The sequence below is a fragment of the Ictalurus punctatus genome, chromosome 12 (assembly GCF_001660625.3).
Source record: "Ictalurus punctatus breed USDA103 chromosome 12, Coco_2.0, whole genome shotgun sequence".
NCBI classification, from domain to species: Eukaryota; Metazoa; Chordata; class Actinopteri; order Siluriformes; family Ictaluridae; genus Ictalurus; species Ictalurus punctatus.
Window position 1 is genome coordinate 21,856,541 of NC_030427.2, and position 144,179 is coordinate 22,000,719.

Here is a 144,179-nt window from a genome sequence, read left to right on the forward strand (position 1 = left end):
GTGCTGACATGTGAGAACGTTATATCAAATGTTTGCTGTATGAGAGTGAAATTTTATTTATTTTATTACAAACACTGTGTCATATGTCATAAGTGACTTTGTTTGAATATCTCCATATGACTTTTTTTATCTTCTTTTTTTACATAATCTTACTTGAAGCCTACTTTGTGACTTTATTGAATTCTCACTTGCAAGCTTTTCATTTCGGATTATTCTATTATGTGCATGAACTGTTTTGTGATTTCTTCTCTGATTTATTATTATTAGACTATAATCACTTTTACTTTTAAGTAAAAGTGTATTAGATGTAAAATGTATAAATTGTGGTAAAATGTGCTAACAATGGCAGGTCTTTAAATTACAAAAACCTGTCCCACTACTTTATTTATAATTTCTAATCATTAATTAAGAATGCCTGTATAGTATACTTACATTATTTGTAATATACAAAAAGTATGATGTAATTTATAATCAAATTTATAAAAATTTTAATATGGCATGTTGATGTATCACTGTAGCTAGTAGGAGCAACTAATGTGGTATCTACTGTTTCTTATATTTGTGGACCTTGTAATCAGTCCTAATTATGATATTATATAACTTGTTTGTATGATGAGGAAGAATGCAGTTCTTAACTATAATACTGTCTAACATAGGCAGATGAACACTCACACATAAACAGCCTGGGGGATGATTTGTGATGCATTCTCGGCTGGTGTCAAAGTGAATAATGTTAAAAGTTACATCATAAATAAATCAGTAGAATTCAGTAGAACTCACCCCTGTAGTGTGACAGAGAAAAAGAGTGAGAGACAGACACCTGTATATAAAGGCCAGTGTGAGTATGACAACAGTTATTGTAACCCCGGAAAGGTCAGACAGCACATCACCGTAAAGGAAACAAAACAGGGGGGAAAGAAATAAAGGATGTAGGATATAAATACAAGCGACTGATTGTGGAGAAAATTGTAGCATTCTTGGACTGTAGTGTGTTTTACTTTGAGTGTCGTGACTACCAGATTATTATTATTCAAAACTATTCAAAACTCTAAACCCTACATTAGCCAAAAGGCAAAAAATAAATAAATAAATAAATTGAAGATTTGCTTCAAAGCCATGATAATCTGAAAAAGTCCCAGAGTGCAGACCTACTGTAGGTAACAGGAGCTTCACAGCATGTAGCAGTATGATGATGTGGTTTGTAGAGAAACACACATTGCAGGTTAATCCTGCCTCTAGGCAGAGCATCAAACTTTCAGATCTACTAATCAATAATTGATTATTCAGGATTTGTCAGTGTGTGCCTATCAAAGAGAACAACAGCTCTAAGATTTGGAATAAACCGTTGGTTAAGGTTTTCTATTAAACATGTAGGTATGATTATTCACACTTGCATAGGTCTAATAGTAATAGATAGTGTGGATGCTCTGCTCCTCAGCATGAGCTTACACATCTACAGACTAATCTGTTGTAAGTCTTTGCACACACTTGCACAAACTGGAAACACATTTGTCTTACTATCCTTGTGAGTACCTTCCATGAATTGTTACTGCAGCTAACCAAGGCTAAGCTATGTGTTGATTAAATCTAAATCTAAGCATATAGTTAAATTCAGTAAACAAAAAGAAATATTTTGGCTCATAGTTTGTTTTGGGGGGTTTTAAGCAAATAAATAAATACCCCACCCCCACCCCCACACACACACAAACACACACATACCACCCGCCCCCAACACACACACACACACACACACACACACAGAGACACAGAGACACACTTTTCCATACACATGACAAGACATTTAGGTAATGTTGGGGAGATGGCATATGTGGACGTGCAGTGCTCAGTGGATGTGATATTAAAACACACTTACATACATGCACACAGATGTTCAATCATCTGCCTACACACATGCACACTAAGTGGCTACATAATACCAGACAGTTGGTGAGTGCAACTGAGAGAGAGAGAGAGAGAGAGAGAGAGAGAGAGAGAGAGAGAGAGAGAGAGAGAGAGAGAGAGAGAGAGAGAGAGAGAGAGAGAGAGAGAGAGAGAGAGAGAGAGAGATCATTTGTGGAGATTATTTACAATAAGGCCCTGTATTCCAGCTAACTTGAGCATGATGTTGCCAGGTACTTAAACAAAGTAAAGTGAGGAACACAATCATAATCTTGTTGTCATGGATAGATTAGTTCTAAAGTAGAGAAAACCTGAAGGCATGATGACGTAGCAGGTAGTGTCGCACCTCACAGCTCCAGGGTCCCTGGTTCAGTCCTGAGCCTGGTTTACAGTCTGTGTGGAATTTTGCATATTCTCCCCTTGTCCTCATGGGGTTCCTCCACCTTCAGTTTCTTCCCACCTTCCCGAAACATGCTGGTAAGATGGACTGATAATGCTAAATTGTCCCTAGAATGAGTGTGATGTGTGAACAAATCCTCAGACAAACCTCACCATTCTCCTTGAGCAACTGATACATTTAATGAATCAATTGGCTGTACATCAAACGTATAGCTAAGCTTTGCTCATGCTTATACAGGGTGTCCCAAAAGTCTCCACACATAGAGGACTATGTACACCAGCACCACATCAGTTATGCCTTCATCAGTGGATGTTCATGGACGTCCACGTCTCAGTTGGTCCACATCACTTCCAGTCTTTTTGAATCTGTTAATAAGTTTGGCAACAGTGGTGTATGTGTTGTGCTCGCCATGTTTCCTGTTAAAGTCCATCGCAACCTTGCGACAGCTATCCAATCCAGCCATGAATGATTTCAATACGTTCTTCTTTTGTCAAAGGCATTTTAAAAGGCTATCTGATATATATATACACACTAACGGAAAAATTTTGGAAGATATTTTGCTAAAATTTCCCCTAAGTATGGAGACTTTTGGGACACCTTAGTCTGGCTGCCCAGACACCATGAGGTGAAATGTTTTCCCACAAAGTGACCACACCCACTAAAAACATGACTGGTTCATTTCACAGTCATTTACTTGTTTTGCTGTTTAATCAGCTGAGTGTGGTCCTGACCAATGGGTGAGCTAGGACTGAGACGTAATGAGACTATTATTTCAATACATGAGTTGAGATCTGAGTAAATAAGACAAGCATGATGGCTGATGAAGTAATAATTCCTTAGGCTTTTTGTAAATTTCCTCTGTGAGTGATGGTGTTTGGTAGACTTGCTCGCTGTCCATTGCCAGTTCTCTTTGCTTCTGTTCTCTCTCACATGCATGACACATAGGGTTTCAAATTAACCAACTTGATTTAGAAATAGAACGGAAGAAGGAGACCACAGAATATGTGTGTGTGTGTGTGTGTGTGTGTGTGTGTGTGTGTGTGTGTGTTTGAGTGAAAGAGAGAGAGAGAGAGAGAAAGCAAGAGAGAGGCCATGACCATTCATCTATATTTTTTTAACTCTTCCACTGTTTCATTGACTGTCAGAGCAAACGGCGTGCATAGACTGCCTGCTGTAGGTTAGCATGACCTTTCACTACCGTGCGTGTCTAATGCTCTTATCTCCCCGAGGAAAGCCGATTATTACCCACCTCACACTGGAAGATTGACAGGTGTGAAAACAGCAGGACATCAGAGGTGTACAACACAGTGATCAGCATAGCCTTTAAATTATGGAGAGAAAAAACAACTGCTCCTGTATCATCAGGACAGAGGTTATACTTTTCATCTTTTATCACACAGTGCTCTTGTCTTCCCAGAGCGAGAGACAAGGTCTCTCTCTCTCTCTCTCTCTCTCTCTCTCTCTCTCTCTCTCAAAAAAAAAGGAGAAATCTGAAAGAAGCACATTAGTCGCTACCTTGAACAGAACAGACGAGCTGGCTGCAGGGAAGTGACGAGGGAGAAATTAATTAACGTTGGGGAGAGTAAACCGCCTAAGGGACAATGGCTCGCTAAATCATTGAAGTTCTCTGGCTCATACCATGTGACCAGCCAGCAAACCCACGGCACTTAGCAGCACATAAAAGCATAATGAGATGTCTATCATTTCAGTTTAGATGTCTCTTTCTGTCTCTCTCATTTGGTCTCTCACTGCGTGAACTGGACCAGCAGGGATGTGATATTGGAAATCCCTTTTGGGAATAGCAGAATGCTTAGCAAAGAAGTGTTCAGTATGACGGATCACTGTACTTGTGCTTTTGCACATTTGATATAAATCAATCTTGTCCCATGTATTAGCACACAGTTTATGTGAATATACTGTATAGACAATTAGAGATTGACTAGCAATGCTAGAAACGTTTGATGGAAAATAATTCACTGTGCCAAGAGTGATTAGGAGTATCACGCACCGAGTTCTGAATTTCTGACTGAAAATGAAAACGTTTTGAGCTTTTAGCGACAGTGTCTGTCACTGCCCTGCTTTTTTACAGCATCCTTGCACTCTCTTCATCTTCAGAAATAACAGTACAATCCACCCACATATTCTGGATATTCTGTTGTCACTTTCAATTGCTCTATTCTGACAACTTTGTAGATTAAAGCTGCCTTTTTAAACGGCTGGTGTTCACAAGCTGATGATCCTTTTTGATGAGAATTGCAGTGCATTGAGTTCAGCTTTGGTGAGTTTGTTAGATTGTGCTGTGACACACACATAAACATACACGCTGTGATTGACAGGAATGTTAACACATAAGCTATTATTAACACCATCAAACCTACACAGCCTGAGACACACTTCCTCAGTCACTCACTCACTCTTACACACACTTCCAGAGGAAGAGAGAATGACTGAGTAAAGGATACTAATAGCCTTCACTCACAGTGCCGCTCATGAATAAAGCACCTGGCAGAGAGGTTAGAGTCGGCCGTTTTTTCCCGTTCATTTTCATTTCTTCCAGAAGTCTAATTGACTGAATTAATTTACATGAACTTAATTAAAAAAAAAAAAAAATCAGTTGCGTCTATGAGGGCAATGATAAGCAGAAGGAGTCAGAGAACGAAGACACAATAACCAGATTTCATGCAAAAAAAATTGTTTGTTTTTGTTGTTGTTGTTGTTTTTTTTAATTGAGTGAAGATCATAAGTAAAGTGAGCTTTTCTCTAACCTTAACCATTCATACACTGCCACACACACATCTTTCTAACTTCTTCTTAACAAGATGGCTGTGATTATTCTGTATCAGTTTGACTATTTTTGCTATCCGAATGATATTAGGAAAGTCATTTACAGCTCCGCAGCTTGAGCCATATTGGCTTAATTTAGAAAGTAGGGATTGCTTTGCCAAAAACTGAAAAGAAAGACATAAAACCAGGAATAAACAAAATATGCATGCAGATTTCCATCTTCAGTTAACATGTGTTCATGATCACAAGTTAAAAATGATTCAAATAATGTACACAAGAAACCAGTGGTAACCTCTCAAATCACTGTCTGATCTCCAATACGTTTTCTACAATTTTGGAGAAAGTTCTCACCCAAAGTTGTGTTGCTTCGTTAAATAAGAATGATGTCTTTCAGACTGGAAGACTTACAATAAAGAATTAGTGCTGGCTAAAGACATCCAGACCTCCAACTGGTCTCAGATTGAGGATCTTGTTCTGTTGTGGTCCTATAGGAATTGAGTGCAGCATTTGAAACCCTAGACCATTATGTTTTACTGGACAAAGAACTTATTTAACAGAATGATACCAGTGTGTAAGCATAAATTGAGATTTTTTTCAGAGCCAAAAAGGTACACTATGTTGTCCCACAAGGTCCTGGTTTAGGTCCACTAATATTCTTCATTTATATCCAGCCATTTAATGTAATGCAAATATGATGGTGGCTTTCACTTCTATGCAGACAATGCATGATTATTTTTTGTAACGTTGGTCCAATTCATGCAAAATAGAAGACAAAATGTGTAAATATAAATGAAATGCAAGGTATACTAGACACAAAAAATCGAATGAATAAAAACTGATGAGATGAATGGTTTACCTTTTGGCATAACTTTCTCATCTCCTAAAATATTATACCCATCACAAACACTTCACTGAGCCGAGCCAAGCCTACCATTAGTAGCAACCCAGTTGATGGAAATGTTTTTCTTCCATTGCCCCTAAACTCTGGAATACTGTTACAGTGAATCAGAATCATGAAGGGTTTTACCTTGGTGCGCCAAACGATTAGATATGAAGCTTGTGGCACAAAAAAGATGACATTCGTGAACACGAACGATACACTCGTTCATTCGTTCTTCCCTAGTAACTGTTTAAATTAGACTGATAGTTTGTTAATATTTTGGGAAATAGAACCATCTCAATATTCATTAGAAAAGGTAGGTACCAACGAAAATAATAACTATGAAAACAGTCCCACACACATTAGGCCACACCCACTTCAGGTTTAAATCTGAACACAGCTACAGGTATGGATATTTAGTGTAATAAACAGATAGTTGGCATTGCATGGCATTGATCTGCACCTCTAGCTCAATGATGCTTTGTTTCAATTGCTAAACTGACACAAAAGAACTGCTTTTATTTGCTGAGCAGGGAGAAGAAGAAATAAGAGTGTAGAAGGCCACATGAATAGATAATGGTTAATCCTGATGTGGGCAGGCAGGCTGCTGATGGCAGTTGTGTCCTACATTCATGGCTTGTGGCTGCTACAGACGACCCCCACCCACATATACCATGTTATGAAACATCTTTGATATTATTCATGATAGCTGGCTAAGAGGAATACTCAACACAGCCCAGCTATTATCAGCATCATCATACACATCTTATATACAGGTAGAACTGTTTCTATAGGTAGTTTGAAGATTGAGGTTTAGAGGTCAAGGTGCGACAATTCATATAGTATAAATAAGATAATGCGGACATGGGCTTGTTTTTTTTTTGTTTTTTTTTAACAAAAAAACAGTGTATGATATTCTGACTCACCAATGTTGTTGTTTTTTTTAATGTCACATTTTTTAATGTGCTGTATATATAAATATTAAATATTTTATTCTATTTAAAGGTTTTTATATGTTGTTTTTTTTTAAGTTTCTTTTAAAATTATACTTCAACCTTGAAGAAGAAATAGCACTCTGTTGTAGGAGAGACTCAAGCACATTCTCTGTCAAAGTAAATATTGCTTGTATAGCAGCTGATCCTTCATGGCATACAACGAAATAGTTTCATTCTCCCCTTGTAAACTAATTGTCCGCATGCAGATACATTCATTCATGCTTCATTCCACGTGTATGTGTTCTCTGAACTCACACAATAGATGAATTTGAAAGTATAAAACGGATACATATGAGTATATTAATAATGCTTTTTTTTTTTTTTTTTTTTTTTTTGCAATACAAAACTGAAAATGGGAAGAAAAAAACGCTTTAAGAGCTCAGAAAGAATTTGTGAATAAAATATATTATAGAATAGATATAGCAAAGGAAAAATGGATGATTGGGGAGGGGGAGGGATTCTGTCAGCACGCTGTCACCTTCTTTGCCAGAATAAATCCATCAAATGCTGAAATAAATCAGGCCTCGATGATTTGCATGACTACGGTGGGGAAAAAAAAAGAAGAAGCTTGGCTCACCAGCACATGCCATTTAGACAAATCCTGCTCTCCAAATACAAGTGATATGTTGTTCCAGAAACTTCCATTGTCTACTTCTTATGGGTGTGTTCGATGATATGGGTGGAAATGCTAGCCTGGCGTTATTGTTTCACTGTAATGGAAATCAAGGGAACAATTTGAAGCCATTAAAAGCGCTAATCATAGATATCTAATCAGAAAGGAATCTGATTTTGATTCCCAAGCCGTCGTTCGGGCTCCCACATGCTGACCTTGTTTGAACGGATTTCAAAAGCATGTTTAAGGTAAGCTGTAGATAATTTCAGGAGCCTCCAGTCACATTTTTCCCAGGTGCAATGGAGGCAGGAGTGGTAAAGATGGGCAGATGGCATCTGGTGTTTCTCTCTCTCTAATTTGTCTCTCACTCATGCTGAAGTGTCTATGGTACCAGGTCAGCGTCTGGGAAGAGTAGAGTCGATTAGAGGAGCAGCCGTGTGTGTGTGTGTGTGTGTGCGTGTGTGTATGTGTGTGTGTGTGTATGAACAGTATGGAGATGCAGATGCAGCCAGTCCCTCAGTGAGAATGTTTCCACTGGGAGAGAGACAGCTATGGCACAGCATCTGGGGCATTAACGAGCCTTATTACACACACGCACACACACACACACGCACACACACGCACACACACACACACACACACACACACAAATGCACAACATGGGATAGATACATATATACATGGCTATACTCTCCATGCTGCATTTAGCTCCAGGGTCCCTGATTCAGTCCTAAACTCAGGGTACCATAACTCTGGAGTTTTCTATGTTCTCTCCGTGTCTCTGTGGGATTCCTCTGGGTTCTCTGATTTCTTCATTTCCTCCAACCTCTCCAAAAACATGTCAGTAGATGAACTGGGTACTCTAAATTGCCCTTAGGTGCGTGTGTGTGTGTTTGTGCATACGTGTGTGCACAGTGCCCTGTGATGGACTGGCGAACCATCCAGAGTGTATTCCTGCATCCCTCGCAGTGTTAGGCCGGATCTACCATGACCCTGATATACAGGATATATATATATATATATATATATATATATATATATATATATATATATATATATACACACACACACACACACACACACACACACACACACACACACACACACACACACAAAGTATTCTGTCATTTGTTTTTATTTTACAATCACCAGATGAGCAGATACATCATTTTAAAAAAGAAATAAAACCAGGATTTGTTTGTCAAAAAATTATTATACAATTTTTTTTCTCCATACAGATTTTGTACAGGAGGAAACATAAGTCAAAATGTAATAACATCATGATTCCATAATAAAGATGAAAGGAGATTCAGGGGTCCACAGATTCACCCACAGACCCATCTTTTTACCCAATAAATATAAACTGTATAATCATATTGTTGTTAGCCAGGCATAGTGGATACCAGGGTACAACCTCGATGGATTTCCATAGTCATTTCAGATACACCACTGTGCTACACACACACAAGAAGCTTTACACAGAAGCAGACATGGGGTCAGGGACTAAAACACACTTGGGGGAATGATCGAGCGCCGGTCACCAAGAACATAAAGAAGTGCAGAGGAAAAAGAGACGGCAGATGAAGGCAGGCTTTATTGTCCTCTGTGGTAGAGAGAGAGAGAGAGAGAGAGAGAGAGAGAGAGAGAGAGAGAGAGAGAGAGAGAGAGAGAGAAAGAAACAGAGAGGGAGAAGGCTAGCTATCTGATCGGAGTGTGTGCAAGAAAAGCTGCAGAGAGGCACTTGACATTTGGCCTGATTCAAACAGCTTTGCTGAGGAAAGGAACTCTCTGCTTCTCTCACACACACTCTCTCTATCTATATATCTCTCTGTCTCTCTCTGAACTCATTTTTTTTTCCTCCTAGCAGCCTATTGCTCTCCTTTTCAACTAATTCATTCTCCAATCTGTCTCTCTCTGTCAGCCTATCGATCAGTCTCCTCCACTCATTCCTCTTTTTTCTATCCTTCTCTCTTCATCTATCCCTCTTACTCTATGTTTTCTAGAAACCTGGTGAGGAAGTTCTGAGATTGAGCATCATGAGAAATCTGTCCAAAGAGCTTCACCCACTCAACGGGGAACGCAATGAAAATGTATAACATCATTTTTTTTCCTCCACGAAAACGTCACAAAATTACATAACATCTATAATAAAAGACAAAAAGAAAGACCGATATGTCAGCTATGTGGCCATCTGGAGGTTAGAAATGAGACGTCTGTCTGGAGGATCACAGTGTAGGTGAACTCACTTGGCAGCATGATGACAAAATTGAAAGTTGCTTTTTAAAATGGAAAACACACACAAATCATCATTCTTGGTAAGCACTTAATTATTTCTATCTCCCCTAAGTGTAATCAGTGGATGAAGAGGATATGACAGGAGTTCGTCTGTGAAAGGGAGATAGCACCCATTTTCTGATTGGGCTAATTAGCATGCAGTTCACTAGTGTAAATTCTGAAGGCAGCGTAATATAGCTTTTCTCAAAAATTGGACTGACTGGGCCTGGATTTATGGTTTTGTCTTTTGGCAATGTTATCACCACACTGTAACCAATTACTTTATTAAGCTGACGCAATAGAGTGTCATTTAAGGTTATATTCTGGAAATTCCAGCACAGTATTGAATTAGGATTGATAGTGCCGAGTTAATGAGGGTTGAATGAGGCTTCATGACTGATATATCAGCATTGATTATCTAAAGTAACACTGCATAGGCTAATGATAATGCAATATGCTAATGTAAACAAAAGGGGGAGTTAAGTTGAAGCGCAAAGTGCTTCAGATCATAGGAGACTGCCACAGTAGAGTTGGCCAGAGGTGCACTGGAAAGAGCCTTGTTCAGGAAGTGTGGTAGCCTCTGATCGTTCCTTATCTCATTACAGGGAAAGCTACATAAATCCACAGATGGAGAGAAAGAGGAACAGGGTATTATTTGCATGTTTCCTCTCTCTCTCTCTCTCTCTCTCTCTCTCTCTCTCTCTCTCCTTCTCTCACCATGTCTATGTCTACCTTCCTCTACCTATCTGTGTCTCTTTCTCTTCTTCCCCACTATTTACTGTAGAGTGACTTCAATCATCACTGTAGCCAAAACACATTAAGCTGGTTTGCCTGAAAAAAAAAGATACTCTGAGTGCCACATTCGATTTGGAGTAGTGATGCATAGCTGGTGCATTACTTTGGAGAATAAAAACGATATGCCGAATATCAATAAAGTGGAGCTGATGGATGACTGTCCTAGCATATGGAAAAAGGGACATCCAATGAGCCTGCATGGGACGAGGACACACACACACACACACACACACACACACACACACACACACACACACAACCCTGACCAACATGTACACAACACTGCCTGACAGCACAGATATTTATTTCTCCATCTTCTAATCAAGTTTTTTATTTAAAAAAAAAAAAAAAAAAATTTAAAAAAAAAAACTTTAAAAAAAATAAAAACACGAACACAATTTTTTTTTTCATTCTGGAAGGATAACAGAGTCATTTGGATACATTAAACCCAGCGAACCAGCAAACAATATGATTCCCCTGGTTTCAGAGTGGCTGTTACTGTCTCTGAATTTAGGGAGATGAATGTAAAGTGCTTGAGAGAGCTTTTTACCAGAAAGAGGTGATGGATATTAAAGAGTGAACTGAGGGACAGAGAGAGGACAAAACTTGGTTGAAGAATGCCATTATACTAATCCACAGCAGGGAAACACAGAGAGAAGGAGAGAGGAAAGAGGAAGAATATTTATGGAGAACTCTACGTTCAAAATGACTGCACCGACACCAGCAAATATATGTCCTTAAAATGCCTTCTTGTACTGTTTGGCTCTCTGAGCAAAAATAAATCACAGTCAAATCAGTTCTGACCTGATCAGACCCCACCCCACCCCACCTCCCACAGGGCCCTACGGTTAAAGTTTTCCCCATTAGTGTCTGTGTTACCCAGAAACCCAACTCTGGCTGTTATGTGATTGCGGAGGCCCTGCGAACATCCCCATCCCCATTCCCAAGCCTATTCCCATGCCAACACCCTGTGAAAGTGATCCGTCATAGTTGTAGTCCATTCCCTCCGTAGAGTCCATGAAATCGTTGAGAAGAACAGACTCCACATCACCATCCAGACTGCTCTGGTGGACTTCTATCTCCATCTCTGACTGCTGCAGTCGGTTAGGAGGTGGCTGGTGGTGACCAGGTTGGTGACTGCCATTTTGGGCTGGCTGGTGGTGGTAGTGGTAGTAACCATGCCAGGGTTCTGTCAGGCCCTGGTGTTGAGCACCTGGGTAAGGTTGATGGCGAGTTTGGGGTGCAGACGCCATAAAGGAGGGGTCCTGGGGCACATCCATGAAGCCGGCTGGGTTAGGGGGTAGGGAAGTAGAGGGAAGGTGGGCACGAGGGCCATATGGATTGGAGGATTTGTGATTGTATGGCTGCAACATATCATTGTTGACTCTGGGAGACAGTGTTGACTGCCTTGAGTTGCTGTGCTGCATATGGCTGTGCATATGGTTTGAATTAGAGCTGGGGTTAAGCTTATGGTTTTGCTTGTGAGATTGGCCGTAGTCATGACCAGAGTGATGTTTGGAACCATGATTGTAGTCTAGATCTGGGTGATGCTTGTTGGGATTTTGGTTGTGATGAAGACTTGAGTTCTGCTTATGGTTTGCTCCATGATCATTGTGAAGGTTTTGATTGGGATTGGGATTCTGGCTGTGATTGTGACTGCAGCTCTGATCATGGCCATGAGAGTGCACAATGCCATTAGACTGTGACATTAGTGAATGGGCAGCTTGACCTTGCCCCACCACCATGTCCTTCCCACAGTACTGTGGCCCACCAGCTAATAGGCTCTCGAGAGCATTGTTCTCTGAATAAGCCCTTAGGGGGCGCTGGAAGCTGGTTGGCTTGTTTTCCTGGATAGTCTGCATAGGGGCATGGTGCCTCAGCATGCTCATGGAAGGCTGACCATAGACAGTAGCACAGTATGATGTTTCCCCTTTGGGTCCTGGGCCATAATGGTAACCATTGCACTTGAGCTGCTGTGGTTGAGAGAAGTCTTCATCCAAGCTGATGGCTCCAGTAAGGTCAGCCAATTGAGGGAGCTCTACTGAAGGACAGTGGCCCCCAGTGCCCAGTGCAGGTGATCTGGTACTAGTGGGGCTCGGATAGAGGCGAGGGGAAGCCGAACAGGACAGCCCTCCCTCCTCTGGCTCATCTGGCTCTGCTTCAGCCACGATTGGTGACAGGCAGCCACTCAAGGTGGATGCAGAGGAACTTGTTCTGGAGTGCAGATCTGCCCAGGCATCAAACTCCTCACTCCCTACTCCCATGCCACCCTTCCCAGCTGGGCTACCATGTTCTGGGGACCCTTGGATCCCAGGCCCAGCGCCAAGTCCTCGGCCCATCCCCATGACCCTCTTCCGGCTTATCCGGCCTCGAGATTTTAGGTACTTTGTGCCATTGTCCATGGAGGCAGCTCGCCGACGAGGGCCTTTTCCCATCTTCCCACCTTCTGGGTTCAGCATCCACCATGAACTTTTGCCCGTTCCCTCATTCTGCACACGAATGAAGCGGGTATGCAGAGACAGGTTGTGGCGAATGGAATTCTGCAGAGACAATTATGGGTAACGGGGTGGGGAGAAAGACAAAAACAGATTGTTAAACACTTAATACTATACCTAATACAAAATCACATTTTATCTGGAAACATACAATGTAAGAGAACTCTACAATTAACTGGCCTCTATTATTCTCTCTAAACGTATTGTCCTTCATGACATGGTGACTGCTTTAACATTTTAGACCACAGAATGTCTTTTTGTTTAACAATGCTATGAATTTGGTACTGGAAATTGGTAGTGTTTTTCAAAGATATCTCAGGGCCAAAAAAAAAAATTTTTAACTGCACTTTTATTTGACATTTGTTAATTGTTATTCTAGATATATTATAAACCCATTCCCATTTAAAATATACATATTTGACCATTATGCATCAACTACTATTGCTGATCAAGATATGAAGGCTCTTCATTAAAAAATAATAACAACTTGGCAGCAGCTAATCATTCCTAATCATTCTAATCATTCAGATCAAACGGCTGTTCTAGTAAAGCGTGGCAAGCACCGAGAAACAGATCGATACAGCAGGCAGCCTTGCTCCTCCACGCAGCAAATACTCTTTCTGACTCACACCACTGCCAACCGAGTCATGCACACACGCATACATGTACACGTACACACACGCCACAGCAAGCACATCAAACCGTCGCCAAGGTTACCCAAATGAATCACACGTGGCAACATGATCGCAGACGCCCCTATCGATTGCAGACCTCCAAATATGACAGTCAGCCAGTGAGAGAGGCGAGAGGGAGAGAGGTGTGATTCTGGCACGCTTACTGTGCTGGAAGAACACCAGAACAAAGAGAACAGAAAAAGAGGGGAGGGGGCTGTTTCCAATGCCAAGATAAACCATATTTAGATCACAGGAACAGATGAAGTAAACATGGGATTGTTTCTTGCAACACAATAATTGGGGATTCTTTTTTTTTCTTCTTTGAGAATTGAGTAATTAAAAATTGAGAGTGATCTACTAGAAGTTCCTTTCAGGAAAACGTAAAGACGGGCTGTGTCGTGTGCATCAAGAGCTACACAATGTACATAACTAATTGCCTTGTCCAGGAAACAAGTCTACCATATATTGTATATTAAATGTACTTTGTAGAGTGGAGCAATATAGAGTTATGTGTAGATATGAAGAATAACACTATAGAATCAAGATTTTTTTTGTTTCATGCTGACAAACATGACTAGTTCTGATAAATTCCCAAACTCAGATAACAATCACATTGTTACACTATGAGTAATGCATTCCATTTTTTAAACACCTGATGCAATAATGCATACACATATAACATTTTCTCGATATCATATGGTTCCTATAGTTGAGTGACATACAGCATCAGAGCCTTTTGAAAATATCTATTTTGCTCTCCTTTTTCTTTTTCTTTTCCTTTTAGCAGTCATGTATGAATAAGAGCCATTATTACAGTGCAGGAAATGCATCTCTGGCAATTGTGTGGCTGAAGATGTTCACAACAGCATACCACCATAATACATAGCATATCAAAATAGTATCTCTATGCTAGAATATTACTCATACTCTACAGGATGTAGTGAAGTATTTTCTGTAAGGTTCTGTAGTCAGAAGTGTGCAAGATATCATTCCCACTTGTCAACATACAGATACTATATGTCCAATATTGCATACTACCGTACAAAATAGTATGTCTGGCATTCTGTTTTGCCAAAGTAGAAGTAAGCCTAGATATTCAGTAACCCTGGCACAAAAGGTGAACGCAATTTCCAGGAAATAACAACAGCTGAGATAGCTTTATTGATGTTGCTTTGTGAATGGCAATAACACATTCGTGTTGCTTGCGTGAAAAAAACCCCAGAAACTGCTACCTTCACCGGAAAAGTTAAGCCATCAATTTTACAGGTTTTAAATGTGAAAGCACCTCCTCTTGTCTTGCCACAGTGTCCTTATATTTATAGTATCATTGTACAGTATCACTCAACTAATCTCCATCTCAGTTACACCCTCTGTCTGACTCACACACATGCACAAATGGTATTTTCTTGTTTCCTTGCTACCTCGCTCTACATCACAAATCAAAACAAGTCTCTTATAGCTGCCTGTCAAGATTTCTGCATTATCATTATCTATTGTAAGAGTAAGTTGCAGATAACAGGTTGGCCTACACTTCAAGGAAAGCACTTGTTTAAATTTTCTGCTGCGCCTGAAGATTATAGCATACAGTATAAGTGGTAACAATTTAGCTTTTAAAAAAATTTGTATTGCTAATGAGTGAAGCCATGAAATGTTTAATAGCAGTAATAAAACAGTAACTACATTATATTAAAAAATAATTATTTAAACCCTTAAAATATAGCCTAAAGTAGATTATTAAATAATTAGCAAGTTATTCACTGAATAACACATGTAAGAAATGAAAGCTGAATCAGAACGCAGAAGGAGAAGGAAATTATACTGTAGGTCAAGCACAATGCTCTGTAATGTATCCGTGGGACACGGTAGCATATCATTCCTGCCTTATAGCTTCAGGGTCCCTGGTTTGATCCTGAGCTCAGGTTACTCACTGCGCATGTTCTCTTTTTGTCTGTGTGGGTTTCCTTTCCTCCCAAGTCCCGAAACATGCATGTAGATAGACTGGTAACACTAAATTCCCCATAGGTATGAGTGAGTGAGTTTGTGCATGTGCGATGGACTGGCATTCAGTCCTTCCTTCCTTCTGCCCAGTGTTCCCGGGATAGGCCCAAGATCCTACACAACCCTGTTCATTAAAAGGTTACGGAACAGTACTGCAGTGAATAAATCTTAAATGTTTAATATTAAAAAGATTAATAGTTTGTGTCCTATACTATGTATTTATAGCCTGGCTTTGGCAATGTATGTAATGTTGCCAATTAACTCATCTAATCTACCGTTCTAGCCTGAGAAGTACCTCCACCAAGAATTAATCCGGTACCCAAGCCCTTTTAGAAGGGCTAGTTTTACAAAAGGTGCACACAGCAAGTTTGGGAGTCTTTCTTTGTTCGGAACAGATTTTAGTTTAGCAAATGAGACAAATACCACCCTAAGCATCAAGAACTCCGTTACAGTATTTAGTGGTTCACACCATCATCTCACTTTCACACTTATTCATCCCTTTTCTCCATATCCTCCATCTGTTTATCACATAACCATACTTTTCACACCCCCAAAATTACTGACATACTTGTGCTTCACCTGTACTCAAACAGGAAAACAAAACTATCAGACAGAAATTCAAACACAACACACGTTGGCATCCATCACTTATGTTCACTGAATAAACGTTCATCAAGTACCTCTATCAGATCACATATAATCTATCTGTCCGCCGTTTTCTTTGTAAAGAGAGGCATCTTGTTTTTCCATAGTGATTCTGAGAGATATTATGGCTCATATTAATGAATGTATATTGGGCACCCAGGTGAGCCAATTATCTTGGTGCGATAGAGAGCTGAGCTGGAGATGAGCTCCAGTGTTGGCTGATCTCAAAAAGCCCCCTGCCTCTCTCTCTCTCTCTGTCTCTCTCTCCTGGGATTTCTGAAGGGCTGATTCTCCAGCCTACGCTATCAGGCGAAAAACCGTGCCACTTTGACTCTGCTCCCTTTCAAAGCAGTGAGAAATTGGATAAGTGAGGGGTATTTATGTTCTCTGGCCCCCCTCCAAGGAGCTCCTATTCTCAACCAGCAACTCAGCCAAATGACACGAGCCCCCATGCTGGTGTAATAGTCCAATGTTGTGCAGCCACGGCAGGCAAGGGGCTGACTTAATCAAAGCCAAATGGTGTGACAGCGTCGAAAAAATGCCCCATGTCAGGCGATCAGAAAGCAGCCCTCTGACAGCTATGCCATGGCTGACGTTAGTTGCAGAGGGGTAACCATGACTACGGCGTTAAATGCTGGGGAGAAAGGCAGGAAGTGTATGAGGTGGGTTATGGATAAAAGTATGAAGTGAACGATGTGGATTAGGACAAAAAAGAAGCACATGCAGTTTGATGTTCTAGGTTTCATCTGTGACTGTCAGGTGACTCACACCAACTCACAAGGGAGCTTCAATCATTCAGTCACACTGCCACAGGAGTTGTCTCTAAGGACTGATGATTAGCAAGCCAAGTATAAGCTTCATGGCTTGCTTGGTGTCTACCACTAGCCAACCGTAGCTCAGAACACACTTCAGCATCAAACTTCCCAAAGCTCCGGGTGCACAAATAAGCTTGTACAGAACCTTGACTTGTCATTCAGGTTGTTCAAAACCTTGACATATTCCATAGGTCTGAAACTTGAACCTGACAAGCTAGAAATAATCGCATAGCTTGACCCTGAGCTCTACCCGCTAATGCCAAAGAACATTGATCCCTCAAAGAATGCAGATCCTCTTGTTAAGTCTGATTTGCTCAACCACAGTGTGGCTTGTGGTAACGTTCTGCAAACAGCACGCCCGTGGCTCCATGTATGACCCAGACACCTTGTGGGTTTATGTGAGTCAGCAGACTGACTAGCCCTTCCCATCACACTCATATGTACTTGTGTACACACTCATCAGACACTCAGATTCATCAATTCATCCATAGGAATCCACACCCATACACAGTTGTATGACCACACTCACACAGATACACACAGCAATCTAGCAATCATACGCAATCCCTCTCCAGTCAGGGTAATCCCAGAAAGTCTGGCAATAATCCTGGATAAATCTGGCTGTTCGTCACCTGTCAACCCAGGAGCTGCTGTAAAGCACCAGAGATTGGAGGGATCACATTTTGGCCAGGAGGGCAGTAAGCTGAGCGTGATGATGGTCAAAATATTCAGGGCAGAAATATTACTGAAAAATTCAAAACAGATCTTTCAAATAGGGATTTTAAGCACTATAAATGGTTATGGCTTTCAACAGTTTGAAACAGACACTACAAACTGTCTGGCAACTATTACATATGTTCTACACCCTTATGTGTCATGTAGGAGGTTTTGTTCACTTTTACATGGCCTTGCATTTGTAGAGCTTCTCCCACTAACCTTCAAACGAAAAGGAAGATAATTAAGTGATTACCTTAAAGCAGTGGTCACCAAACCTCTTCCTTGAAATCTACCGTCCTGCATATTTCATCTCCAACCAAACTCTAACACACCTGTTTTAGTCCATCAAGAACTTCTTAAGGCAATGATCAGATGGTCAGGTGGGCACAATTTAGGTTGGAGGTAAAATCTTCAGGAATGTAGATCTCTAGGAACATTGTTGGTGACCACTGCCTTAAAGCATTGCTTAGCCATTGGTAGACCTGATCTTGTGAAAATTTCACAAACAAGTTCAATGTGGTTGGATTTGTTCAATTTCCCATGGAGTGGTATGAATGCTAATCATGTGCCTAACAATAAACCAAGTGTTGTTTTGGTTTCGTGCATGGCTCAGGTTTACAGAAACTATTCATGATCACATTACTAAGACCCTAAAAATTCTGGAGTAGGGCTCCCGAGTGGCACAACAGAAAAATGTTTGCCCTATCTACAGGAGATAATGGTTTGAACCCTGACAATGCCACAGCCATCCATAGCCAGGATCCAAGGAAGCAAAATTGGCTATGTTCTCTGGGTGGCATACTCTCTCTCCCCTGTCAATCAAAGTGGCACTAACCAATCGTAGGTGTCTGTGAGTTCATGTATGCAAAAGAGGGCAGATAACACTTTCCTCAAAACTGCCCTTTTAGGAATGTAGTAGTTGTTTCTGTCTGAAATTGCAACAAAGTAAACGAAACCATGTCGATTTGATTCTATAAACAGGTTATCTGAGCTGTAGTCCATTAGATCAAGCTGCTGCAACATCAACACATTGCAAGAGACATCTTTGACATTTATTCTACATTATAGCCACTGATATAGACTTCACGATGACAGTTTGATCAAAAATATCTATGATGTGAGACCACTGGTTTTCCAGCTTATAGCCAAGACTAGGAAAACTTCACAAACTTCAGCTTTGTTACAGAAAAGAAGGGACAATAATGATTGATTATAGTTTAGACACAGTGGATACCATTTGTCACTTTCAGCGTTTTTAAAGAGTGATTTTTATTGATGATTCTGTGTATTGTGGATACGTTCATATGTGTGGATGGATCGTTTTTGAATTCCTATAAAGGACTCAGGAAAAGCATTGTGCTCATTTGCAGAACACTCTCCTTGGAGCATTAAAGGCAATCCTCTATTTTACAATTTGTGCACTGCTCCATTTGATACTGTGCACAACGTTCTTTTCAAGTGGGCATTGCTGAAGTGTTCTAAGCAGCAAGCAAGGCTGAAATGTTTCCAACCTTTAATCATTATGTATTAATCCTTCGCACATAGCCATCAGTCATTATGTATAGACTTGTCAATGGGTCTCTCTCTGCCAGACATATTTTGGATAAGCACAAGTATGGTAAAAGATAGGCATTATGAAGGGAAAGCAAAGGAGGGGGGGTTGAGAAACAGAGACAGACACAAAGCAGCATATTACAGGCAGGGAGAGTTAAAATGAGTGCTCTGTGTGGGAAAGAGGGCTCATCTGCTAAGCCTGTCTGGAGGCAATCGATGTAAATTAGCAAACGCTAAAGATACACTTCCTGTGAATGGGCAACACTCATTTGTTTGAGGGGGAAATGAACTCACAGCCATTCGGATTAATGGGCAATGTCTTGAGAGAGAGGATGCAAAAAGAATTCATTCAATGGTTAAATAGATCTTAATGATATTATAAATATGTTAGATCATTTTTTTTGCATATAACTTACACTCTCTGGCCATTTTTTTTTAGGAATACCTGTACACCTGCATATCATGTGGCAGCGGCTAAGTGCCAAAAATCATGCAGATACAGGTCAAGAATTTCACTACATTTTCATTTCAAACATCAGCATGGAGGGAAAATGTGATCCCAGTTCCCAGTGACTCTGACTGTGGCATGGTTGTTGGTGTCAAATGGGCTGGTTTGAGAATTTCAGAAACCTCTGATCTCTTGGGATTTTCACACACAACAGTTTTTAGAGTTTACACAGAGTAGTGCAAAAAAACAAAAAAACATCCAGTGATCAGTAGCGCAAAGAGGGGAAATGCCTTGCTTATAAGAGAGGTCAGAGGAGAATGGCCAGACTGGTTAGCCCTGACAGAAAAGCTACTGTAATTCAAATAATCACTCTTTACAATTGTGGTGTGAAGAAAAATACATAATATGTCAAAGCTTGTGGCGGATGGACTTCAATAGCAGAAGACAGGAAACTGAGGCTACAATGGGCACAAGCTCAGATTCCTGTTCTTGACTGATCTGTATAAATTAGATGAGTTTAATGGTAGGAGTTTTTAGCAGTGGCCTAAATATATTTGTATTTAGCCTAGCTACTATTGTAATAACTATTATTACAGAGAAACTAATTGCTGAAAATTACTCACAATTGCTATCACAACCTTGGAAACATAAAAGACACAGCTAACACTCAGAACACAGATGGTCCTCTTCACAGAGATGTCCGTCACTGTCCAGAGTATGAGAGAGAAAGGGTAGCTCTATTGTACCCTAGTTTGAATGTAAATGGCCACTATGTTTGAGTTTTTGAACTACCAAATTACCAGTCACACCAAATGACTGTAGTTTCAACATAGCCCTGAGTTATTATTTAAAACCTATACTGATGCCTGCTGTAAATAAAATTACTCCATGCTTCAGATCGTTGTAAATAATGCTACCATGCATGGAGAAAAACAAGACTTTACACATATAAATCCATTATGTTTTCTTTGTGTTTTCTTAGGGGGATTTCTTCATGGAGATAGTCATGGTAAATGATTCCTGGATATGGATACTTCGCTGTATAAGCCTATTAAAGCTTATAAGACTAGGGCTATTTTTATATTGGTCAGTTTAGCGAGGTGTTTCCTGTAGTAGTGTAAAATGTCATCCAATAGAGATATTGGCAAGGTACAGGTATGGCATACATGTACCATATATATATTATCGTAAATGTAATATTATACTATCATTCAGTGCATATTAAGTTTGCAAGTGGTATTTATTTATCTTTGCTAAGGTTTTTTACTTTGTTTAACATATTGCACTAGAGCACAAACATCAGAACAGAACAAGCACATACCAGTATAAAATACAAATCCAAGAGATGAATACATTGAGTCACCACGTTATTGTGAAGCACAATCCTTTTTGGGTATGCTTCTTTATCTCAGGTTAAAACATAACTAACTTAAGTAAATATATTACACCAAATAAAGACAGCATATTAACCGCTGTTTATGTCCGATCATGTTTCCGATTGTTTTAAAACTAACTACTCTCAGCACATGGTTTAGGACTGAAATTACACCCTGACTTATAATCGAACTTCAGCTGGTACACCTGGCCCTGGATGTTAGTTCCTTGACCAATCTCAGTTGGACTTACTGTACAGGCCAATCTAGTCCTTTCCCCCTTGAACAGTGACAGTCGGAAGGAACAAGTAGGCTAGAGATGGACAGAGTGGGGTAGGGGAGGAAGGAGGGCGTTTGAAAATAGACTGAACAGATTAAAGAGCATCTGAGTGCAGAGCAGGGGATCAGAAAATCCACCCTGCATACCAAAATAGCCTTGGAGGGCACGGTTAGCCAAACTTTCCCGTTCCAATGGCTGGCACAACAGAGCATGAGTCCAGCCAGGTTTCCCGTGACAAAGTGGCTCACAATGATGCCACAGTTAATACGCTTACAACCTCAAACTATTCTTCTACACTACATCTCTTTTTCTAATGCTCACTTACTCCTACTGAAGAAAAAAACTAAATCATTTATGTGCAATGCTGTAATTAAATGTTATTATATTGTTATGAAACAGCTCATGTCTGTTCACTCTTAAGGTACCCCTAGAAATGACACTTGAAGCCATAATAAACATAAAAATTCTGTTGAATAATAAGATGTTTACTATGTTTAAAGCCAAGTAGCTGCTTAAAATGGTCTATATTTCTACTCCTTTATCGTCATTAAAAAGGCACGATCTATAAATAGGCATAAATTTGCTGTTTGGTTTCAGCCACATTTGCTGCTAAGTTATACAGTAGCTAGGGGAACGTTTCTTTGTTCCCAGGGTCCTATGTTCCGCATATTTATATGGCACATAATGAACACATGGTGATTTAAAGCTGGATTAAAGCCGGGTGCACACTGTGCAATTTTTAATAGTCCTTTGCGACTGTTGTTTGTCAGACTGTACGAACATGATCCCCGCTATAAGCCAGGTCACACTGTAGGATCTCAGCTGCTGTTAATGTCAGACAGCACGACATTCAAGACGCGAAAAAATGGACACACGCAAGAAGACTTGTACGGAGTAGAAGAAGCCACACTACAGGACTGTGCCTCATATCTTCGGCATTGCCAGAATTTAATCGGAGGTAAAATTTTAGCGCAAAGGCCATTAATCGGCTGTCGGGGACCATGTCGAACTAGCGATCAAAGACTACAGATTTTGGCCTAGGATTATAAGAATCTTTTCGGATTCTCAAAATTTATCTCAGACGACCAAATCATGGCCAAAATCCTACATTGTGAAAACAGCTTTAGGCTTCAGCATAAGTGAGAGCTGGGACATGTTCAAACTTCACATTTTTGTTCCTTTTATGACCGTTTACTGTTTTATAGGCTACTGTATGGTATTTCATCAGTTTAATGTATACATTTCACTATTGTTCATGCGTGGAGTTGAACTGTATAAATGTATGAATGTAGGCAACTATTTTCAGAGCAGCACATGAGGGTTCAGCATGTGCCACCTTGTTCATTTTCCAAGTGCATAACTTTCAGAAATTTCAGGTGTGGATGAAGGATACATTTTAAACTAACGCATGCTGTTATTCATTTAAATGTGTCTTTGGTGTTTAAAGCTAATTGGGCCCTGGGAAAATGAGTCCTGACTACATAATATGTTTGAAAAAGTTTACTTAATGTGTGTTAACAGCATATTGAACTGGGGAACGTAGGACCCTGGGAATATAGGAATGACCCCATAGCTAGCTAGTTTACTGATAAACTAGCATCCTTTTGTCACAGGTAGAAACAAAGGATTTCAGTCTTGGTTTCTTGATTACTTTCATCATTTTCTCAGCACTTTATTTAACAGCATCTAAAATTGTCAAATACACCATAACAATCAGAAATTTGTTAAACAATTTAATTCATACATGCTTAGTGAAGTAAGTAAGCTGGCTAAGTTAAATGCTAAAAAACTAGCTGCCATTTGCCTCAGGCACACATCAGTGGGATTTCAGGATATGGGTATCTGTCTGCACCATTACTTAAATTAGTTAGTTAATAAAATCATCATGGTAATTTTCTTGTGATGGTTTTCAAGTTTAAAGTCATGAAGCCTTATTAGAGAGATCACACACTCCTACATAATACACTGAGTTTTGTTTTTTGTTTTTTCAATGAAGACTTGATTTAAAATTGGAAAATGTACCAAATCTATAATCTATAATCAGTATCAGCCATCTCGGTGTAGTAAGTCATTTATAAATGAGCGCAGTCATAGATCCTGTAGTCCTAAACCCATTTTGTCAGTCCTCTCTTCCGAACAGCAAGTGAAAAGACAGTGACACCGACTATCATTTTTGCACAAAGTCATCCTCTGTCCTAGACAGAGCATGCACAATTAATTAGTAAATCATTAATTAAGTCACGCTTCGATTCTTTTCAGTTCGAGGGCATGGAGAGAGTTGATCACTTTAATCAAGAGCAAACAGATGAGGAAGCACACTCGCATGATTCTTAATTAAAGCACAGCTAGATTAATGCATTTTATAGCATAGTTTAAGATAAAATCCAAGTTCATGTGAAAGGACAAAGGCGTATTGTGTATGCAAGGATATTTGGGATTTTTTTTTTTTTTTGGAAGCTGGAAGATGTATTCAAGCGAACAGTAAAAGAATGTCTTCGCTACTCATGTACTTTATAATCATGTATAACACACAAAGATGTGGCACACAAATACACACACACACACACACACACACACACACACACTCACTAGTGCTCTGTTAGCCTGGCACATTGGGCCCGCTCATTACAACAATGCCAAGCTACCAGTTGCTAAGGAGACCTGTGGGAGAGGGAGGGTTCCTGTTGCTATGGCAGCAAGCCTGCTTTCTGCCAACTGCCTTTCCCCACGAGACCTGACCGTAGTACGCAGAGAAAGGGAGCGACAGAAAGAAAGGAAGATGGAGAGGAGAAAAGAAGAGCGAGCAAGTGTGTGTGTGTGTGTGTGTGTGTGTGTGTGTGTGTGTGTGTGTGTGTGTGTGTGTGTTGGGGGGGTGTAAGAGGGGGTTAGGGGTAAGAGATGTTGAAAGAGTTTACAAAGAAGGCAGCAAGCAGTGTAGGATTTGGGGGGAGGTGTGACAGAAAAACATAGGGGAAAGCAGGAGAGGGATGTGCTGTGAAAATTGATGGAGTAAAAGAAGAGGGCTAAGGCGATGCAGCAAATAAGCAAGGATGCCTTTGAGAGCTCCATTTTCTTTCCCACGAAGTGATGTACAGCACTGAATTGTGCTCAGCTGATGGGGACTGGACACAATGGGTACCAATATTAACAGCTCAAAGTGAGGACACAGAGGAACCTGAAGTGACCCATCACACCGACCTTAACTTCCCTTCCCTTAACTTGGTGGGAACGGCTGCTGAAAATGGATTTCTCAAAAGCAAAATAGATTTGAAACAGCTTTGGTGTGTATTTGCCAATCTAGCTTCACAAAAAATATGTTCGCACACAATCATCTGCAGCAACTTATACACCAGGGGTGTCCAATCTTATACGCATAGGGCCGGTGTGGGTGCAGATTTTTATTCCAATCAAGCAGGAGGCACACCTGATTCCTCCTGTTTAATCAGTTGATCTTGGCTTTCAATAGACTTAGGTGTGGCTTCTGCTTGGTTAGAATGAAAACCTGCACCCACACCGGCCCTTTCCGAATAAGACTGGACACCTCTGATTTATATGCTGCATATCAACATTCTGGTTTAGGCATAGCGACGTATCAAACTTTCACTCAATTGCTCTGTATGTCACGTAATTTAACTACGCCCATATCTACCATTTTACCTCTTGTTTAAACATATTGAGAGTAACCCAATTTATGTGTAAAGTTTTCTCTTCTCTGCAAGGTATGTGGCGACGCAGTACAGTAATGTGGGCATTTTCCAAATGGGAAAAGCTTTTAGGCTGGAAATTCTTTAGGCTGCTGAGAAGACATTCAAGCTTTGGAAATGACATTAAATAGTTATTTTTATCATTGTATGACTTCTGGCAATCTGTGAGCACGAGCAAAACAGTAAATAAATGTTAGATATCTATGAAACAAGCAATTCACTTACAATTGTAAACATATTTTCTATTGGAGGGACAGTTTTATAGACAGTTTTATGACAACTTTGATAGAACTCCGTTCGAGGGAACAGAATTATGGGATTGCCTACAAAAAGAAGAATAACATACCATGCTACCCTCAAATCTGGCCATCATAAGGCACTTAAAGGGCAGTTCCTTTCCGAATGAAACCTGAGAAAGTGCAAATGCTGCCCAAATATGGTTCCTACCTAGAAACAGGAACTTTCAGGAACTTGGGACTTTTCCTGGCAGGCTCTATGGTGTTACTCACTTCTGATTAGTTCAGTCTGCGAAATTCAGATTATCAACTTTGTGTGTTTGTGGATACATGCAGACTAGACAACGCTAGAGAAAAAGTGGAAAGCAAGCATGGAGAAAGAAGTGCAAGAAAATCTACCAGCACGGCCACAGTACATCTGATAGCAAAGCTTCCAAAAATAAATGAACTTTTGTTCAAAGGTTTCCTCCGGGAACTCCGGCTTCCTCCGCCAGTCCAAAGACATGTGCTGTAGGCTGATTGGCCTCTCTATATTGTCTGTAGTCTGTGAATGGGTGTGTGTGAGATTGTGCCCTGCAATGAGTTGGCACCCCATCCAGGGTGACCCCCCCACCTGGTGCCCCAAGTTCCCTGGGATAGGCGCCAGGCTCCCCATGATCCTGTGTAGGATAAACGGTACAGAAAATAGGTGGATGGATGGATGAATGTATGGATTTTCACAAAAACATTGTTGTTTATGCCTATAATGTTTTTATTCATGTGATATATGTTGGACCTAATGTAGTATAAGTTGTAATACTAGATGCACTTTAATTTGGTTTTTTGGACAAATCTAGAGAGACACGTGAAAGCAAATTCCATGGCTGATTTCTGTTCCCAGTTAACCCCTGCCTACAGAGGTACTTTTCACTAATTATCTCAGGAAAACTAGGCATGAGGTAGGGACACATTCCAACTAAGTGCAATTTAGAGTTACTAATTCACCTACCAATATGCTTTTGTGAGGTTGGAGGAAACCAGAGAACACAGGGGAAACCTACACAAACACACAGAGTGCATGTAAAATCCCACACCAACAGTTACCCAAGCTTAGATTTTGCTGCCTTCAAGTCCTCAGAAGTTCATGTGTACGAGTTTAAAGGTGTTGATTAAGACAGGGTGTGGGTTCAAGTGGTTTTGGCCTCAAAAAATGAACAGCTTTTTTTTGTATCATCAAAAATGACAGGAGGTTTACTTTGACTTACTGAAAGACAATAAGGAATTTATAGATACATTCATATTGAGGGCCGCCCTCAGATACATTTCTTATTGACCCCCCCATCCTCCCCACCCACCCAACTCAGAAAGTCAGGGCTCAAAGCAAAATACCAGTTCCTGAGTTGTACCTACGACACTGTGATGCCATTAATGTGTGTTCACCTTGTAATTATGATAGTGAAGGCAGCATTTGAACCAGGGACCCTGGAACGCCACCCATTGCACCACCATGTTTTTCTATTACAAAGTAAAAACACCAAAGCAGACCATACTTGGAAATTTTGAAAGAAAACAAAATATGTGCCCCAGCTTAGTAATGCTGTATAAACAAAACTAGTCACAACTTACATGAGCAACAAAGGAGTGTTTACGCACTCTTGGGATTACAAAGCAAGACGCAGGTGAAATTACACAAAGGGTGTGGCAACCCAGAGCCAAAACAGAGAAACTGTCTGACGATCAGGAAATGACATTATGTGTTCCATTGTGCATACATTATAGCTTGTGAGCTGTACCAGGAATTACAATGATATTTCAGCATAAGAAGATGCAATGAGGCACATCACAACTCAACACCACGGCCACTCTGTCGTAATCGTGCGCTGAAAGGAGAGAGAGAAAAAGGGGAAACGCAAGGAAAGAGACGGAACGAGGAGGAGAGACGGTATTGATCAGGGCCTGTAGTGAGGAGTCAAATGAGGAGAGATGAGAGAGCAAAAAAAATAAAAACTGTCTGAAGTTTATTTATTTATTTATTTATTTATTTATTTTTTGCCGTATTCAGCTCAGAATTGCTTCCATCCTGTGCTGTTGCGCTTCCTCTGTGGCGTTCTTCACTGCTTCAATTCTTCTGACACACATACTGCACAAATCTGTCTTAGCTGATAAATTAGGCTTGAGGGGATAAGAATGAGACAATGGACCGTCTAAATGTTTCCCTCCCCATCACAGACACAGACACACACACACACACACATTTCACAGTGTGCTTATGCCATATTCATTGTGGTCGTTTAAAGGATGCGCCTCGCTCCCCCTGTGTGTCTGTTTCTCATTCAGAGGGAATGTGGCGTCTCGTTCTCATAGACTCGGGGAAGAGTGGCAGAGTGGGTCCTGTTCATCTGCTCTCATTCTCACACACACACACACACACACACACACACACACACACACACATGTTCAAACCCTTATGAACTTACTTATATATTCAAATACACTCAGACACTGGCTTTATTGACTTATTCATGCATGAATGTATTTCAGGGGCAGAATGCACTGTCTGCCCGTTTCATACACTCTAGACATACCCCCCACCCAACACACACACACACACACACACACACACACACACACACACACACACATCGTTCTATACTGCTGATGTTTAAAGGTTCATTTGGGGTCTTTTTTTTTGGGGGGGGGGGGGGGGGGGGTTGTTGTTGTTTTTTTGACTTGCCCTTGTCCTACAGCACTCATAGCACTTTCTATGTTTTTCCATCTTTCCCTCTCACTCTTCCTCTCATGACCTCCATTTATTTCCTCCACTTATTTCTCATCCCTTTCTCGAACCTTTTCTCCGGTCTGTAGTACATTTAGCGGAAAAAGAGATGGAAGGCTCGCCATTTCTGGAACAAAGACAGCCCAATTAAGTCAGTTTGAGTTAAGGTCAGCACGGCAGACAGAATGGAGACGAGAGAACGAGAAATTGAACAAAAAGGAAGTGGAGGGGAAAAGACGAGAGCAAGAGGAGAAAAAGGAAAGCCTGAGTGACTTTGTAGCATGAGAGAGGCAACTCAGTTTTTTAGCTCCTCGATGGGAGACATATGAAATATTAATAACTGCTCCAGCCATCCACTTCAGAGGCCCATGCTAAAACTTAGTGTCTAATGAGACACTGCTCATGAATTGCTAATGAAGATGCTGGAATGTGTGTTTGGGCCGTGCGTGTGTGTGTTTGTGAGTTTGTCGGTGTGGGGAGGGGCCATTTAGATGGGAGAGGAGGGTGAAGTTCAGTAGAACGTGAAGTCTTTGAGAGAACTTTTAGAGAACTTCATTAAAACTAGAAAAACTACAAACTCGTCCTCAAAAATCTCGTCCTCATAGTAACACTCTATAGATGTACACACACACACACATGCACACACTCATCACACACGCCACAGGCATATGACACGTCAGCACATATTGTCTAAATATAGTCTCATACTTTAAAATTGGTAACGATTTGAAAACTCGTGAAAAGTTTAAGGTTAGATTTAGGATGAGGGTTCATCCTCGTGCCTTTTCTTTCGACTCCATGTATGCAAAGAAATGAATACCAATCGCATTTCCTGCCTTAAGAATTTGTACGCATTTCTCCTGAGACTGGGTTGTTTATCTAGAAAATCTCACATATAATAATATATAAAATATATAATCCTGCAGTCGCACACTGTGAATACACTTCACGGTCTCCTTACACTAATATTCTGTTCAGGACTTTAAATGTGTTGTGGACAGAAAACCTGTCGGATGTCACTGCGGCTGAACTCTACAACCGTTCTGGTAAATGCAGTCAGTCTGCCTAAAGATATCTAAAACTTTACTAGATAAATGCGATTTCTTCACATGGCGAATGTCAGGCTTTGATCAAGTTCTTAGAGAGTAACATGCTGCAGTGAAAAAAAGACGTAAGCCTAATTAATTGGGTTTGTAACCAGATAACGGCTGTCAAGATGGCTGTGATGCTCATGCGCCAGAGTCGGAATAAAGTCTTTAAATTTCATCCTTTTTCATAGCCTTTGAAGGGTTATATCTTTACTTGTGATGAAGATGCATCTAAATAAAAACATATTTCAGTTCAGGAAAGCCTACACTTTTCAGGACTATATACAGTATACTGTAGTTGGAAATGTACATCCATGTATTTGACGTACAGCTTATCCTACACAGGGTTGCGTGGGAGCCAGGAGCCTATCCCAGGAGACTTGGGGGACACCCTGGATGGGGTGCCAATTCATCACAGGGCACAATCGCACACCATTCAAACACTACAGACAGTTTAGAGATCAGCATACAACGCATGTCTTTGAACTGGAGGAGGAAACCAGAGAAAACCCCCAGAGAACATGTGAACTTCACGCACACAGGGTAGAGGTGGGAATCGAACCCCCAACGCTGGAGTTGCGAGGCAAATGTGTTAACCTCTAAGCCACCGTTCCTAGTTGGAGATGAAATTTTCACAAATAATATGAAAACAGATACACAAAACTTATAGATCCTCCTGATGGTAAGTGTAAGAAATGTATGTCAAGAGACTAAATCGCATTCTGTTTCATATTTGCCAAAGCCAGCTATTTTTTAAAAACGCTTTTAGTTCATGTCTCAGATCAACATCTCTTTTATATGAATCAAATTGCCACCTCACAGCTCCAAAGACTCTGGTTTGAACCCATTTCTGTGCATGTTCTTCATGTACCCATGTGGGTTTCTTCCAGGTTCTCCGGTTTCCGCCAGTCTCCCAAAGGCATGCCGGTAGGTGAATTCACACTAAATCGCCCCTAGGTGTGAATGCTCCATCGAGAACCTGACTAGGACAAAGCAGTTACTTGAGATGAAGGAATGAAAAAAGACCCAGGCAGTCCTTGTTGGAAAATTCATTTCACTCTGCATATTTTTCATTCACTTTTAGCGCACAAACTTTTGACTTAAACAGAGCAGAAGGGTTAGTGAATGTATAGACTGCCTCTATAGACTATTTGGTAAGACCTTTTTTACACAGAGAGCAGAAACACATCGTTATCACCTAGCACTGCTCCGATCGATCGGCCACCTATCGGTATCGGAAGTCTCTAAATTTGCCCGAACTCACGAACCCGATCGTAATTTGATGACGTAAAACGTGAGGACGTGAAATACGTGATGACGTTAAACTTTAGCGCCGCAGTCATGTCATCACCAGTGGGGAATTATTACAAGCTCTCGAGAAACAATGAAAAATTCACCATTTGTGGTGTATTTTTAAAGGCCTATTAAAACGTTCATTGTAAAATGAATATTTGTTGTGCTTATTTATTTGATTCTCCGTTAAAACAACAATCTACAACATTACTGTAAATAATATAACCAAGGCAACATCTGTGGTATAAATTTATCCGCAAAAAAAAAAAAAAGGTTAACAGTGACGGTCAACAGAAAGCTTACATATCTGTTATATAAAGCTTGAACGATCAGGATCGGCCGCTCATGATGACAAGAAATCAGTAATCGGTATCAGCTGCAAAAATCCTGATCGGAGTATCCCTATTATCACCTCAAGAGAAAGGCAAAGCCAGCACATCCGCTAGCCCAGAGAGAGAAGTGCAAGGCAGATGTGCTTCAGGTTTTATTGTGTGCGCTGTAGAGAAATATGAAGATTTGGAGGAACAGCAGCAGTGGCTGACAGCCTGAGTGAGTGAATCTCTCACATCGACCCTCTTTCTAATGTCAGCTGAGCCTCGTAGATGCAGCCCAGACACCAGTAAGGAGGGGTCTGCTTCCTGGGAGTTGATGTAAATATATGTGTGTGTAAGAAAAAGAAAGAGAGAGAGAGAGGGGGAGAGAGAGAGAGAGAGAGAGACGATTATTCCAGTGTGTGTTTCCAGTGTGTATGGCAGTGTTGTAATTAGAATATACACTGAACACTGAAAAAAGTCACATGTTTGCTCATGCTTATGCACAAGGCTTGCTTATAGCAATACAAATTTACTTGCATACAAGATGAATATGAATAGCAGAAATTGCAAAATGAAGCTGTAACTGTAAGGTGTGTTTGGAGAAAGCGTGAGTGTGTGTGCAGTATCAGGAACTGACTTTCTAGATGTATGTCCGTGTGTGTGTGTGTGTGTGTGTGTGTGTGTGTGTGTGTGTTAATGTATGTGAATGTCAGCAAAAGTCTCTATGCTTAAGTGGTGCTGTCAGTAGGCATCACTCAGCTAAGCCACGGCGGGCGGAGCACATCATTAACAGTGACGAGAGAGAGAGAGAGAGAGAGAGAGAGTGAGAGAGACTTTAATCGAGGGCACATACAGGGCTGCTTACTGAGATCAGTCATGCAATCACAGCCTCACACCGAGACCAGACCGCTCTCTCATCAACACTCCATGCTCCAACATTCATCATCTTTTCCCACATATACCTCACTTTCCCAGTTATCATTCCTCAAGGCTTCAGGTAATTCCAGGGTCACTACTTTCACCAGCATGGTTGCATACAGGTTTGCATCTATACAAATGCATTACTGAAACGTATTATAAGAACAACACACTGACTACGTTTACACAGACAGCAGTAATCTAATTATTGAGCTTATTCTGAATAAGACAATATTGTGATGAAGGTGTTTACATGAGTCGCTTTTAGAATATTTCTTTCATGTTCCCGTGTTACATGTTATAGAACATAGAGCGATTAACGGCACACGTCATTACGTCACCGCGCCACGCCGTCCGACGTCCCACTAGAATTTCACGTATCGACATACAGTTGGTCTTCGTTATGGTCCTGTATACAGTTCTAGGTGTATCATTTTTAACTTTACGAAAGCTTCAAGTGCAGTAAATAATTCATCATGTTGTACGTGCAAATAGACGACTGCATGAAGCCTTGGGCTGCGTCCCAAACTGCATACGTACGAGTTTCAGACACAGCCGTGCTCTCTTGTTTGCCGTCAAACGGTTGATCACTGCCATGTGTGTACGTGTCCTGTCGCAAAATGCGGTGAAAACTCCCACACGATGTTAATAATGTGATTAAGGTGTGGACATGTCTGTAATACACGTCGATAATGTGACTAAAACAGGAATACTCCATATGTCTTAATTCCATTTGTGTTTACTTCGAGTATGACTTTAGTCGGATGAAGGTCATCAATAATCGCTGTTTACATGCTAGTTTCTTAATCGGAGTATCATCTTAATTGGGATAATATCAGATTATTGTTGTCCATGTGAACGTACTGACTGTTGTCCCTAATTTGTATAATTATTGATTATGATCGCAAAAATAAATGTTGTGTGTGTGTATATCATTATACACAGTGATCACTGCTCACTATATCGAATGGGAAGCCTTGAGCAAATTTTTCTACCCATCACTAACCTGGCGTTACTATTACAGTATGAAACCATTAGGGTTGAGTCTCAGAGCATGGCGTCTTATCATATAGGAATTAAGGCTATTATGCATACCAGGGGTGTACCACAATGCTACTATCTGTAATTATTTTAAATTGACCATACCCCACTATGCCCTCGGAAATACTGGAAAACTGGAGTTAGAAATGCTGACACGTTGTCAGCATGGTATGTGAATTTTGGCTGTGAGACATCCTCAACCTCAGCTACATCACTCAAGTTCATAATTGGTTTCGGCTAGCGATGTGTGCAGGAATACCCTAATTTAGCCACAGCAACCCTTACCAGACAGTCAGTAATGACGGATTCAGGAATAATGTAAACGCATCATGCGTATGGTCTTTTTTTCATATCTGATGCTCATTCACACCCACAGGAAAGTAAATACCTCTCACTTATTCGACGTCTTTGCTGTGTCCGTTGGGATCCCAGGCCCAATGCCTCAAGCAGATGTCTGTGAACCTTTCTGGCAAGCTTTGTATATTAAAAAAATAATAATGTGCTTCCTATTCTGTGTTGTATCTGTTTATTTGTTCATTCTTTGAATAACATAGGCAGCAAGATTCTTCATTTTTGTGTGAAATGTTTCAAGTCCTTAATCATGCCATGTCTCTACAAAATAGCAAGCTTGGTAAAAAAAGAAAAAGCTACACTTCCAGTCAAAGAGTCAGCTCTTTAATTCAGACCAAGGACACAAAACTTACAGTCGTCTTGTTTGTCCCTTTGTGTAATTTGGACTTTGGATGATGCGTACTTAGTTTTTTTTTACTAGTGGTATGTCCTGCAAAGGCATTTTGGGGAGGGGGGCTATTGAAAAAAACAAATTACTGAGAAAGTAATTCGTGTTTCACATGTCCAGGTTCAGTTGCTGCTGATGTGTTATCAGAGTGACAGTGAAGTGGACTAAATTAGCCCCAACACACAAAATCTAAATCAACGAAAGGCTGCATGAATCTACAGTCTGGGATAGAAAGAAATCAACCCAAGCCTCTAGTTCATATGTTGTTGTTTTTTGTTTTTTTTTAACGGTGGTGCTGTTGTTTTTGGTTCCAACAAAGTACCATATTTTTAGTTCTTTCTAAAGGAACCCCCCGAAACACGGGGAGAACCTGCAAACTCCGCGCACGCAGGGCGGAGGTGGGAATCAAAACCCCAACCCCGGAGGTGCGAGGCAAACGTGCTAATCACTAAGCCACCGTGCCACCCGATTTATTTGTTTGTTTGTTTGTTTAATTGATTTGATGACTTGTTTTTTCTCTAAAAAATGTTCTCAAGATGTTCTTTATAGATAACCTGTTCAATCTTTCATTTTCATTGCCCGGCCGATTACGACACTGTTAGCATGCAGGATTTAACACACACATTGATACGACTACAAAAACACACTAATCTAGTGGCAGATCATCAAAGAGAATAAAGATCCTTAATGAAATCCCAGATCTGATGCAGCTGAAATTTAGGAGAAAGCAACAAATCAATAGCAGCAAAGGCACGACCAGTTAGAAATGAGAGCGAGAGAGAGACAGAGAGAGAGAGAGACAGAGAGAGAGAGAGAGAGAGAAAGAGAGAGAGAGGGAGAGAATCATGCAGTGTCTTGCATCAAAGCTATCATGCAAACGCTTCGATTAAAAAAGACAGCTTCAGAAGATGAAATGTTGAATTACACAGTGCATGAGAGAGTGTGGGGGAAGGGGGGGTGGGGGGAGACAGACAGACAGGGAGAGAGGAGAATAGGGTTCATCCAAGGCTATGTGTGGTCTCGGGAAGTCAAAAGACACATGGGCAGCATACTAAATGCAGCGTGGTCTGCATCATGACCTATTTTCATCAAACTGACATGCAAATCCGCCACACTCAGCTGCCATTTTATACCTCAAGTCTGCCTGCTTCATAACCCACGTCTTCCTTCAAACATGCCTACATTCCAATACACATGTACACGCAATATAATCTATACATCGGCTATAGGTTTTGTGTTATATAGTCATAGAGCATTCATACATAGCTTATAATGTAGAATATTAGACACAGCTCTTGCGCTTGCAACCGACCTAAACGTGGAAAAATGTCTTGCTGGCATTATTAGAGCAACGCTGCAACAGATCAGGACAAAGCACCATACACAAGCCATACATCAGGTACACAAAGACTACAACATAACCGTTTAAGATGAGGAACATTGTGTAACTGCATGGCTACATCTCAAACCACTAACAACAGCAAAGCATGTGTTGTAATTCTTCTCTTTTACAAGGCAATAGCGGGCTGTATATCTTGAAGCGGAGGCATCAAAGTGGGACACTGGAGGGTATCACGAGCTCCGTTGCACAGTCCGCAGAGGCTGCATTAATCACTGCCGTTCTCCTGTGGCTGATTATGGCTCATCCGTCTCTGCTTGTCCAATGGGAGAGAGCCTCATGAATATCTGATTAAAAATGTAAGTACCTCATAATACCAACACATAACTGATCTTTGACTGATCTCTTTCAACTAACAAAGGGATAATCAACGCCATAATTTTTGGCACCATTTAAGAGAATGGGAAAAAATAATGCTGACCTGCACAAGATGGGCAATGGATCTATTAAATATATAAACATTTTTTAAAAATATATGTTCAGTTTTGTTTTTTGTTGTTGGTTTGGGATTTTTTTTTTTTTTATCCAGAAAGAGGACTTATGAGTATATTGGCCCACACACATTGAGAAGGTTAGTAAGGAAGTCAAAGAGGAGCGCAAACTGTGTCAGATTAGATTTTTGGGATTGTCAAGTTTCAAAATGATCAAAATGAAAGGAATCAAGAAGTAAAGCTGAGTGCACACCACATGACTTTCAGAATCCCTGAAACGCTGACCCTTTTACAGGACACAAATTTACTCACTGGCAATTAGTTGTTTTGTGATCACACACAAAGAAGGCTGACAAACAACTACACAATCTTTCACCCTGAGATCCTTACCGAAGCATGCCTGTTCCCTAAATCCCACTTTCCCATGCAAATAAATACAAAAGCTTGCTATCATGTGACTTTGTCACTATTTTGTACAAAAACAAGAAAAAATTATTTCTTATAGAAGTGTTATTATTGTGCTGACATTTAAGCCTCTGCTATACTTTTTATTTTTTTTTTTTTTTTTTTACAGTCGTATGCATGACTACTATTACGACTACTTGCACTACCCCTCCTGGCCTACAAGAGTCATTACAGAGCAGTAAAGCAGAAGAAAAATCAGAACAACAGGAAGAACACTGCTTGGGCAACCTCTCGCCACGATTAGCACCCATATACAAATCCTTAAACACTTTAAGGCTAGAATTATACAAATGCGGGTACTTTCTAACCTGCACTCGTTTCCATCTCTTCCGTTTTTTCCGTTTTTTCTTCAACTACCTTGAGAATCAACAGTCCTGGGTCACTGATGCCACCTTGTGGAAGAACAAAATAGTGCAAAAGAATTAAATGTGTATGTGCGACCTTGAAAAATCAGGTGGCGCACGTACAATACGCTGTTCCTAGCGTACGCGTAAAATGTGAAGCATGCTTTCTGCTTTAGCTCTCATCATCCCGCACATATAGATGTGGCTGATTTATGTCATAAACTGGCTTCAGGGATCTGCTGCACATGACAGCACGCAAGTTCGATTTCATCTCATTGGCTTTTTCTCATTGCTGTACTTGCAACGAGTCACAGAGGGGTTCGCACTACTTGATTCATCATCAAGAATAACTAACGTGCTTGAAAGTATCAGAGCCTCTGTGATCGCTCAAGGACTGAGAAATTAGCATTGCGGAACTGTTCATTCTACACAAACAGTCGCTGCGAGACTGCGCAGCGAATAGTCATAGAGCTGGGGGATGTAGTCACTGAGAATAAAAATTAGTCATTGACTAAGGAGTCATGTAGTGTTCGTTGTAGTCATGTGTTGTTTTCAGATGAAACCAAAAATTGTTCGTCTCCGCAAACCATTGCATGTTTGACAAAACAGGGAACCATATACCAGGAAAAGCACCACATACCCGCTGTAGTATAGGAGTGGATCATTGATGTTTTGGAGCTGCTTCACATCTAACAGTTCAGGAGCTCTTGGGATGATCGATGGCACCATGAATTTGATTCAATACCACAACCTACTTGCCTATTTCTATTTGACCAGAGAATGTTAGGTACATCACAATGAACTTTCATTTTAAACTGTTTATCTCCCTTCCTCTTTGTAAGTTCCTGTCCAGAAGAAGATTTGGTGCATTATACTACATATAGAAACGTTTTGGAGGTGTTTTTTTTTTTGTTTTTTTTCCACCCCGCAGAGAAAGCTGCAGAAGTGTAGAGAAAAGCTCTGTACTTTTAGTCATGATAAGGAATTTCTGATTTACTGATTTGAACTGTAGTTTATGTCTTAATGCTCACAAAATCTGAGCAAAAAGAATGAAAGAATTAGGGGTTTTTTGATGAAATTTTTGCTTAAAAGTGGAGCACTGTCTGAAGTGTTTTTGCAAAAAAAAAAAAAAAAAAAAAAAAGTATTTTGAGAGTGTGGCTTAGGTGAATCACCTCAACTCTGGTTACTGGAAAACATGTGCCAGTGCACAATAACAATATAAGTGCATGAATGGCTTTGATTAGCTGTGAAAACACCAAGATCCGGACAACGGTAGTTGAAGAAGGTTTTGTCTTTTTACCTCTTATGGAGCACTCTCCAGCTGTCGGATACAAAATTGAAATTATCCACAACATCCTGATAATGTAGTGGTAGAATATAACCTACTTTGAGGAATAATTTGACTGACCAATCAGACGTGATTGCTTCCAAAATGACCTCAGCTGTGGAGACACTAGGTTTGCCCATAGACTTAATCCTCTGAAAAACAATCTCTCACGAGATGCTATGCTACCAGACTTTAACCTTATGTGGAGAGATAGCTGTGATGTAAATGTTTGAATTATGGTATAAATGTCAGTGTTAATGAGGACAGTTGGTAATTACTTCAATACAAACTACTCGTAATGTTGCTAGTCAAATCAGCATGCTAGTTACGGTAGCTGTTGTATCCCGTGTTAGTTGCAGAGTACAGTACATTGCATTTTTAATGTATGCTTTTTCAGTAATCAGTGACGAGCAAGAAAGAAAAGTCGGAAAGAGAGAGATAACTGTCAACCAAAATTTTATCTTCATAATAAATTAAATTAACTTGAGTGTGAGCAGTTCATGTAAGAACGGTAGTATTACATGAGAGCTTACAAATTAGCAGTTGTATGCCATAAAAGGAGAGTCCTTCAGTAAAAAAAAAAAAAAAAAAAATAGTGTCTCTGTGGTGTTGAATGAAGGAGTGTGTGCATGATTGAAGCACTGCAGTTGTAATTAAGGTGGAATCAGAGTGATCTGCACTGCCATGATAATGAGCCTTGTCTGAATTATTAACTAGAGCTGCATCCCTTGGACATGCAGTCCTGTCAGGCTCACACACTCACACACATAACAATACATGCCCTGCACGTGTCTAAAAAAACTATATTCAAAGCACTGAAACATGCAATGTATTGCAAAATGGCATGGTTCTCCTTTTGGAAAAAGAACTTGCTGACAAATCTAGAAAATCCATATGAGTTTTGCACCTCACAGAGTCACAAGGGAGAGAAAGTACTGCTTTTGTCTCTTCCCCTCGGTTTAATGGGACCATGTGAGGAACTTGAACGCACCTGCAGCCCTCGGGCCTGCAACAGAACCAAACAGCTTTCCACTATTTAAAGTTGAAGTCCAAAAATCTGTCTGGAAGAGATGGTTTTTGCCTTTGGTGTTCACTTGTTGTAATCAAGGACAATACCGAGAGTTCGGACTCATTTTATATGGAAGTAAAGTTATTCAATTAGTAACCACTTTCTCAAATCCTGGGAACACTGGACACGAGGTAGAATGTACCATGGATGGGATTCCAGTCTTTCACATGGCACCATGCACACACTGGAGGAAACCAGAAAACCCAGAAGAAACCCACACAGACATGGGGAGAACATGCAAAACTCTGGAGCTGTGCCACTGTGACACCTCTATATAAGTAAAGTGTACTTAAAAACACGATAAAAGAAGTTGCTGGGTAAATTGCCTTAGGTCTTTTGTAAGGATCTGCGTAGTTCTTGTATCTTAAACTGCATGGAATAAAGTTTCACAGCTGGACAATACTGTACCATTAGCATCTATTACTTTGCCTCTAAAGAGTCCGGATATTTAAACCATCTGCAACCAACTTGTCTTTGCTCGATTCACTCCACATGATCCTTCTCTCACTGACTCCAAAGCACAAGTCGAGCTTAGCCAAAGGCCAGAGCATAGATTTCACTCTCAAACTGTCTGGGCTTTGATGAAGCATCAGTGCCAAGCCAACTCACCAAGCTCTCTGTCCTTCTGCTGTGCCTTTGTCAGGAAAATGCCAATGGTGTTTTCTGAAGCCATTTGAGCTTTGTATGAGCTTTCTTGGTTTGTTAGCATAGCTGCCTGACATGGGCAGCCAAATCAGAGCTTGGGGTGGCAGAGAAGCAAATTTCTTCGTTGAAGAAGAATGCTCCACATACTTTCTCTAGAACCTATTATGAATTCTTAACAAGCTATTCCTCAGTCAACATTGATAACTTCTTATTTTCTTGCAGTGGGGCTTTCAAGAAAATCTTTCAGTCCCATTTCTTAAAAAGATTTCCTATTTATTCAGTCATTCATTCCTCTCCAGTTCATAACAGTCAGGGTCGCAGTGGATCCGGAGCCTATCCCAGGAACACTGGGCGCAAGGCGAATTCATACAGTTCAACACAGGGTACCATGCACACACACACACACACACACACACACACACACACACACACACACACACACACATTCATACCTACAGGCAGTTTAGTGCAGTCAGTCCACCTACCTGCATATTTTGGACAGTTGAAGGAAACCAGAGAACCCAGGGTAACCCTTGGGCAGACTTAATGATTTGGAGGCCCTAGGCAAAATATAGGAATGTGGCCCCCATTTCAGCATAGTTTTTCAGCATTAATAATTAAAAATATATGTCATTTTCATTTTAGGGGGCTTCTGGGGGCCCACTGCAGTTGCTTACCATTGCCTAGTGCTAAGTCCACCACTGCGTAACCCATGCAAACACAGGAAGAACATGCAAATCTCCACACAGACAGTTACCTGAGCTCTGGGACTGGTGCTGTAAGGCAGCAATGCTACCCCCTGCACGATTATACCACCTTTAATCCAGCTTTTCATTGTATGAATACCATATCCTGCAAGATACAACCTTGAATGAACCCATTACTCTGTACTCCCATTTCAGGTCAAAGGGCTTCTGGGCTTTTATACACTTTCCTTATAGATCATTCAACTAATTCCTGCTGATTCATATTTTTTCTTTCAAGTCTACAAGGCCAAATCAGTGATCTTCTGCTTCTTTTAGCAATTATTTCACCTCTAGTCCATGCTGCCTTCTTTCAACTTCCCATAATTCAGTGTAGCGGCTTTTACTCTCACGCTAAGCAAAGAAAGACCATGTTGCTTAAGATAGGAGTGTATTGGACATGCGACACATTACCATTATCTGATGTAAATGGGATTCATTCATACATCTTCAGTAACTCTTTATCCTGAACGGGGTCACTGTGATTTAAGCTCAGTCCATAAGAAAATATTGTGGGAGGGTACAAACTAAAAATAACATGCAGATGCGTGAGGGATTGGTCAGAATTCCTTCAGTGATATAAGAAGAGTCCCACACACACCTCTACTTCAGTATTCTGGTTTCTCACATTATTGCTTCGACAAACTGAGCTTTTCTTGTAAAATTAGCACGCTATAGTGAAGCCTCCAAAAACAAAAACAACTCACCACATACTTCTTGTAGATATTCTTGTTACTATGTCCTAACACTCCAAACACAAACACTGACATTTCACACACACACACACACACACACACACACACACACACTGCTTTATTAACACAGTACTTATAATCTGTTTTTACTTTACCCCCTCCCCATATGACTTCACCAGTGTCTGTATATATGTGTGTGTGTGTGTGAGAGAGTGATTACATTTGTTTATGTGTATACTTGGGGGGGGGGTTCCGCTGATGCCAACTGTTCAGGGGCCAACACGTGCGAGTGTGTGAGCCTGTTTTCCACAACATTATTTTGATTGAATCAAGTTGTTTTTCACTCTTATCACACCCCTCTGACAAATCAAAGCCTGCACCCTGCTGCAGTGTCCAATGGGAGTGGATGACGGACACCCAGCTGTAGATCCTGGGGCAAAGCAAACACATCCAGAGGAATTAGGCCAGATTTAAATCTAGTTTTGACATTATGATTTTACGATTTACTATAAGCTACAGTAGCTTTGGACTGGGGGGTCTACATCTGAAAACAATCCTGTCGTGGGTAATATCCGTTCAGATATTAAACTAACTGCTGTAAACAATTACATTCAATCATAGTGAAAGGAGATGTAGCAAATACAAATACAATGCACAGAGGACAAAACGTCCGAACCAAGGACACATTAGGGACTTAACATCACGTATATTATATACGGACAGTTTGAGGCCTTTGTGTAGCCGTTGCTAAAAGTGAGTCCCGTGGCTTGTAGGCAGTATTATTTAATACCGTTTTACATGCTCTCAAATCATATAGGTTACAATAAAATTGCTATTACTTACCCTCTTCAGGTACTAACAACATTCCATATTTAACAGCAGTCTCATAAACGACCAGGCTCGAGTAAAAGACACTATAAAACCCTACACAGCCTAAAGGTCCACATGTGTAAATCATTTTGAATAGACTGCACAACTTATTTCTTGTCTTGTGTCTTAATTTTAAGTTCATATTTCCAAACTAGGCACATGTCTCTCTCTCTCTTTCTCGCTCTCTGTCTGTGTGTGTGTGTGTGTGTGTATGTGTGTGTGTGTGTGTGTGTGTGTGTGTGTGTGTGTGTTGTGACTTTCTCAGTGCTCTGCCAAAATGACACAAATCATTCACAAAAATTCTGTTCCAAAATCGTGCTCTGGACCTCTCTTGGGAAACATTCAAATATTAAGAATATCATATTTGAAGAAAGAGGTAGTCAAATCCCCCCTTTTTTAGAGAGAGAGACAGTGAGACAGAGAAAATATGAACACACCAGAGAGAAAGATCCCTTATGTGCTGCATTATGAAGCATGTGCACTCAGTTGGCCACAATGTGAACAAAAAAAAAAACTTTAAAAAAAAAAAATACACACACACACAACTAATTAGATTCTTATGAAAGTAAGTCATAGGCCACTCTGAGGGAAATAAACCGGTTAACCGTCCCAATGTGACATCATTTGCATTCATCTGTCGCCAAGTATGTTGTGGTTTACTTTTGCGGTTGCAGTTGGCTCATCATATTACTGTTCGATACAATCTAATACGGTGCGTCTCGATTTCTTGAACTCTCTTATTCGCACTCTTTTATTTCTGACAGTAAAATATGTGTGGGTGGGGAGTTGGGGGGGTGGGGGCTGGTTTACGTGTGTAGCCTGTATTTCCCCCTGGCCGGATTGCCTCCCTGGAGATCTTTACACTCGTCAACCCCCGGCTCACACATACACTACACATCACTACAATCTCATCAGCTCAAATGCGTCATGGAGCTTCGCATTCGCACGAAGCTGGGCGGATGGGTTTTTCTCTCAACGCGAGCCCAGCACTACGAACCCAGTGAACCCTCTCCACCCCCACGTCCCACTGCTCACCATTCATCGCGCTCTTATGCGTCATGATACGAGGCATCATTTTAATTGATCAGTTCAGTGTGCTGCGGTCACCGGAGGACACAATGGGTTGGTGTTTTTTTTTACTACTACTAGAGCAGTGAAAGCTGTCTGTACCCTGTACCCTGTACCTATGTAGCACGCGTGCAGTGGCTTCATGCACGAGAATGCAAAATAAAACCACGATCGTTGTTGCACAAGCATACCTTCCAGCCGGCAGAGCTATTGCTGTCCCCTTTATCCTTGAAATATGGCACGAAGCGCACCATCCAGTCGTAGATTTGGGAGAGCGTGAGGCGCTTGTCGGGCGTGCTCTCGATGGCGCGGGTGATGAGGTCGGCGTAGGACTGGTTGCCCCACGCGTTCCGCCGCGACGATTTGGATTTGCGCAGCTGGCCGGCCGCGTCCAGCGCAGCGGCGGCCGCCGCGAGGGGTACCGGTGCTCCGGCAGGGTGCTTCAGCTCTGTCGGTGCTCCGCCGCCGTTTCTCTCGGCGCGACACGCGGGCACGTCAAACGGCTCCTCTTTTACTGGTGGAACACGGAGTTCCTCTTCCGGACGCGGCAGCTGTGGCCAGGTGCAGGAGCGCGCGCGGCCGTAATCCCCGTCACGTTCAACCTGATGCGCGTCCATCCCGCCGTTCTCCATCATCAGCATCTGGGCGGTTTTTCTCTCTCTCTCTCTCTCTCTCTCTCTCTCTCTCTCTCTCTCTCTTTAACGCTGGACAAGGTCACAAATCAACCAAATCGTAAATCCAACCACGATCTTTCACGTCGAGTCTGTCTTATTACTGTCCGCTCGGTCGTCTTTTACGGTCGGATCCAAATATGCAACAAGCCCGAACCAAAAGCGCGGCGAGCCGCGGAGCGCGCGCTCATTGTGTAAGACTCGTCTGCAATATCAAAAGCGAGCGCGCGAGTGTAGCCAACGCATCGTTGTTAGCAACAGTCTTTCTTCCATGTTACTGAACAATTCAGTGGCGCGCTGGAATCACACGCCCATCGCCGCGCCGTGCCAAATTCAAAGCCACATGAGAAAGCCTGTGAAATTTCGACTCCCCTTTTCAAATCGTTTGCGCGCAGCAACAGTTGATTGTTCTGACAGACTGCTTGAAAAGGCAGCCCGCGAGCTCGTAAATTTTAATCTCATCCAGCTCCAAAGAGAAAAAATAAAATAAAGTAAAACAGAGAGAAAGACAGTAAGAGGAAAATCAGTCGAATCTCTGTCTGGTCTCTGGTTCTTTTTTTTTTTTTTTTTTTTTTTTTTTTGCTTTTTCTTTTTTTCCTCTTTAGATTTCTAACCGGATTCACACGCAAGCGCTCACGCAACGAGTGTCAGCGCGCGCGCAACTACCGCCTTTACACCACCTCACAGGAACCGTTAATAAACGAAATGCAGGAACGCGCAAAACGAGTGCCTCCGTTACGATTTGCGCGCACATGATCGTTATGCCCACGTGCGTACGTTCATCTCCGTGTCTAAACTGCGCGTGTTATTTATCAGACAAAATGCACAGGGCTGGAAACGAATCTTTCCCTCTGGCCCAGGTTTATCCAGTGAGACACTTGTCATTTAATATTCTATGCTTTAGGTTTGTTCTGCAAAAAAAAAAAAAAAAAAAAAAAATGCCATGCATATAGACCTGTAGACACATAGACATAGGCCTATGTAAAAATCCATTTATTAAAGGCATTTAATAAAATGACTAAGTGGTCCGTTTTAGCACCAATCACAAAATTATTAGCAGCCAAGGGATTACAAATACAGACTGCTTAATGAATTTAGCTTTAAAAAGAAAAGAAAAAACTCTGTTGTGTGTTTTGTAACCTTTCCCCCTTTTCTTAGTGTAGGTGCGTGTGCCACCTGTTGCACTGACAGGTTGAGATGTGACAGGAGTGTTAACGCCTCGGTGCACCTCTTCCAATGCATCTTATGCTCCTGGCAGTTCTTCTGGCAAAATTTGGACCTGGATAAATGTTAGGTGCTAGCTATATGGAGAGCAGAGAGAGAGAATCAACGGTCACGTGAGACGATTTCAGCGCCAGATCTGTCTGCCAAACGCGTTTAAATCCGCAGAGGGAAGAGAAGGAGGCAGGAAAGTGGCATATTTGGATGGTGATGGCTTTTTGGTGAGAGATGTGTGTCCTATGCACGAGCGCGGGTGGGCGGGATCGGTGCAATCGTGCCATTTAATATTACCGGCTGCGTGCAACGCGCTGATAAAGTGCCAGATTTGGCAAGGGGGAATTCCGCCGGACCTGGATCGCACAGCCCCCCATGCTCCATCTCCAACCAGCGGCGAGCCTCCGACATTGGTTGATGTTTCGCCAAAATCCCGTCCGCTCACTATTTGTGCTGGGAAAAAGGCGCCCTAGTGACACTATGCATGAGTATTGACGGGTCGGTCGTCATTGGCAACCGTTTCCTCAGTCCTCAAACCCTCCGCCAGCTATTATTAATCTACAGAGAGTGACGGGAGAGCCGAGACAAAAAGAGAGAGAGAGAAGTAATTGCGTTTAAATCGTGTTTTTAATGGAGCGCGAGGACCCTATCAGCCTGCGTGGTCATTAAAATGTGCATGAATTTTGCAGGGGCGAATTTAGTGATTTAGCGGCCCTAAGCAAAATGTATGAATGGGGGCCTCATTTCAGTGGTTTAACATCAATATTTAAATTTTCACCATATGTTATTTAGCATTAATAGCAATAATCAGGGTTGAACTTGGACAAAAAAGTGGCCCTGGACTTTCTAGCCCTGAGCGGATCCCCACACCCGGCCCACAACACACCCCATCATAACACACCGGCTCACTGATGCTTAGACCAATTTTTTTAACACCACTTACTAGTATAAAAATACAACACAATGCAGAAACATAAATGCTATTTAAGCATATTTATTTCAAATGGCACTGACCAGACATCAAGCCATATTTGTAAAATAGCAAAAGAATATAAATAGACAAAGAATATAAAACAATCAAGACAGCATGTGATCTAGTCAGGGGGCATCATCTGAGTGCAGTGTAGGAGAGCTGCACCACTCAGCTGTGAACTCCTCAATCAGGAGTGAAACTTTATATTTTAGTACTAACATCAATCCACATCTAATCATTTTACCCCAAAAAAACAGACCACTACTACGACTTTTACTATAATAATGATAATAGTAGTAGTAGTCGTAGTGGTAATAATAATAATAATAATAATAATAATAATAATAATAATAATAATAATAATAATGTATTTTTTTCTAATATTAATATAATTAAATTAATCTTGATATTAGGCCTATATGAATAAATAAGTCTATTTCACTATGGCCACTAACCAAGAGCAAACAATAAGTCGCTGTATGGTACAGCTGGACAGCAGCTTATTATAATATTCTTCTTTTTTCGAAATTGTGGTAATATTCAAACATATTTATTTGAAGTAGCACATGAATGTGAATATATTTATTTGAAGTAGCACATGAAGTGAACATGAATCCACATCTGAATGGCCCACTATCATCATGACATTAAACTCACATATGATCATGTCTACAGAGTTCAGGGTTTCATTTGGAGAGAGAGAGAGAGAGAGAGAGAGAGAGAGAGAGAGAGAATGAATGAATGAACCCTGTTGCTTGTCTCAGCCTCGCTGTTCTTTGGTTGTAATGCTAGAGCCTTGCCTTCACGCCAAAGGCAAAATCTGTTAATTAAAACACTTCACAGGCTTTGATTAATAAATAAATAAATAAATACATAAATAAAAATGTAAAAAAGCACCGCTGCTTCACTTCATTTTTGCTGTCCCTACACTACACGTGACGTCGCCTGTATTTTTAGGAGTTGGCTCCTTTCTTCCTGAATCATATCCGCAGATGCGCAGTATAAGTTTATGTAGCGTTTGGGGGGCTTTTGGTAGCTCGGGGCCCAAGGCAGTTGCCGACCTTTGCGTAATAGTAAGTGCGCCCCTGGAATTGTGCTCACACAAAGGTATTGACAAGCGAAGAGGGGGAAACTAAGTAATGCACGCTCAGAAAGTCTTCGGATGACGCAATAGATTCATTTGCATATCAGTTGAATGCTCATTTGCATATCAAACCGTGAAGAAGGAAGATTTTCTGAAGGCACTTAGAAGTAAGACGTCTTTCATCATGGCACCACAAAATACTCATTTCAAGAATGTAGCCAAAAAGAAGCAGTAGTAGTAGTAGTAAGTAGTCATTCTGCAGATTCTCAAATAAGTTTCCAGAAGAAAGTGGGTTGCAAGAGTGAATAATCAACAGTGTGAGGACATATGTCTAATTGCCACCTCAAAGTCTCAAACTTGGGAGCAAGGTGTAAGACCTTTCTGAGCAAAGGGGAAATGGAGCTCATGTTACAGTGCAGGGAACACTGTGGTTAGAACATGTGCTTCATCCCTCTGGGGATGTCCCAGAACGGAGTCCATGACATCAAAATTAATCATTTTGCTCTGTCCACTGCCTCTTCTGTTCATCTTTCTTGTCTGATCCCTGTATTCCTTTTTAATTTTTTTTTAATTATTTGTTGACCACTTGATCAGCAGAACAGCTAAATCCTAAAGTGGCCATTTCCCCCGCTATCTCCTCATATACGCGCTTTTTTCTGATGCTACTTTCCAATTTGTCTTGAATTTCTCTCGTCGACCCGAGGGCAAGGAGAGCATTGGTCTCTTCTGCCAACAACTGTTGAACCGACATGTTTAATCTTGGTTCCTAATGTTTACCGCATTCCCGAAAAAAGCTTTCAAACTGCGGTCTGTAGGGAAAGCTCTGCCTACTGACATCACCGGTGGCCTTGTTTGAGACCAGCAAGTTTCAGGGGCGGTTCGGCTCCAGGATTTGGGCACAGGCCCAGGGGTTTTTTTGTGTGGAAAGCACACAAGCCCGGTACGAGACTGGGCTCCGGCTCCAGCCCCAGTGGAAAAGGGCTATGGAGTAGTCTCCAGGCTCCCCAGCAACCCTGTGTAGGAAAAGCGTTATGGAAAAAGGATGGATGGATGTCTCAGTGCACCTTGCACCTCTTTGTTAATTACAACACTCGCTGATAATGTTCTATGTTCTTAGGTCAGCCTTCCTCATGCTCTCTATTAAAGATACGTATTATCTACATCACATAGAAAATTCGTTGCTGTAGAAAGTGTCTATCCCTCATTTACGGTAATTATCTCCATTAATCATGTCTAGCTGTGTTTAGAAAATGGTAACATGGCAAATATCCAGTAAATATCCAACATGGTGGCACACTTTGCATATTCATAAGTCACATTTATCATTTTTTTTTTTTTTAACAACATAAGTTAGTGCTCCTAACTTTTCTTAGTGCATAATTTCTATAAAACGGAACAAAATGTAATGTCTTCATAACCTCACCCTGTTCCTTTTGGATATCTGGGTAACCTCTATACATACATGTCCTTCATCAAATGTCAGGAAAACATAAGAAATGTTACGAACGTGATCAATTGAATAGTTTATTCTGTCTGTACTTCTGGATGTGAAATAGCCTACACAGCCGGTATATGTGCTTTTCCTTTTTTTTTTTTTTTTTTTTTTTTTTGCAACAATGGTATTTTTAACTTGAGCATAATTATGTTTTACAATGGAGAAATATGGCTAGGGTGGGCAAAACAGGAAGAGTTCATGCTGTCATAGCTCCAGGGTCCCCGGTTCGATCTAAGTTCAGGTTACTGTTTCATGCCCAGAGTTCCTCAGACAGGCTCTGAATCCATAGTGACCCTGCCAGCGATAAAGTGGCTACTGAAGATGAATGAATGAATAAATGAATATGGCTATTGTCATTTTCCAGGATGTCGATCTGCAAAAACCATTACTTAAAATTGCACGTTGGAGTTCCCCGCTGTGCAGCATGCAGTCCAGGGCTAGAGTTCAATAAGGACATAGATTTCATGCATTCTTGCTGCAGAACAAGCAGGAAAATTCATAAATCACATAACATTTATTAGGCTTCCTGCACTTTATTTCTTTGTACTACAAAAACCATGAGGTACCTTGAAGAAGAACGTCTGTGCACAATGAAACCCCAAGTGTAGAATTAACAGTCACTGTGTTTAATTTACACATACAGTGTTTATAAAATACACATTTTATACAAATGAACACTCAGTTCAGTTAACTCAGAACAGTTAATTCAACACTTGGGACTTTGCTTTGTAGGAAGATATTTTAAGGGACTGGGTTGCATATATATTGGGTCTGTTATGTTCATTCAAAACCTCGAAAAAAGTGATGAACATTAAGTCTTCAAATCCATTATTGATTAAATAATAACCTGCTGTCTATGACTGTTTTACTACTTGTCTATTGCAATAACCTTGCAGTAAGACATGTAAGTGTCCATTCTCAAAGTCTTAAGTAAATGGAATTTAAAGAATGCACAGTATGTTATTGAGAGTAAGATTAAACATTAGAAAGTCATACAACATGTTAGTCCATATCAGATTGGAAACTGATTCTTTTTTCATGGTGAAATATATTTAAGACTATAACATCTATTCCCTTTTTGCATATGCTAATAGACACCACTGTATGCAAAGATTTGGGCACCCCTGGCCAAGTTATATATTTTGTTAATTTGTTGACGTGAAAAGAAGTAACACAACCTCAGCAGCAAACTACATTTAAAAATGCACAGATAGTTTATATTTGATGAATTGTTTTTAAGAATTTCAACCAGCATTCCTTGCAGAATCTTTCAAGCTCTGTGATATTTTTGGGCCAGCTTGCTGCACAGTATGATTAAGATCTACCCACAGATTTTATGTGATGTTCAAGTCAGGACTGTGAGAGCCATTCCAAAAGTTTTTTCAGCTTGAATTTTTTAAAGTAGTTTATGGTGGATTTTGAGGTTTGTTTTAAATCATTGTCCTGTTGTAGAAGCCAGTCTCATTTCAGTTTCAGTTTTCTGACAACTGTGTCACATTTGCTTCCAGAATTTTCTGATATATACCAGAATCCATTCTTCCATCTACCCCAAAGTATAATGATTGATCCACCAAAATTTACCATTGATAATTGTGGCCACTTAGTTCCATTTTTAGTGATGAGTCCACAGCACTTGTTTCCAAAATGCTTCTGGCTATCTAGATGTTGTTTTGAATTCTTCAGATGTTGACGTTTGTGAAGAGGTCCCAATAAAGGTTTCCTTCTGATGATCTTCCATGCAGATCATGTTTGTGCAAGTATTGCTGCACAATATAACAGTGCACCACCACTCATGTCTAAACCTTCCTGCAGGTCTTTGTTGTCATTTGGGGATTTTGCTTTGACTTTCTGCCCAGCATACTGGCAGTTTTGTCTGAGAGTTTACTTGGTCTTCCAGATCTTGCCCTGATTTCCACAGTCCAGCTTATTGATCATGGATGTATGAAAAACCTTCCCAGACACACTACCCCATAATATCTTTAAAACCATTGGTCATCAGTGGATTCTGGTAAGGGTTTTGCCAAAATCGTGGCCGTGCATACATATTTACTGAGTTTAGTTAAAGCAATGTACTTGGCTAGGCTCTCCCTTTTAATAATTTGGGTTTCACAGTGGTGCAGCAGGTCGCATTGCCATCTGACAGTTCCAGGATCCCAACTTGGGTTACTCTCTGTGTGTAGTTTTGCATGTTCGCCCCATGTTCACATAGGTTTCCTATGAGTTCTCAGGTTCCCAGTCACCTCCCAAAAACATACCAGGATTGGTGACATTAAAATTGCCCCTAGGTATGAGGTGAATAGTGGTCTGTGATGGACTGGCGTCCCTTTCAGGGTGTATTCCTGCCTGAAGCTACCAGGTCCCCAGGAAAAGCTCCAGCTCCACTGCAAACCCTTAGTAGGCTCAAGTGGTTACTAAAGATGAATGATGAATTAATGTTCTTAATTATCTTTGCTGTTTTATCTCTGTCTACATCTAACTTTCCTTTTGATTATCTTCCCTCTCTCTATCTTTCCTTTCCATTTAATGAATTAGCTTGTTGACCTGTTTCGCCCATCATATCTTTCACTTTGTTGCATCTAGACTGCCTAAATCTGACTTTTGATCCTTATAATATCTCTTATGCAGTGTCCTAGCTTCCCCTCTTTCGGCAAACCTATCCTAATTCCCTGTGTCTCTGAGTCCTGTAGCATTGCATAAGTCATGCATCTGGGTGTTTCTGCGCCAATGGCCATCCCAGGAATGAGCCTCCTCCACAAGCCTGGGCCTCTGCCAACCATGTGGTCTTCCAATGTCACAGAGAAAGAGTTAGAGAGGGAGAAACGGAGAGACGTGTTTGGCACGTAACTACAGAAGTCCGGCCAAAGCCACAGTGCTGGAACTCTGTCCCTCTACACTGACTGTGCATAACACTGACTAATACTTCCTGCCTGGCTGTGTGCATTGTGTTCTGTTGCATTTGCCCTTTTCCTCCTCTCTGAGGTTAAGTGATGCTGACCATGTCTCAGCAGGGAATCCTTACATCCTCTTGCCATGAAAACTAAATTTTGAAATCTCACTCACTTTTAGGAGTAAATACACTAGTAGAAACACAAGATATCCGCAAGGGATCGTAAGGGATCTCTCTCCCAGGGAACAGAATGGTGAAGGTTTCTCCAACACAAATCAACACTTAATCTCATCTGAGATCTCCCACTCCACTAAATCAGCAACTCAAACAGTGGGAACATAATGCAGGTCTCCAATCTTCCCAGATTTATCATGACAATGATTAAGTTCTTCATCTTGCTGAATTCATAAAAATCTAAACCGTTAAAACAGTATGCATCGACACTGTCAGACACAGAGTTTTAAAAGATTCTCTTGTAAAAGCCAGGATTTTATGTGTCAGAGAAAGACAAAGAGGAAGAAAGAAAGAGAGACATTACAATAGATGAAGAGACAGGTAGAGTGACTGTGAAATGTGTTGGATTCATGATAATTATGTGTGAACACACGCACATCACTGAAGGTATTGAGAGAGATAGGGAACTTTTGTGTGTATGTGGGCAGCAGGGGGTTAATAGATTTCCAACTCTCACAAGCAAGCACAGTGTTAGCAAGTAAAATGGGCTGTGCACACAAAGATCTGTTTGGACTGTGTGAGTGGAGTGATGCCTGTATGTGAGGAGTGAGTTGTACGACTGTACAGAGTGTCATGTGGAGGCAGGCGGGCAGGCAAAGTGTCAGCAGGTGTTCTGGCAAGTTCCGCCTGGCTGGTTGGCTCACAACATAGGCAATGACAGTACCTTCACTCAGCCTGTCAGACAAGGTCACCTAACGTTAGCCCTGTCACTTTACACACGCAGCATCTTCTTTATCACCCTAAGCACACTTTTTTATACTTTTTTTTCTCCAACTTCTCATTCCTAACACTTGGTCTCCAACACCAACACTTCGTATTTACTACTCCTCACAAACCAATTCATCTAATTCAAAATGATCTTTATCCACAAGGCCCTCAGATATCTTCTCTTCTTCCAACCCAGCTACTTTTTCCTTTACTCGTCTGTTCATATCCCTCCATCAGTATTCCACAGATTTGACCATGTTTTCCCCAGAACAGCACCTAATTTCTAAAACTCCTTCCTTCCAACATTTAGACATCTCACACACTTTCACTTTTCTCTAATCTAACTTGTTTTCCCAATCATGCAACAAATCCCACCCATAATTCCAGTCTCCTCTCCAAAAATGCAGAGCCACTTATGTTTGTATATTAACCCTCCTTGAACTTTTCCACATTTTGTAGTGTTACAACTACACATCACAAGCTATGAAATCCATAAATTAGTTCTTGTGCAACCAGTTACCATCAGAAGTCAAATAATTTGTTGAATGGAGTTCAACTGTGTTGTGTGATTTAAATATAAATGTTCCTGTTCCTGAAAGGCCCCAGAGTTTGTTACAGAACATAGATAAACAAATACCTACCATGAAGACCAAGGAGATATCAAAACAAGTTCAGGACAAAGTTCTACAAAGGTATCTAGCAGGGTTAAATTATAAATTTTAAAAAATCCCAATTAGGGATTTGAATATCCCATTAGGCTCCAGGTTTCCCCGTGACCTGAAGGAAGGATAAGCGTTATAGAAGATGGATGGATGGATGGATGAATATTCAATACTTAAATCTATTATTTTAAAATGTAAACAATATGGCACAACTGCGACCTAGATGTCACAAATGTCAGTGAACAGCTAAGGATGGCATTAGTCAGAGAAGAAACCCAGAAGTCGGAAGGAGATGGAGAGATCCACAGCTCAACTCATTTAGAGTTTGCCTGCACTGTTCTCTCATCTGATGAGACCAAACTTCTTGGCATCAGCACAAGACCGCTCATCACAGTGAGAACACCATCGCCACAGTGAAGCATGGTGGTGGTAGCATCATGTTTCGGGGATGCTTTTCATCAGCAAGGACTGGGAAACAGCTCCAGGTTGAGAACAAGATGGATTGAACCAAATACATGGCAAGACTAGAAGAAAACCTGTGAGACTGGGGCAAGGGTTCACCCTCCAACAGGATGATGACCCTAAGCATATTGCCAATTTTACACTGGAGTGGTTCAAAATCAAGGAGCCAAATGAGTGAGAATGGCCCATTCAAAGATCAGCTTGAAAATCTGTGGAAAGTCTTAAAAACTGGTGATCACCAAAGTTCTCTGTCCAATTTGACAGCGCTTAAGCAATTTTGGCAACAAGAATGGCAAAAAAATCAGAATCCAGATATGCAAAGCTGACAGAGAAATTTTCCAGAAGACTTGCAGCTGTAAACACAATCAAAGGTGGTTCTACCAAATATTGACCAAGAGGGATACTTATGCAAACAGAAGATATCTACTTTTTGTTTAATTTTATGTGACAATAAATAAAACACATAAATATGTTTAACACTACAGAATCTGGGAAAGCTCAAGAGGGGTAAATACGTATGCAAAGCACTGTGCGTTACGAGTATTTTACTTATTGTAAGCAAATAATATAGATACGAAAGAATCTTGACCCAGAATATATCTAGAATTATACACAAATAACTATTATACAAGCAGATAAACCTTCATTTTTTATGATGACTTTTACATTTAAAGCCACTTATTTCAAGATAAAACCCTGATGAGTAAGTGAGGAAGTTTTTTTTTTAATCCAGCTTTCCACTTTTCATTGGTAAAAAGAGAGAAAGGTTAAAGACATGAGCCAGGACGCAAATCTTCTCTTGCATCCCCGTGAGTGACAATCTGTTCTTTCTTGCGTTTAATAAAACAGCGGTCATAGGTTAACACAGAAAGTTGGGGGGTGGGGGGGTGGGGGGGGTTATGAAGGAGAGAAGAAAAAGAAGCATGCTCGAATTAAAGACAGAGAAGAAATGAGGGAGTTCATAGGGTCGTATATCATTAAGCAATTGAGAAAGTTAATTAGGCAGCTCTGATAATTATTGCCATGGCAACCTGAGCGCATTCATGCAGATTTGATTAATGAGGTGTCATTTTTCTGAGGTGGAGAGCAGGCGCAGGCAATAAGGTACACGGGAGACCCCTGCTGGACAGATAAGGAAGTGTAGCTGGAAATGTACAATAGACGGAAAAAAAAAAAAGAAAAAAAGAAGATGCACTGGACATCTAGCTGTTTTTCTGGGGGAGGTTGCCATTGTAATATAATTTTTTTTTACATTATTGTAAAAGGTCACAACTCAATCATTTGCATACTCTAAGACATCAACATGAAAACAAATAGGAGATAATTTAGTTGCAATTATTTTAGCTTGACATATTGGATTGGAAATAGTCCTTACCAGTTTACAAGAGGTATCTCTCCAACGCAAATAGTAAGTGGATTTCAAAAGTTAAAGACAAATAAATAAATATAAATACATAAATAAATAAAGGGGTATGGTGGCTTAGCGCTTTTGCCTCACACCTCCAGAGTTGGGGGTTTGATTCCTGCCTCTACTCTGTGTGTGAGTTTGCATGTTCTCCCAGTGCTTCGGGGTTTCCTCCAGGTTACTCCGGTTTCCTCCCCCAATCCAAAGACATGCGTTGTAGGCTGATTGGCATTTTCAAATTGTCCGTAGTGTGTGAATGTGTGTGAATGACTGTGCCCTGTGATGGGTTGGCACCCCGTTCAGAGTGTTCCTTGTCTTGTGCCCCGAGTTCCCTGGGATAGGCTTCAGGCTCTGCCACGACCCTAAGTAGGATAAGCGGTACAGAAAATGGATGGATGGATGACCTTAATAAATAATTAATTCATTAAATTAATAAACTAGAAAAAAAATGGCAGCAACTACTGGTATGTGAATATCGCATAGCGGCATAATACTGTACTGGAGGAATCTACTGGGGGGGCGTTCCAATAGGTGGACTGGCAACTCTAGTTTACCCTTAGGTATGAATGTGCATTTACATGAATGAATGTTATGTGAATATTCCAAAGTGGACGCAAAGTAAAGTTCTCCCAACTTCCCCACCTCAGCCAGGCGTATATCTAGGCATTTCCTTTTTCTTCTACTTCACAAATTCAGTTCACATTAAAACAGATGGACTGATCATTTTTACACCTCTTCCTCCCTCTAGTGAACAGACAGCTTTCACAATAGTATGACACGAAGTACAATTTCAACAGTAGCCCGGAATACTGTATTTTGAACCTACTAAATGATATAAACCAGAAGGAAAACTCCTACTCAGTGACAATATGATGTCCACAGGGAATTCTTAAAGCCCGGGACACTTTCATTTGCCTCATTACCTCAGGATAAATTATAACTAGTCCATTTTCAAAATGGCACAGAGAGAAACCCATTAGAGGCGCGAGATGCCTCAAGGGAATAAACGTCCAGCTCAACTTCCAGGAACCAACTCCATTTCAACCTACACATCCGGCTTTATAGAAAGGAATCCTGTTTATTAGATAAATAAGCAAAGTTAGGAATTCCTACAATCATTTTCTCTGCACTTTTCACGCATCATTTTATAACATATCCTCAGATATAAAAATATAAAACACACAAAACAAACTCACTTCTGCACGCTCCGATACCGTAGCCGTTTAACAAACGAATGAGAAATACGTGTCCTGTTCTTGCATTACGGAAACTATAGTGTTGACATTTACATTCATGAAGTTAAAAGGTTACAACTCATGTAAGTAGTTAGTATACCATGCTTAGTGACTGAACATTAAGAATGAATCTACTGATTCTAGCCTTACAGTCATCTGCTATTGTAATGGTGTGCTATGATCTGCATTGTGTAACTAACAGAAAATATGTGGTGGCATGTCCACAACAGTAGGAAAACACCTCAGGAAATAACCTACAATAACAAATAAGAGTTGTTTATGTAAGTCTCTGGTAAACACTGTTCCTCTGATATCACCTTAGCTATGAGTTATGACAAATTAGGAGCTTTTTCTGATACTGCGACATGACGGAGATTTCTGAAAATGCCGTTTTGGGACTTTAGAAGTTTTATGTTTAACGTTTCGCGCATAAAAGTCAAGCACACGTTATCACGCCATTCAATAATACGCATTAGATGAGTAGTGAAGGTGTGGGTTTCTTTCCAGGCCACGCCTCCTTGGCGTACTTCTTCTTGCGTGGCTCGTTCATAGATTCGGCTGTGTATGGTCCAGGGGCGGGGCTTGGGTTCAACATGGCTGCCGGCCGTGCTGTGGCGGTTAAGACATCCACCTCTGGAGCTGGGTTGGGGAAGGGCAAAGGGAGGCCGCTCAAGATGGCCGAGCCTGCTTGGTGCTCGCTGTCCTGGGTGCTCGCCTCATGACTGGCAGGGGGCAGGTCCCCGTAAAGGCCTGAGCTGAGTGGGAAGTTCTGGAAACGACGTACCACGCTGTCCTCCACAGCAAGGGTGCCATGTCCCTCAGATTTCTTCTTCTGTAATGTGAATGAGGAAAAGAAAATCACAGAAGGCTTACTGCAGTGAAATATTCTACACTGAGCCATTTTTTAAATAAATCCCACTCCCACCCGCTCCGGCAGAAAGCTTGACCACTCCTGCCTGCTCACACAGTTATTTTTGTTTGTATTTGCTTGTGAGATTTTTGATGAACTTAGTTGGTTCTGTTTCACAAAATGAAAAAGTCATTTAAACCAGAGCAACCTCAACCAGGATAAAGCAGATACTGAAGACGACTGAATGAATAAATAAAGTGAAATATCATATCTGACCAACTACAAGTTCTTGTGACTATAACATGAGTAATCTAATAACTTAATGGGTCGCTAAAATAATTATAATTATTACACGTTTAAAAGGTGTTGTAGTTTTAGTATTAACTGTCTTACCAGTACTACACAATAATAGTACATGGAGGAACAAGTAAAATACTGTTCATGTTTTGTGGTCAAAGCAAGCCACATTAAAAAAACAAAGTTCTGTGACAGACTGTGGTTGTGTTTATGTCCCTCTTGTTTTGTAATAGACTCTACCCCAAAGGGCCTTTCACTTCACCAACAACATGCAATCTGATCCTAAACCTGCACTCAATTTCCAAATCTGAAGAGCTTGTTCCCAAAATGTGTTAAACGACAAATTCTTACCTTTGTTTTTTATCGGTGGAACTGAAGGCTTATAGATTACTCTACTGTATATAGCACTGAATATATATGGTCGCGTTACAAGCAAACGTTCATCTTCAGGGTTAAAATACGAGTTTTTCTACAGGACATGATATCCGTCATGTCTGTTTGGATTATATACTGAACACAGAACAGTATCTACCTTTAAGGGTACGACTGCGGTCTGTACCATGTTTCTGAAACGGCCAACCGATGGGTCAATATCCTCTGAGAACACAAACACAGAGAAGAGTCAAAAAACTGTCACATTAATCTGATAAAATGAGAAAAATGAATAAAAACTAGACTTTGATGTTGGCTTGAGAACCCAAGCCATCAGCTAGCCGGTTTCCCAATACCTTTGGAGCTAGGCGGCATCCCAATACTTTTGGAGCTAGATAGCGTGCCAATACTTTTAGGCTTCAGGCTGTGTGCACTCAGGTGTGTGTGAGTTTTGACAGTTGGAGCCAGACTCTGAATATTCCCTCAATCTAAGTGAATGGGAGTTTGGGGGAATTTTCATCACCCGCAACGGGAATACCAGGGGTCCAATCAGTTAGAGAAAAAAAATTTGACCAGTGTGATTGGCCAGAAGGACTGTGCTGAGTTTGATGGAAGTAGCTTGAAAGCTCAAGGAGTTATATCAGTCAGAAATTTTTAATGGAAGTTAATGGGAATTTTGGCCTATTTGAGCTTCCCTACTGGGAATTCTGGAATTCCAATCACTTAGAAAAGTCAAAGCAACTCGAGTCAGAACAGGCTGAAGGTCTTTGCCAAGTTTTGTGCATGTAGCTTGAAAGCTCTGGGAGGAGTAGCAATTAAATTTTTTGGGTCTCAGAATGATAATAATAATAATAATAATAATAATAATAATAATAATAATAATAATAATAATAAGCTTATAAAGCAAAACAGTATGTTGGCCTTCTCAAGCCAACATAATTATGAACAAAATATTTCATGCTCGTGTGTGTGTGTGTGTGTGTGTGTTATTGTGTATTATGATGAAATATATCTAAAACATACCTAGAGCTAAGTAAAGCACTAATATGTCAATATATTTGCCAGGCTGTATAAATGTTTAGTAAGATCATTGTAAACACTTTATCGACTACATAAGGATCAATAAAAGTGTATTGATATACTATCTAATATACTGTACAGCACCGTGCACAAACTACATGTACTGTCCAAGAACAAGTGACAAACAGGAAATAGTCAGAAATTTCAGAAAAAAAGGTGGTCAGTACTACTTATGACATTCATTTATGCCATTTATTCTGATAATATATGACCATTTACAGCAGAGTTATGGTTAGCGCCTTAAAATTGAATATTTTTCTATAACATCACATCCTGAAGTGTTTTATTCATCTTATACCACAGCAATTTGTCAACACTAGAAACTTTTATTTACTAAAAAAAAATTGAACATTATACATTTGAACCATTTCTAGTTCAATTTAACCTTGTGGAACATCCATGAAACAAGTTAGTTCCTGTTATCACGTGAGCATATTAATATAAACTTGAATGAAAATGAATACTTTCTGACCAATGTACATTACAAGAATTCATTCCTTAGATAAATCATTAGCACATCATACTATGCACCTGATTAGATCAATCACACATACAAGGGAAGAAAGTCCCAGTCAATAAAACAAACACAGCAGCCCATATCTAATCTGACATTAACCAGTTACTTTAATCAAGCTCACCAATATCATACTCAATCATAAACATTACTAAAATAAGAATAATTATGTAGCTTTAGTATTGTTAACCAGGAAGGCTGAAGTTTCATGGTTTGTAGCAACTATTTCTGCTTATGGGGATTATAATATAATTAAAAATACTGTAGCAAAATCACCATTATGTTTGTGTTTATGTTCTCCATACATACCAGGGTTAATGATCTCCTCTTCCTCGCTGAAGGACACTCGAGAGCTTCTCCTCTTCCTCTTGGGTCTCTGGATGTCCAGGTTTCCCTCCTCGATGGTGAGAGTAGAGATGCGCTTGTTGTGCGCTGTGTTGAACTCAGTCAGGTTCTACATGAGAATATCAGCATTAAAATGAGAACAAGCACTTCCATTTGGTTATCTCCCAGGAGAAATCTCTCTTTTCTCTGTAATCCATTAAATATATCTCTGCCTGTCTACACACAAGAATATATAACATACATCTAGCTCGGTCTCTTCTTCCGGTAAGCCGAGCAGTCCTTTCAGCTCTTCGTCCTCCACACCACTGTCACCTGCTGCAGTGCTGGGCTGCGTTTGCGGCTTCTCTCTCAGTGTGTATACTCGCGTGGATGCCCCAAACGACATAGTGGAGTCGATGGGCACCTGCTGAGGTTTATGGGGCTCCAGACGAATTCTACCCAAAAAAGTGCCATGGGCTGGAAAAGGAAAAAAAATAAGACTGCAGTTACAGCAGTGGCTTGTGAGGATAGATTTCGGTGGGACAGGACAGCATTAAATACAACATCAAACAAAATTAACTCGAGAGTCTATCGCAACTACTTATGCTTTGTGCTACTGTCTAGTGAATTTTTTGAGTAACTCCTATAATAAAACTGAAACTAGAACAAAAAATTCAGGCATTGTGAAAAGGAGATACACTTCAGCCAGTACACATGGCAGCCTATGAATCCTGTTCTTGGCTGAAAGGAGGGAAACCAAATGTAGTCTTCTTCTTCTGCTGCTGCTGCTGCTGAGATTTGACATGTTGGGTGTTCTGAAATGCTTGTCTTCTCACCACGGTTGTAAAAAGTGGTTATTTGAGTTACGGTAGGCTTCCAATCACCCTGAACCAGTTCTCTGACCTTTTTAAATCAACAAGGAGTTTCTATTTGGGTAATTGCACAAATGAGCAGTTCCTAATAAAGTGAGTGTATAATGGAAGTCTATTGGTAGTTACTGGTTTCTGTCTATAAACTGCGTATGTAACAGAAAAACATATTGAAATTAAAGTTGCAAGCAGAATTTTCGAGGGCCAAGCTCCCAGACTTGTTGAGCCACACATTTACAGATGCGCTACAATTGTTGCATAAGCAATCACAGGAAAGCAGAGCCATAACTATAGGCAAAGTGGTTCAAGAATGATTTGTAGTTTCACTCATTTGCCAGTCGGTAATGGGAGAACGGTTTTGAATATCAGAGGTCCTTTGATAACTTTTGTTTAGACAGGTCTCAAGATGATGCGAGCCAAATTTGGTGAAGATTGGACAAAATTTGGAGGATAAGTAGCTAAAATGGATTTTCGGCGTTATTGTGACTTTTGACCGGTAGGTGGCGCTGTCACAAAATTTGTTGCATAGCCTCAGGGCATGATCCTTTGTGTCAGTGTGCAAGCCCGTTGCTGAGATACAGCCTTTTGTCCTGTTTGGTGTCTTCACGGTCAGATTCATTGGCCCATTGTGGGCAAAATGTTTGACGTATTCAAAATTATTTTTGATAACTTTTGTGAGGCTTACTCTGAAGATGACGTGTGCCAAATTTGTATGAGGAGTAGCGAAAAAAAACAGCTTTCGGCAAAATCCAAGATGGCGGAGACTCTAATTAGGCAGAAATTGACGTCATAGGGTGAGTTGACTCATTTTGAAACAGGGAATCCAGGAATACCTGACTTTTAACATTTTTCTGGACACACAGTTAAAATAAATTATGACCAAAAAAGTACTTCCGAGCTAGGCCAAAATTTGACCCGATGGTGGCGCTACAGCGTTGGCAGCACTTGGCCTAAATTTGTTCAGAATGTTCCTTAGGCCCTCCCCAATCAGTGTGCCAAATTTCACAACTTTTTACCAGACAGTTCTATGGGCTGCCATAGTCACCCTAGCCAGAAGAAGAAGAAAAAGGTACAATAACAGCAGGGTGTTTGGAACACTAAATAATGGAGGGACCCTGAAGCTACAGGTAGGTGAGGACAAGGGCAATTTTTTATTTACTGCTATGTAACTGTTTACATGCGTTTTCTTATTGCCTCATAGCCAAGTAAACCTTAATATAAAGTGATCATTATCAATGAAATAACTTTCTTATCAATTAGAAAAAATTTTGCTCTTAATTTAATTATTTACATACCTGCTCATCTCTAATCTTCAAAGCTGAGAAACAGCACAGTAAGATTCCCATTCAGCCATCATTCAAAGAAGCACACTTCTAAAACTAGAACTTGTTAAACTATAGATGTTGCCTGTCAGGCCGGAAAATGGGTTACACTGCAAACAAATGAGTTTTCTAAACCTAATTTTAGCCTTCAGTGAAGAAATTGAGGCTGTTCTGTTTCTCAGTGCTCGTGTCAGCGTGAACACTTACTGCTGTTGAGGTCGATGAGGAAGACCCTCTTGAGGTGACGGTGATAGACGAGTGCTGCATGCACACGTGAGCATGACTGATGGTCTATCGTGAAGTCACAGTGGTCTGGGTTCCTTCCAAACAAGTAGAACTTTTTCTCATCAATGATTAGTTTCTAAGGACAGAAACATGTGTCTTAGATATGAGAAGCAAAACCACACCAGCCACTGGAACAACTATATTTGAAGACACAGTGAGATTTGACTTCACTAGGTCCTGAGCAAATGATAAGGAAGCAGCAATCTCTTAATAAGTATTGGTATTGGACTGTTATTGACCTAAACATATTTATGGGTATGTAAAAAATGGGAATACTATCAGGATTACAATTATTTTTTAATTTAAAACCAAAGAAATCAAACTTTTGCAGGGCTTCAGACTGCACCTAAAACGGTGCGACCAAAAATATTAATCTGCGAATGATATTTTTCCTGAGATCGCCCCTGGCGACTATAGGCAATGAATTTACACTTTATGATATCAAAATTTGCATGTAATGTCTTTTTAATTGCGTGTTCTGTGACAAGTAGCCCATGACATAATTTGTAGTGTTGACGTAATAAAATGAGACTCTGTGCGTGAAAGTTCAAATTCATCCAGAGCGCCGAAATACGCACGGGGGAACGCGAGGATCGGCCTTCCGCGTCAGAAAGACATGTCAAAACGATAAATATCAGACTTTTTCAAACAGTCCTCTCATCTCTGTCAAGCACCAACGCTGATGCCAACACCTGCTAATAAAAAAAGCAGGCTCCTGCTGTGCCAGCATGAGAGACAGAGAGAAAACGACGGAGACACAGAGGATCATCTTTCCGTGTCAATAAAGGAACGCCCAAGTAACAGTGCAGAAAGGCAATTTTAAGACTTCTTGGATTCAAGAGTTTGCACGACTCAGGTATGATCATCGCACACAGAAAATGTTTTGTGACTTTTGTTCCAAAGCGGGCAGAGAAATAGCGGGGCAAATGGATTTCATTACTGGAACGAAAGATACTGTGAGAAAACAGGGCAATAGTCGAAAGCATAAAAAAGCTATGTATGCTGGTGACTATGTAATCGCAGAGTGCTCCACAAAACACACCGTTAGCACAAGAAGTGTCTCGTGCATGTGAACTACAAGACGAGACCGAATGGAAGGAGCTAAAAATAAAATTCAACACTGAATACATGAGTGCAGTAAAGAGATGCCTTTCACCAAATTTACGTCTCAGATATTACTAATGCAGTAAAATGGACAGGATGTGTGCAGGACATATGACAATGATACAGCATGTGTCCATCCATCCATCTTCTATACCGCTTATCCTTTTCAGGGTCACGGGGAAACTGGAGCCTATCCCAGGGAGCATCAGGCACAAGGCGGGGTACACCATGGACAGGGTGCCAATCCATCGCAGGGCATACAGCATGTGTTCTGAGCAGAAGTTGAGATATTGCTTGTCCTACCAATTTTGGCTGCTCAATGTGAACGTGGCTTTTCATCTCAAAACAGGATCAAATCAAAAGTACGCAATTCAACCTTGGAAGACTCCGTCAGGATCAGCACAGAGGGCCCATCACTTGAACAGTTTGATCCTGAATCATGTGTCAAACGCTGGCTTTCTGCAAAACAGAGGAGGAGGCCACACTACACTCGAAGGCCAAGAGATGCAGACATAATGTAAAGAACAATTCTTTGTGACTGTATATAGTTCTCAAGTTGGAAAAGACGTTCAGTTCCCAGTTTAAGTGAAATTGGATGAAAATGCTAATGCTGTAGAAGAAGCCAGACGTACACACTTGACAGGATGACTGAAAGTAAGTCTCTTTTGTTTTTTGTCTTTATAGGAGCCAATGGCTCCTTAATAGATTTTTTTTTTTTTTTTTGTCTGGAACCCTGCTTTTGACACAACACAATATTGACAGCTGCGTGATTATAGTTCTGGTTCTCTCTTGCCAGTTTTATGTATGTAAACAAATTTATGTATTTTATTAAAACAAATCCAAACATTGAACATGTTTTAAAGCTCTAAATAAAAGTATTTTAGATCATATTGCTTTTCACTTGACTTTATTTACATATGTGACCTTATGTAATAAAGTAATCAGATTATATTACTTTCATATTGTGATACATGGATTACGTTACTGATTAAATTGTTGTTGTTGTTTTATGAAGTCATTTGTAACTGTAACAATAAATTTTTAAAGTAACCCTCCCAACCGTGGACCTAAAGTGCTGGATTTTATTTATTTTTTCAAACCTATACTAACTAAAGCATTATTTTATGCTTGATGTAAATGTGTGTGAGGTTCACTTACACAACACAGATCTTGCTTATAATCCAACGAAATCCACAAAAACTGTCTTAAAGCATGAATCGTTTTTGTTTCGCATAACAACAGAAGCACGGAGAGTCCTGATGATGTCATTATCAAATCCAGTGTTGGCGTATCATGACAGAATCTGCCATAGTCTCATCAATGGAATAATAATAATAATGGTGTGTGGCAAACTATTACTATTTATGTGTTTAAAGTCTGTAATGTCATACTGGATTCATGCCATGTGTTCTCCGAATACCAAACATGCCCAGCAGAAATTCTATAACCCTTTAATTGAAACAACTGTCCTTTTGTACCATTTGTATTTTGATTTGACAACGTATGCTTAGTCTATCTACTCTTAGTTTCCCCTTTGAATGATTTTTTTTTGGGGGGGAAGCATGATTGAGTAAATAATCCAACACATTCAAGTTCACTAACCCTTGACTGTATTTCAGATGCACCTTCTCCATTACCGCCGATGACATGTCAGCGACATGGGTTTGAAAAATATCAGCGCCAGTGCACAATAAAGAGCTGACACGACTGTCTGTCACTGATAGGATGCATGAATCTACACTCTGGGATAGAAAGAAATCAGCCCCAGGCTTGCTTCTTCATGGATGTCAAAAATCTCTCTAAAAACAGACAGGCCCAGCTAGCCCATTTATACCAGCTGATCGAATCAGTATCAGCCATTTGCCATTGTGACAATACTCAGAGCTCTACATCATATGCAGACTTCACAAGCATAGTCAGAAAAAAAGCACTCTCAGGAGCAGCAGGCTCCATCTTCTGGTCGTGGTTATAATAATGGCTGTTCGTAGTCTACACCTGTCTAACCTGTTGTGTGGAATTCGCTTGAAATGTCAAAGTGCAAATGCATCCAATGCTCTTGCATGCACATATACAGCGTATGAAGACTGTCGATGACAAAATACAGTATAACGTTCAACAGCTTCAGTACTTGCAAGCTCAAAGTGCATTCAGGCAACTCTCAGCAAATGACACAACATAGTGTAGTGAATGAACAATCAATTCTCTTTTTTGGCAAAGCGGTCTTACCTCTATCAACTTGTCTCCTTTAACTACATCCAAATGGAGTCCAGGCGGTGGTTTTCCTGCCCTGAGATCAAGCAGGAAATTATTAAAGCGGAAAAGCTAAAAAGGTGTCATAATAATTGGTGAGAAATACATTGTCAGTGTTTGGGTTTCCTGTTTCCTGTCATTCTGATGATCAGCTACTTAGAATGCAGACCATTTAAGTTGCAGAAGGCTATGCACTAAACCAGACTATTCTTTATTACTTTATTATACTATGTACTGGGCTCTCACCCACCACACAGCACACTGGAACAGTATAGAAGCACCGTCCACAGGAAGCTGAGACCACCAAGGTTTCAAGGAAGACATTCCTCATAGTTGCTAACAGACTCTACAACACCTTTCTGTCAGACTACTGAGTCTGGGCAAATATATTTCTTTTTTGGCTGCACTACAGACACTGCACAATTTCTGCACTACAAAACGGAATGCTCCAATAGGTATAGTTCAAATTCGGTACACTGTATCTTGGAGGTTCACTCAACAATTCTTGGACTCAAAACACTTTACTCTGGTCACTTATATACCACTTATAACTTTGGAAGTAGGATAATAACACTATATGTCATATATATATATATATATATATATATATATATATATATATATATATATATATATATATATATATATATATATATATATACACACACACACACACACACACAGTATCTCACAAAAGTGAGTACACCCCTCACATTTCTGTAAATACTTGATTATATCTTTTAATGTGACAATACTGAAGAAATGACACTTTGCTACAATGTAAAGTAGTGAGTGTACAGCTTGTGTAACAGTGTAAATTTGCTGTCCCCTCAAAATAACTCAACACACAGCCATTAATGTCTAAACCGCTGGCAACAAAAGTGAGTACACCCCTAAGTGAAAATGTCCAAATTGGGCCCAAAGTGTCAATATTTTGTGTGGCCACCATTATTTTCCAGCACTGCCTTAACCCTCTTGGGCATGGAGTTCAGCAGAGCTTCACAGGTTGCCCCTGGAGTCCTCTTCCACTCCTCCATGACGACATCACGGGGCTGGTGGATGTTAGAGACCTTGTGCTCCTCCACCTTCCGTTTGAGGATGCCCCACAGATGCTCAATAGGGTTTAGGTCTGGAGACATGCTTCGCCAGTCCATCACCTTCACCCTCAGCTTCTTTAGCAAGGCAGTGGTCATCTTGGAGGTGTGTTTGGGGTCATTATCATGCTGGAATACATGCTGGGATCATGCTCTGCTTCAGTATGTCACAGTACATGTTGGCATTCATGGTTCCCTCAATGAACTGTAGCTCCCCAGTGCCGGCAGCACTCATGCAGCCCCAGACCATGACACTCCCACCACCATGCTTGACTGTAGGCAAGACACACTTGACTTTGTACTCCTCCTCACCTGGTTGCCACTACACACGCTTGACACCATCTGAACCAAATAAGTTTATCTTGGTCTCATCAGACCACAGGACATGGTTCCAGTAATCCATGTCCTTAGTCTGCTTGTCATCAGCAAACTGTTTGCGGGTTTTCTTGTGCATCATCTTTAGAAGAGGCTTCCTTCTGGGACGATAGCCATGCAGACCAATTTGATGCAGTGTGTGGCGTATGGTCTGAGCACTGACAGGCTGACCCCCCACCCCTTCAACCTCTGCAGCAATGCTGGCAGCACTCGTACGTCTATTTCCCAAAGTGAGTGGAACCTCTCCTGTTAAACCGCTGTATGGTCTTGGCCACCATGCTGCAGCTCAGTGTCAGAGTCTTGGCAATCTTCTTATAGCCTAGGCCATCTTTATGTAAAGCGACAATTCTTTTTCCAGATCTTCAGAGAGTTCTTTGCCATGAGGTGCCATGATGAACTTCTAGTGACCAGTATGAGGGAGTGTGAGAGCGATGACACCAAATTTAGCACACCTGCTCCCCAATCACACCTGAGACCTTGTAACACTAACAAGTCACATGACACCGGGAGGGAAAAAGGCTAATTTGGCCCAATTTGGCCATTTTCACTTAGGGGTATATTACTCACTTTTTTGCCAGCGGTTTAGACATTAATGGCTGTGTGTTGAGTTATTTTGAGGGGACAGTAAATTTACACTGTTACACAAGCTGTACACTCACTACTTTACATTGTAGCAAAGTGTCATTTCTTCAGTGTTGTCACACGAAGAGATATAATCAGATATTTCCAAAAATGTGAGGGGTGTACTCACTTTTGTGAGATACTCCCTCCCTCTATATATATATATATATATATATATATATATATATATATATATATATATATATATATATATACACATACATTTTATATTATATTAGTTATTTTTATATACTTTATTATATTAGTATTGCAATCTTTTTTTTTATGCTGTTTTCCATTTTCTGTTCCAGTGGGGTCCAAAAGTCTAAGACCACATTGGAAATCTGGGACTTTTTCAACGAATTCTGAAATATTTCAAACAAAGTAAGTAAATGATCAACATCTTGAATATTTCATTTTCAATATTCGGCAGTATTTCTAGGTCCCTATTTAAGTGTAAGCAAATTTGCACTATTGACCATGTTAACTGCTTTGTACGAAAGGTCAGCTTTTCCTCATGCATATTCTCTCTTCTGGTTTGATCCGAAATGGGATCGCACTGGCATTAAAGCATAAAAAAAGGGAGGACATGGCAAATACTAAGAAACTCTGAAATTCATGTGAATATTTCAAAGACTGTACTTTTCACTCAAGCTGTTGTCAGTAATGTCATTTCAGTTGTAGTTAAAAATGGTTGTATTAAATTGGAAAAAGATGCAAAACAGAATTATTTGCACAAAAGTGCTGACTTTTGATTCCCACTTTATGTCTATGTATGTCTCTCTCTCATATATATATACACATATACACACACACACACACACACACCCTTTTATACATGTGCTGCTGTAGTATTTTTTTATTTTGATTTTTCAAAGTCCAATGTTTTAATGTCTTATGTTTATTATATTATATTTTTATTATTCTGTTTGCAGTTTTTTTTTTGCACTGGGCTTATAAATTAATGCAACAATGCTATGATGCAGAAAATACGAATAAAAATGTAGACTGCCTTATAGCTATATCCACATTGATAAAGCACATATACAGTGTAAGAAGCAGCTCACTGCGGGGTGCATGGCCACTCCATGAAATCTACAGCGTTGCAGATTGTTGACAAAGTTACTACAGCTCACATCTGCGCTACAAGCTGGGATAATGTTATTTCTACACAAGCACCACATAAACATGTAAACCACTAACCACGGCGTCTTTGCCATTTGCGTTTTGTTTTGGGAATCGCAAGGCTTACCATGACGGACAGTCAAAACGGGGGGCGTTTGCACTCGGATTCGCCGCCATCTTGCCGAGGCAGTGCTCCTGATCTCTGGGTAATGGTGTTTACTACAGCTCTAGTGATGGGAAGCGTAGTTTGTACTAGATCTTTCGGTTTCAGGCGTTTTGTTCAGCAGCCAAAGAAAGATATTTCTAGAAGACCATTTATTTGCAAGTTAAAATATCTATAGGAAGTAATTTCATGTGATATTACACTCAGCGGCCACTTTATTAGGAACACCTGTGCACCGGCTCATTCGTGAAAAGCCAATGTGTCAGCAGTGCTATGCATGAAATCTAATAATAGAAACCCTTATAAAATTTGTAATGGTTTTCACAGATATACTTGGAATTGTATTGGTTTTTATAGAAACTAATGGTCTCTACTGGTAATTTGTTGCCTTCTATTGGTTGAAATGTTATGTCGGGATTTCATTAAGTACAAATAATAGTAATGGTAATGATTTGAATGGTTAACAGCTGGTTTGTAATGGTATTTGTAGTGGAAACCATTCAAATTTCTGTGATGTTTTGGGTTTTTTTCAAAATGGAGGTCAAGACCATCAGTTAATGTTCACATGAGAATTCTCTCAATGACAGTCCATGCAATGGTTGTTGGTGCCAAATGGGCTGGATTGTGTATTTCAGAACGTGCTGATCTACAGGAATTGGCACTCACAGTCACTGGGTCTAGAATACACAGTTTACACAGAATGATGAAAAACCAAAAAATTAAACATTTCTGCACGAACAGAAAAGCTACGGTAACTCAAAGAAACATTCTTTACAACCGTTGTGAGCAGAAAAGCACCGAGCAGTTGAAAACTGGAAAAAATAAAAGCGAACAGTTTACGAACATCTAGTCTGGTCTCGTCTTGCCGATCTTCAAATGTGCAGTTTCACCACTTCTTTTTTTTTTTTCTTTTAAATTTCACACTTATACATCCAATTTAAACAATTTTATATATACATAAACAAGCCAAAAATAATTGCAAGCTTTCTTTATTATTATCCCAACTCTCCAGAGAACACAATACAACAAATTGTGAGTAAGAACACCACACAAGTTACTATGCAAGTTATATATTTAAACACAATTTCAAACATCTGCAAAAGCTATAGTCAAAACAACACAAATCACCAAAAACAAATGCATTCTAGATTATTAATTTACAAATCAATTTCTAACTATGTAAATAACTGAAATACACAAGGACAGGCTTTTTTTTTTTTAATTGTCATTTAAATCGTCCACTCGATACAAAAAATATGATGGCATTTTTAAAGACTGTCTTCAAACCACCAAATTACTTATAAATTACTAAAATAAAATAAAATACTATAAATTAGTAGACTTGAAATGGAAGTCATCAATTGTGGAGAAAATGTGCCCTTCGTTTATAAGAAACTGCAGGCAAGTCCTACAACACAAAGACATGTATTTGGTTCATATTAAATTTATTAATTACTGAAAACTTTAATCAAACATTGTTCAGGAAAAAAGGTTATTTTATTTTGACAGTAGCTTCTACAATGTATACATGTTTATAACGGTCAATATTTTCCACCTGAATGAGTAACCGGGATAAATCACTTGTTACTAGAGCAGGGGGTTTCAGTAAGCAAGCAAAAAATCTATTTGGAGGTCATATTAAAATTCAATAAAATTCCAAAAACACCTTTTCACATCAATCTCTGCATGACAAAAGTCAAAGACAAAAAGTGTGTGATAAATTAAGCCTCTACCTGATGTCATAGAGGGAGAGATATTTGAGCGACTTCCTCAGGCACTCCATACTGATGCCCTCGGCCAAAGGACAGCTCTTAATCAAAGTAAATACCTACAGAACAGTTCAGAGAATTCCACAGTAATACAATAGGGAGCACTATATAGTGCCTACAAATGCATGCACATTACTAGACTTCATATCTTTCCAAATAAACCTCAAAAAACAGACATTGCCTGCATTATCATCTTAAGTTCTAAACTTAAATGCACCAGTCTGTGTGTGTGTGTGTGTGTGTATATGTGTGTATATGTGTGTGTATGTGTGTGTGTGTATATGTGTGTGTATGTGTGTGTGTGTGTGAGAAAGAGAGAACAAGAAAGGGACTGTAAGAATGTGTGGAATTAAATTGGAAAGGATGTCCACCCACCTGCCTCTGATTGGCTGTAAAACCAATGGTGGCTGGGTCACTTGCATGTGATGTGTTTATTATAGTTGATGTCTCATTGTTCATCTGGAACAAGAAAATGGTACATGCAAAACAGAAAGTAATTGGTTTTAAAACTGATACTATTACGCTTGGTGGAGCTGAGATTTGAACCTTCCAAACAGTAACCCAGTCGGCCAATGCCTTAAACACTGAGCTACAACTGCCCCATCAGTTCACTACTTAGTACAATAAAGCCAACAACAACCAACTGCCATAAAGTAATAGTGTACTCATGACACCACTCTCACCCTGCTATATGAGCTGCTATCACTATGCAGATGGGCCTGTATCACCTCCAACATGTGCGAAGTGATCTCATTAAAGTCGTCCAGACAGCGAATGTTGAAAGCTACCATGGACCTGTGGTGCTGACACAAGAAAAATTCTACAAGTCAAATTGCACATGCTCATACAGGAGGTATTATACCGTCTTTCTTGTAATATAACTGCAGTTATATTACAACTGACTGGACATAACAGCTATATAAAAGGACAACCTGCAAAGGTCTTATCCTATCTACAGTATCTCACGAAAGTGAGTACACCCCTCACATTTTTGCAAATATTTGATATCTTTTCATGTGACAACACTGAAGAAATGACACTTTGCTACAATGTAAAATAGTGAGTGTACAGCTTGTGTAACAGTGTAAATTTGCTGTCCCCTCAAAATAACTCAACACACAGCCATTAATGTCTAAACCGCTGGCAACAAAAGTGAGTACACACCTAAGTGAAAATGTCCAAACTGGGCCCAATTAGCCATTTTCCCTCCCGGTGTCATGTGACTTGTTAGAGTTACAAGGTCATGGGTATGAATGGGGAGCAGGTGTGTTAAATTTGGTGTCATCACTCTCACACTGGTCACTGGAAGTTCAACATGGCACCTCATGGCAAAGAACTCTCTGAGGATCTGAAAAAAAGAATTCTTGCTCTACATAAAGATGGCCTAGGCTATAAGAAGATTGCCAAGACCCCGACACTGAGCTGCAGCACGGTGACCAAGACCATACAGCGGTTTAACAGGAGAGGTTCCACTCAGAACAGGCCTCGCCATGGTCGACCAAAGAAGTTGAGTGCACATGCTGAGCGTCATATCCAGAGGTTGTCTTTGGGAAATAGACGTACGAGTGCTGCCAGCATTGCTGCAGAGGTTGAAGGGGTGGGGGGTCAGCCTGTCAGTGCTCAGACCATACGCCACACACTGCATCAAATTGGTCTGCATGGCTATCGTCCCAGAAGGGAGCCTCTTCTAAAGATGATGCACAAGAAAGCCAGGAAACAGTTTGCTGAAGACAAGCAGACTAAGGACATGGATTACTGGAACCATGTCCTGTGGTCTGATGAGACCAAGATAAACTTATTTGGTTCAGATGGTGTCAAGCTGTTTGGCTGCAACCATGTGAGGAGTACAAAGACAAATGTGTCTTGCCTACAGTCAAGCATGGTGGTGGGAGTGTCATGGTCTGGGGCTGCATGAGTGCTGCCGGCACTGGGGAGCTACAGTTCATTGAGGGAACCATGAATGCCAACATGTACTGTGACATACTGAAGCAGAGCATGATCAGTATGCAGTATTCCAGCATGATAATGACCCCAAACAAACCTCCAAGATGACCACTGCCTTGCTAAAGAAGCTGAGGGTGAAGGTAATGGACTAGCCAAGCATATCTCCAGATCTAAAACCTATTGAGCATCTGTGGGGCATCCTCAAACGGAAGGTGGAGGAGCACAAGGTCTCTAACATCCACCAGCTCCGTGATGTCGTCATGGAGGAGTGGAAGAGGACTCCAGGGGCAACTTGTGAAGCTCTGGTGAACTCCATGCCCAAGAGGGTTAAGGCATTGCTGGAAAATAATGGTGGCCACACAAAATATTGACACTTTGGGCCCAATTTGGACATTTTCACTTAGGGGTGTACTCACTTTTGTTGCCAGCGGTTTAGACATTAATGGCTGTGTGTTGAGTTATTTTGAGAGGACAGCAAATTTACACTGTTACACAAGCTGTACACTCACTACTTTACATTGTAGCAAAGTGTCATTTCTTCAATGTTGCCACATGAAAACATATAATCGAATATTTACAAAAATGTGAGGGGTGTACTCACTTTTGTGGGACACTGTATGTACTATAGGGTGTCTCCAGAAGTCTCCATACATATAAGAAATTCATACATTTTTGCAAAATGTCTTCCAAAATGTTTTTGTTTTTTTTGTATTGAAATCATTCTCATGGCTGGATTGGGAAGCTGCCCGCAAGGTTGTGATGGACTTTAACAGGAAACATGGCAAGCACATCACACAGCACTGTTGCCAAACGTATTAACAAATACGAAAAGACTGGAAGTGTTGCGGACCGACCAAGGAGTGGGCGTCCAGGAACATCCGCTGACGAACGCAAAACTGACGTGGTGCTGCCATATATAGCCCCCTTCGTATGGAGAGTTTGTGGACACCCTGTATATTATCTGATGTATAGCACTAAAAACATTAAGAGCAAAAAAGACACCTGAAAGGAGCGTAGGCTTCCCACTACTTTGACATATGACCCAGGCGAAATAACACAATGATTCATATTGACATCCTGGTGGGGGGGAGAAAAAAAAAAAAAAAAAAAAAGAAGAAGATGTTTGTTAACAGCAGAGTGATTAATTCATAGTGTTTATTGGTAAAGTGCACCTATTATGTTTTTTTCAAATATTACCTTTCATGTAATGTGTTGTATAGCTGTTTGTGAATGTAAAAACATTTGCAAAGTTTCAAAAATCAAAGTGCACAAAGTGCAGAGTTATAAACCGAGTTATTGACTCCCAAAAGAAGGAACCGATTCTGAACAGCTGATACGACCCATGTAGGTTTGTAACAAAAAGCCCCGCCTCTGGTCTTCATTGGCTGCTCGCTGACAGCAATAGACCAATCTTAACAGACTGGGACATCTGACCAATCAGAGCAGAGTATGCTCTCTGAAAGGAGGAGTTTAGAATGAATCCTTTAGAACTGATCACTGAACAAGTCATTTTTGGCAATGGGGGGGGGAAATGTAATATTGCAGTTTAAATTATGAGCACATTAAAGTTTTTTTTTGGACCTTGGATGCATATAAATCTATTGTATGAGACCTTTAAAACAAAATTAGGCACGTTTCAAAACCATAATAGGTGTGTTTTAAAAACAATTAATCAATATACCCATTTGATAATATTATTCATTATTAACACATACTGTGTATGTCAGTGGTCATCAACCCTCTTCCTTGAGATGTGTATAATAAATGGAGAAACCAGTCATGTTCCAGTGCATCCTATTCCACTGGGTTGTCTGAAGGGTGAGATCCACAACCAGTAATGTGTTGACGTTGGCAAAGTGGTCTACCTGTGCATCAACAAACCTTCCCCAGATGTCCTACTGCTTCTGAGTGCAGATTTGACTGGACATATGCAGCTTCTTGACAGTGTGTCCACTGCACCACTGCACAGTCCCAAAAGATCCTGCAAACCCAAGAGTATTACTACTGAGGCTGCCGTCATCAGTCCTACCATTCAGAACTGAAGCCAGTACTGCAACTGTTTGCCTGCTGATTAATTATGTTCCCTGCTCATTATAAGGCCAAGCACTATATTGTGTGTGTGAGGAGAGTGGATGTACCCTGAATGTCCTTCTCCTTGCTTGGGACATGTAGGGGCTAGTAATCCAAATAGAGCAGGATCCTTATGCCACTGGCCATCAGGGAAGAAAGATATACACACATTAAAATGCACCCAAGGCACTAGAGAGTGAATGAAGCGTAGGAATTTGAATTGGAATGCCTGTCCTTTGAAGACAAAACGTAAAAAGCATCATTGTTGTGGGGTGATTGGGACATGGAAATAAGAGTTGTACAGATCCTTGTGATGTGAGCCAGCCCGGTGATTGCTCGACTTGACACTACATCAGATGCTCTTAGCATAGGAAAATGAAGAATCTTTTAAAAACTAGCTCTACTGGCTCAAATCTAGAATTGGATGAAAACTGCTGTACTTATTATGACTGGAGTAACTTGAGTAGAATCAAGTGGCATCTTTAGTGGCAGGGGGCCTCGTCTAGGCCCTGAACGTGGGACCTGGTTGAGATGAGTTAGAGGTGGCACATGATGGGTCCATTGGGACAAACTGGTTTTTTGATTCCAAAAACTGCAATTTTCTATCCAAGGCAAACCTGGCAAAGAACAACCCTGACAAACTTCCTGCTCCTTTAATGAGGAAGGTTCTGTTGAAGGGCATGAGCCTCAGAGTGTATAACCTCAACGTCTGAATCTTCAATTTCAGCTTAGCAATCACTGAAGCCAAGTTGTTATTCGCCTAGAAAGTAACCAGACCGCTTTCTTTTTTGCTCATCAGTCATCACCAAGATGAGAGTTTGCCACTAACAAGCCTCAGAAACAAGTTTAGACCTCAGGGGTTTCGACAGATTCAACTTCAAACGAGGATCCAAATCCGCGAGCAGTGACCACATAGCTGGTGTCTATCGTCAAATCCCAAGCTGCATGAACACAAATCTTGCAGTGTGGCTAACCACTTGTGGTATACTGTGATAAAATTGGGGAAATCCAACCCATGTGAGCAAAAACAAGGGATCTGCATTTGGAGGAAAATGGAGTTCAGCCCCAGTGTCGTTTAATGGAAATCCAGTTGCAGACTCAGCAATAAACAGCATGTGTTATGGGGAGAAAAAACCACTCACTCATGCTAGTGGCTACACAGCCAAGACCCTGCTAGTTAGTGTGATGGCAGATGTGAATACTCATAGCAGACGATGCAGAGGGAGCACATGGTAAGTGCTGCTTACCATGAGGAGAGAAAAAAAAACTACAGTGCAAATTCAGTGAAAACCTAGCAATTAGCACAGTGAGTGATGGCCAGTACCAGTTAGTAACGCTAAAGCAGAAAAACCAATTCAAAGCTAATAGACATCATGTCAAAAGCAGCAGATCCTGTTGGTAAAGAGATCTGTGCTTCCAAATTCCTGGACTCATTAAGGTGAAAACAGAAATGTTGCAATATGGTGCTTGACTCGTTTCTGTTATTTTTAATGGATGTTTAATAAGTTGCATGTTCATAAGGTACTTTGTTATTCATCAAATGAATGAATGACTAAATAATTAGCTGGAACAATTTTACAAAAAAGGTCCACCAAGCAGTTTTATAATTGGTTCTGATAATTGGAGCTTATTAAAAGCTGCATGGGTCCATACAAAATCAGAAAAGGCAATTTCTTGGATGCAGGTTCCAGTTAAACTGTACACTTACTTTCCGTAAATTTATATTTTCCACTCTTTGACACTACGGAATATGCAAATTGTGCATGACAACACATGATGGAACAAAACTACAGTCAATACAAATAGACCAAATGTGCATCGAATGTCAGTAAAGGTTTTGAAAGAAAACGTGTGTATTCATAAAAAGGCTATATATGCAGATACTATACTGGCATTTTATACCTCAAGATTCACCCACTGTATGACTTCTAGATGGGGGCCAGTCATATCATCCAGAGAGTAAACAAGATGCGTCAGCTTTGGTTTGGATCTTCTAATCAAACCCACCACAGTCACCTGTGTGAAGAGATTGTGATGTACCAGTTTTTAATCTGAACAAAGACGAGGCAACACTCATTTTCTTTTATAGATCTGGACAGAAATTTAGTCATTTGGATATCTGCAAAATGAAAATTCACCCATAACCCATACTTTGTTTAATCACTTAGTGTATCAATAACACTATCAATATAAAATGGAGTAATGCAATGGTACAGATTTTCCTTTCAATTTAATACTCTTCATTCAAATAAGTTTTAAGACTTTCCACAGATTCTCAATCTGATCTTTGACATTTGGCTCCTTGATTTTGAACCACTCCAGTGTAAAATTGGCAATATGCTTAGGATCATTGTTCTGTTGGACTTCAGCTGGTATAGTATCGGACGATATGTTTATGGTATAGTGATACTTCAGCTGGTATAGTATTTGACGATACATTTATGGTATCGTGATACTTCAGCTGGTATAGTATCGGACGATATGTTTATGGTAACGTGACACTTCAGCTGGTAAAGTATTGGAAGACATGTTTATGGTATAGCGATACTTCAGCTGGTATAGTATCAGAAGACATGTTTATGGTATTGTGATACTACAGCTGGTATAGTATCATGAGATACGTTTATGGTATCGTGATACTTCAGCTGGTATAGTATCAGACGATATGTTTATGGTATCATGACAACCCTACTAGACAGTCAACAGCTTGGGGATTTCAATACTGTATTAAAATCACTGCAAGAAAGCTTAGACGAGGTGGAAATTCAAAGAATGTCCAAACATATTTGCACTTACCCTAATAATATTATTATCAGACTAACCTGGTTGAGCTCCACGTCTCGTATAAAGAAGGAGTCTCTATGCTCTCTGGCTGAGAGGAGCTGAGACACACTGCATGGCAGAACGCGTAGTATTCCTGCTGTCTGTGGATAAAAACAAACACACTGCTGAGGATAGATATGGTTTAGATACAGCTTGGGACTATTTTAGTCAATTAATTCGTGAACATGCTGAATTCGTTCACAGCAACTCGATAAATGGGTTGACAAAGTGGAGCTTAATCACTGAGGAAAAGTAGCCCCTAGGATACTATATATAGGATACTAGCAGTAGAGTGATTAAGCCTACTTTTGTCTTTCTTTTTTCTCTTTCATTTTTCGAGGATGAAAATCCGCCTGCAGAAGAGCTACACCCGTAACCTAAATGAAAGGAAATTAAAGTTAAGGTGATTTATTTTTAGTATTATGGCCTAAACACTGAAATGAACTCGTTAAGCAGTGTATAAAACAACTCTTTAAAGCTATCGTATTACATTTAGACGAACCTTGACTCCCCATGATGTATAATCACTGAAGAGTGCCAGAACAACCAAATAAACATTAATTATTCAGTTTGTAGTTGAAGTCTGAGCAGTACCGCTAACTTCCTAATGATGGTTGATTAATGAGGAATCGGTCACGCCTTGAACGACTCTTTTAAGAGAACCGATTCTCAAGTTCGAATCAAAAGGAGTTTCTCCTCTTCTCAGGCGTGTACATAGCTCTAGTGGAGAAAGTGTGTATCTGCACGTTGGATTGTTTCTGCAGTATGTAGTTGGCATTTCTTAAATGATTAAAAACATGGCCAAAAAAATGGCGTTTTTAGTGCAATCCCTGCTGGAAAAAAATTGAAAACCGCATAGAATTTGTAATGGTTATAATGGGAATTGTAATGGTCCCTGTGGGTCTCTAGTGGTCATTTGTTTCCTTCTACTGGTGGCATGTTATGTCTAGTGGATACCATTAAGAACCAATAATGGTGATGGTTTTAGTGCTTAGCTGATGGTTTGTAATGGTATTTGTAATGGAAACCATTAGAATTTCAGCCCCCACACAAGAGTTTTACAAACCTACCTATCCCCCCCTCCATGAAAACATTTTCCTTTAATCACACTGTGTAACAAACATTAACATGTGCTGCAGATCATTTCATTGGTTCAATTTAATTTACCACAAAGGGCTTTGCTAAAATTGTCTACAAAATACTTTTTTTTAGCTATTGAAACTGGATAAAGTTTGGGTGATAACAGTGACAAGTTCAATATTTTTATACTTTGGAAGTCTGTTTTACCATGGTAATTTTTAAACAATTACTAACAACATTAACTCAGGCTAATCAATGCAAGGTTACATTTTAATTGATACTTGACCATAACTAATTTCTATTAAAATTCCTGAAATTAAAGACGAGATTTTATATATATATATATATATATATATATATATATATATATATATATATATATATATATATATATATATATATATACACACAATGCTGGCACCTGAAATCCCATCAACACATTTTCATTACTTTCTCCAATTCTAGTCCATCAGAGCCCCAAAAACAAATTCATTACGTTTTGTTTACACAAATACCAGACAATATACTGGAAGACGCCACTAACACTGTGAAATTAGCTTCTAAACCAGGGATGGGCAATTTCAGTCCTGGAGGGCCACTGCACTGTCCTGCAGAGTTTAGCTCCATTCCTAATCAAACACGCCTGAAAAATCGAACCAAAGTCTTCAGGATTACTTGAAAATTGCAGGCATGTGTGTTTGATGAGCATATTCTTGAGCAAATTAACATCTGAAGAGGATGTGCAGGATATTTTCGCTTCAGCTGGCGTTACAATTAGTCTCCATGTTCGAAATAATTCAAACGATGTCAATGATAACGTTTGGTGAATAGGAAAGCATATTTCCAGATGTATCTACTGTAATCTACCTCATCAGACAATGATTTATCAGGAAAATTTTACTGGGGCTCATGCTTCAATAAAAATGATCTAGCAACGCCTCTGGCAATCATACAGACACAAATTACCTGAAATACACTCATGATGAAATAATGCAAACTGGTGATACAGTGGCATGGGAACCCCGGATCAGTTCTGAGCTTGGGTTGATATCACGGTTTCAGGTTTCCTCTCGGTTCTCTAAGTGTGAATGAGTGTGAGTGGTGCCCTGGTGTCCCACCCCATGGTGTTTTCCTCCCTCACATCTAGCTAGTCTCCGGATCCACCGTGACCCTGACAAGGATATAGCAGTTACTGAATGAATTATGCAAATACAAAAAATGAATTATGGTGGCATGGTTGTACAGTAGGCAGCATTGCCACTTTACAGCTCCAGGGTCAGATTCTGAGCTCATTCTTACAGTTTACATTGAATTTCCGTGCCTGTTCTTCCCAATACCACGAGTTTCCTCCAGGTTCTCCGGTTTCCTCCCACTTTGCCATTACATGCCATTAGGTAACATGCCGTTAGGTAGTTAGGTTAAAATACATTTCCCCTAGGTGTGAATGAGTGTGAATGTGTGTGTACAGTATGGTGCTCTGCGATTGTCCGGCATCCCATCCAGGATGTAATCCCACCTCACACCCATCCTTGTGTGAAGCGGTTGCTGAAAGAGAGTGAAAAATGGATCAAAAAGCCTTTCATTTCCACTTAATCTATTTAACACAGTACTTGGTCGTTAATTCTTTCCTTAATAAATAACACAGAAATAGGCCTGTATTTTCTAAGGCATTTTGAACGTGCGTTTCGCTTCCATTAATAATTAAGGGGTTATCGAGGGGTTTTATAAATATATAGCTAACCTACCATGATGCGTTAATTGTGAAAAAATATCTTCAGAGTCTAATAACAAAAAAAAATTGCTAAATAAAATTAAGAATAGGCCTTTTCAGTTGGCTTCATTATCCATGAAACGTGAGCATTAAGACATTCATGAGCCTTTTATAAAAGGTCTTTAAGGTCCCATAAAAACCTGGAAAATGCGCTGCTCAAGCTTGGGCCTGTCAGAGCTCCACCGTGGCCAGAGAAACGACTCAACAACTGAGCAAAGCAGCTTACTGAAAAATGTGGGAACATTTTAAAATGAAAACTAGGAACAATCTAAGGAGAAGAACCACAATAAGAACTATTGAACAACTGGAAGTAACACTGAACAAAAACAAAACAAGCGCATTTGTATGCGAAAATGTGCTAAAATTCTCCATGCTTAAGTCTGGAATATCTCATATTTCTCATATTGTAAACTCAAATGTATGCAATGATTTGAAATTGAGGGTCTGACTGGAACTCAAAGGTGAGGAGGGTAGGGACAGTGAATCATTTGCTTCGTGTGACATATCAGTACCTCACACACGTACCAAGACACATCATCAGCACCTAAAGCATTTGCACCAGAGAGGAACTACAGAGGAAGTACTACAAGCGGGTTTTGTGTTCATTTAACAGTGTGAAAGGATGTAGTATAATATGTTTTAGCATGACTGACATGATTTCTTACAAAGCAATTTATTTCAGATTTTAACTTAAATAAATAAATAAATAAATAAATAAGATTGTTATTGCTACATACTGAGCATCAAACTGCTTTGACAGGAGAAAGGAACTTAGCTGAGTATACCAGATTTGCTTGGTGCCTCCTATAAAAATAAAGGTGATTTAACACCAAAATGGGGCATATACGATGCATACACACTAACAAAAAAATTATAATAATAAAAAAAAAAAAAAAAAAAAAAATTTCAGGACAACGCCTGAATTTATGACATGGTCAGACATCAAAGTTAATATTAAAGGTAGAAGCTGAGTGTCAGCATGAATAGAGGAGTTACCAAGACTCTGAATGAACGAATCAGGCTATTCGTCAAGAGAATTAGTTAGACACATTTGTACATCAGAGATTATTTGTAAAATGTTTTCATGTGACATGAAAAAATGTATTCTCAGACAGCCTTTTAGCTGTAATGTGAGAGCAGTCTGTTGCTTCAAACTGCACTTTAATGTTGGTACATTTATGGCATTTGGAAGATGCCCTTATCTAGTGTGACTTAGAATGATCTCATTTATACTAGTCAGCAGTTGAAGGTTGAGGGCCTTGCTCAAGGGCCCAGCAGTGGCAGCTTGGCGGTGCTGGGATTTTAACTCATGACCTTCTGATCAGACGTCCAACGTCTTAACCATTGAGCCACCACTTATCTGCATTGGTCTGCTCTGTTCACTTCCATATTACAACACAGCTCATTTGACTAATTTGCCATTTTGGTGTACCAGTTAACAAAATCGAATACAATATGTATACACACAATATAAAGTTTATGCAGCCCAATGAAATGTCTCATTTAAGTCCAAATTTTTATTTATTTATAAAGCCAATCCCAACAATAAATTACACATTTACAGCCTCTTGTAAATCTCAAATCTCATAAAAAATACTGTACAACAACAAAAAAAAATGGTTAGTTAAAACCAAGCCACAAAGTACACCAGTTAATTGATACATTTCTTTATGTTGATGTCAAGCAAACAGACAGGATGTGTTAGGTGCGATTGTGTGAGCAGGGCACAGTGAAGGAAGGGACTTTCTCCTGTACTTCAATCAGACCGTAGATCTGTTTTTGTCTTGGGAATAACAATTTACAATTATGTATCATTCTTTATCTATGAATTACTGTAACTTGACTCAAACACTAATAATGAACCTTTGTTTCTGCCTGAACAGGAAAACTACCAAAGTGTGTTGCAATGTGGCCTGCTTTCACTTTACACCCTTTCATTTTCTGTCCATTTCCTCTCATTTCTACGTGGTAGAAGACACTCATGTACAAATACGAACACGGATGGACAGCGCTTGAGCCGCCTCTTGCACAGCATCGATGGTGCTTTTCCTGATATTACAGTGCTTTTGGCATAATATGGAGGACATCCTGGGCTAATGCCTCACACTGTTAGCACCTAAAGTTGGTTGAAAAAGGCAGCTTTAATGAACGAATGCATTTGCCCACCAAATGGTTGTAATCCAGTATTCGGCTTAACCTTGGTAGTGACACAAGCCTTTAGATCAGGGGTGTCAAACATATGGCCCACGGGCTTGGACCAGCCCCATAAAAGTTCGAAATTTCTTTAAAAAAAATTTTAGCATAAAGATTAGAAAAAAAGTGCAAGTCTCTGTTATACCACTTAAAAACAGAGCAATAAACTCAGAGCCATTAACTGCTGACAACACCACCAAATAAAGAACTAACTTTTTTCCATTTGTAATTTTGCACATAAATTTCTCCCCATGCTATTTTGTGTATATCTGTGACGTAACCTATATAAACCATAATTTGGACAAAATTATTTTGTAAGTCATAGATGTTCATTGTGTCTGTGAATTTAGAATCTATATCTTTCATATAAATGCCAATAAACAAACACATTTAAGAGGAGTTCTGGCCCATTTGACTAAAAATAATGTAGCCCGTTACCTAAAATGATTTTGACACCACTGCTTTAAATGCTATAGAGGTAGCTGATTGGTTTTTCATGTGATCCCTGTGTTCCCTGTATAAGACTTTTTTTTTTATATATATATAATGGTAGGACCAAAGAAAAGTGGAATTTAAAACTGCTCACAGTTTTAAAGCACATCATAAGCACATACAGAGGCTGTAACCAATCGTCATACATATTTCACAATGAAATCAAAAGATCATACAGCCTAAACTTGGCAGATTTAGACATTCAGTACTGCCTGTCATCATTCATTAAAAAATAAAAATAATTTTTTTAAAAACCACCACAGTTTAGAGACTGGACTTTGAGATCTTCTTTCTGACCTTGTGTGTGCTGTCCATTTACAGTATCTACAAGTGCAAAGAAATAATAAACTGAAGACGCAAACGAAGGGGCAACAAAGAAATCACTTCTGATTAAGGACTATTATAGAACAGTCCGGAGTGAGGGGAATGAGGAAAAAACCTTTCTAACTGCTGGCTGGGAAAGCTAAATTTGCTTTTTCCACCCATTACATATTTTTCCTCAGAGGTTGCTAAAATATCTGAAATATCTATCAACACCTTGTTGAGCTATGACATATGCATCTTTGGACCTTGTGCACCAAAGATCTGTCCAATCCATAAAAATGAAATCCTTATTTTCCCAAATTTGAATTGAAGGGAAAAAAAAACAAACAAACAAAAAAAAAACGGCTGTAGGGTGACCACCATGAATACAGGTTGTAAAACATTTTAAACATGCCCTATTACCTGCTAGTTAACACTCTTAGAGGTTGATGGTGGCTTATTTAACAGTTCCATTCACAACTGCTGTATACTTAAGCATTTATGGGGATATAGTAGTCCAATTTGTAGTCATCAAGATAATTAACCCTTTCATGCATAGTCATCACTACAGTGGACAGCTATTCAAAAGCCATTTTCTTGCTATTGCAAGGATATGCATTATTTTTTTTTTAAACTGCATAAGCAGGCACTAGACTGGACACTAATACGTCGTTTGAACGCATGCAGTTAATCGGAGTGGACACTTCAATACATTTTTTAAAAAATGTATATCTTATATAAGTAAAATGGAGGTAAAAAAATGTTATGCCTAAAGAAGAATTTAAAAAAAAAATAAAAATCCTTGATCAGGATTTCATAATTCATGCATGAAAGGGCTAATACTGATAAATTACAACACAAACAAAAGGCCATCAGATTAAAAGGTGGGCCATAAAAGCAAAAAAGTATGTCTGTTTAAAAATATTAGTTCAAATTGATTATTTAAAAAAAAAAAAAAAAAAAACCCGGAGTCAAGGCCATTGTTGTCTTAAAAGAATAAACAATGTGCTTACAGAGGCAACAGGATTTTAAAATAAGGCATAAGACTGGTCAATGAAAAAGGCAAATTAGGCTACGATCACATTAAAAGCTTCACTGCACAATGCCACTTTTGGCTCAGATCGGATTTGTCTCTTGATAGTGACCCATTTTGGTCTTTAATGACAAAAATTGATTGTGTTTTGTTTGAATCGATTCCGCAAATGCTGACATCCAGTCTTGCATTGCTGTGAGGACAATCAGTATGTTTACGTGGACAACAATAATCCGATATTAACCCGATTAAGACGATACTCTGATTATGCAACTAGCATGTAAACAGCGATTATTGATGACCTTCGACTAAAGTCATACTCGAAGTAAACACAAATGGAATTAAGGCGTGTGGAGTATTCCTGTTTCAGCCTACCTTAATCACATTAACATCGTGTGGGAGATTTCACCGCATTTTTAGACAGGACACGTACACACACGGCAGCGCTCAACCGTTTGACGGTTTGCAAACAAGAGAGCACGGCTGCGTCCAAAACCGTGTACTTACCTACTACATAGTAGGCGAGATACATGCAAGTAAGTATGCGGTTTGGGACGCAGCCCACGGCTTCAAGCCGTCGTCCATTTGCACGTATAGCATGACTAATAATTAACTGCACTTGAAGCTTTCGTAAAATTAAAAATAAAAAACACCCAAAACTGTATACGGTACCATAACAAAGACGAACTGTATGTTGATGCGTGAAATTCTGGAGGGACGTCAGACGGCGTGACGTGGGGATGTAATGACGCGTGCCGTTAATCGCTCTGTGTTCTATAACATATAAAACAGAAACATGAAAGAAATATTCTAAAAGCGTCTCATGTAAACACCTTAATCACAATATTGTCTTATTCAGAATAAGCTCAATAATTAGATTACTGCTGTCCATGTAAACGTAGTCACTGTGTGCACAGTCCACTGGAAGAAAAGAAAAAAAAGTAACAGGAATTCCGATCTGATCTTGGACTTCATACGAAAGCGTCTCAGGTGTCATTTGAAAAGATCTGATTTTTATTTTTGTCCATACTGTCTGGTGGAAAAGAAAAATCAGATTTGTGTCACTTCAACCTTGTAGCCTTAAAAAGTATTCTGGTGATCCAAAACCAGGGTGGGAATTATGCATTCTAGTTGTTAACGCGGATGTTTAAAAAGACGTGATCTCAGGACGAAAATGTTTGCTGGTTCAAAAATAAGTACACCAATAGAAAGGGTACCCTGAATATCTTCTTCAAACAGTATTAAATATTAATACTTTATTAATTTTCTAACTTCGCAGCAGGGAGACAGCGATTGCCGCAGTGAGCTCTGTGGACTCTTTAGTCTCGGTACAAAATGCTGACTTGAATGCCATTTTCAATCCATTTTCAAAGCCTTGTTTTCTTCGTCATGACAATTTAACAGGCTTAGCGTTTGCCTGACGAGAGGGGGATTACGGCGAAGAGAAAACGAGAGTGTGAGGAACGTCAAAATGTTCTGCTCGCAGTGGCATTCACGGCTTTACGAATATATTCCACACAGTGTACGAGTGTGGGTGCTGGTGTTAACCGACTGTCACCCTGAAGGCAACGTGGACGCTTACAAATAAAATTCAGACAAGACACATGAGGAGGCGGTGCTGTTCAAGGTGCTGAAAAGATATGTGAAGTCACAGGGGATAAGTGCTGTTGCGTATGAATGTCAGTTCGATCCAGCTAAACAGCAGCATTTCTGTCTTAAGACTGACTTTCAAGTTTGCAAATTCAAGTAATGGCACTGGTAAAATGCAAAGCAGCCAACATTCTACACGAATGTATTCATTCTTTGTTAGATTTTTTTCCTTTTCCATTCCTTGAATAAACAGAATGACCCATCATACACATCCAAAAATAATAATAATAATAATAAAAGTACATTAGTAGAGAGGAGAGGGAAAACATAAATCTGTCGATGTTTGAGTCAGTTCTTGGACACTGGCAAGCTCAGCTGGAATAAAAAAAAAATAATAAATGAATAAAATTGGACCGGGGTGAATACATGGAAGAGCTAGGAACATCATTCATCCTGAAATACACTACTGACACTGCAAGCATTAATCACTGGGCTGGCTTAGAGCACCGCTGAACATTATTCAGGAAGCAAAGTCTTAAATAACTTGCTGATCCCTACTCTGGTTTTCCGTTAATTTATGGATCAAACTTGGATGAGAAATCAGCTCGTATGTACTTCCTCTGCCTGCAAAACTCCATCCACAGTATTCCTGCAATTCGCACTGACTAGGAAAACGTGAGTAACGCTTAAGATAAGATCAAATATACAAAGTGTATAATCCTGAGAAAGTAATACAGTGAAACTATTGATCCATCAGCAAACACGGGTTTAAGATTTGAACATGGAGGAGCTGGATGCGTTCCCTGTGTTTGGGTTTGCGTTGCGTCTACGTTAGCACCAAGAGCAAGGCAGGCAAAATTCCGGCAAGCTAAATTCAGGCTGTCAAAGTGGACGAAATCGATGCTCCCTACAAAAGCTGGAAGCACCGGGGGAAAACCTGTCACCGGTTTCTTTTGCAAAGCAGAGTGCGGTACGCCCAATTAAACTGCTGTGCTCTGCGAGGGTGCTTGTATGATTAGCTCGGGGTCAAAAAGTCTGATCTATGTGTGGGCTTTGTCCAGAAACAAAAGAAGAAGAAGAAAAAAAAAAAAAAAAAAAAAAAAAAGAGAGAGAGAAAGGTGTGGATCAGCAGCTGTATTCCATGGACACACAGTGTGGCATAAAGCAAGACCCACAATTCCCATGTGCTTGTCACACACACATTCACTTACCATATAAATTATCTAGATGGTATATTTACCATAACAGGTATGGTAACATTTATTTACTCCATTAAGCCAGTCAACTCACTGTATAGTATTGCCCACTTGTGTGTATGTGGAGCAAAGGTGAAGAAAAAAAAGGCAGGAAATGTGTATTCGTTTGGTTTGATGGTATAAGGATAAAGAGAGATAGAAAACAAAAGAAAGAGGTTTTCTATGTACGTCCTTACCCGTGCCAGTGCCATCTCTCTGGAGGCAATGCACACGAAGCACAGCATATACAAAATGCTTATTCATCTACAAGCCCAGTATACCTCATAAAACATTGCTCACTTGTGCTTGTGAACAAAGCAGGAAAAGTATTAACCACGCAATTATCTGTACGTTCATTTTGCTTGGTTAGATGAAAAAAGGAATAATAATAAAAATAACAAAAAAAAAACATTTCTATTCACATTATCTACGGACACTCCTCACGTGTCCCAGTCCAGCTCCCTGGAGGCGATACGGACCAGCCTGAGCTCGAGCTCAAAGGCGTCGGGCCGCTGGCGCGGGTCGGCCGCTAACATCTCCCTGATGAGCCGCTTCATTCCAGCGCTCATGCTTTTCATCCGTGCTGGGATCAGAAGCTCCATGTTGGGGTTCTCGAGCAGCGCCTCGCCGAGCGGCACGATGACCTCGCCGTGGCGCACATAGCTGCCCAGCAGCTCGCGCTGTGTGCCCGCCTCTACAAATGTCAGGCGCTCCACCATTGCCCAGATGATCACGCCCAGCGCGAAGATGTCCGCCTTGGCCGTGTAGCAGCCCTCGCGTGCTTCAGGCGCCATGTAGAAGTCAGTGCCACATGCTGTGGACAGGAAGCAGCGTTCAACGCTCGCCGGCTCGTCTGGGTCCAAGCCTGATGCTGAGCAAACCTTAAAATGATAAACAACAAAAGTTCAACTTTCGCGTCGCTTTCAATTTCAGTGTGCGTTACGTTACAAACAATAGTAATATTATTTAATGCCTATCCTTTTAAATTCTACTTACTGTTACATTTTCATGACCATCGTATGGCAGGTGTTTGTGTAATGGAATGGAATGGAATAAATTACATTCAGTCGTACATTACAATAATAAGACATTGAATTTGTGATCGTATGTTCTTGGCACTTTTAAAGATCTTACACTCCTACCTTGCTTAGGCCAAAGTCGGCCACCTTAAGCGTGGGCTCGGCCGGACCCTGCGAGATCAAGATGTTGTCGGGTTTCAGGTCCCGGTGGATGATGCGATTGCGGTGCAGGAAGGCCAGCGCACTGCCCAGCTGCAACATGAAGCTGGCGTTGGTCCGGCGACTCGGTTTGCGCGAGAGCAGGTACGCGTTCAGGTCGCCACCATCACAGAAATCCATCACAAACCACAGGTAGCGAGAACGGCGCCCATCAAACGCCAGCTCACCCTTCAGGGATGTTTCCACCAACTGAGAAGGTAAAAATGGGCAACATTACATCCAGTAACAATCTGCTTGCTTCTAGTAACATCATTTATTAACATATTATCTGTAAGCGTTCTTACAGAATCATCACGTCAAGTTAAGGTGACTAGTGACTGTATTAGTCTAATCGACTAGTCGATGCTACCATGTTGTTAAAACAACTTAAAACAGGACACCATCGTTGGCAGACCGCTTCATTACGTGAGCAAAACAATAGGAACAGATTGTCTTAAAGTAAATAACACTTAATATTTAGTTGCATATCCCTTGCTTGCAATAACTGCATTAAGCTGATGACCCACTGCTGCGTTTTTCTTTTGTGTTGCTTTCCCAGGCTTGTACTGCAGCTTCTTTCGGTTGTTGTTTTGGGATTTTTTTTCCTTCCTTCAGGAGGTGAAATGCTGCTCAACTGGGTTAAGACCTGGTGATTGACTTGGCCAGTCTAAAACCTTCCACTTTTTGCCCTTGATGAAGTCCTTTGTTGAGTTGGCAGTGCTTTCTGGGTCGTTGTCTCGCTGCATGATGACGTTCCTCTCAGTTAGATTGGATGCATTTCTCTGTAAATTGGAAGACAGATTGTTTCTGTAAACTTCTGAATTTATTCTGCTGCTACCCTCATGAGTTTCATCATCAATAAAGATTAGTGAGACTGTTCCAGAAGCAGCCATGGAAGCCCAAGCCATGACACTACCTCCACCATGCTTGACTGATGAGCTTGTATAGTTTGGATCGTGAGTCTTCCTTTCTCCACTTTGGTAGAGGTTAATCTTGGTTCCAGATCTTTTGTGGCTCATTTCTGTGTTTCTTTGTGAATTCCAATCAGGATTTCAGATTCTTAATGCTGATGAGTGGTTTGCATCTTGTGGTATGGCCTCTGTATTTCTCCACTTGAAGTCTTATTCGAATGGTGGATCGTGAGACCTTCACCCCTGCCCTGTGGAGGTTGTTGGTGAAGTCAAGAACAGTTATTTTGGGGTTTTTCCTTCACAGCTCTCACAATGTTTCTTCCATCAACTTCAGTTTTATTTTACAAAAGCAGCTTTACAGAAATATATACATTTGAGATCTAAATTTTAAACCTATGAATTTATCCCTAATGAGCAAGCCAGAGGTGACGGTGGCAAGAAAAAAACTCCCTGAGACGATATGAGGAAGAAACCTTGAGAGGAAATAGACTCGAAAGGGAACCCATCCTTATCTGGGTGACACCTGATACTGCAATTATAAATCATTCCCTTCTATAACTATGTGCTACATGATAAAACAAAAACAGTCTAATCAGGAAATTCACCACAGTCTTAACATGAAGTTTATTCCGCTGAAGTCATGAACTTGTCATGTTTTCCTTGGCCGACCTGTTACATGTCTGGTTGTTAGTACACCAGGGAGTTCTTTCTTTTTGGGGGACGCTCCGAATGCTTGTGCAATGCCTCCGATAGATTTTCCCTCTTTTCACACCTTCAAAATGCTTGCTTTTCTCCCATAAATAGTTCTCTGGTCTTCATGTTGGTTTATCCTTTTTAACAACAAAAGCAGTCTTCATAGGCGAAACCTAGGGCTCAAACCAAGAGCAGACATTCAGCGCTATTAATTCTTTCAAATAATCAACTGAACAGGGCACACCTGGGCAGCAAGAAACACCACATCAGTCACATGTTTCAATATTTTGATCGCTTGAAAAAAAAAATGGGTGGGTTCAAACAAAAGGTGCCTTGTTCTAAGCTGTTCAACACATCTAGACGCAAATATGTAGAAATGAAAGCTGAAGTTTAAACAGTACAATTCAGTCGAGTACTTCTGCTAGCACTTATTTTTTTACACTCCTATAATTATCCTTTTCTAATATTTATAGCCATGGTTATTATTGGGTGTTTGCTGACAACAGATAAAACGTTTTTAAAAAAATTAATAGCTTCAGTTTATGGTCCGTCAAAGTAATACTGATGTGGCCCGGACAGAATTTGGAGTTTGACACCACTGAACTACATGAAAACGCATGTTTCCATAAACACGTAACACTCTCTGACGAGTGTGTAGCCTGAAAAATTTCATTACTTACAAAGCAACTTGTGTGCAATGGACCATAAAGTGTGCTGATCGATACCGATAACAGAATCCGAGCCACAAAACCGTTATATGCAATTTTGCCTTGTTAACGTTTGCTAGTTGTGGACAGGCGAAGGAAAGACAAGGCCAAAACAGGATTCAATTAAAAAGAGCAACAACAATAATAAAATTATAAGTTAAAGCGACAAAGTGAAGGAACAAGAGCGTAAATATTATGGGGTTCTTGACAAAAGTAATAAAGGGAGCCTTGTACAGCTTTACAAGGAGTTGGACAATAGTTTAGATGTCACTGAGAGACTATAATTGTGCACCAGCAGAATCTTTCATAAGAACGTCTTTCAGAAAGGAACAGAGAAAGGAAAGCAAGAGCACACCAAGCAAGAGCCTCATTGCTAGACTTGAAATTTTGTTACAAGCAACAAGATACAGATTTCAGAGCCAAAAGCATCCAGAGAAGTGATAGTAAACTATGCATTAGAGCTTTCAAGTTTAAGTGTGCATGCTTCACGGTGTTGTTTAGCACAGCTATAAACAGCTATCAGTGCATATGCTGTAGTGCATGCACGCTCAAACATGCAGTAATGCACGCTTCTTGTGATGATGCATTTACTGAGTTATACAGTGAAATGAGCCTCCATGTGTGTGGCACAGCTCGCAGCAAAACGGTCCATTTTTCCCCCAGTCGTGCCAATCACGGTTCATATCAGTGTTGTTTATGGATCAGAACCAAAACAACTGCAAAACCACTAGCGCCTGCTGCGTGCTGGTACATCTCACCACATCCTGCCGCATCGAAAGTTTCTCTATCGACACGATCAAAGAAATGCCTCTCTCAGAAGTGCTTCATTTTTGCCACAGTAACACAGGCATGCAGAGAATAAATATTCCAGCAATCTTGGATTAATTCAATTTTTTTTGTTGTCAGCTGTCAGGCCTAATCGGCATGCGGCTTTACATGATATTAAAGACAGAGCAAAGTCTAACACTTGGTTCAAGTGACATTCAAGAGCAGCCCTGAGGAAATGGCTTAAATACTTAAGTTTCAGGGAAGATGGACTTCACAGTACAAATGTCTATTATAGCGTGTGTGCACACGTACACGCATGCTCATCCTGCTGGTATGTGTCGTGGGCTGAAAAAGCATGCTGAAGCTTACATGTCTGGCATGATTTGTAATGAGCACCATGAGAATTACTTATCTATATGGTCTGGGGCAAATACAGAGAACTGATATTTTAGGATGCAAAATCCAGCTGCATGCATCTGTACATCTATGCATCTGTAAAGCATGGTAACCAATAACTTTACTGGTAAGCGATCCATGACAACTGTCTTCCTAGACTCATGAAGTAGCTACTTCTTCTTTCCCCCCCCTTCACATCATGTGTTTAAAACCCTAATATATGAAAATGTGCGGAAGTGTTAGCCAATGTTTTTCTCTATGAACGGCCTCCAGTTTCCTGTGTTTGGTAGCACGCAACAGCACAAGATGAAATTCTACTCTTCTCAGCCAACAGCAGCTGCACTCGAGATGTGATGTTAATCCACACTTTCTTCTGCATGAACTCAGAGCATCAACATACAGGATGTGTTGTTCCGGTGCAGACTATTAGGCCTGTTGCATTAGTACTGTATCTCACGATGATGGTTGGCTGACTGGCAGCACGCAGCAGGTTACAAAAATGAAAAAACGATAGTCCAAGAGGAATACACGACCCATATGTGGTTCTTCCCAAAACTGCTTGCTTTATATTTCCCAAACTGGAATTAAGAGGCCCAAACCTGTTCCAGCACGAGTCAGTGGTGCACAGTGCGAGTTCCAAGATTAAGACACGGTTTGTGAAGAACTTGTGTGTCCCGCATAGATCCCTTACCTGAACCCCACAGAACACATATTGGGATGAATTGAAACACCGACTGCACCCCAGACCTTCTTGTCTGACCTCGTTAATACTCGTGGCTTAACGATCTCAAATCCCCACAGCCACACACCAAATATCTAATGGAAAGCCTTCCCAGAAGAGTGGACATCATCATCACAGCAAAGGGGAATAAATCGGGAATGAGATGTTCGACAAGCACACGAGTGTGAAAATCAGGTGTCCACATAATTTTGGCCATATCAAAAATCGTTGGGTTTTTTTTTGTTGTTGTTTTAACTGGCTCTAATTTGACTCATACAAGTCAGTTCATAGACTCTTAGAAGTGGTTGAATAAGTGGTATTCAACTAAACTTTGAAAAAGATCCAGTTCCTTGCTTATCCAGTCCGGATAAGCATCTAACATGACTGAGTGTGGACAATAGTTAACCATTACAAATAATACAACTCCAAGCGGTTATGTTTTAGTACATAGTGGCGCTTCGTGTTACCTCTTCTGACTAAAGCCACAGACGCTGAACACACAAAACATCTATGCTGACTGTAATGCAGGAACATAATAAACTCATACTTATGTCCATTCATCTTTAAGCATTTGCTATCTATTGTAGTCAACGTTTCTTTAAGCAAGCCGTGCTGTCGCTTCACTAATCAGACAAGATATGGTTCAAATAAACATTGTTTTTTAACTCCAAGTTTGTGGAAACTCTCATTTCTTACTGAATGTCTCTAGCTCTGGAGCTAGTCTCTGGACTGCCTTCTGCCTTCAGCTAAACCACAGAAGAGGACCTGCTACAGAAGCGCAACTGTGTCGACTGGGATGCCTCCACCCACCAAGAAAGTCTAGTCATTGTTGTTAGTCTAACTACCCTTACAATTATATACTAAACATGAAGGAAACTACTGAAGAAAGAAAAAGTATTTCAGACATTTGCGGTAGAGCAACAACGCGTACTGTAATTCACTGCGATTGCCGTGTCTTTAGTTACTGCTAGATCTCTACAAGAACACCATGTTCAGACCTGCTATTAACGTCTAACTCAGGTGGTCCGTTAACACGTGGGCAGCTGAGACAGCTACTGACACCTGGTCTTTACATAAGCCCTGAAAATGTCTCTCTGGTGACTGCATGTGATCAGGGTTTCCAGTTCTACACCCCATGATGTGACTGTTAAGTCATTCGTCTGTAGTCCAGGCCAAGTAAAGATTCACTAGCGTTCACGCTACAAACGCTGCCATAGGGGTCCTGAAAAGTGGTTCCAGTTGCAAAGCAACCTTCAGTGAAAAGCAGCCTCTACATAAATGTAAGGAATTATCATCATCACCTATGAACATACCTCCAGGTATGAAGAGGAGTCGGAGCCGTGGTTCATCCTCTGAGCCAGTCCGCCTCTCTGGAGCACGCATTCCTTCAGGTGGATCACGTTAGGGTGCTGGCTTTGGATGCTGCTGAGGGCCCAGAACTCCCGCAGAGCTAGCTCCACGTTCTCAGGCGAGTGGCAGCGGATTTTCTTGACAGCGACACGCGCTCCTGTCCGATGCACCACAGCCTCGTACACCACACCATAACTGCCTCGGCCCACCTCTTGAATCAGCTCGTACTTGGCTTGTCTGCTCACCATCCTCTTCCTCAGCTGCGGGTCGACAGAATACGATAAACATCCGATAAGTACATGCAAACACACCTGAAAACGATTTATAGGATTTATAGATATGGACAAAGTTTCAGAAGCATTTATGCATAATGCTATTCGAACAACGTTATATTACATTTTAAACGATAAGGTGATAAGAACCACACCGTGTCTGAAAAGTTGAGGCGGGTAACAAAAGCAACCCAACACTGTTCTCTGATCCGGCTGCAATTGTTTTTTTTCCTGTTGGCACATCCCTGCGTTCAAACACCATCTGCGTCACTCAAAAACAAAAACATCCAGCGAGTGGCGGTTCTGTGGGCGGAAACGCCTTGTTGATGAGAGAGATCAGAGGAGAAGGGCCAGACAGGTTCAGGCTGACATGAAGGCTACGGCAACTCAGAAAACCTATTTATAACCATTTTGGTGAACCTACTCTAGTCTCAGATTCCTGTTCTTGGTTGTCAGGAGTGGAATCTGAAGTGGTTTTCGGATATTGTAGCCCATTCACCTCAAAGTTCGATGTGTTGTGAATGCGGAGATGCTGTTCTGCTCATCACGGTTGTAAAGAGTGATTATATGAATTTAGAGCTGTAACGACTAATCGATAAAATCGATAATACTCGATTATGAAAATCGTTGTCAACGAATTTCATTAGGGATTAGTTGGTCTGCATGCAGCACAGGGTGCGTTACTCATTACGTTACTTCAGTTCCGAAAACATGCTTCGTGGAGTAAATATTAAAGTTGTGTCCCAAATGACGTACTATACACTTACACTATGCATTATGTCTTCTACCGTCTAGTGTATGAATTTTAGAAAGGTAATACCGTCTCAAATGGAACACTGGCCTTTTTTTTACTAACCGGAAGTATAAGCCGTTTCCTAATCGACGGCGTATGACGTCATACACACGCAATGTTACGCCGCTAGCTTTAGCCTAATACCCAGAGTCACTGTCAATGACTTTCTTCAGTTTACTGTTTATATACTTAGTTATATACTTAGTTTATATTATATACACAAGTTTTTATGCATTATTTTTTTAAGGATGCAAAAAAAGCACAGAATTAAACTACAGTCCTAAATGAATAATATATATTCTGGTGTGCGTGTGTGTATATTGGGTTCTTTTCAGTCTTATATAATTGGACAAACAGTCGTGTAAAGTTTTAGTCTGAAGTTTATAATTGTAACACTCAGTTTGTGGATTTTAGTTTAATCAAACAAAAAAAAAGGTACTGAAAGTTGCCCCTCCCCCCAATCCCACTAATCAAAAAAATAATTGGCCAACTAATTAATTATGAAAATAATCATTAGTTGCGGCCCTATACGAGTCACTATATCCTACGTGGCGGCTCGCTCGACGGTTTTTTTTGTTTTGTTTTTCGCACCATTCTGTGTAAACGGTAGAGAGACTTGTGTGTGAAATTCCCAGGACATGAGTAGTTTCTGTTTAAATTTAAACACTTAAACCAGCCCATCTGGTACCAACATCCATGCCAGGGTTAAAGTCACAGAGATCACTCTTTTGCTTCATTCTGATGTTTGATGTGAACATTAACTGAAGCTCTTGGCCTGTATCTGCATGATTTTATGCACTGTGCTCCTGCCACCTGACTGGCTGACTGGATAAATGCATAAATGAGCAGGTGTTCCTATTAAAGTGGCTGGTGAGTGTATATTTCACCACAAACTAATAATGAAAGCATTCTCGTCATTTTCCAAATGTTCCAGGTGCAAATGCTCAGCGGTGTGAATAAAGTATCTTGCGTAATGTTCAGAACCTACTCAGAATGATATTGATGTTATTGTAAGTAAAGCTTACATGGAGGGGGGGGGGGGGGGGGGGGGGGGGGGGTGGAGAAGTTCCTACCGAGCAAATTAAACAACTCCCCCAAAAGACAATGTAATTTGTCCTGGGGGGGCAGGGCAGTGGGAGAGTGTTGTGGGGTTGTGTTCACTGCTATTTGTGAAGCTTCTCGGATTAAAATCAGCACCTCTAAGTCTCCCGTAAAGGAGTGTCCCTTGGTATCTTATTCACCTATAAGGCGTTCTGTCTCCTCCTTTGATATGAACAACTCTTCACTCAGCATGCAGTGCTCGGAGTGGCTAGCGCAACGTAATTCAGTTGAAGTAAGCCCTACACCACGGTTTTCAAGAGGACCAGAAAGTTTTCTGGACCGCTCCCAGGCTCAAAAACAGCTTTCAGCAAACACATCAAACTCTCAGAGTCTGGAAAAACCCAAACGTGAACAACCTTAAAAGTCTTAATTCAGGTACCATGCAGCACTGAACTAAAGATTAAATAGTGAAATCAATATTATTTGTGAGACATTTAATTTACACTCACTGTCACTTGTAAAATTTATTGTCACACGATTAACGTAGAACAACTTGTTTGTTTAAACCGAAGCATCTTAAAAATAGTGTTTTATAGTCAGGCAGTAGTTGGCAGTAAAGTTGACAGTAAATTTGTTGAAATTTAAGGTTTATACATCTCAGAAGCTGATTTCAGTTATTATGCATTTGGTATATGCAACAAGTTATTGTCACTTTTTTTATTTACAATAAAGCAAGCTAATCGCCTGCACAAAATACGACGATTACGATATAATATGGACCGATAAAGTTTACAGTGACTTCATAAATTGATTAAAAATATATATTTAAAAAAAAGCTAAACACATCTGATGCGTATTCACTGTTCTTAATTTTCTAGAAGTAGTGTAAAAAAGCTTGCTGTATTTGTTTGTAGTTAATTAAGAATTGACTCATAAATACGAACTTCCCAGGAGGACTTGAACACACAGTAAAGCAGAAAGTATGCTTCTCTTTGTACGTGTACGCCAGGAACAGCATACAGTACACGTGACGCAAATTTCGTCATCAACAGAGTACAGTACGTGTGCCGCCCGATTTTTCTAACGGGTCGGACATGTGCGTTTCATTCTTTTGCACTATTTAGTTCTTCCACAAGGTGGCAACAGTGACCCAGGGCTGTTGATTCTCAAAGTAATTGAAGAAAAAAAACGGAAGAGACGGAAACGAGTGCAGGTTAGAAAGTACCCGCATTTGTATAATTCTAGCCTTAAAGAGTATAAGGATCTGTATACGGGTGCTAATCGTGCCGAGAGATTGCCCAAGCATTGTTCTTATTGTTGTTGTGATTCTTCTTCATTGTCGTCCTTCACACTAGAAGACCTGCTTTAAACTGCTCTGTACTGACTCTTGCAGGCCAGGAGGGGTAGTGTGTACTTTGAAAGGCTATGCGTACGACTGTGAGCATACACGTAAAAAAATAATAATAAATAATAATAATAATAAATAATAATAATTAAGTATACCAGAGGCTTAACCATCAAGTACGGCTTAGCCTAGGCTATGAGGTGAGGTAAGCTAAACACTATTGGCTATTTAAAAAGTGGAAGGAGCCAGTCGATATGTCCTGCCCTGACTTCCTGTTTCAGTGAAACTTACGTCAACACAACGAAAAACGCAGTGTTTCAAGGCACTTCATAGGGACTTAAAGTATTCCATTGCATACATCTCTATTTTTTTTTAATCTGATAAAAACTCTATTCTATTCAAAGTGTCGTCAGAAAATCTTCCTTCATGTCACACGTATACCTATGCAAATGCTCATGGTTGTACAATGAATATGCAAACGAGTGGGCGTGACGTCACGCGGTGCCTACTAGAGACTTCTGAGCGTGTGCAACTTTCCCCCTGAAGAGATTTGGTAAACACCGGTCACGCACAAATCATCTCCATGCTTAAACACGTGAGTTTGTGAGATCAGTACGAACATATGGCGCTGTCCTAGTGTGAAAACTCGACAGCAAAACGAAACAATTCAACAACCTGAGCTGGTTTGCTAAGACGTGTTACTTTTGTTTTCCTGTCCTAGCTACATGCATGTGGTAATGCAAATCAGCTCGAATGAACGCAGACAGCTTACATATGAACAAACCGCACACTCGGACACGAACAACACGAGGCTTGGTGAATATTAAACACATTCCTGCTCTCCATAATAATATATGTAATAGATTTGAACCCTATATTACAGAGCACTGGACATTGTATAATAGCGTTAAGCCTTGCAGGCCAAGCCAAACAATGTGTAGTGTGATATTTTAAACAAAAACAACCTAGAGTGATCATCTTTTATAAATCAGAAACAGGTGTGATTAAATCAACAGACATTACAGGAACCGTGTCTAACCTGCTCCTCGTTAGCTCATTACACCTAGCTAGTTGGCTAATTAGCTAATAACAATTAGCCTTTAGCCAGAGGATAACCACCAAGGTTATTCTATACAGCTAGACCGTTTAATCGTTTATTTCACATTCTGATTCATAAGCTAACCAAAGTACAACAAGCATGAATGCTGACAAATCTCATGCTAACTAATGTTGACAACTATCTAAGTGTCCTGCCTACAAGACATGAGCTACAGAGCAAGACACCTGCACACCGAGACAAAGAGTCCTGCGGCCTGCCGAAACTCAGCACACAAAGGAGCGGAATATTTACCTTTTGTCAAGTTTATCCCAAATTCACTTGTTTCCTTTCTTGGCTGTTTCTGGCAGCCATTATACACGCGCGCACACACACAACACACTGCGTCCGCGCGAGCGTGTTGCCCAGGGCGAGCTTCCCCCTTTCCGCCAGCACGCGCACGCTTCACGCGCCCTCAGCGTCTCCAAAAAAAAAAAAAAAAAAAAACAATCTGACATGGAGAGGCGTGAATCCGCTCACCGCCTCGACTCGAAAGCACCCTGGGAAACACCGCCCTCTCTCTGCAAAAATACGCTGGGGTTGCTTTTGTCAGTGTGGCGCGCGCTGTTCGTGTTACAGGAAGAGAAATTGGTGCCTCCATTAATAAATGAATGAAACAAAAGAAGAGATTGAGATTTTCTCTCGCAAACCCATTTGTAAATGGTTCGACCTTAGTTATTGAACACCTGGCATACATATATGGACCATACATCAGCAGTGTTGCCACAATACTTTCAGGGGAAAGTAGGTAAAGCATGCTTAAAAAGTGCATATCAAAACTTGAAGATTTTCTAGTGGTTGTGTGTGGAGATTCTGTGCATGTTCTCCCGGTATCCATGGGGGTTTCCTCAGAGTTTTCCGGTTTCCTCCCACTATCCAAAAACATACCAGTAGGTGGATCGATTAAGATAAATTGCCCCTAGTTGTGAGTGTGTCTGCGTGCATGGTGACATGAGATGGGCTGGTGTCCCATCCAGGGTGTATTCCCAGATCACGCACAGTGTTCCCGGGACAGACTGCGGATCCACTACGACCCTGACAAGGATAAAGCAGTTACTGAAAGTGAGTGAGTTAACCCAAATACTTACATATTTACAATATACTATAATTCCTATCAAGTACATAGACAAAAAGAAGCATTAGCCCAAACCACTTTTTAATACACTGAACCAAAAACGTTTTTGAACAATAAATAATCCATCCATTCTATTTTTCTTTTCCTTTCCTGGAGACCAGGTAACATAAAAGCATAAAATGTTGAGGTTCATGTACTTGGTACAGATGTTTTTCCAGATTTGACCTGATTATGTTATTAGTGAAAATGAAAACCTTTTGAAATGGATGTGTAACATACAGTAACTGGTATTAATAGGACACGAAATGCTTATTCTTATTGTGAGTAAGTTAAATAGGCTTTGTGCAGTTTTGCTTAAGATCTGTAGTTCCACTTGCTTTTAGTAAGTCAGACATATGTGGGTCACAGAAAAGCCATAACTCCACCATAAACATTCCACATAAGATTCAGATGTGGGCCAATACATTTTTTAAATATGCCTGACTTCTGGCATAGATATGGGTCCGTTGTGAAATTACTCTGGCGGGTACGAATGTGAACCAAATGAAATATTATAATCTGGTTGACTCCTGATAGTGTTGTGGCTATGTAACACAGCTAAACCGAAGGAAATTTGCTGACTGTGTGCCATTTCAAAGAGTCTGGAAATAGGACAAATAATCTGGACAAATCAGGCTCTTGTTAGAGAGCATCTAGGCATGGACCTAGGCATCAGCATCGTCATTAACATGGCCATCAACAGTAAGAAACAACTGGATAATGTATGCCACAAATGTCAAGACTTACAGGGCGTACCTAAAGACTAGCCTGAAATGTTCTCAGAGATGACTGCCACACTCACACCAGTGAAAGGGTGATGTTAACCTTGTAGAACTTAGAGATGGTGGCTGGTGATGCGCAGGTAACAGCGGCACAGATATCCTGGAGCAGCAGTCTAGCCTCTAAATAATGCCCATGAAGGGGGGGCGTGCTCCACTTAGAGTGGCTTGTCACCGTAAGAGCTAGGCATCCGACCATTCTATAGGACACTGTGATTATTTCCACCACCCGGCAAGCCATCTTCTAGGCTTAGGTGAGGATGCCCTTTTGTATCTTTCCTCTATGGCAGATGAACACTTGGCGGATGGATGCTGCCTGGATTAAATAATACCATGCAGCATGTACCGTATAACCAGATTGACTTAAAGATACCAACATGAATGGAGCGTTGGCCATGCTGGATTTGTGATTCTGATACCTGCATGCTCCTAACCAGGGCCTCTTTGGCAGCAGGCCAGAAAATTGACACAAAAGGCAGATTCTGCATGGTCGATTCGCGCTAACTACACTTGACAGAGTGTATAACCCATGTTAGTGGAGAGTTTCCCCATATCCCATATCCTGGCATAGGGGTCCCACTACTAGAAGTGTCAATCAGCTATTTCAGAGTTTTCAGCACTCAGGTATGTGCCTGAGTCACTATTTCATTGAGATGTTCAGTGCTGAGGCAATGAGCCGATGCCCATGTATAGCTTCCAAAGAGATTCAGGCATTGGTTGCTGGGTGCAAGTGTTGCAGCATGGTTATTGTGGCTATCCACTCGGTATAGCATGATCTATCAGGGCAAACCCAACTGAGGAGAAAAAAACTGACATGATGTGCGTGGGGAAATCCAACTCCAACCCCAGAGCTGCAGATTAGTGTGGTATGTCAAGGGAAAACAAACCACTCTAGTGGGAAGTATCAGCCTGCATGAGCATGTGAATAACAAGGTATCTCAAATGAAATCCAGATATAGAACAGACATTTCTGAGCATGGCGAGGTACAGTATGTTTTATATTTTGTAATAGTAATAGTACACTGATGTTAAAGAGACACGATGTTCATTTTATTTAAAAGAAAGGAAATCATGCAGCAATTGCGTAATATTTAAAGATATTTATTCACTAGAAAGCAAGTAGTGAATAGTCACACTAAAACATTCTTGGTCACAACATTCTTTGCATGCTTTGTCACAATATGTTGAAAAAGATCAAGCTGACAGCTGAACCCATGCACTTGGGTGACTGTTGAGGCCATTCAGATGGGGCTCCATAATGAAGCCACTGGCTTGCCACAACATGGCTACATTCTTTGGTCATTTGAATACAAAATAGATCTTTCAAACTTCACCGAACACTGAATGTAATGCACAGGTTTGACGGCAACATAAAACAACACAAATTCCAACCACAAAGAATATTATATAAATGAGATATGATTCCTGCTTGTGCTTCAAAGAAAAGCCATGAGCATCAATTATTAAACACATCATGTCAGAGTGAAGCCATTAAATACATTAATGAACTTAGAAGACATTTTAATTCAAAGTATAGATTTTGGATTTGTATCTATTGTAGATGGCTTGAAAAAGTACCCATTGTGCACAATGCAGTTTTTACAGGCACATTTAAAGATATTTTGATGTTTATGAAATTGTTCCTCATGATTTGTTTAGGAATAATGGTGGTCTAATTCTCATGTTTAATGTTTCCATCCATTAACTTTTCTGAGAACATTTTTTTTGTTTGTTTTTACACTGATAGCAATGTTGTCTTCTCCAGAGAAAATGATAAGACAATGTCTAAGCGGTTCACACAAACTACTGCGTGTATTTTAACCTCAAAGTGAATTTCTAACAGCATTTTTCAGCTTTTGTTCTAAAGCCACTGATATCTTGCAAAAGAACTTGCATTCCAAGTCACAACACCTTGACTTTGCTATTACACTTGAAATAAGTTTAGCACTATAAACTAAATAACATGCACACTCACACAAAACACACAAATACACACACACATACACCTTTCACATTACTTACACATTTAATTGGACACTGTACTGGTTACAGGGGCAGACTCAGTCCAGGTCCACTTAAATTTCAACATCCTGAGGTAGACTTGTATAGATTCTGAACAAGGTACATGCCTTGTTTTCTCTTTAAAAATAAAAAAAATACAAATAAAAAAAAAAGGAAGGAAGAAATAACCCAGTCCCAAATAAAAGAAAAAAGGATAACTGTAGACACAGCCAATACTCAGTTGGAATACTTCTTATCACTACTAATCAGCAGCTTTGTTTTCAGCTTTTTCAAACTGAAATGCTATGCCTACAAGGCACTATTCTACTCTAACATCAACTACCATGCAAATAGAGAATAAAACAATTATATTATTATGTGGGGAAATATACAAGAACAATATACAAGGCTGGAGCAGGTCTTATGCATTTCAAGTGATTGATTTGGCAGTACAAATGTGCATGTGTCTGTTTATGGTACAGACCACTCTAAAGTATAAATCCAGATGCTAAAAATAATTCTCACCAATCGTTTGATGACACATAAACGTAAGTCTAGGCTCCTCAATCACACGCTGTGTGTGACTGACACATACAATGTTTCTTAAGATCAGCGTATACAGTGTTTAAGAAAACTGCATAAGACAGGGGTTGAATGCCATTTGAATTTCCTAACACTGGGGAAGTGGGAAAATCAGGAAAATCTTCGAGGTTATGCCACAAATCATTCACTTTGATTTACTGAGACATTCAAAATGGCCTGAAAACTTTTTCAAACATCCTTTTAAATTAACAGGGATTTCCAATACAAAATACCAGAGTACCGCTGTAATTTTGGCTTGGCTTTGGGCAAGTTCTAAACCTTTTTTCTTTTTTTTTCTTTTTTTACCAAACTGGCAATGTTTTTTTTAGATTATTTTTGTCCTTTCCAGAAAGCACACATTTGTGATTTTCCCTGAGACGGAAACGAACAAGGAACTCTGAATTGCCTGACTTCAGTCATAGTGACAATATGGTTGAAATATTTAACTGAAATTTAGGTCCACTTTGAATGCACTTTAAATATAGTTCGTGGAGCAGTTTAGATTGCTTCACATTTGGCATAGATTAAATATACAGAATACACTGGTCACACGCTTATACCTGCAAGAAGTATTGCAAGAATATTTTAATAACCTAAATCTAGTTGTGATTGAGAACTAGTATCTCCACCATGTTAACATAAATTCTGAGGTAAACTTGAGCTAGAAATAAATAATCATGTTATACAAAGATTACAATTAGTATTTATATTAGAATATGGTCAGGTTCATCAGAGTCCCCTGTAAAAGAGGAGTCAACTATGAGTAAACGCCAACCATTCACTCTAAAACTGGAATAATAAACATAATCCAGAAAAAAAATAATCTCCTTTACTAGCCATATCTAAACAGGGTTTTTTTTTCATATAACAAATATGAGTAGGATGAATCCCCAATTGGGGCGTTTCTCTGATATGCCCTGATTTGTTGGGATTAGAAAGTGTAATGTAACCAGCTAACATCACCAACTATAACTCTAGTTCTCTGAAATGAAATGACAAGTGACAGTGCAATAAGCTAACTTGGCCATGGATTCCCAAATGTATGATCAAAAAATAGTGATACTCCAATACTGCTCTTAACACTGCACTTGACGATCTTAGGGCTGACTGTACACATAGGAGCAGACCTTGGACAGTAGACACTGTGGTCTTGATGCTACAGAGTGTCCCAAAAGTCTCCATACATAGGGGACTATGTACACCAGCACCACGTCGGTTATGCCTTCGTCAGTCGATGTTCATGGACGTCCACGTCTCAGTTGGTCCGCAACACTTCCAGTCTTTTTGAATTTGTTAATAAGTTTGGCAACAGTGTTGTGTGTGATGATGTGCTTGCCGTATTTCCTGTTAAAGTCCATCGCAACCTTGTGACAGCTATCCAATCCAGCCATGAGAATGATTTAAAATCTACAGTAATTATGAAAGCATTTTGCTAAAAAGTGTCAATTTCCCCAATGTTTGGAGACTTTTGGGATACCCTGTAAAATATGAACATTGCATGATGGACTACAAACATGAAAAACAAAATCTGTACAATTCAATAGTTGACACTTCAAATTGGCGTTGATATATTATATATCCAACTACTCTGTCTATACTTGACAGCTAACATAATTTCTTTCATTTATCTTTATCTCATTTGCAAGCCTGCCTTTTAGCAAGTTATCATGCTGATATGTCTAGACACCAAGGAAATCACTGCTAATGCTTTGTGCTTGCTGCCAAGGGTTGTGAGGGGATAAGTGCGTATTAAGAGCAGTATTGGGATACATGGTCAGTGTCTTCTTACAGCAATTACTAGGCAATATTTGAAAATGCAGGCCCTGGATAAATCACACTGCACAACAGTGCGTGTAATGAGATGATATTCACATTGTTCAACAGCTTCATAATTAAACATAACATTCAACTGGCTATGAGAATCAAACTATGTAAAACTTAAAGTAGTCGATGATAAACATCATTCACTCAAAATCAAGTATAACAGTAAGTATAAAAGCTGTAAATGAGTTTATGCTCTTTGGTGTTGAAAAATGAAATGGCAACATTGGCTTTGTCTTCCTTAAATGAGAAAGAAAAAAAATGTGCTTCACAACTGTGATTTAACATCCAGGCTTATTGCAATATGTAAACATAGTTTGTTTTTGATTGTTTCCATACAAATCTAAGACACTTAGCTAGCTAAAAAAAGAAAGAAAGAAAGAAAGAAAGAAAAAAAAGAAACACTAACAAATCCCTCCTACAATCCTGCAAATGAAAATCAATGAAACTTGATCTTAAATGATGACCAACTTCTTCAATCTTCGTCTTGCATGAATAGAACCGAAGTGGAGGGGAAAAAAATATGGCAGACTGCCAAACATATTAAGACCAAAATACAAAAGTTCAATCCACACCACAAGGTTACATAGTCTCTCACTATTATAAATGACTGATTTTTACTACAATGTCATGTTAGTGAGAGACGACATTCATTAATGCTGTTAGAAAAGTAAAAACCTGAGATAGGTCCAAGAGCAGCATGATTGGTGCTTGTGTTATCCCTGACTGTAATCCCGTTTCACCATCCAGCATTCAATCAGAGGTATCAGGTGGTGAGGCTGTGTGGATCAGGATTTCTTCTCCTGCCAGTGAGGTGGGGGTTCCCTGAGATCCCGGCGATGCCTGCTGTGCTTTGATTGGACAGTTGGCTACCATGTGAGACATGCTTTGGCAAAAATGGCACTTCTTGGGCTGAGGGGGCAGCTGGCATTCTTTGGCATGATGGTCTGGGCCACCGCAGTTATAGCACCTAGATAGGCATGGAGATAAATTCACATTAACATTAACTTATTTCTTACTTTTCTTAGTTTTTACTTGGGGTGAAAAATACTTGAGTAATTGTACTTCGTTGCTGTACTGTACTTAAGCACTATTTTGGAAAACGTGTACTAAACTTCAGTAATACCATTGAAACAATACTTGTACTCTTTCTCAAGTAAACTTACAAGAGCAAAAACATACTTTTCCTTCTTGAATTTTCATTTTGACCTTCAAAGTTGCCAACACTTCTATTTTCATCTTCACCTGATGTTAAGCCAATCTGTTGTTTTTGTGTTAAATGTTTGAGATTATTAAACGTTTATTACACATTATACAGCATACATACACTACTATACAAGTCTTCCATCTATACATCCCTTTGGACTGGGGGAGGAAACCAGAGAGGGAGGAAACCCCCCCCCCCCCCCCCTCCCCCTGCAAGTCAAGAATTAAGACTTTTTTAGATTTACAAATGTAATTTTACAGGTTATGTTTACGTCTCCAGACGAACTGTGGCAGATTCTACAAGATGCTTAGAAAATGTTCTAATAAAACTTCATGAAGTTTACCTGAGATTACCGATGCCAGGCAAAGGGTTTGTCACATCAAATACTGACTTTGTGTAGTTTATTACTTATTGCTGCTATTTATATTGTAGTGGAAATTTTATGTAGAAAATGTTTCATTTCTTTTTTTTTTGAAGGCCTGATTGCTTTACAGCTTTTTCTTCTTACATGTGCCCAAGTCTTCTGCACAGCACTGTACATACATACATAGAAGTTCATGTCTGAATGGTTATTTTTCTGATCAGCTAAAAATATTTACGTAAACTCTTAAAACTCTTGTATGTTTAAATGTAGATCATTTTTGACTTTCACTCAGGTAGATTTTTGACTCCCTTCTTCTAATTTTAACTGAGTAAAAGAACCTGATAGGCCTAGTTAAGAAAATTCATTCAACGCCTGATTGTTTTTTGTTTGTTTTTTTTTTGTTTGTTTTGTTTTTTATTGCCACTAGAGGGCAATGCAGTCAAACTTTTGAGATTGTGAAGCATGTCAATGAAAGAAGAATGACCTTTTTGGGGGGGGTGGGGAGGATTTGCACCTATTGGTGTTGAAACTGTAGTTTACAATTAGTTTCCGCAATTCAAAAATATAGAAACATTATTAAACCTAAATGGTTCAACTTTATCCACTATGAATTGTTAAGGCATTTAAACCTGCCTGCTAAAAAAAAAAACCACCCATCTTCCACAGTAGGTAGATATATTAAATCATCAAGATCATTACTCATGTTGTAATACATTAAGCATAATACAGTTAGGTTTTTAAAAAAGGGAGCAAAATTAAGAAAGAACTGTGGACTGAAAATCACACAGGTTTTGATTGGTATCTGTATTGTACAAAATAAACAGTCTCATCCCAGTCAAGTCATTGGATAGTTTACACAAAAGCTTATGCAATAAATAAATGAAATTTCTTGGATCTTATCAATATTTTAACCTGTAATGGACTCACAGCATTTTACATAGCGTGTGATCCTTTCTCTTTGCTTCTCCAGCTCCCAACCCCCTACACATTTCCACTTCCCCACGCATACACACACACACACACACACACACACACACACACACACCATCTATTGATTGGCTTGAGTGTGGACAGGGAGCTGGAACCAGAAGAGGGAAACGGGCATCTCTTTGGCTCTTTGTTTTAATACAGCAGTGTGGCCTTTCACCCCTAACCCTTGCTCTCTGCCACCCACCCCCTACCCTGCTTGCTCATATCGTAGCCCACCGTTGCCATGGGAACGGTCACCTATGACCTTCCTAAGGCATCTACATCTGTTATTAATTAAATAGACAGGATTTGATCCTGATCCGCACCCAGTTGCACGATGACAGTGTCAATGACTCCCAGCAGGAGAAAGTACACACAGCAAAGCAAAGCAACGAGACTTATGAAACATACATTACACCAGGGAGTGGAACGCACATCAGGATGTGTTGAGAGAAACGCCGGGAAAAGCGCACTGCTATACAGAGCAGGACGTAACGCTCAAACCAGATCTGCGTTCCTTCAGAATGAAATGTAACTCGTGTAAATCATGCCAATAAGCATTTGTAATAATTTAGGGACAAGCTCAAGGTATGCAACACTTGATTGGACTGCTTGTCTGAAAGCATCTATTGAGCACATACAATTCAATTACATCCGCTGTTCATTGGCGTGCGTTCTTCCCAAACGTCCTGATTTCCTGCTATTTTCACAGCAAAATAAAAATAACCACAATGTTCAATGCAGCAGGGCTCTGGCTATGTGGAGGTGGGTAAGGCAATCGCTCTGCAGGATTAACTCCTAAACCCTGAGATTTTAAACAACCTATTGATCCAGGTCAGTTACAGTTATGGGGGGATTGGGGGGCAATCAGTATGAGCTGTGAAAACAGTATGAGCTGTGCATTTCTCACCTTGTTATTTTTTTTAACTGGTTACCTCAGTTTTCTTCAAATGATGACAAAAGGATGGATTATTTGAAAAACATCAGAAACACCAGAGGTATAGCTAAAAGTCAATGTACTGAAGTAACACTCATTTATTCACTCATCTGATAAACAATGACTAACCAATTAGTTTTCACATGAAATTACGTGCAGAGGAAATCCTTTATCTTACAAGCCATAGCAGTACCATTTTGACCATTTTAAGTGGTGATATGACCAAACAGCAAGCCACGAGTACATACCGATCCCCTTTAGAGCGCCGTTTCTGGGCACCTTTGGGTTTCTTCTCGCTGCCTGCACATGGCACCCCTCCAGGACCCGTTACCCGCAGAGACTCCAGGCCTTTTGATGACTTCTTAAAGGTGAACTCCACCGGCTCTCCTTCTTTCAGGCTGCGGAAGCCATCCATGTACAGCTTGCTCTGTTCGAAATTTAAAGCCACTCTAAGATCATATGGTCTTTGTGAAAATGCCCTCACATCAGTACAGTAAATCATTTATGCATGCAATAATATAACCTGCATACATACGAGGTTGTCATATAACACACCCATGAACTGTATGTTTTTAAGTACTATTTTAAATGCACTCGTTTATTTACTCATTCAGTTCATTCAGGCTCTGTTACATAAAAGTGCTGAGAAATGATTGCTTAAAGGTTTCATTACTGTGAAGCAGAAATAAAGGGCTAAGGAAATTGTTCCCTAGTTGTTTATTCATTGTCTCGTAATGCACCAAATTGGACGCCCTGGTGGTTTCGTTCACTGGGGGAACGCTTTGCTGGCTTATAATGATATATAAGCTAGTGAATAAAATGGTCTAGTTTGAAATACAATCCAATACAATGAAATACAATGATTAGTTCTGAATATGAAACTATTTCTAGCTAAGAGTATTAGCACGTGTGTGTATATATGTATATAATATATATATATTATAAAAATGTTCAGATATTAAGAAATTAAGCTGATATGATGTGACCTGGACATGGGGATGAATCCATTTATTAAATCAGATACTGTCTACAGCTTTAGAATGGACTATTCTGAATCTTGTCATATCAGCTAAGTCCAGAGAATGCAATTTTCTTAAAATTACATTTTAATTGTCAATGGTGCATTTGATGGAGTGCTCTAATTAAAGATTATAAATCTCCAACACATTCAAGCATTCTGAAGCATGTCAAGAGAAAAAATGATTAGATTAAAGCTATAGACAATCTAAAGTTTCAGATTCACACAACACAATAATCAAACATTGTTTAAAATCTGCAACTGCTTGCATTGACTCCTTGTAAATTTCTGCAGAAAACACAATTGAATATCTGAGGTAAAAATCCTAAAAAATCAGCATCAATCCCAAGAGTATAGGTGGACAAAAAGATTATAAAATATATAAGACCACTACAGTTGGGCCATCATTAAAATCCTGGAAGTCAGGGTTGCCAGGGTTGTGTTTTTTTCTTACACCAAACTGGGATACTTTTGGAACGAGGTTCCGGGTGGAAAACACAAGTTCATGGGTGGTGTTTTTATTTAAAAATAGTCCATGGACCTGCTTTGAAGAAAGAAAGACTGTACATGCTTTTTTTCCTCAAATAAAGAAAGATGGGGAATTAAGACGATTATGCAATTTTGCCATAAAATTCAGCAAGAAACTCTGAACTTTGGGGGTAAATGATGTATGTAAACAATATATTTCTACCCTTAAAATGTTTAAGAAAATCTGAAGTGAAATAAACGAAAGCTCTTCTCTCCTAAGTCCATCACGCCAAGGCATAGGAGTCACTGTTTTTAAAAAAAATCAAAGAAGCAAACATGTCAGTGGTTGTTGGATGTTCACACAGATCCACAAATTTAAAATGTGACATTACTGATCTTTTGGTGTTGATTATTGTAGCTAGCGTTGTGTCGATTTCTTTTCAAAGTGCCACAAGCCTCTTTATTAACAAATTTTGGATTGTTTAAAGGCAAAACAGGAAGCTGAAGCCAGCAGCACAAGCGCTTGCAATGACTGCATCAGCAACACGTCGCCCCAGCTTGCACCACTGGAGAACATTGGAGAGCAAGTTAAGTGTTTCTCTGATTGATTGCTATGGCCGAATGATTAATTTCAGGTTGTATTAGTACTTGTAATTACGAAACATAGATACTCTCTGTCATGGGTTGCGTGAGTACAGCACATAAATACGAATGCAGTTATTTTCGACACTTCAAAGAAACATAACGTTCATTTTTTTTAAACGTAATCATTTCCCCTTCCCCCAGTCGCACAGCCAATCATAAAACCGCACTGTCACTGTTCTGACAACATTTTTTGGGGTAATTTCAAGGACTTTTTCAAGGTGATTTTCAAGATGGTTGGATTTTTTTTTTTTTTTTTTTTTGCTGAGACCTAGCAACCCTAGATATACTGCCAATGACTGGTGCTTTTCTAAGAAGTTTATTTGACTGTGAACATGTGTGAAAAATGCTTTATTGCTTAATAAAACACTTTCCACTAGGTTACATTCCATACCAAGGTAGAACACGAACTAGACATCTACTTGTCGGTTCTACTTCCCATTTCTCCTTTAGATAGTATTGAAGACATCTCTGAACACTTCATTAGCCACTACATTTTTACATCATTTAAAAGAGCTTTCCAACTAGGCTGAAGATAGTGATGAGAACCAGTGAGAAAAGTAAGACAATGCCAAATGGCTATCTGGTTGAACCTCACACTGACCATCAGAGAAAAGGAGATATTGGAGAAGAAGGAGAAGGGGGAAGTGTGCATTCCTGAAATGGTTGCTATACAAGCAAAATGATAGAGAGAGGATAGAGAGGTCTACCTTGACAAACCAACACCTACCAGAAACCAGTGCTGAGAATGGGAATGATTACGTTCTGTTTTCTGTTTTCATTAGCAGAGTGCCTCTGAGAAGCTTTGACCTGAGTGATGGTGAGTTCTATTTGGATGACATAATCCAACACCAACTTACATGACCTCTTTTGAATCATTGATCTTTCTAAACCCATATTTAACCTACATGGCTACTACAGACATCAACACAACATGAAACAGGAATCATATTTGCTTGCATAATGTGAACTGTTCTGTTTTCTTTTAACCATACCTTAAGAATAGCTTTTACATGACCGCTATTACATGGCATGATGTTAATGGTTAATTGTTTTCTTTCTGTCTTTGTATTCAAAATCAGGTGGGCAAAGTCAGAGCACTTTGATGGAATATTTCAGACAAGCAATATTTTTTTCAGTGGTAGATACTGATAAATTATGCACGAAATATATGAAGAACAAGCTCAGTTCAGGTGGCCTTTAACTTCTTCCTCATTTTTCTATCAATCAGGTAACCAAATCTTAATCATTAGCAGAGTGTTAGCATGGTGTGCCCCAGTGGAAGGTGAAAAGCCTGTGGTGGGCCATTTTATGGCCACTGCATGCCATCAAGCTTAACCCGGACACCTCTCTCATGAGGAGGGGGTCGTTGTATGAACCAAGGGATCTTTTGAAGTGAAGGCAGTGGGAAAGGAATTCAATCCTGATTGCTTGACAAGCTCTGCATTCCTCATTCCCAACCCCCCACCTAAGGTTTCCTGGAACTATCCCCCATCCCTTCATCCTCTGACCTCTTCCACTAGCGCCCCCCCCCCCCTCCTCTTTAAGACTTTTTTTATGAATGAGTCCAGCTAACAAGACCTCTCCATTTCCCTCCATCCACGCCCTCCCTCTTCAGCCCATACGTCTCCTTTCTTTTTCATCCTCCCAGACTATAGTATCAGCTTTGTTGCTTCCGCTCGCTCACCATCCATTTCCTCGTATAGCCTGCTCGTTCATATTTTCACGGAGAACATACACAAGCATTCTCTTCATTCATTCATTCGTTTGCTGCTCAGTAACATATCACAGACAGCAGGATTTCCTCTCTTCGAGCCTGACAATGCCAGCCATTGTCTCCCAAGAGCAAGCCGATTCCCCAGCAAAGCCCCTACGCTGCGCATGATCAATAACTTTCCAGGAAACATTGTGAGAAGGCCGGCTTCAGAATACCAAAAAGCACCCTGCAACTTGTCCATTTTCTATAGTAAGCCAAACCAAATGACTCCAAATCCAAACCTCTTAATTATGGCTGGCTCAAAGTCAAAGACAGTAAACTGCTGAGTCATTAATAACAACAGCCAATTGGTCTAAATCACTCAAGCACTCAATGCATATGCTGATTTACACTGAATGAAGACAAAGACTCAGTAGACATCCAGCACATGCACTCATACAGCAGCAGCTGACAGGGATATTCGAAATGGATTGTGTCTCTTTCATATGTAGTACACACCCTAGTGAAAGAGACACAGCATCTTACAAAGAATGCCAAAGACCTCATGCATATGAAAAAAAAAAAAGAAATTCTCTCAAGGACAGAAAATGTCTGGAGCTTAATTTATCAAGAGTAACCCACATGATATGGAAATACGTATATGTATAGCGTCTCAATCCTTCCCTGCAAAAATGCCATTTTAGCCAGTTAAAATATCTTGAATACAATCAAAAAATGTTTACAATTACAACAAACCAAACACAAGATTGTTAAACTTATTTCTAGACATTTTTTAACTCGTTTCAAGCTTTAAAATGTTCTTATTCTACTGCCAAATTCTTTTATTTGATTTTCTTCTTAGAAATAAATGTTCGCAATTAGTAAAACTTACCCACCAATGGAACAAGACTAGTTCAACCTTGAAATTAGTCAAATAAAAATGTAGAAATAGGTTTAATAATCTTTAATAATATTCGAGTTGTTGTAAACTTAGAACAGGTAATAGTAGATACGTTGGACTATATTCAATATATTTTCACTTGCTAAGATGCCTTTTTTTCAGTGTTATGCTTCATGTTATAATTTGCCGTTTTTAAAAAAAAAAGGAAAGAAAAGAAAAGGCCCCAAAGTAAACAGCATTCATCAAGCCTGGCTAATGTCTAATCGGTCTGTTGTTTACCAAAGACATCTTACTCAGCATGGGGAGGATATTACCTGATGAGGTTACAGAGCCAGTCATCTGTGAAATGACCTAATCTCGGGGTAATTTTACAGTGACCTGGAGTAGCAGTAATGTAGTCGAGGCCATACACAGTACACACGGGCATTTACTGTGTCATACTTAATGTACTAGCATGTATTTATTGTCTGTTTGCACTGTAACCATTCTAATCGTACTACACATTGCCCAGTGATTATCTTGTACCTGCATTGTTCTCACATATATTATCAGCAAGGTCTTGGAGAATGCTATTTCATTACGCTGTATACCTGTATATGGTTAGAGCGACAATAAAGCTCTCTAGTCTACTCACTTTTTACAGGACTGCCGGTATATACTGAGGCTGAATTTTGTTCTGTTTGGTTCTGATATGGAACCACACTGTTTGGATCTTACTTGTCATGACTAGATGACTAGACATCATTAGTACTTTTTTTTATTGCTAGTGCTAATCTGGCTACATAGCAAGACAAGTTCAGAATTTGAATACAGAGGCATCAATCCACCACAGAGCACTGTCATTTCCTAGCTTAATGTGCACATTAAAAATCAAAGAAAAACTCAAAACCACAATGATTTTTATTGGCCTTCCTTTAGCATGTATAAAGGTGTAGAGATATGTTACACATGCACCCAAACACTAGAACAACAGGACTTGCACAAACAATTATTGTGCACATCAGCTGTGAATGTATCCTAGTCTGTGTTCGTATTCCCTTAACCATGCATCACCATCACATCACAGTATCTTTATAGTCGTGTGCGAGAAATTCTCCTGCTCCTCAGTCCAAAAGAGAGAACTTGATGTGAATGCGCATGCAAACGAAAATACGTCCATGTCTCTCAGTCGCCTCTAAAATGAAACAGGTGCAGGGTTAATCTAGGGAACAAATCTATTTGCGATTTAGTAAACGATTTCTGCACCATTTCCACAATCATATCGATTGTCCAATATGAAGAGCACTTAAATGCACAGTATATTCACTTTGCGTACGGTATATACTGACTTCTAATGATTAATTCGCCCTTTCTGGTTCGGAACTGAATCAGTTTGGATGTCACTCACAATGATTAGAGGAAATATCATTAGTACTATATATCTAGTGCTAATCTGGTTACAATGACAAGAAAATTACAGAATCTGAATGCATAGAATCCTTTGTTCAATCTCCGCGATGCTGTGAGCTGATCCAGGACAGAGTATTGACATTTTCTATTATGTGAGCTTAAAATGCACACGTTGAGCCTAATGCAAAAATACAAACAAAACAAAATCCACAATTGCTTTAGAGGCCTTAAGGCCTGATTTTCTCCCTTTCTTTAGCATAATGGTGGGGAGCTAGGCTACACATGCACCCAAACAGGACTTGTACAATTCCTGTGCACATCAGCTACAAATGCACACTAGAATTGATGCCTGTTTTTATTTCCTATTATAAGATGCACTTTATTTGCATCAACGTTACATCTTTACAATCGTGTGCAAGAAATTCTCCTGCTCCCCCGTCCTAAAGAGAGAATTTAACGTGAATGAACGTGCAATGAAATCACGTACGTGTCTCTCGGACTCCTCTAAAAACGAACCATCATCGAATTTGAATCAAATCTAGTTGTGACAGTGTGGTTTAGTAAAAGGATTTCTGCACCAATTCAACTGATAATCATATCGATCATCATCAAATACGAATGAGACCTATTATATTCACTTTTATTATAGAACTGCGTGTATATACTGACTTCTAATGATGAGTATCAGGGTCATGAGTGATATGGAATCACTCTATTTGGGTCTTGTGTGCCATGATTAGAAGAAACATAATTAGTAGTATATTTCTAGTGCTAATCTGGTTAAAATTGCAAGAATCTGAATGCAGAGAAAGCTTTGTTCAATCACTGCAATCAGCTGTGAGCTGCTTCAGGACAGAGTATTGGCATTTTCTATTATGTGAGTTTAACATGCACAGATTGAGCATAATGCAAAATAATAATAATAATACAAATCCATAACTGCTTTAGGGGCCTCAATCCCTGATTTTGTCTCTTCCTTTAGCTTGTATACAGGTGGAGTGATATGTTACACATGCACCCAAACCCTAGGAAAACAGGACTTGCACAAACAATTCCTGTGCACATCAGCTGTGAACGTATCCTAGTCTGTGTTTATATTCCCTCCGACATGGATCACCTTTGCATCTTTACAGTCGCGTGCAAGAAATTCTCCTGCTCCTCAGTCCAAAAGAGGAGAGAATTGAGCGTGAATATGAATGCATGCATGTCTCTCAGACTCCTCTAAAAGGTTCTGCTTGTCAATATGATTGATCAGAGCGATTATCAATTACGCAATAAAACAGCAGAGTGTTTATAAGAAACCGTGCCTTTTTTTCTGCATAAAATCCTAAACCAAATGAAAGTTTGCCCCACACACACATACACGCGCGCGCGCGCGCGCGCAGAGGCTCTAGGTGATTCACAGAAAGGCCTAGGCAACTCGTAAGGTCAACAGCACACGTTTTGGCACCGATGTCTCACCTGGTGTACGAAGACGTCGACAGGATGGTCGAGCGGAGCGCCTTCTCTGCTCGTCATGGACAGGAAGCCGAAGCCCATGCGCACGTTGAACCACTTACACACGCCGCTGCCACTGAATGACGCCGAGTCCTCCTCGGAGTTCTGCGTTTCTTCGTCTTCGGTCTTCGCACAGCCCCCTTAAAGGAGTACAAGGGAAAGCCACGAGAACGGGTTTAAACGGCGAGCGGACAGAGCGCGCGACGTTGAAGGCGCGTTTAATTCGCGCGAGCTTTACGCCGCGTGGCACGCGCGAGCTTTACGCCGGCACTCCGCGCGCGTACTGACAGTGTTTCAGTCCTGCAACAGTGTGCTTTCTGTGCAGACATCAGGGTTATTATTCTTCCTTCTCAAACTGAACCATGGGAAACATCACTATTAAATACACACCCTACATCATCATTATTATTATTATAATTATTATTCGACTACTACTATAGTAATAATAATAATTGTATCAATCATTTGCACGGAAAATTGTTTACATTTTTCCCCACAAAAGGTATTTAGGTTATATTGTAACTTTTTTCCCCTTAATGCCTCTTTAATAGAAGCATTTGTCATAGAGTAAATTCTTAGATCCAGCCATCCCATTTAAAAAAAAATAAAAATAAAATTTTTTTTAAAAAGCTCACCTCTATAATAATCACCAAAAACCGATCCCATTTCTCCCATAATCCCTGCGTCAAATCCAATCCCAAATGTCCTGTGAATTTATATTTCTGCTTTTCCTTCTTTGGTCCTCAGGGGCCCTTCAGAAACATGGCGACCCCGTTTCCCCTCGAATTTCTCACGCGAAATCTATTGCAGCCGGTGTAGAAATGCAGAAACAAAGGAAGTTTGGGGGTATATCTAAGCCTATCAGTGCGAAAGAAGTTAGAGCTCATGTTTAAAAAAGAAAGAAAGAAAGAAAGAAAGCAGGGGATGGGGGGGGGGGGGGTCCTTAAATCTGAAAGACAATGAAGTAAAGCCAGCCCACCTTCAACAGAGAGATATGTGAAGGCCCCTATTCAACAACAACAACAACAACAATAACAGGAACAACACTATACCTTCAGCCATGGTTTAGGATATATCCAGTGTGCCTTTTTTCTTCTTCCTCTTCTTTAATAATCTTTAATAATCCTTCTTGACTAGGTCATGTAGTATAGATAATGTTTCTGGCTCAACACTCTTGCCCCATGTCCTAACCCTAAGCATCTCATGAACAACCCCCAACCTTTTCGGTCAAGTCCACGTGATGCTCAATTGCTGATAAATTGCGCATTCCTTGCGGTTGTGGGTGCGATAGGTCCCATATTCACGCAGTGACCAATCAGAGAGAGAGTTGGACCTATACCTAAACTAGCAGGTCCTTGGGGATTTTTTTTTCTCTCCCCCACCATCCCCAACACACACGCCTGCATGCACGCACGCACGCAGGCGCTGGGACTGCCTTAACCACCCTCATCCCCCACAGTGTCACAAACACAAATAATATATCAAGAAATATGCACCAAAATATTACACCAGTCCTAACGTTTTGTAAGCACTATTTTTTTTACATCGTTATATATATTTTTTTTGTACATAGAAGAATTCAGATATATTGGGACAGTTTTTGAATTTCCAAATTTTTGATACATTTATGAAATGATCGAGATGTTGACTGAGATGTTAAATATCTCTGTCATATTCTGAAGAAGCATAGCTTAGCATTTTCCACAAAAAAAACAGTTTAACAAGCATATCAATAAATATCAATAAATTATATCAATAAATACACATTTAAATATCAGGATTAAAAAAATATTAAGCATTTTCTAATATTGTATGAGTACAGTAGATTAAAGTAAAACTGACCACATTAAGATGTTCTGGTGAACAGTATTCTCTAATTCATTTCTTACAACAATGACAACAACATGGTTTAGAAAACCTTCATTTATACATATTATAGAGTGAACGGTTTTTGAATTTCCAGCTTGTCTAAGCTTTCTTGCAATTAATTAAAAAAATATATCCATTAAAATCTCCTCTATCTGTTTACTCTCTACATGTAAAGGAAAAAAATGTTTCTATTTTCCATATTCTAAAGAGGAAGTGTCAAAATGGACAACAAACCTATTTTTACATACATGTTTGATCATTTAGGATATATTTCCATTATGATCAAGCTGTTACTTTCATCCTGTTGTTATTATTAAAAGCATTATTTATTTGTAGTGTACGTTTATGGCACCCAGAAATGAAATTCCAATAATAGGATTTGAAAAAAAAAAAAAAAAAAAAAAAAAAGCAATTTTCAAAATAAATTCATCAACATATTGTTCTAATATTATATGGACAGTAGACTTTTTTTTTTTTTTTTTTTAAACAACTATATATTAAGAGATTCTCATAATTAACATTCTTGGCTATAATGAATTTCTTAACAATAACAGGGTTTAGAACATCTTCAGTTGTATACAGTACTATGCAAATTCTCATGCAAAGCAATGCTGTAAAGCAAAGATACCATCAACGATAATGCAATTTAACATGTCTAGATAATGAAATATACTATAAAGAGAAATATAAAGTAATAAACTACAGCCAATATTTGGTGTGACTTTGCTTTAAAAAAAATAAATAAAAAATAAATAAAAAAAAAAACATCAGTATAATCAGATATAATTTGTACGGTTTTATAAGGAAATCTGAAAAGTGGTCTGTTACATAATATCCCCTTCAGACCCTGTCCACTGGAATGGACATCACATGGTTTTTGGTTTAAACCAGAGAAATTGTAAGCTTTTATAATATGAATAATGCCTTGTCACTGATTGGTCCCTGATCAACCAATCACAATGAAGACACGACCCCTAACTTAATCTGAGAGAGCTTCAGGCATCATATTAGACAGTCATGGCTCAGCAACAAGACAGGAGGAAGAGTAAAGACCTTTTTTACCTATTATATACTAATTTATGTTCATGGTAGCCTCATCAATTTGCACCTATTACAATTGTAATAGTATCAGGTGATAATATTCAAAGTTAATTTGAAGATCTTTCAGAGTTGTAGAACACAGGATTTTAAAAAAACAGGTGGGGGGGGATTGTGCATTCATTACATTATGCTGTGAAATTTCACAAGTAAATATATGTGACATGTTAATAATGCGTGATCACATATGCAGAAGATTGATTCATGCGAGAAAATCAGACGAGATGAGAATTAAAGCACATACACTGCATGTGAAAAGTAAAGGAGCATGTGGAAATCATGTGAAATGATGTTAAAAACGTGAAAAGTCCACTACATGTGACAAACGAATTTAATCCAAACCTCAGTAACTCAAAAACAATTAGCCTACATATAAATACCCTCAATGCAGACATAATGTATTCTCTCAGTGGATAGTTCAGGAATTGAAAGCTCTAATAATTAGACAATATATTATTGTACACATTTAAATTATATTCATGAGATAAATCTGCACTGAGGAAGACCATGAAAATTATTTTTCAGTTAAAGAGACTAGGAAAAGTAGAACCCCAGACAGATCATTTAAAAAGTGGAAGATTTATTTGACAGGTTTTTAGCGCAGGGGTTCTCAAAATGAAAAGTTCATTATTTAAATGTGTCCTAAATGCATGATGGGTTGGGTAACAAATTTTTTTTAATGTAACAAAAAAAAAGGTAAATTATTTGTAGTAAAGAGAAGGCAATTTCTACCAATACATAACGCCAATGAATTTTTATGACACATTTCTCGGGGGGAGAAGAGTCTATGATTTTACACCCATAAGCCATAACATTAAAACCACCCGCCTAATATTGTGTAGGTCCCCCTTGTGCCGCCAAAACAGCTCTGACCTGTCGATGCATGGACTCCACAAAGACCTCTGAAGATGTACTGTGTAATCTGGCACTAAGACATTCGCAGCAGATCCTTTGAGTCCTGTAAGTTGCCCCTTGGGACCTCCATGGATGGGACCTGTTTGTCCAGCACATCCCACAGAAGCTCGATCGTGATTCATAGCTCCGTTGCCACGAAGAGGTGTACTTGGTCTGCAGCAATGTTTAGGTAGGTGGTACGTGTCAAAGTGGTATCCGTGTGAATACCAGGACACAAGGTTTCCCAGCAGAACTTTGCACAGAGCATCACACTTCCTCTGCCGGCTTGCCTTCTTCCCATAGTGTATCCTGGTACCATCTCTTCCCCAGGTAAGCGACTTTTGGTGATAAACAGGGATCAGCATGTGCACTCTGACAGGTCTGTGGCTACGTAACCCCATACACAACAAGCTGCAATGCACTGTGTTCTGATAACTTTCTATCTTAGCCAGCATTAACTTTTTAGCAATTTGTGCTACAGTAGCTCTTCTGTGAGATTGGACCAGATGGGTTAACCTTTGCTCCGGACACACATCATTGAGCCTTGGGCGCTCATGACCCTGTCTCCAGTTCATCACTTTTGGTAGGTACTAACCACTACATACCGGGAACACCCCATAAGTCCTGCTGTTTTGGAGATGCTCTGACCCAGTCATCTAGCCATCACAATTTGGCCCTTGTCAAAGTCATTCAGATCCTTACACTTGCCCTTTTTCCACTTCCAGCACGTCAATTTCAAGAACTGACTCTTCACATGCTGCCTAATATATCCCACCCACTGACAGGTGCCATTGTACCAAGATAATTCATGTTATTCACTTCAAACAAGAACCATTTTAAGAGATAAGAACTCTTAACTATACAACAAACCAATTAAAGAACCCTTGTTATCAATGATTCTGAACCATTTTCTTGTCCAGAACTTACAGAGGGGAATGTTTTTTCCCTTTTCATCAAGTACATCAAAATATACTTGAAGTGTATACTGTATCCTGTGCAGTTTAAAACCAATGTGTCCATGGTCAGCTACAATTAAGGCTCGTTAACCTAACCCATATTCTTATGTAGTTTTGCCACTACATGAAATATATGTTTCTCTATCGAGATCATAATTCACTACATGTAGAACATTTTACTGTAAAGGCTGTTAAATTTGTTTAACTCTAACATGAATTATGGACAGGGCCTCTAAACTCTTTTAATATCCTCCTCAATGTTATTATTATTAGGTCATGATCTAATAACACATTTCAGCACCTGGACCAAATGACTAACAAAATATAACGAGCAACTTACCTTTATTGTGCTACATGTTCCTGTTTCAGTCTTTCATTTAATCCAGATGGTCAGGATAGAAGTGTGAGAGCCTACCAATGACTTTCGGATGCATTTTATACTGAAGTGTGAATAAATGAACACAGATGAGTCACAGGACGCATAGCTGCTGTTGCTATCACATTCAGTCTACTTTACCAGGCTCCCAAGACGTGCAATGGTCTACTGTCTAATGAATCATTCATCCCTACTTCCCAGTTGTTATTAATCATCATCCCAAAACTCGCTACTTTAAAAGGATTCAGGTTGCAGAGTCTTTCATTCGAGCACCTGTTGTAGTGGAGAGTTACAAACTTGTGTGTCGTGTAAGGTATTACTCATAAACCCCTTTCTAATTAATAAGGGGGCTTGTCCTCAAGAGGGATTACGAGACAGTTGGACAATCGGAATGACTCAGGTGTCACAGATATGGCCGTTTCACGGAAACCACGGGTCAGTATCATAAAGATGTGGGGAAGAAGCAGCTAAAGTTTCTTTAGCTCAAAAAGAAATCTAAAATATTTTACTAGTGTCTTCAAAATGAATGAAGCAAAATATACATTAAGTAGGTAGTAAAATGTTCAAAAAGTTCAACATGGCATTAGGTGTAAATTCCAGGAGGATTTGAAATTGTATGCAGAGTTATATGGTAAATGGAGTTAAATGTTAACATGCTTCATTTGTATTTTGCTCAAAAGAGTTTCTAGAAGTTCCAATAATTGTGACTCTAGACACAGATTTTTCTGTTTTTGGCTGACATGAGTGGAACCCGATGTGGTCCTCTGTTGTTGTAGTTTATCCAATTCAATTCAATTCAATTCAATTCAATTTTATTTGTATAGCGCGTTTAACAATGGACATTGTCTCAAAACGGCTTTACAGAAACATATAAACACAGGATACAGATTTGTAAGTATGTGAATTTATCCCAATTGAGCAAGCCAGTGGCAATGGTGGCGAGGAAAAACTCCCTAAGGTGATATGAGGAAGAAACCTTGAGAGTTACCAGACTCAGAAGGGAACCCATCCTCATCTGGGTAACAACGGATAAAAAATTCATCTATCTTAATCTTCAACATGTTGGGTGTTCTGAGATGCTGTTCCGCTCACCACAGCTGTAAAGAGATGCTTATTTGAGATGCTGTAGCCTTCTTTTAAGCACAAAACTAGACTGACCATTCTCCTCTGACCACTTTCATCAACAAGGCATTTCCACCTACTCACTGGATGTTTTTTGCTTTTTGCATCATAACTGTGTAAACCATCAGATCAGGGATCCCTGTCATTCAGAACCAGGGACAGTTAGTTGGAAAAGTTTCAGAGACAGACGACTGTATGACAATGGTATTTATTGCAAATTTTATTGCACATCATGCATCACTGCATCACTTTGTTGGAAGGTCTTGGCAGGTGCATGTGATTCTCACTGCCCCTGGGGGTTATCTGGTGTCCAAACAAGCATAAGTACATAAGTAGTGGTTTCTCTTCAAGCATGTGAAGCAGAGGTCGACAGACAGTGGATTTTACCGATACCGATAACAAAAGTTGCGGTACCTGCTCAAAATACTGCTGAACTTTATTACGAAAATAAACAGTACTGACTGTACCATGAAAATGTACTGTACTTTTTTAAATTAAATAAATATAGAAATGTTAATATATGTTAACTATTAATAAATATTAAAGTAAATAAACGATGTACATCCAAACTGAACCAAAAAGTCACAATCCAAATAACAAATAAAAATAGAGGCATCAAAAAATCAATAAAAAAAAATACTTCAAATAGCACAACAAAATTGGTCAGCGATCATTTTTATTTCACCTCTAGAGGTCGCTCTCATACTGTATAATTACAGGACCCTTCTCAGAGGCTCCCAGGACAGACGCAACTGGGAAAAACTATCAGTGTGGATTTTTGGATCCAATTTTTTTGTGGATAACCGGTAGTTCCAGGCAAAACCACTTAATTGGTCGACCTCTAATGTGAAGCATCTGTTGCCAACAGATTAAAACCTACAAATAAAGTAACAGACGCTATTAACAAACTGCCACTGTTAACATAAAACACTGATACAATAGATAATGTCACTGTGCCTAGAATTTTGTCTGGCAAGAATGTAGAAAGCTGTTTAGCTATCAGTTCTTCAAACAAAAAGTTCATAAAATTGTATTCAAACTTGAAATGGCAACAACTTTGAGTAGAAAACTACATTATTAGCTAGCTAGTTTAGCTAGTTTACTTAGCTGGTTAACGTAAATTCACCTGAACCAACTCAAGAGAAGACCTGTGAGTGTGAGCAGGTATATTAGGGCATGACCATAGAGTGCTTTGTACATTACGTTACACTTATTGATTTGGTAGACTCTTTCATCTAATCTAACCTACAATCAAATGATATACTGTAGCTGAGCAGTTGAGGGTTAGAAGCTTGGCTTTAACTAGCTATACAGACACCAAAGTCTGGACCTCAGAAGTTCTTTTCATTTTATTTATTTATTTATTTATTTATTTATTTAACCTCACGTAGCATCTCCAGTTACCAATTTGAACTTCCAAGACTAACCAATCAGAATGGTTCTCAACTGACCTCAGAGCAGCTGAGGAGGTCACTTAAGGTTGACCCATAGACATATTGTCCATTCAGCTTACCTCTCTTGAGATCCTAGGTTAACAGAATGTAACTTTTTGTTGAGAGATATGCAACTGTCATACCGTAGCTATCATATAAATATCTGAGTACATGCAGAAACACACAATATAAATGTACATGTTTATGAGGGGGGAAAAAAATTAAATTATTATTATTATTATTTTTTTTTTCCTTTAGACTACTTGTAACATTGCTAGTTGCAGTAATAATAGCTGAACAGGTTAGGCTACAAGCTCCTTAAGTGACGATAAATAAATAATTCATGTCAGTTCAATTTTAAGATGCTGTATCGTGTAGCATACTCATTAGTAGCATATTACAAACATGTTAAACTTCATTATTAAGGATTGAATTAACAGCATAGTATCATGTAACCATAATTCAGATATGAACAGGTTATTAATATTAAAAATATTTAACCCAATAAAAAAATAAACTGGAGTCCGAACAGTTTATGGAAGGATAATACAGCAGAGATTAGAAATTAGCAAATGATGTATTACATATTTGTCATTGTAATATATGAACTATGACACGTTTCTGCAGTGTGGACCTTGCAAAAATGTTCATCGTGCTTAGAGGTTTCTTGCTCAAAGGCTTAACAATGCCACTCTTGCACCCTCCATTCCCTTGTGCAGACGCTTATCTGTTAAGCTTTCGCTTCTTCAATGTAAGTGATAAGATGTATTTGGAACCTTATGCAAGTTAAGACGGTAAGCTAGTAAAATGCAACGGTCCAAAGCATTAAAAAAAACAAAGAATGAAGGGCTCAGTAATGTATATGCAGTAATTTCAGCTTCATTTCTATATTCTATGCAGTGATTACACCAGGCAGCTGGTTGCATTTGGTAGGCCGCATTCAAATGAGTCAATTGTAGAATCACTATGGAGATCTCCATGGAGACGAATTGCTCTCACCCCCAATGGCAACCAGGAAGGAGGTCTTGATGTGACCTGAGTCAGTCAGAGGTGCCTGAGGACAATGATTCGGCACGTGGAAGCGAGTGCGCATGCGTGCACACACACACACACACACACACACACACACATGGAGACCAAGCAAATGTCACCATTGTCAGATATTTCTATACTTATGTGGACACTTTTATAGAAATGCACATCTTGTATACCCCCCCAACCGCCCTTGTATTCTACACTATGTAACATTATGCATGCATGTATTAGTTATATATGTTTGTGCATGGTTATATGTGTGTGTGTGTGTGTGTGTGTGTGTGTGTGTGTGTGTGTGTGTGTGTGTGTGTGTGTGTGTGTGTGAACAACAATGACAACAGACTGAACATCAGGCAAGCATCCCAAAAGGAAAGATGTCAGCTCAGTGCTCTTCCAAAGTCCCCATGGAACAGTACATAATCAATAATTTAAATGGTGGTGTGAAACGCTCAAGCTCAGTCATAATCTGACTTCAGTTTCCTGTCCATCAGGGCTCAGGCTTCGCCCTTCAGCATCATGCTTAAATACAAGAAGATTTATGACACAACTGTCTAAAGGCATATCATATCTTAAAGAGGATTTAAATAAAAATCCAATGTAAATTCTATTACACTTTCAGTGCTTGAAGAGTATTCTATTTGAATCACTTTTTTTATTGAACTTTTCTTTTATGCAACTTCATTCTTGCTTTTTCCAGTGTAAGCAACTGCTGAGTCAAATCCCTTGTAAGTGATTCTTACTTGGCCAATAAAACTGATCCTAATTGTTCCCTAATGTGATGAGGGACAGAGGGAGGAAAAGGAAGAGACACAAAATTCAGGAAGAGAGAGAGGCAAAGAGAGAGAAGGATCAAGACAATAACTGAGATAACATTAAAACGAAAAGTGAGAGGACAATAGTATACATCTTCAGCACCTTGGAGAGCTCTATCTATGTCATTTCAGAGTCACCTGAACATCTCATTGGAGTCATTTAAAACTATACAGTACGATATCCGTTATATATTTCCCGTATATACTGGTATCTAGGCTTACAATCTCCAAGAAGAGGAAATGCAACTGCATGTCAATAATTAAAGGTACAAGGCTCAAGGTACAATGAGTCATGATTTCTCTGTACTGGCACCCAGGTGGTGGAATGATCTTTCCACTTACCTCATTTGGCTGACACTTTTATCCCAAGTGAGACAGGATACAACTGAGCAGGTGAGGGTTAAGGGCCTTGCTCAAGTGGCAGCTGAACTGCTGGCTTTCCGAACATCTGAGTCACTGACTGTGTTCGAAACAAAAGACCTACCTCGTCACCAAGCCTTTATTTAATCTACTCTTTTTTTAAAAAAAAAAAAAACTTGTCTTGTGTGTTTTTCATGCTGTACTAACCTCATAAGCAGGGTTTTAGCTATTCTTAATCCCTGACCTTTTGTAAATCTCTCTGGAAAAGCATGTCTGATAAATTCTGTAAGTGCAAATTATTTATTTACAGAAACACAGAGAAACCGACTCGCTAAGTGAACCCCATTTAACAAAACAATGCTTTTTTTTTTGTTTGTTTGATTGTTCTACTAGTGTGTTTGGTGTTTAAAAAGACACCTACAGCTACAACGACTGTTTAAAATGATGTTGATGCACTACATCAGGATATACCAGTATATGCTAATATTAACAGTGTAACTATATAACGATTTCCTTATCTCTTTATAACATTCATTGACCCAGTATATCATCTCATGACAGTGTAAGAAAAGCTCATACAATGATGATTTATAACAATCAAACGTTGGTACCTCTATAGATCCCAGAATCAGAAGGAAATAAGAAATGTGAATTTGCTACAATCATTTAAAAAAAAAATAGTATTATATTTTTAAGAATTTTAAGAACTTTTTTTTTAATAGAACAAATATTTTCTAACAAATACGAGAGGTCTTCTTTTTTTATTGAACCTTACTGCCTCCTGGTGGTAGTACAAACACACATCACAGCAACATTGACACCTTTATTTATTTAAATTGTTGATTTATTTGGCATTGTAACATTTCATTTTCAATCATTTCTGTTTTATCCACTGAGTTGAGCAAAATGTTATACTTATATATGTCACCCTTGTGCCATTGTAATGGCCAGACAAAACACATCTTTAAACAGCGTTAACTAATGACTGATTATTTAATAAATAGTACTTGATTCTAATTTTTTTTTAAGTTCCATTCAAGAAGTAAACCCGAGAGAGTGATTCAATTATGATATGAGAATCAGTGTTTGGGATGGTGAGTTCATCAAAGTGAAGAGTCAAATCACAAATCACAAATCTGTAAATGCCTCCAGATTGCTTTGAAAATGACGAGAACCTCGGTTAGTTTAGGTGGTCAATCTGAAAAAAGAAACGACACGTTGCCAACATGGTCACATGACCAAATATTCCTTAAAGAACACCATAGTAAAGAGAACTATTTGTACTACTAATTTGTGATGACAGAAATTCTTCTCTTTACATTTTACTGCTATAAATAAGGTTTTTATTTATTGTAACAAGAGTGTAGAAGCTGATTCTCAGTGTGAAGGACATCACATTGGTCAACCACTATTTTCTGTGTGAGGATAGACAGCTTATAAATGGACTGAAGGGACTGAAGGGACATGTATTCTTACATGCATATGAAGTTATCATTATAATTAGTAGAATAATTTGCTTAATTCTCAGTTGCTTAAACACAGCTCCAGTAATACGAACGCATTACAATAATGCTTCACTTTTTTCATCACTAGATGCTTAGATCTCATCCCTTCCCTTTAGTGCTGTCTAAATCTTTATGCATTCTGGATTTTTCCAAAATTCCCCGAGAGGATTTGAATCAGTGCTTAATATGTGTCATATCATATCAACTGCTCATTGCTAACGTTGTTAATGTTACTAATGTTTTTTTTTTTTCATGCAAATATCTACATTTATAATCAGAGACATGAGTTCAATTCAGTTTTATTTGTATAACACTTTTAACAGTGGACATTGTCACAAAGCAGCTTTCAGAAATATACAGTATAAATTCAGGATATAGATTTAAAATGTATAAACGTATCCCTAATGAGCAAGTCAGAGGTGATGGTGACAAGGAAAAACTCTCCGAGACGACATGAGGAAGAAACCTTGAGAGGAACCAGACTCAAAAGGGAACCCATCCTCATCTGTGTGAAACAAGATAGTATGATAAAATATAAATCCCTTCTATAACTGTGTACTTGTGCACAGTGCAATTGTGTAACTGGGATATTCACAATCATTTACATATGAAGTCTATTTTGTTGAAGTATGGAGACTTGAGTGCAAGGCCATCTTCATGGTTTCTAAGTGCAAGGCCATCTTCATGGTTTCTAAGTGCAAGGCCATCTTCATGGTTTCTAAGTGCAAGGCCATCTTCATGGTTTCTAAGCAGTACCATCCACAGTAATCTGATGAATATTTAGGCTGTCTATGTGGGCCATGCTCAGCAGCAGGGAGTGATTTCTAAGTGAATAAGAAGCCATCACACACCCCTGCTATCCCATGAAACCTGACTTGATTTGTTTTCTAGTGAAAATGAATTATGAAGTAATTAAGCATAAGTATAATTATCGAATAAGCACGCAGTAAAATCCCCCGTGTTGAATTAACACCCAGAGTGTTCATTTGTGTCCAACTGGACTTTGTAAACAATGTAGTGTGTAAATGAAACAGTGTTAAATCAACACTGGGGATTTTGCTATGTTACTGTGATTAGTAAGAAAATGGTGCTTGGGTGTAATATGATTGCTCAAATTGTTCTGTAGCAATGATTCAAAGAAACCTTAAAATTCTATATTCCAAGTCCTCAGCATTCTCTCATGCCATGTTTAGAGAGTAACACAATAACAACATTTCTAAGGTTTATTTCTTGTCATTCGTGTCTTTCATGGTGTGTCATTCCTATTTTAATAATTAATTGTCCGATTGAACACTTTGCTAAGCAAGAAAATATTAAATTAGCAGAAAGAACTTCACTTAATATTCTTACATGCCATGCCATGTTAGGTGAGGTGTAGGTAATAACAGAAAAGCTTTAATAGGCTAGTTCTTACATACTGTGCAAGTCTTATATAATTCTATAATTCCATATCATTACTGATGCACTGTATATACACTGTTATGTCTAATCTATAATCATTTGTTGACAGAATTAACAGTCCGTATTAAAGAATAATAAGCACCACAGGTTGCTCCTTAGTAGTTTGTTTCTCTTCAAATAAATATAAAGTCCATTTCCATGTTATTATGCTCAAGCCCCGCCCCTTCCAGAGAAGAATCATCCAATGAGGGACCAGTGACGCGGCTCCTCTTTTCAGCAACAAGAACATGGTGGGATCGCAAATGGCCTCCTATTGGACATAAAGTGCACTACATGGAGCGTAGAACCCTTTGTTTAGTACCCTATAAAAGTGCACTTAAATAGGGGGGAACCGAGTCATTTGGGATTCAGCTTGTGGTCCATAGACGTGCCAAAAAAAAAAAACCAAAAAAAAAACCTGCAGAAAATCCTGCCATCCTCTTCATACACCAGTGGACCGGAAGTCTTTATGCAGCTGGTCATTGCATACATTCAAAACAAAAGAGATTAAAGGCAAGAGGAAGAAGAGAGGCAACAACAACAACAAAAAAACAAACAAACAAACAAGCAAACATTTGTAGCAGCTTTTAATCGGATGAAACAAAAACAGATGATGGAGCATCAAAGGAATGAGGAGTCGTGGGATGGAAATGAAGAGCAGTCCGGAAAATCCTGCCTTTCTTCTTATGGAGGTTGAAAAAGGCGAACTGGCATTTTGAAACGAGATGGATGTAACAGCAGTGAGATGGATTTAACAGGAATGAGATAAAGATCTGTTTCACTTTCTTTTCCATAGATTCCATGAAGCGCATTTACGCAGCAAACATGTCCGTGGATCCATAGTCTTTATAGGCATAATACATAAGGTGCGAAATAACTCGTACCCTGTGTACGCAAGTGAAAACAAGTTTTATATCACCACTGTATATCACCAATGTACAGTAATGAAATAACTCAAACTCAATTCCTTACTTGAACTGAACACGCTTTATTATTATTATTATTATTATTATTATTATTATTATTATTATTATTATTTCAAGTCTGAGTCTTTCAGCACCATAGACAGCAGCAATGACTCGCCTGCGCAGGAAGTTCTGCGTGGCCCTCTTCCTCTTTGCTCTTTTCATCTTCGGCACCATGATGGGTTTACGGACCCTCAAGCCCACTGATGGATTCTCAGATCTTGCACCAGGGATGGAGCTCGTACCCTTCGTGGGTGGGAAACTGGACCGGCGGCCTGCGCCTAACCATGTGGACGTAAGCGATACCAAGATCGTCTTGTCCAAAGCTGGGCACGAGCACAGCATTTTCTATGATGTTCACATCTTCTATTATTTGTGGTATGGTGCACCGCCTGGGGACCGTGGTTACATCCATTGGGACCATGTCCTTGTTCCTCACTGGGACCCCAAAATAGCTGCCAGTCACCCCAAAGGAAGGCACAATCCACCAGAGGACATCGCATCGAGTTTCTACCCTGAGCTGGGACCCTACAGCTCGAGGGATCCCAATGTACTGGAGTCACACATGGCGCAAATCGAAGCAGCTGCTGCAGGTAAGCAGGTTTCACTTTTTTTTTTCTTTTTGTCAGCCAGTGATGGGTGGCCTGGTGGTGCCTCCTCACAGCTCCAGGTTCCCTGGTTTATTGTCTTTGCTTAGTTTCTCTACATGTTCTCCCCATTTCCCATGTGTTTCTTCTGGGTTCTCCAGTTTCCTCACAGTAGGTGGATTGGCACTACTTTCTGGAACAGACTGGCATTCTATCCAAGGTGTATTGCCACCTTGCACCCAGTTTTCCTGGGATATGCTCCAGATCCATCATGGCCATGACTAGGATAAAGCCATTACTCAAGAGCAATGAATGAATTTCAGCCAATAATGTCTCTCACTAGCCTTTTGTGCTGTATATAATTTGTTAACGGTTATGGTGTTTTTGGCCTTAAATAATAGAGTTGTGTGCGTCCATATGCAGAAGTTTTAGTTTATTGTGTCCAAAGTTAAATGCAAGAAGTTAATAAATAATGCAGATCTTAAATAAACAGAGTGGACACAAATACAGAACTATTAATCATCATTTTCTAGGTGTAGTCGTTCTCTCTTGGTACCCGCCTGGTGTGGCAGATGAACACGGAGAACCCACTGAGGATCTGGTGCCTTCCGTAATGGACGCTGCCCATAGGCACAGTCTCAAGGTAACTGGTGAGCGACAACACTTCTTTTTTTTATGTTTACCTTTTTAAAATGGCACTGTAAAAAATCGTAGAACATTTCACATTAGTGCATGTTATTCTTAACTTATATTATGTTCATGATAATATTTTGTAGTATTTATGATGACCACATAGCTGTTTACTAGACAGGCCGGTTCCATTTTGGGGATTTGAGAACGAACAAATAATTAGGCTTATAAAGGAAAAAACATTTATTCAATGCAGATGTTGGAACAAATCAAATCAATTAATACAAAAGACAAAGAAATCAAGAAAATAATGGCGATTAACTAGTGTAGAAATGAACCGACATATTCATCGTATTTATAAAATTCGATATTAAAATGAACTCATTTAAATCTGAAAAAGCTATTTTACTCCCATTTCAACCATATTGAACATCTTTTTCTGGCAGTATATTATTTTACTAATAATCCGTGCATGATATATTTTAAAATTGGTTTCACAGTTGTCCGTATAATTGTTATACAAATCATAATACAATTGTAAAAAAAAAATACTTTGAAAATACAGCAATATTGTCCTCAGTGATAAAACAAAAGGACAGAAATCTTTTAAGTTATTAAAAGATGCATTTAGGATAATCCTAAACGTGAATGTATGATTATTTTCTAAAAAGTTACAATGAACAATTAATAAAATGTCCCATTCCCATGTACCAAAACAGTTCATTACCCACAAATGACCTTATAGCACCCCATGGTCATTGAATTAGCATGAACTGTAAATTGAAATGTGTTGGGAATAGGCATTGCAAAGATCATACTGTCATAAGAAAGTGTGTTGAAAGCACAGTGATGAAAGAGCTTATCCCTGCCGAACTGGAAGACGATTCCACGGACACACAGGGAGAACCGAAACCTTTAATTTGGTAAACATGTGTCAAAGCAAAATGCTTTAGGAGAGCACGGCCGTCTGTCGTGTACCATGACATGAGCGTTGTGCTTTCACACCCATAAATAAAGAAGCAGTTAGTGAGACGGAAAGACAGGAAAAGTCTAGAGAGTAAGACGGGAAGAGATCGACAGATTCTGACCGCAGAGTTCCAATCCATGACACTGTGCATTTTGGCATTTTTTTTTTTTAGATCTCTGTTGTGGCCTTCATGGACCTGAAGGCAAGCCAGATTGAACTGTATTTCATCCTTTACAACTACAAGCAACAGCAAGGACGTAGAAAAAAAAAAATTATTGCCATGGAAACAGTTTGCAAGGACATTTCAGCAGTGACAGTGGAAAATCAGTGGGTGTCCCCCACTTCCCCTTCCCCCCTTTAGTATATTTAAAGGGATCCCTGGTTTGTATTTTCCTGTCACTGATCTAGAGATCTCTCGCATTAGAGAACATGACAAAGCTAGTTAAGAGGTTCGTAGCTTCTAGCGGCTCTGTGGTCCTCGGAAAGCCTCCAACAAAGGTAAATAGAATTTTAAAAAATAATTACCAAAATAGAAAGAAGCAGCAAAACTACAGAAACACTATTAAATAAAACATACACGAATAAACACAACTGGGTGTGTTGTTACAGGAAATAACACGAAGCAACACGAAGCAACTGAAGTTGTTTATTTATTATATTTATTCGATTATTTTCCCAATAGCACCACGTCTCAATATGTTTTATTACATAACCACATGTTTATTTGCCAATGTTTACTATTATAATTGTAATAAATTAATGAATAACATGTCATACTTAGAGCCACTTATAGTTACATTGAAGGCTGAGGAATGTCCAACATCTCTTTTTTTTCTTCCTCTTGAAGTTAATCAAATAAAAACAAAACAAAAACATGGCTTGTTATGTTACTGAGAAATTGTTACTGTCCTGAAGACTTTCCTATGGTTGAAAACGAACTGTTACAAAACACTGTGTTTGTCTTTGTTAAATGACATCACCGTTTTTCATTCACTGGAGCATTGATATAAACCTATCGCTCATGTTACAGCCGGAATTACTGCCCGAGCCGTAACACAAAAATAACCACCTTCTGCACACCTTCTGACCAATCAGATTTGATCATTCACCAGCACTGTTGTATAAATCAACATAAATAAGTAAGGACAGGGATGTCTCTATATCTCCTGTTATGTAAACATTTTATGCAAGGGGTATTTAGAACTGCGCAATCAGCTCACAGTTAGGAGGGAATTTGTCAGTCTGTAAAGTAAATCTGCATTGATGACACCCTTCCTCAATGAGTCCTGGGTACAGACTCAAGGAATTGGTCCAACAATGTAACTCCCAAATAAAATCCCATTACAAGCTCCTCATGTCTTTATGATGATTCTACAGCACCAATTAAGTGTGGTATACATGCATGTGCACATACGGTGTGAAACATTAACAAGGTACACAAGAGTTGTTAAAGTTAATTACTTGGAGAAACACTGTACACATAATTCAACGTCACAAAATATAACGCATAGCATTTTAGAGAGAAAAAGCAGCTAAAAGTCCTCTAAAATGTACGTTTCTTATTATTATTATCTAAAGTCAACATGTGGTGCTTTTTACCATACTGCACATGAAGGGTTTTTTTTCTGGCCCATTCCTCAGAACAAAAGCTTTTTTGATGGTGTACAGTTATTAGATAGTGCCCCTAGATAATACATTAATAGTGCTCCTGTAGCTCATTCTCTCTAAGAAACTCTTTAAGGTCAGATCAATAATCGACCAGGCTCGCCATAAATAACCACTGTAATGTAAAGACAAAAACATTTGAGTCTTAAAGAACGCACACACCACAAAAAACAGTTTGTATACTCTCTAGTAATTTAATATTGGACTCAACTTGTGATCAGATGTACCATTTCTTCTTTATGGCTTTGCAAGGACTCCAACATAAACATTTCTGTCAGTGCACAGTGATGTGTGTCATATAGTAATGCAATGATCAGTGTTGACAACTTAGAAACTTTGCCGCTAGATTTGGCGACTTTTAAACCCTTTAGCGACTTTAATTAAAAAAAAAAAAGAGCCCAGCAGCAAATCTAGCACCTTTTTTAAAAATCATGTTAGTGATTGTCCTGAACTCAATACAGCTCTCCAGCTCAGATCGCAGATGCTGATATACAAGTTGAAAAAGCAGGTTTGCTCCACTCACCATCAGTGTTTGTAAGGCCTGACCGTGTGGCGCTTGCAACCAATCAATGATCACCATTCTTCCAAATGACCAATTGCTGATCACCATTCTTCCCAGTGACCAATCACTGATCACCATTGTTCGTCATTGATCACTATTATTCCCAATGACAAATCACTGATCACCATAGTTCCTAATATCCAATCACCAATCACTATTGTTTCCCAATGTCCAATCACTGATCACCATTCTTCCCAATGACCAATCACTGATCACCATTCTTCCCAATGACCAATCACTGATCACCATTCTTCCCAATGACCAATCACTGATCACCATTCTTCCCAATGACCAATCACTGATCATTCTTCCCAATGACCAATCACTGATCACCATTCTTCCCAGTGACCAATCACTGATCACCATTCTTCCCAGTGATCAATCACTGATCACCATTCTTCCCAGTGATCAATCACTGATCATCCTTGACAGTGCACTATTTGTCTGTGCTTTAACTACCTTACTCTGAAAATAGTTGGCAACAGTGGCAGTGATGTATTTGTTGTAACTAACAATGCTGTTTTACAGCAATGATTAATTTGGTACTTGTACTGTACTTGAGTATTTCTTTCACCTAATACTTCAAAAACTTCAAAAGAAAAATCTCTACTTTATACTTACATTTTCAATCATACTGCACATCATTACATTTCTCTATAATCATAGAAATTAAAGATATTAGGTTGTTTTTAGCATCAGACAGTTTCAAAATTCCTAACAACCTATAGTGAAATAATACCTAATATCTTTCATTATCTGCTGCAATGTACACTTTATTTATCCATGCAGTTTACATAGTGACAGATGATTAGCATTCTACTAGTATTTATGATCTGTTATCATGCTAGATAACATTTGAGAGATTAGCAATAATGCTGTTAGTTAGCATTAGCGCCAGCATTGTTGGTTCCTTGGTTAAAAAAAAAAATAATAATAATAATAATAATAATAATAATAATAATATAGAGGTGCTAATTTGCTAATGTGATTTGAGGCAGATGTATTTTTTCTTTTATGACTCTTTCGTTAAAGTAAATTAAAATTTTTCCACTTTAAATCCAGGGAACAATTAGTAGCTTTTACTAGAGGATTGATTTCATTGAGTTATTGCACTTTCATGTCTCTGCTTTTAATGTTCAGGCAAGATGGGATGTTGGAAAAGGTGTATTATTCATTAATTTAATTGACTGCCAATTATAAATTCCTGACAAGCGTTTTATTGGACAATCAATAAATTGTGGGTGTAAAGGTTTAAGACAGCAGTTAAGATAAAGATATTACAGATCCTTCATGGAGAAGGTTGGGTAGTTGCCAACTGTTGACACAAATTTGGAAGCACGGAATTGTCTAGAATCTCTTTGTATGCTGTAGCCAAGGTTGGAGTGGAAGAACTTGAGTGGCCTACACAGAGCCCTGACCTCAACCCCACTGAACATGTTTGGGATGAACTGGAACACCGACTGTGTGTAAGGCCTCCTCAGCCTGACCTCACTAATGCTTTTTTGACTAAATGGGTAGAAATCCTCACAGCCATGTTCTAATATCTAGTGAATAGCCTTAACAGAAGAGTGGAGGTTGTTATAACAGCAAAGGGGAACTCAATCTGGAATGGGATGTTCAACAAGCACATATGAGTGTGATGGCCAGGTGTCCACAAACTTTTGGTCATATGTTTTGGTAGTTATGACGTTGTAGCCTACTAGATGACAAGCAACTGTTGTTTAGGTGCACATCTTATGTCCACTGGGGATCCTACTCAGGCCATACACAAACTACACTTTGAGACAATTTTTGTACTTGCCACAAGAGTATGTTTGCAGGTCCTATTGATATTTGAACTCAGATCACTGGATTCAGCGTCCAGAGTGCTAACCATTACATCATAGAACCAGAACAGCTTAAAATGGTAGTTTCTACAGACTGACCACAAGCATATATTGATGTTTTGATGATTGACAGATATCAGAATGGCCAGGGATTAAGAAGGCATTTTCAGTATACAACCCCAATTCCGAAGAAGTTGGGACAGTATGGAAAATGCTAATAAGAACAGTGATTTGTAAATGTACTTTGACTTGTATTTAAACAAAATATGTATACAGACAAGGTATTTGATGTTTTAGCTAATCAACTGCATAGTGTTTTTAAAATAAACCTTTATTTTGAAATTGATGCATGTAGCACGTTCAAAAAAAAGTTGGGACGGGGCAGTTTAGGACTAATAGCGATGTGAGGAGTTGAAATAAGAAGTTGATGTGAAACAGGTGAGACAATCGTCTAGTCATAGTATATAAGGAACCTCCAAAAAAAGGCCTAGTCCTTCAAGAGCAAGGATGGGTCGAGACTCGCCAATCTGTCAACAGATGCGTCAGTGAATAATCCAACACTTTGAGAACAACATTGCCCAAAGACATATCGGTCGGATTTTGGACATTTCACCTTCTACAGTGTGCAGTATAATTAAAACATTCCAGGAATCCGGTCAAATCTCGGTGCGTAAAGGGCGAGGCTGAAAACCACTTCTGAATGCACATGATCTCCGACCCCTCAGACGTCTCTGTCTTAAAAACCGTCATGAGTCTGTAATGGATATCCTGACATGGGCTCGGAAATACTTTGGTAAACCTTGGTCAGTTAACACCAATCGCCGCTGCATCCACAGATGCAAGTTAAAGCTTTACTATGCAAAGCAGAAGCCATACATCAACACTGTCCAGAAGCACCGCCGACTTCTCTGGACTCGGTCTCATCTGAGATGGACAGTAGTGTTTTGACTGAATTGTGTTTTGTGGTCCAACGAGTCAACATTTCAAATAGTTTTTCGACAAAACAGCCTTTGTGTTCTCCGGGCCAAAGAGGAAAAGGACCATCCAAGCTGGTATCAGCATCAGGTCCAAAAGCCAGCATCTGTCATGGTATGGGGGCGTGTCAGTGCCCATGGCGTGGGTAACTTGCACATCAGTGAGGGCATCATTAATACAGAAAGATATGTACGCATTTTGGAGCAACATGTGCTGCCATCCAGAGCAGGACCACACCAAACCACATTCTGCCCGGATTACAAGCGCATGGTTGCGTAATCAGAGAGTGCGGGTGCGAGCATGGCCTGCCTGTAGTCCTGACCTGACTCTGATTGAGAATGTGTGGCACGTTAAAAAGTGCAAAATAAGGCAACGAAGGCCCCATATAGTTGCGCAGCTGAAGAAATGCATAATGGATGAATGGGGGAAAATTCCGCTTGCTAAACTTAACCAGATGGAGTCTTCAGCACCCAAACTCTTAATAAGTGTTATTAAAAGAAAAGGTGATATTACACAGCGGTAAACAGTCGACTGTCCCAACTTTTTTGGAGTGTGTTGCAGTCATCAGATTTGAAATGAGTGTATATTTTCAAAAATAATTTGTTTTTAATGTGTGCAGGGTGAACTGAATTTTCGAATGACTCTTTTTGTTCTTTTTTTTTTTTTTTTTTGCATTTTCCATACTGTCCCAACTTTTTCAGAATTGGGGTTGTAATTGGAATTCATTGCCAAATCCCAGGATTAGTTCAGGGACCTTTAGATCTTTAGTCTAACGTTCTCCCAACTGAGTTTTTTCAGCCAAGAGGAACATACTGTAGATAACCTAAAATTGCTGACTTGGTTCTTACTCAACCTGACTAGAATTTGCTGTACTATAACTTAAACAGTCCAAGCACAAGCTACTACTGTATGTGACTGTACAGGCTTTCCTCTTTCCTCTTTCTTCATCTTCACATGTGGAAAAGGACTGCCTTGCAATTTCCTGACCTGGAAAAATGGACTGTATTCTTCAGAGTTAAAGCACCTTCAGAAAAATCAATTCAGTTACATAAATCTCAATGGTTTCTATTCCATTACTATGAAATCTATTAAAAAGTAAATAAGTAAAAAAAAATTCTATTGATCAAAATGTATGCTTGTTTGCATGTTTCTCTAGTGGCACTACTTTCACACAGTGCAGGTCGGATCTTCGGGGTCTCACCTACAGCTATGCCATTGTTTACCATTCATTTTAGCAAGGACTATTGGTTCAATCTCAATCCAGGAATATAGGGGGCTCATTGTTAGTGCTGCAGAAACCTGACCTGGATCTGCTCTTTGGGGCCATTTTGTGTTGCATGATGTTCAACAATGCAAGGATTTCTCATCAGCCTGTGTTCTGATTCTAGGTGGCGTTTCACATCCAGCCTTACCGAGAGCGGACAGACCTCAGCGTGCATGACAACATCAAATACATCATCGACAAGTAGGTCAAAACATCCGAGCCACAACACAGCACAGGTCAGAAGGTCAGATAATTCCTACTCATAACCTTTTAGGTGAGGAGCAATAGTTTTTTTTTATTGTTCATATTTTTAAAGTCTTTAAAATGAGAGGGAATGCGTATCTTTGATATATTATTCATATCATGGAAACACGCCTTTGGATAGAGGATACTGCTATAAGCCTACGTTGAGATGTTTTTTTTTAATTGGTTAACTATTGGTATGTTTAGCAACCTTGCCTCTGATGCATCATTCCAGATTCTGAAGAAGGTCGCACAAAGAGTTTAGAAAATTATTCATCTAGACATTTTACAAAAAGAAACTGAGTTGGATCGTGCTCTGCGATGGGTCTGGACCCCGTCCAGGGTGTCCCCCGCCTTGTGCCCCGAGTTCCTCAGGATAGGCTCCAGGCTCCCCCTCAACCCTGTGTAGGATAAGCGGTACTGAAAATGGATGGATGGAAATTGGGTTGGTATAATCTGAGTGTTGAATTCCTAGTTCTCCGATATTACAACCAATCTCTCGGCACCCCTCTGTGCACGCCATCTGCCAAAGAAATCTGAACACAGACTGAGGGTAACAAGTATCAGCAATTAATCTACATTTAAAGCAGAACTCCTTTTCCTTTGTTTTGAAATCATTCGTGATGCATTTAGAGGTTCTGGTGCTAATTTGTTTCTCGATACTGTATTTTCATGATTTCTATGAGACGTCAGTGGTTGTGAACGTCACAACCATGGACATCACAGCGGAAAAAACTTCTAGCACAGTCACAGCGGAGTTTATTTAATAAGAGAGAAAAAAAATCCACAATCTTAAACATAAACGATAACGCTCGGTCAGGTTTCACTGGTAGCGCCTAAAAACCAAAGCAAGAGTTTCTTTCCTCACTCACCATTTTCCAGCGATGTTCAGTCAGCAAACACTAGACTCAGAAGTTCCATCCCACTGAGTCACATCAGACTCGGCTCGGCCAGTTAATGATGTACGCGATGACGAGCGCAACGGCATTGACGGTGGTATTAGCATTGAAGCTTTGGAAGCTGATCTGTTTGAGCAGAGTGTACAAATTGGGAGGTAAGAGTGCTGGACTAAAAGACTAAAGCGCTGCTGCATCGCTCTCTTTAAGTAGAGACGAAGCAAGGGTAAAATCCCACTGCAGCAGCAGTTGTGTGTAATGTAGGAAACTAAAAAAAAAAAAAAAAGTCAGCTCAGAATTTCATTGCGAAATAAATCTAGGACACCACTGAAGACCACTTGTTAATTATAAAGATTAATATGCAAGCCGTACTCGACTCTACAGGGTCTCTCTTGATACGTGCTCTTGGGACCTCTTAAGAAAAACGAACAGATTTCACTGGACTATACAAATGTGTATATAGCGGCAATGCAGTTGGAAATAATATTAATAAAGCTGCATCTTTTTTTGGGGGGGGGGGGTTTCCACACAGATATGGAAATCATCATGCTTTCTACAGATTCAAGTCCAGCACAGGGCGAATCCTCCCCTTGTTCTATGTGTATGACTCGTACCTGACCCCGTCTGAATCCTGGGCGGAGTTACTTACCAAGCAAGGCTCCCACAGCCTGAGAGGAACGCCTTACGATGGTATCTTCATCGGCCTTGTTGTGGAAGAACGTCACAAGCACGACATCCTGGCAGGCGGCTTCGATGGCATGTACACCTATTTTGCGTCCAACGGCTTTTCATATGGCTCCTCTCATCAGAACTGGAAGTCCATCAAAGATTTCTGCGATGGAAACAACCTGCTTTTCCTGCCCAGCGCTGGGCCCGGTTACATAGACACAGCTGTTCGGCCGTGGAACAACCACAACACGCGGAACCGAGTCAACGGACGCTATTATGAGACCTCGTTGCAGGCAGCGCTGTCGGTGAGGCCGGACATCATTACAATCACTTCATTTAACGAGTGGCACGAAGGGACACAGATCGAAAGAGCCGTACCCAAGAAGACCGCTACTCGTCTGTATTTGGACTACAAGCCTCATGAGCCTGATCTATACCTGGAGCTCACCAAGAAGTGGGCTGAACAATTTAGTAAGGAGAAAGAGCAGTGGCTATTGTGATTGGAACAAACCGATGAACGATGAACGATTCGATTTTGTCATGTTTAGCACAAACCCTATAAACCTACTGTTTCGTTTTGTATTCAGCATGGTTTGATGAACAAGGTTTATTGTTCCCTCTGACCTCTGTCTGAACATTGATGAGATTTACTAGGGCTAACGTTACTAGGGCACTCTTCTTATTTTATAGGCTGTCTCTATATAACTTTTATTAGGAGCTCTGATTTAAAACGTGTTTTACTCTGCTGGTAGAGTGTGAGCTCATCTTTCCTTGTAACCTTAATGTGCTGATAGTGAGGGACTCAACTGTTTCATAAATAAAGACTGAAAACCAACACCTAGCTTTAATTGTCGGAATCTAATCAGAGATTAATGTTGTTTTACGACTAGCAAAGATACGCTAGATTTACATTTACATCTATTCATTTTGCAGACGCTTTTATCCAAAGCGACTTACAAATGAGGAAATACAAGCAAAGCGATATATCAAGCGGAGAACAATACAAGTAGTGCTACCATACAAGATCTTTTAATTAAGTTCTAGAAAAGCAAAGTGCCAGAATAGGTTTTTTTAAGGATAATGTGGGGTTGGCATTTTAGGGGTTAGTTAGGTGTTCACACCATATTTAGTGAGAATATGATTGAATTTATCCGTTATGCTGAGTTCCAGTACAATTCTGCCTGAGCTGGCATGGCTGTGGGAAAGATTGCAGCTGCTGTCAGCAGTTTCAGTGCAGCAAGGCAATGCACAAAGGAGTGCTGAAAGCTCATCCACTTTATTGCATAACCAAAACGCAGCACTATAAAACGAGCTGTCTCCTCTGTGTGTGTGTGTGTGTGTGTGTTTGTGCGCTGAGGAGTTGGCAGTTTCAGTCAGAAACTAAACACACAGTCATAAATCATTAAACACTTAGTGCACTTAGCATTTCAGCTCCAGGCTCCCCGAGCTCTTGTTACTTTCTGTGTAGAATTTTGCATGTTTTTCATGGTTTCCTCCGGGTTCTCCGGTTTCCTCCCACCTCCTAAATCTTGTCAGTAGGTGGATTGGCTATTCTAAATGGCTTTAAATCATCAACAGTTTGCTTTAGCTAACAGGCACAAGGCAGGGGACACGCTGTCCAGGGTGTCAACCCATTCACACACTACAGACAATATGGAAATGCCAATCAGCTTACAGCAAAGGTCTTTGGACTGGAGGAGGAACCCGGAGAACCCAGTGAAAACCCCAGAAGCACGGGGAGAACATACAAACTCCATGCACACAGGGCAGAGGCAGAATTCGAACCCCGATTAATACAGACCATTAATAAATACATCAACAACTCCTCATGAATGTGTTACTTATCTGAAAAGTATATTCTCAACGCACCTACACAACAAACGAACAGACTGCATTCATTATCCAAATAAATTCCAAATAATGTAAAATTTGTGATTGCATATTGCAATATTTACTCCAGTTGCTGTGAAACCCCTAAATTAATTGTGATTACAGCACCAAATGTTTAGCGTGCTAATAAAGATTTACATATTGAAGAATAACAGAGACTAGATCTTTTTTCCTAAAAATCCTATTATTCAATTGTGTTCGCCAAAATCGATTTTGATTTGGAACATGGATCGATAATTCATTTGATGGGCCGGATTTGAACACCTTTATCGGGTCGGGTGCCGTATGTTTCACACCCCTGAATTAGATGGTAAACAAATCACAGCAATCAGAAACATTCTGATTAATCCAAATGATCATGTTATGATGTTAACTCTGAGACTGATTGGAAACCCAACAGGGCAAGAAATGATTCACAGATACACTGCCATCCACTAATATTGGCACCCTTGGTAAATATGAGCAAAGAAGGCTGTGAAAAATTGTCAGTTTCTTGTCAAATTATCTTTTGTTCAAAAATTTCACAAAAATACTCTGTTCTCGTGGATATCAAACAATTGCAAACACAGCACAGGTTTATCAAAAAAAAAAAAAAGTTAAATGTAGGTGTGCAACAATTATTGGCACCACTATGAATTCATGAGAGAAAAATATATTTGAAGTATATTCCCATCGATATTTAAACATTTTTAGTACATCTGGGTGACTAGGAACAGGAAATTGTTCAACCATGACTTCCTGTTTCACAGGGGTAGAAATATGAGGTAACACACAGGCCAAATTCCCTTAGTCATTCATAACAATGGGTTAGACCAATGAATATAGCTGTGATGTGCAGCAAAAGGTTGTTGAGCTTCACAAAATGGGAAGAGGCTATAAGAAAATAGCACAAGGATTGAAAATGCCCATTTCCACCATCAGGGCAATAATTAAGAAGTTCCGGTCAACTGGAAATGTTATGAATCAACCTGAGATTGGACGTGTGTCTATACTGTCTCAACGCACTGTGAAGAGGATGGTTCGAGTGGCCGAAAAATCTCCAAGGAAAAATCTGCAAGGATCACAGCTGGAGAATTGCAGAAGTGAGTTGCATCTGGGGGTCAGAAAGTCTCCAAAACTACACTCAGAAGTCATCTACATCACCACAAGTTGTTTGGAAGGGGTTCAAGAAAAAAGCCTGTACTCTCATCCAAAAACAAACTCAAGCATCTTCAGTTTGTCAGACACTACTGGAACTTCAAATGGGATCGGGTTCTATGGTCAGATGAAACCAAAATAGAGCTTTTTGTCAATAAACACCAGAGGTGTTACATCTGAGCAGTTAAAGGCCCAGCAGCAGCAGCAGCAACTGGCAGTTCTGGGATTTGAACTCATGATCTTCCAATCAACAATCCTCTGATAGTCTAGGGTTTAATGTTTACTCCTAACGAACAGAGATTACAGTGTTGTGAAAAAGTATTTGCCCCATCCTCATTTCTTCTGTTGTATATCTCTCATATTAAATAGTTTTAGATCCATCCACGTTCTGTGCCACTTATCTTGAGCTGGGTTGCGCAGAGCCTGTGACCTGTCCCAAGGGGCATGTGGCACAGGGCGGGGTGCCAACCCATCGCAGGGCACAATCACAAACACGTTCATACAGTATGGGAAATTGTGTCCTGCAATGGATTGGCACCCCATCCAGGGTGTACCCCACCTTGTGCCTCATGCTCCCTAGGACAGGCTCTAGGTTCCCCGCGACCCAGGAGTATAGAGAATGGATGGAAAAGTTATATTATATTTAAGTTATATGTTATATTTAAGTTATAAGTTATCGGCGATGACATTTTCAGCTGTTATATATTTACACCTACATGTGTTAAACAACATAACATGGCACCTTTTGTTTAAACCCACCCATTTTTTCAAGTGATCGGAAATATTGGAACATGTGACTGATAGGTCTTTCTTGCTGCCCAGGTGTGCCATGTTATATTGATTGTTTAAGGAATCAATAGCTCTGAAAATCTACTCGTGGTTTGAGCACTAGGTTTCACCTGTGAAGATTGCAGTTGTTGTTAAAAAAGATAAACCAGCATGAAGACCAGAGAGCTGTCTATGGTAGAAAAGAAAGCCATTTAGAAGCTGAGAGGAAATCAGAGGCATTGCACAAATATTGGGCATAGGCAATACAACAATTTGGAATGTCCTGGAAAAATAAAAGAAATCACTAGTGTACTAAAAACCAGACATGGAACAGGTCAGCCAAGGAAAACAACAGCAGTTGATGACAAACATTGTGAGAGTTGTGAAGAAAACCCCAAAAACAACAGTTAGTGACCACCAATAGCCTCCACAGGGCAGGGGTGAAGGCATCACAATCTACCATTTGGAAAAGACTTCAAGTGGAGAAATAGAGAGGCCATATCACAAGGTGCAAACCATTCATCGGCAGTAAGAATCAGAAAGCCACATTGGAATTCACAAAGAAACACGGAGATGAGCCACAACAGTTCTGGAACCAAAATTAACCTCTACCAAAGTGTGAAGAAAGAAAAGATCTGCTCATGATCCAAACTATACAAGCTCATCAGTCAAGCATGGTGGAGGTAGTGTCATGGCTTGGGCTTGCATGGCTGCTTCTGGAACAGTCTCACTAATCTTTATTGATGATGAAACTCATGAGGGTAGCAGCAGAATAAA

The 144,179-nt window shown here is 39.7% G+C and overlaps 6 protein-coding genes across 10 annotated transcripts in view; 1 reads left to right on the forward strand and 5 right to left on the reverse strand.

The window, feature by feature from the left end:
* Nucleotides 1-8,690: 8,690 nt before the first annotated feature.
* Nucleotides 8,691-44,291, reverse strand: foxo6b (forkhead box O6 b). Its single transcript, XM_017480730.3, has 2 exons — nt 42,976-44,291; nt 8,691-13,180 (listed from the first exon to the last, which is right to left on the reverse strand). Exons 1-2 carry the CDS (start codon nt 43,423-43,425, stop codon nt 11,516-11,518), a joined length of 2,115 nt encoding a protein of 704 aa, XP_017336219.1. The 5' UTR covers nt 43,426-44,291; the 3' UTR covers nt 8,691-11,515.
* Nucleotides 44,292-55,412: 11,121 nt separating this feature from the next.
* On the reverse strand, nt 55,413-68,565 carry ppp1r8a (protein phosphatase 1, regulatory subunit 8a). The gene is made up of 7 exons (XM_017480813.3): nt 68,425-68,565; nt 65,059-65,119; nt 61,651-61,804; nt 59,515-59,729; nt 59,238-59,382; nt 57,495-57,559; nt 55,413-56,647 (listed from the first exon to the last, which is right to left on the reverse strand). Exons 1-7 carry the CDS (start codon nt 68,472-68,474, stop codon nt 56,288-56,290), a joined length of 1,050 nt encoding a protein of 349 aa, XP_017336302.1. The 5' UTR covers nt 68,475-68,565; the 3' UTR covers nt 55,413-56,287.
* Nucleotides 68,566-69,433: 868 nt separating this feature from the next.
* Nucleotides 69,434-77,879, reverse strand: LOC108272412 (replication protein A 32 kDa subunit). 3 transcript variants are annotated; one of them, XM_017480825.3, is made up of 11 exons: nt 77,569-77,879; nt 77,373-77,443; nt 77,066-77,167; nt 76,146-76,259; nt 74,312-74,382; nt 74,055-74,154; nt 73,176-73,250; nt 70,913-71,032; nt 70,605-70,688; nt 70,194-70,288; nt 69,434-69,868 (listed from the first exon to the last, which is right to left on the reverse strand). In XM_017480825.3, exons 1-11 carry the CDS (start codon nt 77,579-77,581, stop codon nt 69,787-69,789), a joined length of 927 nt encoding a protein of 308 aa, XP_017336314.1. In that variant the 5' UTR covers nt 77,582-77,879; the 3' UTR covers nt 69,434-69,786. The 3 variants fall into 3 exon arrangements, with proteins under 3 accessions (XP_017336314.1, XP_053539882.1, XP_053539883.1); XM_053683907.1 differs by lacking the exons at nt 74,055-74,154; nt 74,312-74,382 and having other exon boundaries at nt 77,569-77,834; XM_053683908.1 differs by lacking the exons at nt 73,176-73,250; nt 74,055-74,154; nt 74,312-74,382 and having other exon boundaries at nt 77,569-77,826.
* Nucleotides 77,880-81,377: 3,498 nt separating this feature from the next.
* pdik1l (PDLIM1 interacting kinase 1 like) lies at nt 81,378-98,512 on the reverse strand. 2 transcript variants are annotated; one of them, XM_017482451.3, is made up of 4 exons: nt 98,329-98,512; nt 93,490-93,786; nt 87,906-88,190; nt 81,378-87,644 (listed from the first exon to the last, which is right to left on the reverse strand). In XM_017482451.3, the coding sequence occupies exons 2-4, from the start codon at nt 93,772-93,774 to the stop codon at nt 87,204-87,206; spliced, it is 1,011 nt and encodes a 336-aa protein (XP_017337940.1). In that variant the 5' UTR covers nt 93,775-93,786; nt 98,329-98,512; the 3' UTR covers nt 81,378-87,203. The 2 variants fall into 2 exon arrangements, with proteins under 2 accessions (XP_017337940.1, XP_047014733.1); XM_047158777.2 differs by lacking the exon at nt 98,329-98,512 and adding an exon at nt 93,954-95,047.
* Nucleotides 98,513-101,101: 2,589 nt separating this feature from the next.
* Nucleotides 101,102-116,767, reverse strand: lin28ab (lin-28 homolog Ab). Its single transcript, XM_017482452.3, has 4 exons — nt 116,511-116,767; nt 115,423-115,598; nt 108,096-108,274; nt 101,102-105,340 (listed from the first exon to the last, which is right to left on the reverse strand). The coding sequence occupies exons 1-4, from the start codon at nt 116,518-116,520 to the stop codon at nt 105,124-105,126; spliced, it is 582 nt and encodes a 193-aa protein (XP_017337941.1). The 5' UTR covers nt 116,521-116,767; the 3' UTR covers nt 101,102-105,123.
* Nucleotides 116,768-128,677: 11,910 nt separating this feature from the next.
* The window catches only part of maneal (mannosidase endo-alpha like), a 19,137-nt gene continuing 3,635 nt past the window's right edge, over nt 128,678-144,179 (forward strand). Inside the window, exons 1-4 of one of the 2 annotated variants that reach the window (XM_017482469.3) lie at nt 128,678-129,916; nt 130,444-130,553; nt 137,924-138,000; nt 139,471-140,448. In XM_017482469.3, coding sequence (XP_017337958.1) covers nt 129,433-129,916; nt 130,444-130,553; nt 137,924-138,000; nt 139,471-140,107 — 1,308 coding nt within the window. In that variant the 5' untranslated portion in view covers nt 128,678-129,432 and the 3' untranslated portion in view covers nt 140,108-140,448. Of the gene's footprint in view, nt 129,917-130,443; nt 130,554-137,923; nt 138,001-139,470; nt 140,449-144,179 lie in introns of those variants that run through there. The other variant, XM_053683905.1, reaches the window with a different exon arrangement.

Bases quoted from the DNA above. Each gene is read 5' to 3' on its own strand.
- pdik1l (XM_017482451.3), bottom strand. From the start codon at position 93,774: ATGGTGAGCAGACAAGCCAAGTACGAGCTGATTCAAGAGGTGGGCCGA. The intron at 88,191-93,489 runs GTATGTTCATAG...TTACCTTCTCAG, and splicing joins ACTCCTCTTCATACCTGGAG to TTGGTGGAAACATCCCTGAA. The intron at 87,645-87,905 runs GTAGGAGTGTAA...TATCATTTTAAG, and splicing joins CCGACTTTGGCCTAAGCAAG to GTTTGCTCAGCATCAGGCTT.
- lin28ab (XM_017482452.3), bottom strand. The intron at 108,275-115,422 runs GTGAGACATCGG...AATTTCGAACAG, and splicing joins TCGACGTCTTCGTACACCAG to AGCAAGCTGTACATGGATGG. The intron at 105,341-108,095 runs GTATGTACTCGT...ATGCCTATCTAG, and splicing joins CGGCGCTCTAAAGGGGATCG to GTGCTATAACTGCGGTGGCC.
- foxo6b (XM_017480730.3), bottom strand. From the start codon at position 43,425: ATGCTGATGATGGAGAACGGCGGGATGGACGCGCATCAGGTTGAACGT. The intron at 13,181-42,975 runs GTATGCTTGTGC...TTGTCTCTGCAG, and splicing joins ATAGCTCTGCCGGCTGGAAG to AATTCCATTCGCCACAACCT.
- LOC108272412 (XM_017480825.3), bottom strand. The intron at 74,383-76,145 runs GTATAAAATGCC...CCTGATGGCCAG, and splicing joins TACAGTGGGTGAATCTTGAG to TGGCATAAGGATCCTGCTCT. The intron at 71,033-73,175 runs GTGTCTTTTTTG...TTCTTGTGTCAG, and splicing joins GAAGCCTACGCTCCTTTCAG to CACCACAGGTCCATGGTAGC.
- ppp1r8a (XM_017480813.3), bottom strand. From the start codon at position 68,474: ATGGCGGCGAATCCGAGTGCAAACGCCCCCCGTTTTGACTGTCCGTCA. The intron at 65,120-68,424 runs GTAAGCCTTGCG...GCTTGATCTCAG, and splicing joins CGTTTTGACTGTCCGTCATG to GGCAGGAAAACCACCGCCTG. The intron at 56,648-57,494 runs GTAGATACTGTT...TTCACATTACAG, and splicing joins CCGCAGTCGTACCCTTAAAG to AAGAAGAAATCTGAGGGACA.